This window comes from Rhinatrema bivittatum, chromosome 3 (genome assembly GCF_901001135.1).
Source record: "Rhinatrema bivittatum chromosome 3, aRhiBiv1.1, whole genome shotgun sequence".
Lineage (NCBI taxonomy): Eukaryota > Metazoa > Chordata > Amphibia > Gymnophiona > Rhinatrematidae > Rhinatrema > Rhinatrema bivittatum.
This window is the reverse complement of record NC_042617.1, coordinates 533,864,718-534,008,896: the sequence shown is the minus strand read 5'-3', so window position 1 is coordinate 534,008,896 and position 144,179 is coordinate 533,864,718.

Here is a 144,179-nt window from a genome sequence, read left to right as displayed (position 1 = left end):
TTCTGAACCCAGGGAAAATATTACTCCTCAATCTATGTGGGGAGACCAGGGTGTGTTATTTGGGGTACTTCTGGGACACTGTCTTATCCCCTTCCAGGTGACCAGACCTGCCAGAATTTATAATATTGGTTCTTCTATGACACCCACCCACTACTTGACACCGAATAAGCTAAACTACCTCAGAGGCGGCTATACCATCTTACTACAAATTTATATTTTCTGAAACTAGACTAAGGGCTTCAGGACAATTGTTCCTCAAAAAGTGTTTGCACTCATCTCACTCATGAATTTGTGTATTGCTATCAAAAACTGGTACAGTTCCAAATAATTAGTCCAGTTTAAGAGATAGAAAGGACTTTTTAGCAATTCCAAGGAGAAATTACTACTTAGCTGATAATCTCCTTTTCTTTAATAAGGGCAGGTGAATCCAAAACCAGTGAGTTATGTACCTTTACCAGCAGATGGAGACGGAGCAAAGCTGACATCACAGTATATATACCCCTGCAGTGACATCAGTCCTCCAGTATTCTCTGCAAAAGCCAACTGTGGACAAACTAACAATACTTGATTCTTAACAGATAACCATTCCAGCACTTAGCCAACAGGAAACACTGAGCTCAAAGATTGTAATAACATTAGTCTAGGGACTGGATTGACACTTACCAGTACTTCCTGGAACACACAGCCACAGAGGAGGATAATAGTACCACCATCTGGCAGACAAAGGTGGGAAGGTGGATTCTCCTGTCCTTATTAAAGAAAAGGAAATTATCAGGTAAGTAGTAATTTCTGCTTTCTTAGCATATGGACAGGTGAATTGAAAACCAGTGGGGTGTACCAAAGCTACTCCCAAACAGGGCGGGAGACTGCTCGCGGTCCAATCAAAACTGCACATGTGAAGGCTGCATCCTTCTGCACATCCAGGCGATAATGCCTGGAAAAGGTGTGTAAAGCGGACCACATCGCAGCTCGGCAAATGTCGACAGGAGACAACAATCTAACCTCTGCCAATGACACTACCTGAGCCCTAGTGGAATGCGCCCTAACCTGACTAGGCAACAGCTGCTCAGTATCCACATACGCAGCTGTGACTACCTCCTTAATCAGAAGGCTATTGTAGCCCGTGATGCTGGCTCACCCTGTTTACATCCACCATGGAGTAAAAACAGCTGGTCGGTCTTCCTGAGATGTTCAGTAACCTCTAAATACCTCAAGACATGACTCTTCACATCCAAGGGCCATAACAGACAATATTCCTCCATATCTCTTGCCTTGTCTAGAGACGGCAGGGAAATAGACTGATTCAAGTGAAAATCTAAGACAACTTTTGGCAAAAAGGAAGGAATAGTACGCAGCTGTATTGTCCCTGGAGTCACTGGTAGAATTGGTTCTCAGCAAGACAAGGCCTGTAATTCAGATACTCAACGCACAGAACAAATTGCCACAAGAAACACCATTTTAAGGTCAGTAACCTCAAGGAAAAGTTACGAATCGGTCAAAAGGTAGGGCCCACTAAAAAATACAAAACTAGGTTAAGACTCCATAAAGGCACTGGTAATCGCAAGGAAGGAAAAAGATGCTTCACTCCTTTCAATAAATGGGCCACATCTGGATGAACTTACAAGGGCCCACCATTCACCTGACCTTGGAAACAAGCAAGAGCCACCACCTGTACCTTTAAGGAATTAAGGACCAACCCTTTACTCAATCGATCCTGCAAAAATTCCAAAATGAGCAGGATCTTACCTGAATGAGGAAGAACCCCTCAATCTTCACACAAAGCTTCACTCTCCAAACCTGCACATAGGCTAGGGAACTTTCTTGCTTGTAGCAAAGTAGCAATAACCGCAGTAGAATATCCACGCTTCAGCAACTGAGCATTCTCAAGGGCCATATCATAAGACAAAATTGATTCAGATCTTAATATAAGAATATAAGGCTTACCATACTGGGTCAGACCAAGGGTCCATCAAGCACAGTATCCTGTGTCCAACAATGGCCAAGCCAGGTCACAAGTACCTGGTAGAATCCCAAGAGGTAATTAGTCACAAGTTGCTTATACCAAGAATAAGCAGTGGATTTCCTCAATTTTACCTTAATAATGGTTAATGGACTTTTCCTCTAGGAACTTGTCCAAACCTTTTTTAAACTCAGCCACACTAATTTCATTACATCCTCTGGCAAAGAATTCCAGAGCTTAATTATACATTGAATAAAAAAAATATTTTCTCTTATTAATTTAAAAAGTATTACCCAGTAACTTCATTGTGAGTCCCCTGGTCTTTGTACTTTTCGAAAGAGTAAACAACTGATTAATGTTTACTCGCTCCACTCCACTCATTATTTCATAGAGCTCTATCATACCTTCCCTCAGCCATCTCTTCTCCAAGCTGAAGAGTCTTAACCTCTCCAGTCTTTCCTCATAAGGCAATCATTCCCTTTATCATTTTAGTTGCTTTTCTCTGTACCTTTTCTAATTCTGCTATGCCATTTATGAGATGCAGTGACCTTCATTTGCAACTACCTGGGGTTCTCCACCCACCCCCAACACCGCATTCGTATTTCCTTCCCCTCCACTGCAGTGACAGTCTTTTGGAAGGGGCCACAGAGAGCTGCTCCCTCTGTAAGCTGCCATGCATGCACCCTGCCTTCCAAACAGAAGGTGATATGAGGGCTTAAACCCCTCTATCCTGCACTCACCCACCCCTACCAGCTGAAAAAACTTGTCTTTGCACTGTCCCCAACTCCTATCAGCCCGACCAGCCGAAGTAGAGCCACATGTCCGTATACAGCGCTATATCCCAATTATTTTTGTCAACTTCAAGACAAAGGTGGGGGCTACATGAAACAACCTCCACGCAAAAAAAAAAACAAAACAAAAAAAAACCACAGTAAAAGCAGCTAAAAACGTGTTTTTGTTTTCTCAGGCATCTGAAACAGGTTAATTGGGTAGAAACATGAGGTCCCTGCCATAGCAGATCCCTGTGCGCCGGAAACCAGAGGGGAGAGTCTACCAGGAGCCTTCACAGATTAGCATATCATGGTCTCTTGGGTCAATGTGGTGCCAACAGAAACACCAAAAGCCCTTGTAACTCTCATTCTTCTGAACCATTCTGCCCAACATGGGCCATGGGGGAAAGGCAGCTTGCCCTCTGGCCACTCCTGCATGAGGGGGGAATCCCTATTCAACTCCCCTTCTCTATCATTTTTTTAAAATTACCCTTTACCTGAGCTCAGCCCGTCCTGGTTGAGTATAAGGTCGGTCTCTGGCTGCGGAGGGGAAAGGGCATAAATCTTCACCGCCATGCTCAGCTTCCAGCACCCACTTGCCTTTCACCTGTTTTGTTTTTTTTTTACAGCTAAGTCCACACCAGTTGAAAAACCACCTTCCGGACCAAGGCACTCATCTGAGGGACCACGGAAATCACTTCAGGATTTCTCAACTGAGGGAGGGACCATAAGGTATCACCATAGGAGAGTGGGGTGAATTACATTTCCTTCTTCTTTTCTCCTAAAATTTAAAGCAGTCCCCAGTAGGGAGATGCACACCTACCATCTGCTGGAGATGGAGAATATTGGCGGGCTGATGTCACTCCAGGGGTATATATACTGTGATATCAGATTAGCTCCGTCTCCATCTGCTGGTAAAGGTTTATAACCCACCGGTTTTGGATTCACCTGTCCAGGTGCTAAGAAAATCCCTAATTTTGTATAATTTTAGACAATATAATTTGTGACAGGATGTCTTACTGTTCAGTTATAATATCTGCAGGGAAAAAAGAAAGGGACTGTCCAAAGCAGCCATCTGCAAACCACCTAGAAAAACAGCCTTAGGCCCAGGCCTTGCTTTCTTCATAAAAACAGTGTCTGCACAATGAGGCATCTTGCCACAATTTATATCTTCTGAATCTTGATGAAAGGAGGGTTTCTGGAATGGATGGCAAATATTTCCTTTGCAAGACTGGTTTATTCATAATCTCCTTCAATCACAACCAAATTACGGAAAAGTGCTTTACTTCCACAAATTTGCTGCAGTTAGAGAGGGATTCTGGGTAAATAAGATGAGATACTCTAACACTAATAGAAAATATTTATGACCACCTCGCTGGTCAAGAAAACCCTAAATCTTTTAAAAAAGAATTAAAATCTTGGCTACTAAGCCAATCTCTTACTGACAACTCGGACTTTTGATCTCATAATCTTTCAGTTTACTGATTGGACAATTTATCCTGCTTCTAACTACAGATATCTCCTATTATCTATGAACCCTGTTTTTCAGTATACCTAACTTTTAGTATATCTTGTTTTTGTTTAGACTAATTTTATATGTCAGTTTCTCAGTCGGTTTAATGTAATTTATCAAATTTCAATGTAACAGGTTGTTATAATGTAAACCGGAGTGAAGGCAACTCTGCTATACCTCGGTATATAAAAATGCTAAATAAATAAAAAAATATTTGTTATGATAGTTTTGTTATGTTGTGAGTTGCTTTGGGCATTTTGTATGGGAAAATGATGGATAAATAAAGTGAAGATTATGATGAAGATGATCATGCAAAAAAGAATGATGTCTGATTTTTTACCTGGTAAATACGCATTAAGGCTAAGTTATTAAGGTTTGAAAACTATTTATAAAATACTAAATTCCTTTGGCCATAGAAGTAACAAGCAATTTGACAGTCAAGGAGTTAATAGTAATCCTGGAATGTGTTTTTGAGAATTTAACTTAAATAACTGGCAGGAAGTTTGCAAATTCAACAGAGCAGGCTTACTTTAATTGTTACTGTGTCATGTGGGTTTCATCCTGTGATCCTGTATGCTGCTTCCTTGACCCTTTCAATTAGAAAAGTTAATGCCAGTAGTTTTGTTACATATACTGGGAGAGACAACCATATCCTTATATTTGTTGACTCTGCATTTTATCAGTATATTATTGTCAAACGTAGATGAAACTTCACTGTAATGGGGTGAGCTTGGCACTGGTGCACACCATATTACTTATGTAGTGATGACATGCTGAAGAAGTGTTTTTCATAATTTACATGCTCTGGATTTTTCAGTTGAATGTACCTTTCAAGGGTCTGTCACAATTTCTCCCCTCTATCATAGCTACATTTTTAACTAGTGCAGAAGAACACATCATAATCATTATGGAAAAAGGAGTCTGACTTCCTCTCTATTCTCAGGCTGTATCCTTAGAAAGTTAGAGAGTGTTGGTCATTAATAAAGATGATTATGGGAAATGCTGTTGAACTGAAAAGCTCTGAATAAAATATTACAATCAGATTAAACCTGCAGAACTCCTGAGAATGAAGCTTCATATCAGATTCTTACCAGAGGGCAGAAGCAGCTGTGCAAGCATCTGGGGAGTCTATAAAATACAGAACAGATTGTAAGAAGAGTTGCCTCCGAATAAATTCCAGTCTGAGAAGAATTGCTGATGAAAGTAGTTTTGTCCTCAGCCTGATGACCTGATCTGCCTTTCCAAGGAACCTCATTCCAAATATACAACAGCTACATATTGTGTCACATAAGCAATGTCTTTTTTAAGGGGTCAAAAATACATGTCTTCCTGAACTCTCAAGGATGTACCCTTAATGAGAAGTCTGAGGTTAGAAAAACATGAGGAAAACATGAGGAAAGAGCTTGTGAAGCTTGAGGAATGGTCTAGAGCAGTGATGGCAAACTCCAGTTCTCGAATGCCACAAACAGGCCAGGTTTTCAGATATCTACAATGAACATGCATGAGAAAGATTTGCATGCACTGCCTCTACTATATGCAAATCTATCTCATGTATGTTCATTGTGGATATCCTGAAAACCTGGCCTGTTTGAGGCATGTGAGGACTGGAGTTCGCCATCACTGGTCTAGATTCTGGCAGCTAAGATTTAATGGTTAAAAAAAAAAATGCAGGGTCATGCATTTGGGTTGTAAAAACCCAAGGAGGCAGTTCAGTACAGGGGCGAAGTTCTTCTGGTCTGCATTTGACTCCTGCTTCCTGCCTGGTTCCTGCTCTGTGATTGATCCCTTTTCCTGCTTGGTAAGCCCTGGCAGTCCACCTGTACCCAATGACCTCAACCTGTGGAGAACAGTAGCTGATACAGAGTAAAGATCACCTGCTCCCTCTTCAGTGATACCTTGTTGCCCCAAAGTCCTCCTTGTTTGCAGGCATGGTACCTTCCCAGCTTTGCCAGAACAAGTCTGTGATAAGCTTACTCTGTCTTATATATGAGCTAAAGCATAGAAGCAGCTCCAGTACGGGAGAAGTGTGTGTGTTTCAGATTATCCTGATGTCCTCAGGGAGAACATCGCTTACTGGTAAGCAACTTTGGGCCTGATTTACTAAGGCTTTTCTCCCATTCTATGTCGATGGGAAAAATGCTTAGTAAATGAGGTCCAAAATCTGTTTTCTCTGAAGAAAAGCAGGATGATCCTTCATTCACATGGGGACCATCCTGATCAGGGCTGGCTTCAATAAAAAAGGGTAGAACAACAACCACAAGACTACCAAAAGATAGATAAAACATTTTGGTTGGGTGAACACTCTCTCCTGTTTTTATACATTTTTATTTTTATATTTTATTATAAAGAAGGCCATCTGAAAATAAAAAAATTGGCCTTAGGAAGGATAGAATTGGATTCTAAAAATAGACCCTAGAGTTCAGACTGACCACACTTATTGTCATGCCAGAAAGCAGTGTCCAAACAATAATAGGATTGCTGTAGCTTCCTGGGATCCCACCCTCCACCCCAACCCTGCCCCCATTGTCAACATTGATGGAATATAATGTCCATAATGCTCTTTATTGATTGAGTGGATAAAATGGCCACAGCCATACAAGCATGAACTTAAACATAAACATACTGTTGTGTCCTTTGGTTCCCGACGCCCTCTCTCCGCCCTCCTTACCTCTTTGGCTCCTCCCTCTTCGTCCGCGGGAAGATTGGCTGCTACAGCATCCTTCTGCCGAGGCCCTCCGGCATCCCTGGACTGGCTAGACGCTGCAACCCGCCATGTTTGCTGGAGGTCTAGGGGTGCGCGCGCGGCCCCGACTGAAATACCGGTGATGACGCAAACCTCGGGGGCGTCCCCCGAAGATGACGTTAACTGCGACGGATATATAAGGTCTTAGAATTTGCTAACACATGGAGTTAGCAAGGATAAGGATTCGTTCTATCTACGCTACTCTCCTCCTCGGACTTACCATGGGTACCCGCTCCTCGGGGGCCTCGCTTTCTCTCTTATTTTGTAGATTGCAGTCTGGAACCAGTACTCGCTCCTTGAGGGCCCTCGTTTCCGGACTTCTTCAGAATTCACTTCTGCCTGGAAGCCATCGCTGTCTACAACATCTGTGAGTTATCATCGCTCTCTCAGAACTTTCCCTGGAACCAGGTACTCGCTCCTCGAGGGCCTATACGTTCCAGCTCCTAGGTTTCTATGAGACATTGTGTGAGTGTTACCATCTGGTTCAGTACATGAACTCTGCATACCCTGCCTACTCACTATATTTCAGTTTCTCTACAGCTCAGCCTCCAGTGATCGCTGTTCCAGTATCTGAGGGACTACAGCCCAGCCGGGCATTCCAGCTCACTACTGCCTCCTCTGGTGGTTCAGTATACTGTCTAATAAAAGAACTAGTGTGTGTCTGTCTCCATACTCTGAGCCTGACTGGTGGTCCCTCTCGGGGTCTTCCCTCGGGGGCATGGTCATCTGCCATCGGTCCAAGGATCCACCCACAACTCTCCTAAATAACAGAACAGATTGCAACTTTCAAGCAGACTGTTAACTCTGAACCGAACACATACAGAAATACTTTATGTAAACTTAACATTAACCTTTTAAAAGAGACTGGCCTACATCCCCTCCCCCCAACGCTTGCTGCCGCTATCCCAGTGAGACGGCAGCTCTCCAACCTTTTGCTCGGTGAAGATGGTACCCACTGACATCCCACTTCATGAATGCCATCATGGCCACTGCACTCTGTTCAATGTGCTGCCGCCTCACCATCCCCTGGCCATCCTTGCAGGCCACGCTTATTTATTTATGCCAGGCCTCCATTTGGTCACTCCCAGACCAGCCACCATCTCGGTCTGTGCCATCCACTGCATAGATTCATCACCCTCTTCCAATTAATAGGCTAATAGCACTCCGCTTTATGCGACCCCAGAAGCTTCCTCCTATGTGTAATCTTTGGTGCCTGGACCTTCCCAACCCCTCAAACACCAAAGCATCCCCCTATGCGCCGGTGAGAGCCCTGCTATAGTGGGGACCAGTAACCCCTTACTTGGTCCCTACCCCCCACCTAATCCCACTAACGCTTCTGTGGCCATTTGCAAGGAAACGATAAAGAATTCTGTGCCGACCTCAGATAGGTGAACCCCATCTCGCGTATGAGTAACCCAGGATTCATAGCACTTTTTCGATAACAGGAAAAGTCTATGATAAATGAGAAAAGTAAAGTTAGGGTGAGCAGGGTAAGCAAGTATCCCAGTAAGCCTATGCCAGTTCTAAGAAGGACTGTTTTATGGGCCGGATGTACGCCCTATGGTTTTGATCTGTGCCTCGCTTAGCCTGCTGCTGCTCGCGAATGATGCCGCACCAATTCTGAAGAAGTGAGTGTGATATTCGTGTGGCTCCTGCGCTATCACTGCTAACCCTCCATGAAACATACTAATGAACTGGTAATGTGACAATGCAGATCTATCCTGATGTTTTAATAAAGGATCTTTCCCAGGCAGGTGCACCCCTAAATACTCCTGCACAGCCCTAACTGGGCATATAGCCTCCACGAGAGCAGGATACAAACTAACCCAATTACCTGCCGTGTGCTGGTCATTTTTTGACCTTCTGATGAAACTTTGCACTGTATCGGGACAAACCCGTATATCCTTTATTGCAAGGCCCCCATCAGAAGCCCTGGTGGTTGCTTTTGCATGGGCGATCAACTCACTTATCCTAAAGGCCCCAAAAGCTATCAATGAAAAGGCAAGTGTCCACAGCTTGACTTCAAAAGCATCCCAAACTAGCCAGGGGAACTCACCTACTAAAGTCTGTAAAACAAAAGGTGTAATAGGCCTTCTATTGTCAGCCCTAGCAGGCTCTTGCCTCTGCAGCTCTCCATCATCTTTTTAATCAAAAAGGAGCTGTTGATGCAGTTGCTGCCCTATAACTTAGCCACAAATCCAGTGGCTGCCAGATGTTGTCCTGCCTGCAGTCTGGATACGCCGGAGTCCCTAAGGTGAATGAAAAAGTCAGTCACAGATCCAAGTTGGGATCCATGATGGCTGCGCCTCCACCTCTGGGGCCAGAAACCTAAAACAAAACCACTGAAAACGCGAAAGTGCGTCAGCGATGCTGTTCTCAGCCCCAGGTACATGTTTATCCTTGAAGACAAGGTTAATGCACAGGCAGAGCAATACTAGCTCCTGTAAAAGCCTCAGGGCCCTGGGGGAGTGGGTTGTGAGTGAATTAATGGCCTGAACAATCACCAGGTTATCAGACCAGACGACCACTCTCTTATTCCAGAATTGGGGCATCCACATGTGTATGGCCACCACAATGGGGAATAATTCGAGAAAGGTGATATCCCAATGAATGCCCAAAGTCTCCCAATGTGAAGGCCATGGTTCTGCGCACCATCTCCCTGCCATGTAGGCCCCAAATCCCAAGCTGCCTGCCACATCAGTGTATAGCTGCAATTACCGATTGGTCACTAAGGGGTCTCTCCACAAGGTTTTCCCATTATACTACCCCCAAAAGGTCTGCCAGACTCTCAGGTCATCTTTTAGGCCCTAGATGATTCTAATAAAATGATGGCCCCTCTGGATACCTGATGTGGACTGTGACAATCTTCTAATGAAAAGGTGACCCACAGACATAATTTTACAAGCAAAATTAAGATGGCCTATGAGGGACTGCATTTGTTTTAGCGTGACCTTTTTGGCCCTTGGAGAGACAGAGATGGCCTCCCGCAGAGCTTCCAGCTTCTTGAGTGGAAGCTGCATCACCATTTGCTACATGTCAATCTTAATGCCGAGAAAGGACAGTATTTGGGGCTGGCCTTCCATTTTTTGGTGAGCTAGGGGAATGCCTAACTCTTCTGCCATCCTGACAAATGCCTGAAGAGCCAGGGCACATGCATTCGTATTCCGGAGGCCAGTGAACAAAAATCATCTAGATAATGGATAATTTTTCCCTTACCGATGTCCTGCTCCACAGCCCTCTGCACAAACGTGCTGAACTTTTTAGGATATGTGGCAGCCCATTGGCAGGCATTTATCAAAGTAGCATTTGACTGAAACTGAAACCCCAGGAAACAGAAATAACTAGGATGTACTGGGAGAAGACGGAAAGCTGACTCAATGACTGCCTTGGCCATCCAGACCCCCTGCCCCCAGAGCCTCACCATATCCAATGCCTGGTCAAATGATTAATACAAAACAGAGCAGGCTTCCAGGACCAGATAATTGTTCACCGATCCACCTTCTCAGAAGGATAGATGATGGATCACCCTGAATTAACCTAGTTCTTTTTGTACAACCTCCAGGGGCGAAATCCTTAAAATAGGCAGTGGCTTTTTCTCAAGTGGCCCTGCAATCCTACCGAATGCACATTCTTTTTTGATCTTCTGTGCTATGACATTCCCATTGTCCCTCCCCAAATGTAGATTATCAGCCTCTGTTGTGGTTTCTGGCTCCTCATAAGGGATGTAGACACCTTCTAAGAACCCAGCATAAAGCCAGCTCGCTATCTCAGGCTGATAATCCTTTAATAGGCTCCTTAACTTGGGCAAGTTGATTGGCGTCGGAGCTCTGCAAAGGTCAGAAACCATCTTCCAACCACTACTAGTGCTGCTCTGTCCGCTGGCTGCCAGCAGTGCACCTGGCTTGTGGGTGACCTGCCTCAACACACGGTGCATGTGTTTGGATAATTGCCAGGTTCTTGTGGCCTGGTTTGGCCTCTGTTGGAAACAGGATGCTGGGCTTGATGGACCCTTGGTCTGACCCAGCATGGCAATTTCTTATGTTCTTATTTGCATGCCCCTACTTATCTACAATAGCTGGCATTATACAAACAACAGAGAGGTTGTCTCAGTTGTGTGCCCCCCCCCCCTCCCCCCAAATCTCGAGGGCTGAGTAAACCTCTGCCCAGGATGAAAAGGCAGCCTCCCTGAAAAACCTAGGTGGCAAATTGTACTTCATGTGCTAGGCTGGTAAGTATTGTCTGTAAAAACAGATATGACCTCCTGCACCGGCCTGTAGGGGATGATCTTGGAAAGCCACAGGTCAATATCCTTTCGATCCCAATCCAAGCTAGGGTTAACTGTCATATTGCGCCTGAACTATTCATCATACTCTAACCATGCAGTACCACCATATGTGCGGTACGTACCACAGATCACATCTTGGTATTTGAACAGGGCACAACATTTCTCTGGATGTTTTTCCCTAATGATGCTTGAAAGGATTCTAAAGGTAGCTGACCAATTTGCTAAAGTCCTTACTATGATAGGTTTATCTTTAGCTGCCAGCCTGGAAGACTAATGGCATTTTGGTTCAGCTCCTTCCCCATCCCTCCTAAGCAGATCAAAAATGTCAACATACTCATTACGACAAATTTAAATTTTTACAGCTTCTGAAATATGCACGGTGAGCGATCCCACTGTACATACATAATGTGCAGCATTAAGAGCCAGGACAGGTCTGGACATGGTCGCCATAGCCGCGGATCCAGCTGCAGGCTCATGCCCTGTAAGCCCCATCTGTGTCTCCGCTGCCTCTGCTGCCATGGCAATGGGCTTGGGGGCTACCCCACTTTGTGCCACTGCCAGGCTGGAAACCCTTCCAGTCATTTTTTCTGTTGACCTCTGCTCACTCTGTGGAACTGCATGGGTGCCCCCGGGGTGGGTGTGGCCTAGCTAGAGTCTTTCCTTGTTTGGCAAGGCTCTCAAAGATAGCCTTCACAATGGCAAACATATCCGGAGCCACCTTTTGCAGCCTCTGCCACAGCTCACTGCCACTGTTGTTTAACTTAGGTGCAGTTGCGGAGGACAAATAACTTGTCCTTGGGGAACCTGCACATTAACCTGGCCCACATTTAAATTAGCGCACTCACAGCTCTGCCCTTGTCCTGCGAGCAAAACTGGATCTGGCGCCGCTGATTAATGCAGTGGAATCTGGTCACCTGCTGTTGCCAAATGATGCGGGCCACCTGCTGCTGCCGAATTATGTGAGAGGACCCATCTGTCACTTGCAGTAACCCCGTGAGCAGGAACATTACTTTCGGCGTCGTGGACCGCTGCTGCTGCCATCGCCTGCTCATTGAGGATTCTCAGCCCATTGTTGGACTGGGTTGCGCACTCCACGGTGGTCGTTGCTGCAGGAACCCGCTGCAGCAGAGATGTGATCGTGGGGGCCACTCCTTCAAGCGGGCTGGGAATCGGGCGATGCTCTGGCACATAGCAGCCCCTATAGCTAATGAGGGGCGCGGGGTGCTTGGCCCCGCTTTCCGAGTCTTGTTTTGCTGGGGCCCGCACTTGCGTTTTATTAGGCTCAGCAGCCTCCTCCAGAGTTGCTGCAAAGTCATTCAATGCTTTGGGGGGGGGTCCTCTGCTTCTTCTCTGCTCTTTTGCTAACCGAAGCAGGATTTAGTTGTGCTTGCTGCACCCTGGAAGGACAGGAGGAGATGGAAGGAGGAAAGGTAGACATGCTGTGTGAACAGGAAAATAGGTTAATAATCCGTCCGCTCCTCTTTTGAACTCGCAACACAGCGTGCCCCCAGGAGAGGAGAAGAAGAAGAACGAAACAAAGCAACAACAAAAGGGGGATGAACAATATAGTAAAATTATGGGGGGGGGGGGTTTGCTGAACTCAGGGGAAATCAGAGAAAATAAAATGAAATAAAATAATGGGGGGGGGGGGGCTTGAGGCTGTGGAAGGGGGGGGGGGAGTCTGGCGGGGACCATGGCTAAAACCTTCACAGAATAATTATATGCAAGAAAGGGGAGCCAGAAAACAGTAGAAGGAAAAAAAACGGGGGGGGGGGCGGGCACCAAGAGGTTGCAGGGGAGGCTTAAATAAGTTTGCTTAAAACAGGCACTGGGGGACATGGGAGAAGAAAATGGGGGGGGGGGGGGGGCGGGAAGATGAAGGCACGGGGTGGGGAGATGTACTGCAGATAATAGCAGAAAAAACACAGGAGGACGGGCAAAAAAGGATAGGGGAAGTTTTTAATCCAGGGAGATAGCAGAGGAAGGGAGGTAGGAGGGGGTCGCAGGGGGGAACAGGATCAGAAAAGGGGGGGGGGCGGGAAGTAGGTGAGCCCAATTATGTGTAAGAGAGAATTAAAGGAGGGGCCCCAGGAAAGGGGGGGGGGGACAAAAACTGTGGGAACAAAAGAACTGAGGCGGGGGGCCGGGGGGGGGGGGGCAGGAAGAGAAAATGAGAGGGGGTCCTTGGCCGGTTCATGGATGAGAGCAGAGATGTTGCCTGGGAGGGGGATGACAGGAAAAAATAGAAAAATAAGAGGCCCACAGATGTTCGGTGCTCATTGGAGGAGTGATGAAGAAAAAAGGAGGGGGGTAGAAACCAGAGCAGAAAACTAAGAGGGCCAAAAGGGGGGGGGGCCCTCTAAAGGCAGGGGGAGAAGTGCAGGAGAAACTGAAAAGGGGCCGGCAGATCGGAGAAATAGATTGGAGGAGGAGAACGGGGGGGGGGGGGGGGGAACAGCGAAGGAGGGGCTGGGAGAGAAAAGAGGGTGCGGGCGACAATGAGGAGGGAGGCTCAAGGAACAAGATACTGCAGCAGAAAGGGGGGGCAGAGCGCAGGAAAAACGGAAAGAGGAAAAACAAAATAATAAAACAGAAGAGGGGATCCAAGGGGCAAGATGGTGTCCTGACTGGGTCTTTGGACTAGAGCTGCTCCTTACCTCATTCAGATTTATTTTCCTATACACCATTATGGCGCCGAAACGAAAGAGGAAGGTGAGGGTATTTCCCTCTACACCCACCCAGCTTTCAGAGCAGGCTCTACCTTCCTAGCCCAGGGAGCTGTTAATATTGGGGAGGTGAATCCCACTGCGATAATACCTGGAGGAGAGGTGATTTCGCCAGGGACAGAGGTTTCCCTCAGCCCCCCGACGTTCGACCATAGGCAGCCAGAGGAACGCTGACTCCGGACGCCCAGCAGACGACGCAGACCAATGAGGTCAGAGACGTGGGACTGCATGGAGAATCGTCAATGAGTCTAGAGCTACCAGGAAGCAGAGGAGATTCAGTGGGGGAAGAGGTTGTAACCCGTGCTGATGCAACGGGTCCAGCTACCTCTGAAACGACCCCCTTAATATTGGATGTTCGACCTGAAGCTCTGGTAAGACCGACAGTCGTTACCCTTGAATCCCTGTGGGAATTAATTGCAGGTTTAACAATGGCTGTAAGGGAGTGCAATGCTAAATTGGACACAATTCCTTTACAAATGAGCCAAAAAATACAAGCTGAAGAAAATGCACTGATTCAAGTTCAGACCACCGTTGGAAAGGTAGAGGTGGATATTCTACAGATAAAGGACTTTAATATTGCCACCATAAAAGATCGAGCGGCTCTATCTCGGCGTTTAGAACTTTTAGAGAATTGGAACCATCGTCTAAACTTAAGATTAATACATTTTCCAAGAATAATGGGGGAAATGCAGATAATTACTTTTAAGAGATACCTTGCAGAAATCCTTAAATTACCTGAGGCAATATTTCCTTTGATAAGTAAGGTGTACTTTCTTCCTTCAAATGCACAAAATCATTTAAATGAACAGGCTGCTCCTCCTATTGACTTTCAAAATTTGACAACATTTCTGGAATCTTCTGCCATAGAAGTTATAGATTTTTCCACACTGTTAGTTTCTTTAATAATGGAACAGGATATTAGTACATTAATGGTATGTTACTTCAAAAATGTAAATATTTGTTCCATGGAAGTAAGGTCCGTATGTTTCTGGATATATCCAAGGTTACACAGGAGAGACAAAAGGGTTTTCTCAACATGAGACAGGAGGCAATATCTCTAGGGGCTACCTTTTTACTACGCTACCCCTGAAAGTGTATTACAAAGAAAACAAGTGATACATTTACATTTTTCTCTCCCGAACAGCTGAGAGCTTATTTGGATTCTTTTATACCCCAAGTTACACCATAGGGATTCGAGGTATACAGGTTAAAGTAGAACAGCACCATTATCAGGTTAAGCCTCATATGAGTAAATAACTTCCTAAATGTCCTCAATTATTATAGCCCCCAGGAGCTCATTGTATTGAGATTTGGCTCTACATTAGAATTTATTTTCTTAATTTTGTCAATGTGAAATAACATGTTTCCTTTTCTAATGTAATGTAACATGTTTCCTGTTATACTTTACAATACGATATGTATTAGAAAAGTGATAAATAAAGAATTAAAAAAAAAACAGAAGAGGGGCCGGCTGCACAATGAAATAGCTTGGAGGAGGAGTGCGGGGGAAACTGAGAAAGGGAAGCTGGAAGAGAAAAGCGGGCGCCGGTGAAAAGAGGGAAGAGGGAAGAGAAGGGGGAGGGGCCTCTCATGGCCTGAATTACTGCTGCCTGGGAGGGGGGCTGCGGGAAAGAGCCTGTGCCGGCCGGTGGCATGAAAGCCATACGAAGGGGAGGGGGGGAAAGAAAGGGGAGGCTAAAATGGGGGGCAAGAGGGGGGAATGGAGATGCACACGGGAGACTTAATGGTTGAAAGAGAACAAAAACGGGAGAGGGGGATACAAAAGGGCAAGAAAGGGAAACACGTAGGGGGAGTACAATGCAAAAACAAAACCTTAAATAGCTAAACTCGAAATAAGAAAACTAGCTAAAGAAAACACAGCACTCCGCAAGAAAGGATTTATTAAAAAGAGGAAAAAGGGGAAAGGAACAAATGCAGGTCAACTCTTGGGGGGGGGGGGAGAGCAAAATCAAGTGCATGAAAAGTATCGTTGGATGGAGGCTTATCTGGAAGGAAAAGGAGAGACTCCAGAGCCAGCCACGATAGATAAAGGAAAGACGGAGCAGCACTTTGGTTCCGCAAGCTTCAGAGGAGAAGCAGAGCAAAACCCACCAGCTGGAGCTTCTGGCCTGCTTCTTCTGCCCAGGAGCGCTAGCAGCTACAACATGGAAAGTGAGTCGCCTGCCCTCTCGTCCTCCTTCGGCTAATGTGCTACCACTCCCTCTCCTGCCCCCGTATTGTTTCTGAGCCTCCCTTTCTCATTGGCTCCTGGCTTAATTCAAATCAGCCAGGGAGCTCTATTGGCCCTTCCCCCCTCGAGCTGGCTGTAACACCCCTGTAACACCCCTGCCCTGTTATGAGGCCCCTGCTTCAATTGGCTAGGCCTCCTTTAAAGAGATTTGCAAGGCTACGACATGGAGGCTAATTTTAGAGGGAACACCAGTGCTGCATAGCTCTACCATTATGAGCTTTGATATGTTCTAGAGTCAAATGTGCCTGTGTATAACAGAAAGATATGCAATCTGACATCCAATTAGAAATGGTCCATTTGGTTAGTGCAATGCCAGGTCAGTTAGAGTTAAGAGAAATAAGAAAACTTCAGGAAAACTTGTACGTCTGACACGCTCAGAGATCATCTCTCCAAAGAACTCCCCAACCTGGACACCACCAACCCCAACACAGCCCTTCTGTCATGGCACAACATCACAGAATCGATCGCAAATAAAGTTTGCCCTAAAGCAGTGAAAACAATCAACCCAATGCATAAAAAGAAGCAACCCTGGTTCTCCTCCGAACTTAAGCAGATAAAACAAGACCTCAGACACAAAGAAAGTGATTGGCGTAAGTCCCCCAATTCCACGACTCTAACCAACTACAAACACACATTACATCTCTACAAGAATTCCATCTTACGGACAAAAAGAGACTTCTATGCCAGCAGAATCCACGAACTCCAATTCAATGCCAGGACCCTGTTCTCATATGTCTCCCAACTCACTAAATCCCCCACCCACGTCATTCCAGATGACCAAGCTCAATCCAAAGCAAATGAACTAGCACTTTTCTTCCAGAAAAAAACTGCAGACACTCTAGCTCGCCTTCCCACCAACACAACCTCCCCCATCCCTACCCATGACTCCATTCCTCACCCTGGAGCTAACCTAGATTCTTTTGAACCAACTACCCCACTTGAGATCGAATCCTTACTTAAGAAGCTGAAACCTTCCAACCACCCATCAGATCACATTCCAACTAAACTTCTGCTTCTCATCCCGATGACTATCTCCAGACCTTTGACCAATATCATAAACTGCTCACTCTCCCAAGGAATATACCCCAACAGACTAAAAACAGCCTCCCTCAAACCCCTTCTAAAGAAACCTAACCTGGACACGAGAGATCCCGCCAATTTCCGCCCCATATCTAACCTTCCTTTTCTGGCCAAAATCATGGAGAAACTGGTAAATACGCAACTCTCAGATTATCTGGAAGAACACAATATCCTCTATCCATCCCAATACGGTTTTCGTAAATCATTAAGTACAGAATCCCTCCTTATCTCACTCTCGGACCACATCATCATGGGCCTTGACAAAGGACTGTCATTCATCCTGATCCTTCTAGATATCTCCGCAGCCTTTGACACCGTGAACCACACCATCCTACTAAATCGGCTTTCAGAAATCGGATTATCAGGATCCGCACACAAATGGTTCTCCTCCTTCCTCAGCAACAGGAGTTTTAAGGTAAACATTAATAATAAAGAATCTTCAGACGTCAAATCAACTTTAGGAGGACCGTAAGGATCTTCCCTGTCCCCCACCCTCTTCAATATCTATCTCCTCCCCCTCTGCCAGCTGCTTACAAAACTAAAATTAATCCACTACCTCTATGCAGTCGACCTACAGATTCTGATCCCCATAACAGAATCACTCTCTAAAACGCTCTCATACTGGGAAAGCTGCTTTCAAGCTATTAACTGCCTACTCTCCGGTCTTAACCTAGTCCTCAATGCATCTAAGACAGAACTCCTTCTCATTTCCCCCGACCACTCAGCCCTAACCCATCCGACATCATCCAACACCCAGATTTATTTATTTATTTATTTATTTTATTTAAATGATTTTATATACCGACAGCCTTTTGCACATCGTGTCGGTTTACAAGTAACTTACAACCAATAAATATATAGGCATTGCCTTTACATGGAACAGTATGCAGATAAACGCAGTAACAGAGCAAATAGCTAGATAAACTGGGGAGGGAGGGATTAGGGTTAGGCGTGACAAAGGGGGGGCAGGGGGAGGGTGACAACAAAGATACAGAGGGAAAAAGTATGTACAAGGTTTAGAGGAACATTTGTTATGTACATTGGTTATATACAAAGTTGTATAAGTGCAAAAACAACAGTCGTTGAAATGAGGATATATATGAGGTTATACAACATAATATTCTTTATACAAAATAAGGGACCTAGGAGTCATCCTCGATAACCACCTGAATCTAAAGAAATCCATCAACAACACCGCCAAGGATTGTTTCTATAGACTCCAAGTTATGAAAAGGCTCAAACCTCCATTTCCAGGACTTTAGGACCGTGCTCCAAACCACGCTCTTTTCCAAAACAGATTACTGCAACGCTCTCCTTCTCGGACTCCCTTTCTCCTCCATCAAACCATTACAGATGCTCCAGAATTCGGCAGCCAGAATCCTAACCAACACCAACAGAGGTTCGCACATCACTCCCATACTACGGAACCTTCACTGGCTGCCAATAAAATATAGAATAATGCACAAGGCCCTCACCACAATTCATAAAACCATATACAATCAGCAACAACTAGACCTCCAGATTCCTCTCAAATTATATTCATCCTCAAGACCTATAAGAGAAGCGTACAAAGGTACCCTGCAAGTTCCCCCAACAAAAGCCACGCGACTATCACACACCAAAGAATGAGCATTCTCTACAGCGGGTCCAACTATCTGGAACAATATGCCCACTGACCTCAGACTAGAACCTTGCCTTCAAACTTTCCGCAAAAAACTTAAGACCTGGCTCTTCCTCCAAGCCTTCCCCTAACTTTCTAAGCCATTAATTGTCAACCGGACAGGACTCTGCTTTACCGGCTAACGCCCCGCTATGTTTAGACATTATAATTAAGCCGCCGTTTCTTTTGTTTCATTGCCTTTTCTAGTTCTCTTCAGTTACACTGTCCTATACCTCTGACTAGCCTAGCCTCCAAGTTATCTACCCTTGTTATATGTAACTTCCGCTTCTAGTGAATTGTTCTTGTTTAAGTTATACCCTTTGTTACATGTAAACCGATCTGATATGAAATTTTTCATGAAGGTCAGTATAGAAAAGTGTTAAATAAATAAATAAAATAAATGTTGACTTTGGTCCATGACAGCGTGAAGGTGATAGTTCTCTGGCAGTCCAAACTGTGCAGGACTTGATCACATCTATTAACTTGTGACCCTGGGAAAAATGTTGACTGGATGATTGACTTGTTAAGGTAGAATTCCATCACTTTCTTAGGAATGAATATGGAATGAGTATGGAACACATCCTGTTGTGATGATGTTTAGTATAAGGTACATAAGTTACTATAACCTGCAGCTCACTGTCTTTGTGGACTGAAGTGACTATCACAAAAAACACTCACTTTATCCTTACAGGTTGAATCCACAAGAGGCAGTAAACTCAATGAGGGCTTTTATAAGCTAGATAAGAACCACATTATGGCCCATAACACAATGAGTGGCTTGATGGATGGCTTTAATTGAAGCAACTCCTACATACATTTTGCAACTAAAGGCTGGGCAAAATGGGATTTCCCTCTATATTTAGGTAATAAGCACCAATTGCACTGAGATGTACCCCAAACAGAGTTGGTTTTGAGACTAGACTCTGAAATATGTAGAAGGTATTCCAGCAGTTTTTCTATGGGGCAAGAGAAGGGATATAGGGCCTTCACACCAGATGCCAAACTTCTCCACTGAAGTACATACAGTTTTCTGATAGATTCCTTCTTAGAAGCCAAAAGGAGCTAAGATACTTCAGAGAAGCTAAATGCCAAGGCCAGAGACTGAATGTTGAGATACAATAGTATACCTTGATTCTGTATGATAAGAGCTGGGGGATTGTCCAACCTGATTGGAATCCAGGTGGATAACTCCCAAAGGAGTGGAAACCAAATTTGTCTCAGCTATAAGGAGTATGAACATCATAGTTCCTTTGTGTCTTCTGAGTTTTATTACGGTCTTCACAGCCAGAGGTATTGAAAGATACATGTACTGAAGACCTGTCCCCCAATGAAAAGAGAAGGCATCTGACATTAATATGCATACTTTGACAATTTTCAAAAAGTACGCATGTAACTTTACCCAGAAAAAGTATCCACACAAAAAAGAGGTGCATAGTTGTGCAGATACTTTTTGAAGTAATTATCAAAGGGAAAGTTTTCCCTTTGAAAATTAGTGCAAAGTCCATGTAAAAAGTACCCACTGACTGCACTTCTGTGCACAGTTTGAAAATTGCTCTTTGTGACTTTCTAAAGCACTGATGCTAAGCCAAAAAGCACTGGAGGTTGTGTTTCCCTACAAGAATTTGAGATAATTCCTGGGATTAGGATGTAACTCTATATGGATATATACATTTTTGAGATACAGAGAACATAGAAAGTTTCCTTTGTTTAGAAGGAGAATATTGATGCCTATGGAAATCATTTTGAGTCTTTCCTTGTATTTGCTCAAGGCCTTTAGGTCTATGATTTATTTATTAATTTATTTCCCGATAAAACTGCCCAAAACGGTGAGCAATGTAGCAAAATACAAAAATAAAATTACAATAAAACAAATAATAATAAAATCCACAAAAATAAAATATATAAAACAAAGTATACATAAATACATTAAAAAAGCTAGACCAAGCTCTTTATACAGGCCACTACCATCACATATAAGACCTCCCCCATACAAAGTCAAATCTCAAATGTTAACTTTAAAATATGCACATGTATACCATTTTAAATGTAGAAATGGGTGCATGACAAGATACGCTGTTATTGTAAATAACAGGTATGCACATGTTATAAAATAGGTCTGGCGCATGTATGTGTGCTCCTAATTTTAAGCATGTACATGCACAGCAGGGAAATGTCAGCATATAGATGTGCAAGTGAGAGAATTTTATAACATGTACGCATCCAGGATATGACCAGTGTCACCTGTTTGCCCACTAGTTTGCCTAGTCTAGAGCTATATCTCAAGACCCCCCTGCTTCTTTAGCCTGCACTCCCCCCACTGAGGCAGACCCCCTCAGGCAGTTCATATATGGCTAGAAATAGTTTTATTCAGACTTATTTATTTATTTAACACTTTTTTATACCGACCTTCATAGTAAATAACCATATCGGATCGGTTTACATTTAACAAGGGTATAACTGAGGCGTAACTAAAATAAATTAAACAAAAGAGGTGAATAAGGCAAAGTTACATTCAACAAGGGGTAAGAACTTGGAAGCTAACGTAGCTGGAAGAAAGGTAAGGCAGAAATAAACAAGAAATACAATAGAGAATACAGGTTAAAGCTTCAAGTGCTTTAACCTAGCAGTGCCATAGTCCATCGTTCATGAAGATCAAAGACCATCGTCCAGATGAGAGAAGGGCAACTAGTGATTATCTTGCGGATCCCCGAAGGCTTGGTGAAAGAGCCTCGTCTTGAGTTTTTTTCTGAATGTTAACAGGCATGGTTCCAATCTGAGGTCTGACGGGATGTTATTCCAGATCGATGGGCCTGCGATCGAAAACGCTCGGTCTTTGGTCGAGGAGAGGCGTGTGGCTTTAGTCGGAGGAAATTTAAGAGTTCCTTTGTGAATATCTCTAGTTGGTCTGTTGGAGGAGTGTAGATTGAAGGGGAATTCAAGATCTAGTTGAAGTTGATGGTGGATGAATTTGTGTATTAGGGTGATTGATTTGTATAGGATTCTAAAATTCACTGGTAACCAATGAAGGTTTTTGAGTATGGGAGAGATGTGTTCACCTCGGCTAGTGTTGGTCAGCAATCTCGCTGCGGCATTTTGTATCATCTGCAGTGGTTTGGTGGAAGCTTTGAGGAGGCCTAAAAAGAGGGCACTGCAGTAGTCAATCTTAGCGAATAGCAACGCTTGGAGGACTGTCCTGAAATCGTAGAAAAATAGGAGAGGTTTGAGTCTTTTTAGAACCTGTAGTCTGTAGAAACAGTCTTTGGCTGTGGTGGTGACCATTTTCTTTAGGTTTAGTCGATTGTCAAGAATTACCCCAAGGTCTCTGACATGAGTATGGGTGATGAGGGAGCTGTGTGAGGATGGATGGGTGAAGTTTTCTTTGTTTGAAGAGATGAGGAGGAGCTCTGTCTTTGAGGCATTGAGGACCAGGTTTAGACTGTTGAGCAGATTGGTGATAGAAAGAAGGCAGTTATTCCAGTGGGAGAGAGCTTTTGAGATAGAATCTGTTATAGGGATTAGTATCTGCACATCGTCTGCGTACAGATAATGAATTAGATTGAGATCGGTTAGTAAATGGCAAAGTGGGAGTAGATAGATGTTAAAGAGGGTTGGGGATAAGGAGGATCCTTGTGGTACACCAAGGGCGGACTTTGTTAGAGGTGACTCTTTATTATTGATTTTGACTTTGAAGGTTCTATTGCTGAGGAAGGACTTGAACCAACTGTGGGCTGATCCGGAGATACCGATATCTGTTAGGCGATGCAGGAGGATGGAATGGTTGACGGTATCAAAAGCCGCCGAGATGTCTAGAAGGATTAGTAAAAAGGAGTGGCCTTTGTCTAAGCCCATCATAATATGGTCTGTAAGAGAGATGAGGAGGGTTTCCGTATTGCGTGATTTGCGGAAGCCGTATTGCGATGGGTATAGGATCTTGTTATCTTCTAGATATTCTGAAAGCTGTATGTTTACCAATTTCTCTGTTAGTTTGGCTAAGAATGGGAGATTAGAGATGGGTCTGAAATTGGCTGGATCATTAGAGTCTAGATTGTGTTTCTTAATGAGGGGTTTGAGTGAAGCGGTTTTTAGTCTGTCTGGGTATATCCCTTGAGTAAGAAAGCAGTTTATGATACTTGTCAGAGGTCCTGAGATTGTGTCTGGGATGAGAAGCAAGAGTTTCGACAGGATATTATCTGCTGGATGGCTGGATGGTTTCTGTCGTTTTAGGAGGGATTCGATCTCTTTGGTGGAGATTGAGTCGAAACTGTCAAGCTTGGCTCTCAAGGGGGAATGAGAATACTCGCCTGATGTGAGAGGTGTCATAATTGGAGGAAGGAGGGCAAGTGTATTTGAGATCTTCTGTTGGAAAAAAGAAGCGAGCTCATTAGCCTTGGATAGAGCTTGATCGTCTGGAATAGACGGAGGAGTTGATTTGGTGATTTGTGCTACGTATGAGAACAGTGCCTGGGCGTTATATTGGAGATGGTGAATTTTGTTGGAGTAGAATTCCCTTTTTGTTAGTAGAATAGCCGTTCTGTAGTGATGTAGAAATCCTTTGTAGGATGAAAGGGTAGATGTGTTTGGGGTTTTGCGCCATCTATTTTCCTTGTGACGTAGGTCCTGTTTCATCTGTTTTAGTTCATGGGTGAACCAGGGTTGATTTCCTTTTTTTGTGGGATTGATTGTTTTAGAGGCAATTGGGCACAGGTTGTTTGCAACTGCTTCCGTAATCTTTTGCCAGGAGGAAAGGGCTGATTCGGGATTGGATAGGTCTAGGTTAGTGAGTTTATTGGCGAGTTGATCACTAAGAATATCGGAAGGGCATGATTTCCTGAATTGAATGGAAGAAAGGTGCAGAGAGGAGTGAGTCTGTTTGTACGTGGAGAAGGAGGATTCTATCAGAAAATGATCTGACCATGGGATTGGAGTACAAGAAGGTTTTGCTGATGGAGAGAAGGACGAGTTGATGAATATTAGATCCAGAGTATGTCCAGCTTTATGCGTAGGGCTATTGATGGTCTGAGTGAATCCCATTGCACAGAGGGTGGTGAGGAGGGCTTCACAATTCGAGGAGCGAGGTATAGCATCAGTATGGAGGTTAAAGTCCCCCATGATCATAGTTGGGAGGTCTGAGTTGATATGTTTCACAATGGATTCTATAAGAGGCGAGGGGTCTGTTTCTAGAACTCCAGGCGGAGCGTAGACTAACAATAGTTGTAGTTGTTTTGATTTAACTAGACCCAATTCCAATTTAGACTCGGTTTTGATTGTATGAGCGGATAGTCTGAGTTCTTTTTTGGAAGCTAGAAGAAGGCCGCCACCTCTTTTCTTGTGTCTGTGAAAGGTGAAGATGTCATATATATGCGTAGGTAGTTGGTTGATTAGAGCAATGTCCGAATTTTTTAACCAGGTTTCTGTGATTGCACATATGTCTGGGTTGGTATCTAGGAGGTAGTCGTTTAGGATGTGTGCCTTTTTAGTTAGGGATTGTGCATTGAAAAGGGTTACTGAGAGTAGCGTGAGGCCTAGTAGTTGGTTCAATGGTGAGGTCATGATTGGAATAATTCTTTTTTGTATGATGTTGGAGAAGTTAGTTGTGGAGTTTCTCCTATGGTTGTGAATGATTGGGATATTGTACGTGAGCATGATGATAGGTGTTCTGGGAGAGGTGTAGACTGAAAGGACGAATTGGTAGGCTCTGTGAGCAATTGGTGAGGATCCGTGGGAATGCTAGAGGTGTCTCATAGGGCGATGGAATTGTCAGTCTGAATGAAGAGAAGGTCTGGATGAGTTGCTATATGGTGTCTGTATGGGTGTTGGGTTCGACTGGAAGCGTGTTCTGTCCTCAGCAGGATAATGTGGTTGTCTGTAAGGTTGCTGGAGGTGTTTCTGTGCTGAGAGAATTTTAGGAGTCACTACTTAGACGAAGGACTATTTTTGGGGCTCCGAGGCTTAGATTATGAGATGGTTGAGGTAGTTGCTGACGGCGAGTAGTAGGGGCTGTTGATTGTTAGAGGGTTGGTAACAGGAATACTAGGGGATACCCACAATCAGTTCCAGGCAGCGTTCTGTAGGCCTATGGTCCGGGTAAATGCTTCATATACCGAAGTTCATAGCGAAGATGGTTCCTGATGTGGGTGGCTTCTTTGTAGAGATTGACCTGGGCCTGGGCCTGGGGCACTCCAAGGGGCGCGCTAAGGGGCAGGCCCCTTAGGTCGCACTCCTTCGGGCGCGCGACGCTCGGCGCGCGGCGCCTAGGTGCAGCGTTTAATTTAAAGCCGATGGGGCTGTCCCCCAATTGGCTGTGCGGCTGTGGCGGCGATTGTCTTCCGGCGACGAGGGGCGGAGGAGAAGGCGCCGTTTCCTGCCGGAGGAGCCTCATCTATAGCAAAAGTAACTTTGCGCTGAAATATACCTGGATGTTCACCTAGATGCATAACTACGTATGCACATATCTCTTGGCCCCGCCTCAGAATGCCCATGCTCCACCCACATTCTGCCCCTTTTTCCCCCAATGCGAAATATGTGTGCATCGGTACTTGTGCGCGTATGTGAGGGTTTATATAATCGGACGGATACGTGCTAGATGTATGCTAGATGTATGTATGCTGTATTACAGTATTTAGAGACTGCCTATATCAAAGCTCTGAACATGCATCTCCCAATTTTGGTGTATCACTTTGCAAATTCACCTTTTAATCTATCATCCTCCCTCTCCATTAATGCACTCTCCTGAAATTACCAGGCCTTTAATTTTTTCCAAAATTCCAATAAATTCCTCTCTAGCCTCAACTCAAGTGGTAAGCCAATTCACAGTTTTAGAACATCTGTTGAGAAAGCCTTCTTCTCAAAACACAGTTTATGAAATACTTTCACTGATGGGGTCTCTACTCTCAGGATAATTAGCTTGACTGGATTGCAGGCTGTGGTGGGGCTGATACCATCTCAATTGATTGCTGAGATAAGGGGGACATTTTCTGCAGAGCACATGGAATACTAAAACCAAGATTTTAAAATTATACCTAGTTGAAATAATCAATGTAATCGATGAAATAATGGTAAGGTTGACATACATCTTGGACTGTTTGTCAAAACCCTCACACTCATATGCAGGGATCTGCCTCAATGTTTCTTTCCAGTGTAGGCAATTGCAGAGCTTTAAACTTCCTAACTCTCTATTAGGGAGTGGTTTCCACTTGCTAGGTGGCATGCTCTCAGCATCCACTGCAATCTTCTGACTTCTGATTTAATAGAAGAAAATATGGGTATGCAGAGGCAAAAAATTGTTTCAGTTTGTTTATTTGTTTGGTTCATTTCAGATGAAAAAAATTCCATTTATTTGTTGTTTTTGTGCATTCATTACTCATTAAAATCAATGAGTGAAGCAATGCAGCCTATTTTGAGATCCCAAATTGGGGTTTTCTAATCATTTTCTAATGAAACTGTTCAGTAGAAATCATAAGAAGAGTGAAGGGTGCTCCAACGCACCAAGACTTTGTCAAAGTGGCACCAAAAGTGGCATGAATAGCCCAAAGACTCGTAATGGGGCAAAACAGTACTAGGAGCAGGTAAGTGAAAGACACAAAGCAGCAGCAAGAGTGGCCAGAAGACCCCCAGGGCTCCAAAAGAGGGGCAAAGAGCATCAACAACAGTGACATGAACCACCCAAGGCAGCACAGAAGGGAAAAAGCAGCAGCACCAAGTGTGAACTTAACAGCTCAAGGCACTGTGAAGGAGGAAGAAAGCACCAAAAGTGGCAAGAAATTCCCCAAAGCAGCAATAGCAGGTCAAAGCAGTAGAGAAAGATCCTGGGACTGGAGGTTAAGACTTCTTTTAATTGTGGGTCACAAACTGTGTCAAGCATGAAGTATTGCTTTTTTTTGTCAAAGGTTTTAGCTGTTGCTGCAAGGAGTCCGCAAACTGCAGCACCTCTTATTCATGGAAATTTCTCCTCTAGAATATTTACTGTGGGGATGACCCCGCTCAGGGAGTCACTTCTGGAACTCAGATCTTCCGTGGCATCCTTGAAAAGCAGGACTTGTTTTTGCTACCTCATCAATACCAGTCCAGACCTATCTCTGTTTTCAGAGACAGATCATGAAGGGATGTCTGCTGCTCCATTAACTTCTGAAATGAAACCCAAAATAGCAGAAATCAAGAACTCAACACAAAAATAAATATTCTGCTGAAATATAAGGCTTTTGTCACATCTCTTGATGGAAGTATAAAGTGACCATCATACGGTGTCTCTTTGTGCGATGGCTTATAGGTGAAGCCTTTAAGGCATAGGGACTAATTTAATCATCGGTGACTTATACTGAGTCCATATGTTCTCCTGGCTGAAGCTGTGAATACCTCAGAGTAATGCACAATTAGTAAAAGTATGAAGTGCACTTATCTCCAAGACTGCAGCATCAGATAGGTGGAATTCTACTGGGTGCCAAAATCATGAATAAGACATTTAAGAGGTATCCCACATTCTTCCTATGTCTCATGGAGAACTTCCCTCCCTTCATGCTGTGATGAAATATCCTGATATTTTCCTGCACTTTCCTTCAGGACCGGAATCCTGTGTTCCTTGTGCTCTAGCCCCAGAGCATTCCTCACTGCCAGGTGCAGCAAATGTGCAAAGCAATGGATCCCTTGAGAGCCCCCAGCTTCCGCTGCTCTTAGAATATTTGCACCACCATCTGTCACAAAAAAAGCTGCATGAACACTTCTGCCTCTCTAGTCTATGTGCTAGTCCTCCGGTATTTTTCTTATGACTGCTCAGATATTGCGTGAGATATGGGTGGTATCCATCACCTGGGTGTAAGGCACAGCCTAGCTGCACCTACCTTGTACATCTCCCTCCAGTGTGCCATTATAAATAGGTTGGCATGTATAGCGTTCTGGCTAGTCCAGCAGTTGCTGATGAAATGCATGCCATTCTCCCCTGCCTTAGCCAGCTGTATTTGCATACAGCACTGATTATACAAGGTAGGGATAACCTGCCTACTGAATGTTGTCCTGGAGGGCACTTTGCAACTGGGGGCTAAGAGGTGCAGCAGATGCTTAAAGCCTAGGGTCTTTACTATCTGCATGGCCTGGTCTTCCAGGGCAATTATTTCCCTGATGCACGTTGTCACTACTTTGGATGCTGCCTGTCTCTTGCCACAGGATAGTGATACAGAACACAACCTCAGCTGCTCTATGTTGGTTTGCTGCTCCAGATGTGTGGCAGAGAGCTGCTGGCCTGCCACCTGACTGGTGGAAAGAGCCATGGGGTCAGCTTTGGATAAAGCCGTCCCCTTTTCAGCTCTTTTGCTACTGCTTCTGCTTTGATTGGCAGAAGAGATCCCCAGGCTAGTCCTGCCATCCTGCTGCAAACCAGCATTTGACAGATGCCGTAGTGTCTTTCCTCAACTGAAGGCCTTCTCAGCTTAAAGCACTGAGCAAACATGTGTCTTGGGGGGAGGAGTCAAATGGCAAGCTAGAAAGTAGGGCTTTATTTTCTTGTTTTCTTTGGGTAGTTTTTGAAAAATGTGGAAGAAGAGAAAAGGGAAAACTTTGGTGCCTCCCAGAACCATTATTTATGTCTAGGGTTCTATGGATAAGCAAGTGACATCTCCGTGTCTGCCATCCAGTGCCTGTGAGGACACAATAGTTCAGATCACATTTGATACTAAAGCCTCACTTAGTCCTGCACACAAACCCCTCTTGCCACCATTTGTGGACCCAAATGTTGCTTCTCCTGTCTTTGAAGTTCCTTCAAGTGTAGACAGTGGAGCCTTGGAATCGGAGTTTCTGAATGCAGCTACATGGCCTGGCCAGAGTGAAGCCCTGCATGAGCCACCAGGAGTCAATTGGTTTGGAAAAGCAGGGCCTGATTGAGGTATGGATAAGAGCATAAACTTGGATGGAGATTTTGAGACATGAAGGAAGCAATTCAGGTTGAACTGTGATGTGTCTCTAATGCCTGAGGGAAGCCCACTGATGGAACAGAACAGTATTTTAGATGGCAATAGAGTCAGACCCAGCACTTATACTCAGTTTGGAACTTCTACCCTCCAGGGAGATCCTGTTGCTGGAGGCCATCACTTCCCCTCAGGGAATGGATGAGTGGGAGGGGGCTTCTCCTACTGCCCCCACCAGTGTTACCCTTTTGTATGTATGGAGGGTAGTATCGCAAACTGATGCTATTCTGGCCAACTCTGTTCTTCAATTATACAGTTTTTTAAGGGCATTGCTGAGAAGTTAGGGGAACATGATAAGAGACTGAGGTTGAGAGTATGGTTTATCAACTAACAAATTGCTTTCTGCACTGCATACCTCAAGGGTAGCCCATATAAAAGACAGTTTGGCTCTGCACAGTAAAATGGAAGCCTTGGAGAATGTAACCAGAGCCAAAATTCTAAGGCTATTCAATTTTCCAAGGAACAGCCTATTGTTAGCACAGGAACTGTTTAAGAAGTATCTTGATGAAGTGCTAAACATCTCTAATGGGAATAACATTATCTTATCCAAAATGTATTACATTCCACTTGCAACAAAACAGGACAATGAAGTGGAAGGAGCTTTAGATACCATCACTACTGACAGTCTAGATTTATTGGTGCTTCTGGAGACTTCCAAGGATGTTATTCCATCAAGGGCTGCTTCAGTGATTTCGCTTTGTTCAGAAGCGGATAAGGCTTTGGAGCTCTGGCATTATTTCAAATATAAAGAAATTCCTTGTGTAGTTAGAAAATACAAGCTTTTCCTGATGTGGCCTACTCAGCTCAACTGAGGAGGAAAGCTTTCCTCCAGATAAGGCAGCAGATTGTTGGAATGGTACGTCTTTTTTTGAAGTTCCCATGTAAATGCGTTGTTTGATATCAAGGGAACAAGTACATTTTTATTGATCCCGTCTCATTTGGAAACATTTCTTTTAGATCAAAATAGAAGTAGAAAATTTTTCTTTTCTATGCTGGCCTATGAACTAGTGGGAGTTATTATAAATATGGCTGGGCCATGATCTGCTCAAACAACCAGGTTATGGTGGAGAAACATATAATCAGTTGCATTTCTCAGTTGCACAGGCAAGGTGTTCCACCAAATAGCGGCCACTCAAGATAAAAAAAAAAAAGTGTCCTAGTTCTCACTTTAGTAATAAGTTGCACAGAAAAAATCTACATAAAACCTTAGCCTATATCCAAGAGGGAGGTTGACCAGTATGGAAACTGGAAATGTGTTGATGAGCTCTGGATCCAGTCAAAAACTCATTCCTGGCTTTGATTGTGTTGCTGATTTGGGATTCTGAGTTGCTGTGAGTGCACAAGACCTCAAGCATTAATGATGACAGGGAAAAGTGAATGAAAGAAATCTCTTTTGAGGTAAATATTTTAGCTTCTGTGTTCAACTCTGATGCCTCTTTGATGTGGAGAGCGGTTTGGAGGTGGCAGTAGAGATGGTATATAGCACAGAACAGTAGAGTTTGCTAAGATAAATCTCTTCCTTGAATATGTTTCTAAAGAGGTTCTCTTAAAAACAAAATGGATAGACATGGCTTAATGTAGAAGAGTCAACATGATTTTAGCAAAGGGAAGTCTTGCCTTACAAATCTATTATATTTTTTGAAGGTGTTAATAAACAATGAAAAAGGGCAAGTTGCTCAATGTAATGTATCCTGGATTTTCAGTAGATATGTGACAGTGTCCCTCATGGGAATTAAAAAGCCATGGAAGAGGGGCGATGTCCTATTGTGGGTTGGTAACTGGTTAAAAGACAGAAAACAGAGTAGGACTAATGGTCAGTTTTCCCAGTGGAGAACGGTAAATATAGTGAAGTGCCCTAGGGATCTGTACTGGGACTAGTGCTGCTTAACATATTCATAAATGATCTGGAAAAGGGGACAATAAGTGAGATGAGCAGATTTGAGATGACATAAAATTATTCAAAGTTGTTAAAATATCAGCGAATTGTGAGGAACTGCAGAAAGACAGAAGATGAAAGAGCTGACATCTTCCCTAGCACAGGAAAGTTCAGTGTTTGCAGTTTCCAGAAAGAGAGAAGAAGAGATTTGATTATATCTCAGCTTTGGGATGGATTCAGTTTGACTAATTTAATTTAATTTGAGCATTTCTATTCTGCTTTCCAAGGACTAATACCCAACCAAAGCAGGTTACAAATGAAACAAAAAACAAAAATATAACCAAACAACACATGACAACATTCTAAAACTGAAATACTAGAGATGTGCATCGGGTGCCTGATCGTTTCCGCTTTTGGGGTCGTGTGGCCGCGGGAAAATCTCGTATTCCCGTGGATCGGCATTTTTTTATTTCGTGAAAAATCATTTTTGGCTTAGTGCGCATTAACAAAAATAACAAAAAGTAACAAAACTAACGTTTTTTTGTTACTTTTTGTTATTTTTGTTAGCGTGCACTAAGCCGAAAAATGATTTTTTAATGAAAATTTGGAGAAAATGCAATTGTTTTATCGGTTTCCCTATCCATGACGATTTAGGAAATATCGTACGAATTTCCTAATCGTCGAAAAATGATTGCACATCCCTATAAAATACAATAAAGACCTTATATCTAAAATGCAATAAAAAAACAATAAAATCACCATTCTCCTTAGAAATACATTTTCAGCAGAAAATACACCCAGTTCAGATCACCATCTTACATATTTTGCACTATACCCCCTCTGCTCTTACCTCCAGCAGTCATTCTGGCCCTTCTTCACACTAAACCCCTTTATCAGAAGCTTCTATTCTCCATCTATCATCTGACCAAAACCAACGGACACAGGACAATAAGGGGAACAATCACATACATAATCAACTATTCAAACAACCAGATTTTTAAATTATGATGGAAAAACATATAATCAGTTGCATTTCTCAGTAGCATAGCAAGGTTTTCCACTAAATAAAGGCCTCTCCAGATAAAGAATGTGTCCTAGTTCTCACTTTAGTAATACGTTTCACAGAAGAAAACTCTAGACTAACTTCCTAACTAGATTGTAGAGCTCTTGTTAGAATACGTCTCTTGATTTTATCCATGAATTTGATAGGGCAATCCTGCTATAGCTTGAAATACAAGAATTAAATTTTAAATTGAACCCGCATTGATACTGGTAACGAGTACAGGGCTCTCAATAAGAGAATAACTCTTTCCCAGTGACAACACCAATTAATATCCACCAACTGTAATTTATTGATATTCTTTTTAGGTAGACCACCATAGTATCTCAGGAAACAATGAAGTTGCTTAACTATATGCAAGGCTTAACCATAAGCAGCTTGAACTTGATTTTCCGATGTCAGATTGGAATCAATGAGTACTCCCTAAACTTTTTAGAACTCTGAATATTTCAATCAAAATTTGCCAACCTTAAGTTTTGCAAATTGTTGCAGACATGATGGAAGTATCTATCCATAAAATAAGTCTCATTCTCATTTAACTTCAGGTGGTTAACCCTCATCCAGTTGGCAATAATCAACATTAACCCAATAAGGTTTTTAATAAGGTCCTGTCAAGAATTTTGCATTGGAATTAAAATGTTCAAACTTCTGATAATCTTCTCCAGGCAGTGAAGGTATACATCAAATAGAGCTGGTGACAGCCATGACCCCTGCAGCACACACAGTGATAACAACCATGGATCAGAAACCCGAGGGTCAAATCCTACTCTCTCTCCTATCAGTTAATGAGAAAGGATTCAATCCATTAAAATGTCAACCTTTCAACGCCATATTCTGCCAACTGCATTAGTAAGTGTTGATGAACAGTATCAAAGGCTGCTGACAGATTAAGGAGCACAAAAAAACCTGATCCTCCTTGATCCAGCGTCTGCCTAATATCGCCTGTCAGTTAAAGAAGCACAGTCTTTGGCTGAATCCCAACTGAAATCCAAACTGAACAAGGTCTAGTCCATTTGATGCATCTAGAAATTACCTTAACTGCTCCTCTACTATAGACTCCATTAATTTTGCTATAACAGCCAAATTTGAAACTGGACAATAATTGGAATAGTCTGTTGGGTCGAGACTTGATTTCTTCAATAGTGGTTTTGTAATAGCTTGCTTAAATACACAAGGGCAGGGGTAGGCAACTCTAGTCCCAGAGTGCCACAAACAGGTCTGTTTTTTAGAATATCCACAAACAATATGTAGGAAGTATATTTGTATATATTGCCTCTACTGCATGCAAATATTCTCCATGCATGTTCATTGTGGATATCCTAAAAACCAGATCCATTTGTGGCACTCCAGGACTGGAGTTGCCTACCTCCACACTAGGGAACAGTCCTAGTTCAAAAGATTGATTTACAATTTAAGTTACATATTCCAGAACAATCTCAGGCAAGCCCTTCAAGAGCCAGCCTGGGCAAGTGTCTAATAAATAGCCACCTTTAGTAACTGTATTCATTATATTAGAAAAACAATTCATATGAGGACCCTCAACTGCACCTTCCAATTGTTCAGACCCTTCCATCTCACCCACCTCTGAATTTGATATATTGTCCTAAATTGTGGTCACCTTCTGTTTAAAGAAAACTGCCAGATTTTCTACTTCAGGAGCCAATTTCAGCAATGAAAGATCTCTTTGTGGAACCTTCAAAACCTCATTGACAATGGAAAAAGTACGTTTGAGGGATTTTAAGCCTCCAAAATTCTATGGAAAGATATTTATGATACTCTAATCTCCATTTTATACACTTTAAATCAGAACAGCCATATCCTACAGAGTCTTCCTAAACAGTGACATAAGAACATAAGACATACCATACTAGATCACACGAAGGTTCCATCAAGCCCAGCATCATGTGTCCAACAGTGGACAATCCAAGTCATAAGTACCTGGCAAGTACCCAAACATTAAATAGATCCCAAGCAACTATTCCTTATTGATTAATAGCAGTTTATGGACTTCTCCTCTAGGAACTTATGCAAACCTTTTTTACACTAACTGCCATAACCACATCCTCTGGCAATGAATTCCAGAGTTTAACTATGTGTTGAGTGAAAAAGAATTTATCTGATTTGTCTTAAATGAGCTACTTGCTAACTTCATGAAGTGCCCCCTAGTCCAACTATTGTCTGAGAGAGTAAATAACTGATTTACATTTACCTGTTCAAATACTTTAATGATTTTGTAGACCTCTATCATATCCCCTATCAGTCGTCTCTTCTCCAAGCTGAACAGCCCCAACCTCTTTAGCCTTTTCTCATAGGGGAGTTGTTCATGCCCTTTATCATTTTGGGTGCCCTTCTCTGAACTTTCTCCAGTGCAACTACATCTTTTTTGAGATGCAGCGACCAGAATTGCACATAGTATTTAAGGTGTGGTCTCACCATGAAGCGATACAGAGGCATTATGACATCCACTGTTTTATTCGCCATTCTCTTCCTAATAATTCCTAACATTCTGTTTGCTTTTTTGACTGCCTCAGTACACTGAGCTGACAATTTCAATGTATTATCCACTATGATGTCTAGATCTCTTTCCTAAGTGGCAACACCTTTCTTCAATTGTCTTAAGGATTAGGTATATCAATTATTCCCTTTCTACTTGCGCAACTGAGTCCAGCGACTCCCTATATAACCACTGGAGACTCTCCACAGCTGCCTCCATATCTCTGATCTCAAATTCTCACAATAAAGTGAAAGCAATGCTTGACATTTTTTAATATCCAATCTCCAATCTTCCGTTTTTAGCCAACACACAACTCTCCAACTATATCGAAGATCACAAAATACTGTACCCCTCACAATACGGATTCCGTAAAGCATTAAGCACGGAAACCCTTCTCATATCCCTGACAGACCACATCATCATGGGGCTTGACAAAGGCAAATCCTTCCTACTTATTCTCCTAGATCTCTCCGCTGCATTTGACACCGTTAACCACTCCATCCTCCTCAACCAATTATCAGACATAGGAATAACAGGAACTGCACTTTCCTGGTTCAAAACATTCCTCATCAACAGAGGCTACAAGGTTAAAATCTACAATAAAGAATCCCCCCGCTACACCTCACCCTTAGGAGTTCCACATGGTTCCTCCCTATCCCCCACGCTTTTCAACATACACCTTCTCCCACTATGCCAACTCCTAACCTGCTTGAAACTAACACACTTCCTATATGCCGACGATGTGCAAATCCTGATCCCCATTAAAGAATCCATCATTAAAACACTGGAATTTTGGGAAGACTGCCTCCGAGAGATCAATCTCCTTCTCGCTAGTTTAAATTTGATATTAAACACAGCTAAAATGGAACTCCTTCTCATCTCTCCAGAAAACAGTAACCTCTCTCTAGATCCACCAACCAACATTCCCACTACTCAAACAAGGGACTTAGGAGTAATAATTGACAACCATCTCAACTTAAAATCCTTCATCAAACAAACGACAAAAGACGGCTTTTATAAACTTCAGATCCTGAAAAGAATCAAACCTCTCCTTCATGGGCGAGACTTCAGAACGGTCCTTCAAGCAGTAATCTTCTCTAAGATAGACTACTGTAACTCTATCTTACTTGGTCTCCCTTCCGCTTCCATTAAACCTCTTCAAATGCTCCAAAACTCGGCTGCGAGATTACTGACAAACAGCAGGAGAAGAGATCACATCTCCCCCATCCTCAAAAACCTTCACTGGCTGCCAATACACTTCAGAGTTATTCACAAGTCCATCACCACCATCTATAAAGCAATCCATCACCATGCTCCGCTTGATCTACAAATCCCTCTTAGATGACATTCCTCCACTAGACCCATCAGAGAAGCTTACAGAGGATCACTAATCATTCCCCAAATCAAATCCACACACCATCTAACTTTTAGAGATCGGGCTTTCTCCACAGCTGGACCCTCGATATGGAACTCTATTCCTTCGGATCTGAGACAAGAACCTTGCCTATTAACCTTCAGAAAAAGGCTTAAGACTTGGCTGTTTAAACAAGCCTTCCCAGATCCGAACTGAAGTACAATAACAACTCCAATGAAACACTACAATATAATGTAAATAATTAATCCCATTATTGAACAGTTCATCTCTCTTTCCTTTCCCAGTTAGATAAATCCTGTTTTAATATAACTTTTACGGTTTCTATGCACTTGTTCAATGTTTATGTTTTTTACACCCCCTGTTATCTGTAAACCGGCATGATGTGATTGTATCACGAATACCGGTATAGAAAAATTTTAAATAAAATAAATAAAATAAAATAAATAAATAAATAAATAAAAATAAATATCAGTTTTCCTTTTCCTTTGAGTCTGATTCTATATTACCTGAGTTATCTTCTGACAGCACTCTATATTCTTTTTAAATCACACCATATAATGATCCGACCAGATGAATGAAGAATATTCACAAACTGGACAGTATTATTCTCCAGCAAACTTTCACCCAAAGCCTGAAGAAGAAAGCTGTAAAGTTTTATTGCATCAACCACATCTGCAGAAGTCCTATGTTTTGAATAAACTGCATCAAGTCTTGTTGGAGAAATGGAATAACTTTCTTTCTGAAATAATTTTTTTCAATGTTTTTTAAGTTAATAGAATAGAAAAAGCATAAAGAGACTTTCTTTAATAATATTTTCCTTGTTACTTCATCAAGTAAAGAAACTTTTTGGGAACTACAATTCCTGTGTAGGGTGTTTTGATTGTTCAAGCACACTGACATGATTTAAAGAGTCTAACAAATCACTGGAAGCTTCTTCCCCCTCCCCCATCCCCATTAAAAAAAAAAACTAAGCATTCTTTTTACATAACAAAGAGCCAGGGGTTACAGCTACCTAGTGGTACCCTTCTTATCAGCAGTTCTTTTTTCAACACTAGAGTAGGATGTAATTCATAGCTTTGAATTCTTACGTCTGTCACTTGTATGCTGACATAACCATACCTTGAAAATGAATGGGGATATGTTGAGCAATGTTTGCAGAATGACTTCATTAGTGTCTTGGGAGACAAAATATGGGTATCATTTTAGGGTTTTTTTTTTAGTTCATTGTAGAGTGACAAACTATAGCATCTCTTTACTGTTATTCTGTTCCATTCATCAACTTTATACCCTCCATAAAGGAGCTGAGACTTAGAGACAATTTAAAGTGGATTTCTCTTTCAGCTTCCAGCAATGTTTCCTTGTTAGTGAAAGTGGTTTAAAAAACCTTACGTCCTAACTCAAATCCAGCTCCCTTCCATTGTAATGGGTAAGGTATCCATGAGCCCTTGGTGCTGTGGCGTGATTGGCACAGCCTAGTAGGCAAACCTGCTAGGCCCATGCCAACAGCTGGAGAATTTGCCCTACAGTGGGACAGGCTGGAGCTTCGCCTGTACCCTACAGGTTGAGCCCTTGGGTTCTGAAGGCTGGTAGGACTTAGGAGGATCCCAAGGGTGGGCAGGAGCACGAGAGTCCAAGGCCAAGCAAAGGTCAGGGCAGGAAGCTGACAGCAGGTACCAGACTACAGGCCAGAGGTTGGGGCAGGCAGCAGACAAGGCAAGGTCAGGTCCAAGGCTAAGGTCAGGTCCAGGTGGTAAACAAGAATGGTCAAGGTCCAAGGAGAGGTCAGAATCCAGGAAGGCAAGGCAAGGGAGGAAAAGGAGAGAGAAGACAAAGACAAGGAACAAGATTAGAGTAAGGACAACTAGGTACAGCTGGGCAAGGCAGACAAGGTAGTCAGGCGGGGCAAATTGCAAGAAAATATCAGTCTGGGGATTTTTTTCAAAACTGGCCCTCAGGTTATCTGTTTGACTCCCTTGTGCATTTTCTTTGCAGCATGTGTTTCAACAGTTTCCAAAAGTATGCCAAACTGACCCATCATAGGTTTATCATGTGACTTGGAGCATGGCAGAATTGAGCCAAAAATTCCCCAACATAAATTTCACATTTTTCCTAAATAACTAAGTAGTAAAACACACCTTGGTTTGATATTAAAGTCTCTTGCCAACCAATCAGCTTTTGATCTTGTTTAGTAATGTGACAACTACAAATGCCTGAGAGAAAGAGAGAGAGAGAGAAAGAGAGAGAGAGAACCTCTTTTAAAGAAACAATCTGACACTCTATATTTTTCCCACTGTAAGAGGGGCACTTTCAACTCAGGGTGGGTTTTTCCGGGGGGGGGGGGGCGTGTTACAAGGGTCTTGCATCCTAGGTAGACCAATGTAGCACTTCCCATCCAAAACCCTCCCTGCGATGTAGAGAGGAATAAGTGATGTCATCAGAGGACGCCACAGCTGACTTCCTGCCATGAGCCTTTTAAGAGTTGGGCTGTCGGGCATGCGTGTGACTAAAGGAAATTAGGGGGAGCGGCAGCTGGCGGCATCCTGTGCTGCGTTGAGCAGTACTTTTGGAGCAAGGTGGCATCTTAGCCATGAAAAAGGTCCGGCGGTGTTGCAGGTGAGTGAGGCGGCTCATGGGGCTGTCCCGTGAGCCGCCAAATGTAACACCCATCTTGCAGAACACGTTTTATATCCCACCATGTATAGCCCTGTGGCACTGCAAACTTAACTCTTCACAACTTCATGTCTCTATGACCTATGCAAAGTCTATATCTCACTACGAGGTGTAGATTAGAGATGTGAATCGGAACCGGAATCGGTTCGGATTCCGGTTCCGATTCACATGTGGGTTTTTTTCCATCGGGCCCGATCACAGTTTTGTTTATTGGCTGCAGCCGAGCCGATAAACAAAAAACCCACCCCGACCTTTTAAAACTAATCCCTTTGCTTCCCCCACCCTCCCGACTCCCCCAAAAACATTTTACAGGTACCTGGTGGTCCAGTGGGGGTCCCGGGAGCGATCTCCCGCTCTCGGGCCATCGGCTGCCACTAATAAAAATGGCGCCGATGGCCTTTGCCCTTACCATGTGACAGGGTATCCGTGCCATTGGCCGGCCCCTGTCACATGGAGGGAGCACTGGATGGCCGGTGCCATCTTTAAAAATGGCGTGGGCCATCCAGTGCTCCTACATGTGACAGGGACCGGCCAATGGCACGGATACCCTGTCACATGGTAAGGGCAAAGGGCCATTGGCACCATTTTGATTAGTGGCAGCCGACGGCCCGGGATTGGGAGATCGCTCCTGGGACCCCCACTGGACCACCAGGTACCTGTAAAATGTTTTTGGGGGGGTCGGGAGGGTGGGGGAAGCAAAGGAATTAGTTTTAAAGGGTCAGGGTGGGTTTAGGGGTTATTTTTGTGTGTTTTTCCCGCTCTCCCCCAAAACAATAAGAGAACCCCCACGATCAATATCGTGGGGTTTTCCTATCGTTTCGGGGGAGCCCCCGATTTCTGACGATTTTGAAAATATCGACGATATTTTCAATCGTCCGAAGCCCGATTCACATCCCTAGTGTAGATACTTTATAAATACTCTTTATGACTCAGGCACAGAAAAAGCACAGCCTCCTCACTCCATATACTTTGGGTGCAGATACAATGCAACAAACTCAATCCTCGTTACTTGATTACCAAAGCAGCACAAGCAACTCGGCTACTAAAAACATAGCACAATTCTCTCATACCACCATCTCTTCATTGTCTTTCTTGATGTGTCTCTAAATCTTGAAACCTGACCTTTCATTCAGTACTGAATAAATTCCAGGCAGTCTTAATCTTAGAACAGCTTACATATGGAGGTTTTCAAATGCCTAGCAGAAAGATTTAAAGACGTTTACATCAGCTTTTCTACAAGTGACTTTCATGTTCATCTGTTTACTCACCCACCTTTCCGATTGCCAAGTTTCAAAGTAAGCAAGGAAATAGTCTAGTAATAAAATTCAGAATAAGGAGTTAGGAATAGCTGGATATGAGTTTAATTCCAGCTTCTGGTCACTGGTTTTTGCAGTATGTGTGACAGGGCAAAAATCTCTTTCTCCCAAAGTGATTCATTTATTTGTGTATGTAGCTCATGCCTTTTCATTGGTATAATTGCAGTTGAAAACAATGTAAGGCACGTTTACGTCCTGTTTGGACAAAAAACTCCATGCATGTGAGACTCTTTTGTAAATGTAAGTAGAATCTTTGTAGGGCCAATGAGAAAGACATTGTAGTATATGAACGTTTGAGTCCTCACAGGTCTTGCCTTCATTTTGAGTCCTCACAGGTCTTGCCCTGACATTTTTTTTTATTGTATTGTATAATTTACTTATGATGTTTTTTTAAGACTATCTTATTCTGATAAAAGTGGTCTCATTTGCAATTTTCCTTTTCAATTTTTACATCAGCATGAGACCATATTGAAAGAACGCCATTAACATATATTGTAATTCTCAAATTATTGCTAGTTTTATTAGATCTGGACAAAACTATTCCAATGATCAAGGAACCATCTGGTGACCTCAGAGATAATGAGGACTCATTAGGGAAAAATATCATAACACCCACATTCTGTTCCCCTTCCTAGTGTAACAAAACCTGATGTTGTTGTTTTTGTTTTTTGGGTTTTTTTTTGCCATTCAGCATAGGCCTACAATTCATTATTTTTGATCCTGCAGTTTTCCACTGTTTCCATTGTACTTCCAATTCATCTGGAACAAGGGCTAAGATTGGGCTCCAGGAACCTTCATTCACAACTACCTGAAGATTTTGTCACTATTTTATATTCACTTCTGCCCCAAATATACTATCTGGTCATAGAAACAGAAATATGATGGCAGAAAAAGTCCATATGGCCTAGCTACACTGCCCATCCATACCAACTAGTAACTACTCATGTCTACAATCACTACCACTCACTCAGAGAACCACTGTTCTTGCCCCATGCTTTCGGGGATGCGGTCCTTGTCTCTACTACCTCCACTAAGAAGCTGTTCCATGTATCCACCTCCCTACTTCCTTAGGATTACTCCTGAGTCTACCTACTTTTGCCCTCATCCCATGATCCCTTGTTCCAGAGCCTCTTTTCCATTGGAAGAGGCTCACCTCCTGTGCATTGATACCTCAGAGGTATTTAAATATCTATATCATATTGCCCCATCCTGCTTTTCTGCTAGATGCTTTGATCTTTATGTCTGCCCCAAATGCTTTATAATGAAGAACTCTGACCATTTTAGTAGCTGCCCTTTGAACTGACTCCATTGTATTTATATCCTTTTGAAGGGGTGGTCTCCAGAACTGTCCACAGTAATCCAAAAGAGGTCTCACCAGGAACTTATTTGGGGGCAAAATTATCTTCTTTTTTTTTCCTACTGATTAATCCTCTTCCTATGTACCAAAGCAGCCTTCTGGCTTTTGTAGTTACCTTAGCCACTTAAGATCATAAAATATGATTATTGTTCTTCTTTTGTGCTTAGAAGAATTTAATCTCCTATACTGTACCTCACCTATAGGTATTTGAAACTGTAACCTTCGTTTGGCAGGTGGGGTGTTAGGTCACAAAAGCACACAAACATATTTATTCTTCAGGGCATGCATCTGGCTAGTACTCTTCCCATACTTGACTCTCTGTCCCAAGGGTGGATCCTTTTTGTGGGGAGAAGCTCTTGCTTATGGTCCAGGCAATGGCGTGCTCCTTTCTGTGTTTGCTTTAAGATGCTGCGACAAACCAGGTAAGACAAGGCACAGGGTGTTACCATTTTTCAAAAAAGATGAAGTTACAGCGGACTGATGTACAAAAGTGTTTTTTCTCTTCTGGGTAGGTGATCTTTATCTCAGCTGTCTGGGTAAAGCTTCTCATGGTGATTTTAAGGTGCACAAAGGTTTAGCATTGGGCACATGGGAATTCTATTTCAGGGGTCCCCTCATACAGGAAAAGTCCCACCTGAGTCCAGTTTATTCACGGCCACCCAGCCTGTCCTGGTCCCATGGGGTAGAGATCTGAGGAGGGGGCTCCATGATCTTGGCCCTACTTTCCTGATATTGGTACTGGTGACTTCTCTTGCAGGAAAAGTCTTTAGAAAGTAGGAACCAGGCTATCCAAGAACCCTGTGGGGAGGGGTGAGTAAAAAACCTCCCCACAAACAATATGCAAATACTGGCTCTCTGAAAAATCTCTTGGTGACTGCTGCTTCACTATCACTGCCCTATCTAGGGAATAGATTAGGGCTCAAAGGTCTGTAGCCCTTGTCCTTTGTGTCTGGAGGGAGCCTTAAAAGTGCAAGAGTTAAGCAGCCGTTCCTTCTGAAAAAAATCAGGATACATCTTGGCCATCAAAAATCTCATGCTGTGGGTTCTGTCACCTGTGCTTGCTGCACCTAGGGAGTCCCAATTGGGGATCTAGCAAAAATCTATTACCTTGCAACTAATTAAGGGGCGACCCTCTGGCAGGGAGTGTACAAAGAGGGACTTCTTCAAAATTAAGGTCATGATGAGGCTGGGAGGCCTCACCAGGGAGTAAGAAAACTGCATCCTCACTGCTTTGAAGTTAAATCAATATGACTACACAGAATACTAAAATGGTTGCACTAAACAGGAACAGACAACTAATCTCAGCCCTCCAGGTTGGGAGGAACCTGAAGAGGATGGAAGCTCATAGATATGAGGGTTCTAAGTAGGGACCTATGGCTGACCCAAAGGAGCACCATGCTCTCTCCCCCCCCCCCCCATAAAAAATTGTCTGAGATGAAGGACATTTACAATTTTTCCACAGTGAAGACATGACAATATGAAATAGCAAGATGATGTAATAATAAATCTTGCCATCATGGGGAACTCTTCTGCTGTGGAGACCATGACCAGCATAGCCTGAAGACTTATGGTCTTACTTTAGACTAGAACATAAGAAAATAAGAAAATGCCATACTGGGTCAGACCAAGGGTCCATCAAGCCCAGCATCCTGTTTCCAACAGTGGCCAATCCAGGCCATAAGAACCTGGCAAGTACCCAAAAACTAAGTCTATTCCATGTAACCATTGCTAATGGCAGTGGCTTTTCTCTAAGTGAACTTAATAGCAGGTAATGGACTTCTCCTCCAAGAACTTATCCAATCCTTTTTTAAACACAGCTATACTAACTGCACTAACCCCATCCTCTGGCAACAATTTCCAGTGTTTAATTGTGCATTGAGTAAAAAAGAACTTTCTTCGATTAGTTTTAAATGTGCCCCATGCTAACTTCATGGAGTGCCCCCTAGTCTTTCTACTATCCGAAAGAGTAAATAATATATTGCAACACATACACAAACTGTGGCTATTCTCCTGAAAGATGAATGATGAATAGTGTGAAATATAAGCAAGCACTGCCACTGCTGCAAGTAGAGGGTGCTGCCACCACCCTAGGAAGAAGTGGATGCTCTCACCATCCAATGAAATACAATATTTTACACAATACTAGACACATTACAGAGTAATCCTCTAGTTAGTTCCCTCCAAAGAAAAATAGCCATTAGTTAGTTGCCTATTCACAATAGGGAGTCATTAAATAAACTTGAATACATTGTTCTCATCTTAGAAATCATTCTCCTTACTGTTTCCTAGCACATAGCCTGTGAAAGGCTTCTCTCCCCCCCCCCCCCCCCCCATTTCCCCCTTGCTTTTACCCCCTGAAAAGGTACACGGAAGCCCCACTACTCCAGGTCTGGAGCCAGGTACTGTGCATCCTGGATGGTTGTCTGGCCTGGTTCCTCTTTTGCCACCCCTCCCTTCCCAGCATCCCTCTGGTCTCTCTGCCCTACACCTCCCTGCTAGTAGCATTCATTTTGCCCCCTCCTTTTGCCAAGAGTGAGCTCTACAATACCCTAGTTATTCCAGAAAACTTCCCCCTTCCCTGAAATCTGGGTCAATCAATTCATACACACACACACACACACACACACACACACACACACCCTTGAGTAACTGATGCCCCCCATCTCCTTCTCTCCCCTGCAATTTATAGGCACACACACTAGAGGAATTCCAACACCCCCTTGGAATGCAACCCATCCCTCACTCTCCTGCAAGTGAAGTAAATCATTCCTCCCCATTCTTATTAGTATGGTCTTCCTATAATTGTATATGCCTTGATTTTATTCTATGCAAATGAGGGGGAGGGGAGGGGGAACTTCCACCTCAGTCTTCGAGTGTCCAGTTCAGGTCTGTGGAAAAGCTGATCACCCTAGCTGCAACTCAAGGGGTGAGATGCTGGGACAAACCAGGCAGGACAAGGGTGTTAAATTAAATGTTTACTGATTCTTTAACAATTAAATTAAGGTCTATTTTTCAATAAAGATGGAATTACAGCTGACTAATGTACAAAGGTGCTTTTACTCTTCTGGGTAGGTGTCCTTTACCCAGTGGCATACAGTGACATTTATAGCAGGGGATTGAGTTTCACCTCCCCCACCCCAATTCACCAGCAGTCTTATTTGTTCAGTTCCCTCTTCCCTCCCACACCCCCTCCCCCAGGTCTCCTGCAGTCTCACTCCCTCAATCTCTTCTCCCCAAGACACAGAAGACATTTGGAACCCATATGGCATTAGGCTCATTTTAACATGTGCTAGGTGTAGGCTTAGCCCTCAGAAAGACATGAATAAGAAATTACAATATAGTAAACCTTCCATACCAAAACAGTGCTCAAGCAACAACAAACCTATCTATGAAAAGGCAACACTGCAAATATTACACCAGGCCCTAAACACAAATACACTTCCTATTAGGAAAACAGAATATGTCAGGTTACCTAAAAATATCTGTAAAATAAAAATGCATTTATTTAAAAATGTACAAAAGCTTTTAAAACTACATAGATCTCTTCTTCAGATGTTAGATTAGAGACATTCACAAGACAGGTCCTACATTGACTCAGAAGCTCACATACAGTATTTTTGTATAAAACTTAAACACAGTCCAATAAAAGTTATCACAGCCTGCCAAGACTACAGTTTACCCCAAGAAACAAATCTACAATATCAAACAACACTAACTCCCAGGACTCAAAACAGTTACCACCATACCAAGGAAAGAACAGCACTGTAAATGTTATAGCAGGCCCTAGAAAACCAAAATACCTCTTATTGAAAATAGAGCAAGCCAGACTGCTAAAGACCTCTACTCAGAAACTACTCACTAGCAGAATCCTTCCCCTTGGTTACACTAGAAGACCAACAATAAAATCAAGAAATATAAAACATCAATAATAATAGTAAAACTCTACTAATAAAAACAATAAATATTTCACCACAGCTGATGAATAGAACATTCAATAATTTAAACCTCATAAAAACATTTATAAATTTCCCAAAACACCAATAAAATATTCAAAAGAGCAGAAGCATCAAACAACATCCAATAATAAGAATTAAAAAATCTCTTGCACTCCATACACGGGATGATTTAATTCTGTCACCCTGAGATTGTCATGGATTGGGGAAAAGGGGTCACACAAACCTTATCCTCTATCATATGTGCATGCTCACATGATTTTATTCACATTCCCTCTCTTTCTGTCTCACACACACACAAATGCTCAGAGAGCGCACCCTCTCCCCACATCCCAGTTCTCAAACACATGCTCTCAAGTCTTTTCACCACCCAGTCCCCAGTAATCTTGCTCCCCAGCCTCATCCAGAACCCCTAGTACCCAGCAGTCTTGTTCCCCAGCCCCATCCAGAACCCCCCAGTATCCAGCAGTCTTGCTCCTCAGCTCCATCCAGAACCCCCAGTCCCCAAGTCTTACTCTACAGCCTTTCCCTTCTCCTATAAGATCCCCAGTCATGCTCCCCAGTTCCTCTTCCTATCCCCCAGCAGTCATGCTCCCCAGTCCCCCTCTCCCCAACCAGACCCCCAATAGTCATATTCCTTAGCCCCCTTTCTCCTTCCAGACCCTCTCTTCTTACCTACCCAAAAGAAAATGTTCCCCCTGTCATTAACTTTCCCCCTCTTCTTGACAGTTGTCATCCATCTTTGCCCTAGGGCCCAAAGGAAAATGTTGCCTTTTAAAGGAAGGGATGAAATGTATGAAGGATTCGAGGTTTGGATCAACTGAAGAGGGATTAGCTGTGGAGGGTGAGAGAGGGAGTATGACAGAACAACAACTGAGGGGCTGTATGAAAGCAGCTGGGGATGTGAGAGGATTGAAGAAGAAGAGGTGAACTTGGCAGGTGTAAGAGAGAGGGTGGGTTATGAATCAACCCTAACTGCCAGCACTCAAACAGTTACAATCTTATCTGTGAAAAGGCAACATTGCACATATTACACCAGGCCCTAGAATACCAATACACCTCCTATTAGGAAAATAGAATAAATCAGACTGTTATAGATCCCTACAGAAATATTACACAGTAGCAGAATACCTCACCTTGGTGTTACATGCAGACCACAGACCAAATATAGAATAAAGAGACCAGAAAGTATAAATAGAAACAAGCTGAGAAAAATTGAAGTGGAACCTACAAGAAGCCAGCTTCGATAAGCAGAGCAACAATGAAAAAACAGGAACATTACCATTCTTCATAAAACATTAAACAATAACATTAAGAAATATAAAACTTTAATCATAATAGTAAAATCATATTCATAGAAAGAATAAATATTTCAAACCAGCTAACAAATAAACATCCAAAAATTCCCAAGCACCAATAAAATATTTCAAAACATCAGATGAAAAAAAAATCCAATAATTAAAAAATGTTCTAGTACTTCCTAAAAAAACAATAAAATATTTCAAAACAGCAGAAACATCAAATTAAATCCAATAACTAAAACTAGTAAGAATTTAAAAAATTTCCTTCTTTCCATACCTGGGATCTTTTGTTTTCTAGTCATCCTGAAATTGCATGGATTGGGAGATGTAGGGCTGCACAAAATGTATCTTCTCACACACGCAAACAATATAACACATTCATTCTTTCACACACTCCTTCGCTCATATATATGCCTATGCTCTCACACACTCTCCCTCTCTCTCATTCATGGACTCTGAGACTTTCAGGTCAAAGCACCATTTTAAGCTGTTAACTCGTACGCTCTATGGTAACACTACTTATTTATTACCGGCCTTTCTTCTTTCCAGCTTGTTGTAAGCTTCCAAGTTCTCTCTCCCTGTTGATTGTAACTTTTGACTTATTCCTACCATTGTTATCTTTCATTTTACTTGAATTGCTACTCCAGTTATTCCCTTGTTATATTGTAAACCGATCCGATATGGTTATTTACTATGAAGGTCGGTATAAAAAACGGTTAAATAAATAAATAAATAAATAAATAAATTCACAGGCTCTCTCTCTCTCTCATAGACATATTCTGTTAGTGTATGCATGCCTGTGAGAGCCTATATATGACACATAGGCTGTCACAGGCACACACACTAACACATGCACACAGATACACAGGCTCTCATACAAACATACACACACAGGCTCTCACACAGACATGCAAGCTTTCACACAGACACCCTCACACATGCAGGCGAGCTCTGACACAGATACATGCACACAGACAAACACACACACACAAACAAACATGGCCTCCTCTATTCAGTCTTCCTGTGATGGGGGTGGGAAGCTGTGTGCGCATGTGTGCAGCGAAGAGGGAACACTGCCGTGGCCTTTCCCAATTTTTGGTCGCTGGTGGGTTGGGTTCCACCGGCAACCCACCTCTCTTCATGGCCTTTCCTCATTTTTGCCCACTGACAAGTTGAACTCCACTGGCAGCCCCATGGCTTCTCCTGCTGCCGCCACCCCCCCAGGTGTGCTTCCCCATGCAAATGTATGGTGTGCATACCCAGTCGTGCCAGGCCTGTGAGAGAGGATCAGTGGGGAGGGAGGAGATGTGGGTGAGAAAGAGGGGATGAACTGGGGGATATGACTGGAGGGGAGGAGGTTAAAAGAGGTGGTTCTCTGAAGGAGGTGGAGGTTGAGGGAGAAAGTAGAGGTTGAAAGAGAGGATTGATAAGAGTGTGTGGAAGATGAGAAAGGGGATTAGCTGGAGTGCAGGAAGGGAGAGAGTGGAGTTATTGTTGGAAGGGACCTCACATCCCTGCTAATTTCTTTTGATTGTCCTCTAAGGTCATGTGAATTTTAAAGTGCGAAAATGGGATTATATTGACTAAAGGTTTGGAAAGCCCTGCTCTACAACATTCTTCAAGTTTTGCTAGATCCCTCCCCTTGTTTTCCACACTTTCCTAGGTGTCTACCCAGTTGCACATTTTGATATCATCCACAATAATAAAAAAATAAACTGACCAGCAATTTAAAGCCTATATGGCCACCTCTGATGTCCAGTAACAATAATATCGGCACTCACCACTCTTTTGGCTGCAACTGCTTGTGCAAATACGCATAATTTTATTATTTTATTTTTTGTATATTTGCAATGAAAAGTCTTACAGAGCCACTTGGCTCACATATCATCGGTTTTGCATCTCAGAATCAGACCTCTCTCATGGTTGTCATTGTCGGCATTGCAGGAATTATACTTATCTTTTAATGGAGAAGATGTTTCAGTGTGTCCTTCTCTTATTTATAATCCCCGCTTCGCTCACTTTGCCCGCCCGACACTGCAGTGTTTCGACGAAGAATCATCTGCTTTGGAAGCTACTGAGAGAGTTATTCTAAAATGATTATTAAAGACTAAATCAATAACTTTCATGAAACAGATATGTTATTCTATTACAGAAATGTTAATCTATCAAAGACTATCCGAGGATCCTACCAAGAGCATTAAATCACGCATTGACAATCTTGTACAGAATGCAAGGGAATTGGATGGATTATGAGCAAGGATAGTTATTTCCTAAGGGTCCCCCTTCCGGTCTGCCCAGTGTTTTATATAGTTCCAAAGGTTCACAAATCATTAATAAGCCACCAGGGCACCCCATGGTGTCCTCTAAAGGGTTTCTATTGGAACCTCTATCTTGGTTTGTGGTTAAGTTTCTAAGGGAATATATCCCACAACTACTGGCCTATATACATGATTCATCTCATATTATTTCCATTTTATAAGAGTACACTGGACCATTTGAGAACCTTTGGATGGTTAGTATTTGAATTTGAAAAGAAGTTGGCCATAGAGGCAAAACCTAACAATAAAAACTTTAAAAAATATATCCGAAGTAGAAAGCCTGCAAGGGAGTCGGTTGACCGTTAGATGATCGAGGGGTACCCATTCCAGAGACGGTTTTCAAGGGTGATGCTTCAGATGAAGTGAACCAAATCACAGTGAACCTGGAAGATGAGGCAGGCCAAATTGACAAACTGAAGAGTAGTAAATCACTTGAACTGGATGGCATACACCCCAGGTTTATGAAAAAACTAAAAAATGAAATTTCAGACCTATTTCAGTTAATTTGTAAACTATCATTAAAATCATCTGTTGTACCTGAAGACTGGAAGTCTTACAGAGCCACTTTAAAAAGGGCTCCAGAGGTGATCCAAGAAACTATACACTGATGAGCCTGACTTCAGTGGTGGGAAAGTGGAAACTGTTATAAAGAATAAAATCAGAAAACATTTAGATAGACATGGTATAATGGGACATAGCCATCATTGATTTATCCAAGGGAAGTCTTGTCTCTGAAATCTCTTACATTTTTTTGAAAGGGTGAATAAACATGTGGGCAAAGGTGAACTGTAGATGTGATGTATTTGGATTTTCAGAAGGCGTTCAACAAAGTCCCGCATGAGACTAAGAAAACTAAAAAGTCATGAGATAGGAGGCGATGTCCTTTTGTGGATTGCAAGCCGGTTAAAAGACAGGAAGAGAATAGGATTAAATGGTCAGTTTTCATAGTGGAAAAAGCTAAACAATGGAGTGCCTCAGGGATCTGTACTTGGACCTGTGCTTTTTAATATATTTATAAATGATCTGGAATGGGGTACAACAAGTGAGATGATCAAATTTGTGGTAGGCACAAAATTATGCAGAGTAGTTAAATCTCAAGTGGATTGTGATAAATTGCAGGTGCACCTTGTGAGACTGGAAGATTGGACTTCTGAATGGCAGATGAAATTTAACATGGACAAGTGCAAAGTGATGCATATAGAGAAAAATATAACCCTTGCTGTAGTTACACAATGTTAAGGTCCATCTTAGGAGTTACCACCCAGGAAAGAGATCTAGGTGTCATAGTGGAAAATACATTGAAATCGTCAGCTCAGTGTGTTGTGGCGATCAAAAAAGCAAACAGAATGTTAGGAATTATTAAGAAGGAAATGGCAAATACAACAATGGATCTCATAATGCCTCTGTATTATTCCATGGTGAGACTGCATTTTGAATATTGTGTGCAATTCTGGTCGCATCATCTCAAAAAAGATATAGTTGCATTGGAGAAAGTGCAGAGAAGGGCGACCAAAATGATAAGAGGCATGGAACGGCTGCCCTATGAGGTAAGGCTAAGGAATTTAGGGCTGTTCAGTTTGGAGAAGAGACGACTGAGTGGGGATATGATAGAGGTCTCCAAAATCATGAAAGGACTTGAAAAAGTTAATGTAAATCAGTTATTTTCTCTCTCAGATAACAGAAGGACTAGGGGGCACTCCATGAAGTTAGTAAGTAGCTCATTTACAACAAACTGAAGAAAATTCGTTTTTACTCCATGCATAGTTAAGCTCTGGAATTCATTGCCAGAGGATGTGGTTACAGTAGTTAGTGTAACTGGGTTTAAAAAAGGTTTGGATAAGTTTCTAGAAGAAAAATCCAAAAACTGCTATTAATTATTAAGCAATAGCTTGAGAATTATTTAATGTTTGGGTGCTTGCCAGGTTCTTGTGACTTGGATTGGCCACTATTGGAAACAGGATACTGGCCTTGATGGACCCTTGGTCTGACCTAGTATGGCAATTCTTATCTTCTTATGTTCTTAGTATAGACATAGCAGCCCTTCATACCAATATTCCATAGTAGAAAGCACTAGAAATTGTGGAAGAAACTCTGCAACAAAAAAGGTCATCCAATCATATTCCTAATGATTTCTTGGTACATTTACCATCAATAGCATTACAAGAAAATTATTTTAGTTTTGATGGGGTTTATTACTAATAGATCAAAGGAAGGACAATGGGGACGTTAATGGCACCAGATTTAGCAAATTTATATGTGGATGATTTTGAAAATAAATGGCTTCCATTGAACCCTTTCAAAAATAATATTAGTCTCGGGAAACAATTTAGAGGTGATTTTCTGATGCTTTGGTCGGGAGAAATAGAAGAGTTGGAGAGGTTTATTTATTTATTTATCTATTTTATTTATTTATTTATAGGTTTTTATATACCGCAGTATAGGCAGAGGACTGACCGTCAAAGCGGTTTACAATATAACATACATAATAAAACAAAGCACTTCACAATCAATACATTAAAACATCACTTTAAATATCACATAAAAATATATTAGATTAAAATGTTAGCTTTAAAAATGTGTATATTGGTCTGTTAACTGATTTTATATGCTAGGGTAAAAAGGTGTGTTTTGAGAAGTTTTTAAAAATCCTTTGTATTGGATGTTCCAAAGAGTTGGATCTGCTACTGAAAAAGCTCTTCTACAAGTCAAACCTAGGTGTGCTGATTTCACTGTAGGTACTTCGAGAATACACTTGTCCACTGAAAGCAGCTGGCAGGTGGGTTTATAAATCCATAGTATGATACATAGCCATATTGTGTTTGGGTTGTAGAGTAAGTTATGTATCATTGTAAGGATCCTGTATGTAGCTCGGTATGGAAGCCAGTGGAGTTGTTCTTCCATTGGTTGAACTCATACGATGTAAACTTGCAGTTCTCATCCATTTTTAGCCAAGAACAGGTCACCTATTTGGACATTTTGATTAAGCTTACAGAGAATGGTTTTACTTTTTCAATCCATTGAACTGAAACAGACCGTAACACGTTACCAGAGTTTTCATCGAAGGCTCCTAAGGGATAATCTCCCAGTGGGGCAATTTTTGAGACTCAGACATTTGTGTTCCTCAGAGGAGGAGTTTAAAATTCTGGCAATGGAGATGAAGAGGTGATTTTCGACAGAGGGTATCCAGTTCTTGTGATTAAGAAAGCTTACAAGACAGCACGTTGGGCTAATTGGCATCTATTGCTCAAAACGGTTCGTAAAGTTGAGGATCAAAAGTTAATTTGTGTATTACCATACGTGTTGCATACTAGAGCACTCAAAGCTAGCATAAAGAAGTACTGGCAGGTACTGAGTGTTCACTCAGTGTTTCGGCATCCACCAACTTTTGCAATGACCAGAGCTACAAATTTAAGGGACTTAGTAGCCCATTCAACTTTTATTTCAGATTCCACAGATCACACAAGTGACTTACAGTTGGGACAGTATACATGTGGGTGCTGCAGTATCTGCAACAAAATAGTGCAAGGGCAAGTAGTGTTACAACATCGGAAGCCCTTTAAAATACATCACCGTCAGACTTGTACTACATCAGGTGTAGTATATGTCCTATGGTTCTCATGTGGCCTGATTTATATGGGAAAGAAGACATGAATGTTAAAATTCGAATACAAGAACATTTGAGTTGCATCCGATGTCAGAGGTGAGAAGCACTGGCGGTAGCTCACTGTTTAGATGTAGCACATACAGTGGAGGAAGTAAAAGTGTCAGGGTAATCCTGGTGCAGCATTCAGCAAGAGGTGGAAATTATTATGATTCACTATTTTTTCAATTGGAGCAACAGTTCATCTATAATTGGAATACAATATCTCCCCAAGGTTTGAATAGAGACATAGACTGGTCTATTTTTTATTAAAATATACTATATAAGTATTGGTTGCACTGTGGGGATTTTGAGTGCATGATGAATTGTGATGTCACAAACATCCAAGAATGTGATTGGGTTGGTATCCCTTTAAAGATTAAGGAAACGATCAAACACCGACAACCTTTAAGATATAGCAGCAATGTAAATGAGGAATGCAGCAAAATAACAAGTTTTTAAAGACTCTACCTCTGTTTATAAAATTTATTCATTTCATCTTTAATAATCTTTTTAGAATAACTCTCTCAGTAGCCACTGAAGCAGATGATTCTTCATCGAAACACTGACAGTGTCGGGCGGGCAAAGTGAGCGAATTGGGGAATATAAATAAGAGAAAGACATATTGAAACATCTTCTCCATTAAAAGATAAGTGAAATCCCTGCAATGCCGACAATAATAGTCAAGAGATAGGTCTGATTTTGTTATGCTGTGGACCCTTGACCCGGAACGAGAGAACACCCACCTGAGGAACCGGGATGTCCTTCGCCTCCGGAAGGTGGACGCCAGAAGAAACAACCCCTCAGTACCCGTAGCAATGTCAAGGCTGTCAGGTACAGGCCAGGGAGCCCGATACCGGGGATCCAAGCGAGGCAGGGGTCAGCGGAGATCAATTCCAATCCGGGTCTAGACAGGCAGCAGGCAGAGCAAGGTAAAGTCCAATCTGGGTCGAGGCAGGCAGCAGGCAGAGCAAAGTAAAGTCCAATCCGGATCGAGGCAGGCAGCAGGCAGAGCAAAGTAAAGTCCAATCCGGGTCGAGGCAGGCAGCAAGGCAGAGCAAAGTAAAAGTCCAATCCGGGTCGAGGCAGGCAGTAGGCAGAGCAAAGTAACAGTCCAATCCGGGTTGAGGCAGGCAGCAAGGCAGAGCAAAGTCAAAATCCAATCCGGGTTGAGGCAGGCAGCAAGGCAAGGCAGGGTAAGGCACAATCCGGGTCTAGGCAGGCAGCGAGGCAAGGCAGAGTCAGGAACAATCCGGGTCTAGGCAGGCAGTAAGGCAAGGCAGAGTCAGGAACAATCCGGGTCTAGGCAGGTAGCAAGGCAAGGCAGAGTCAGGCAAGGCAAAGTCACACCAAAGGCACAGCAACGCACGGGACCTGTTGAGAAGGTGTCTGATGCCTGCACTGCCCCGCGTTAAATCTCCCTCCCTGCTGACGTCAGTTTCCGGGGCCGGCCTCGTCCTCGCGATCCGGCCCCTTTAAGGGGCGGGGCTAGCCGCGTTGCACCCGATGCCGTCCTGTGACGGCAAGACGTCTGCATGCTGCGAGTTGTGCTCTGTGGGCCCTGGAGAATGGCGTGCCGTCCCGCCGGCGGAGAAGAGGTAGGGAGGCCCGATCGCATGCGATCGCGATCGGGGCTCACAACAGATTTTGAGATGCAAAACCGATGATAAGTGAGCCAGGTGGCTCCGTAAGTCTTTTAATTGCAAATATATAAAAAATACAGAAATAAAATATTAAAATGGGACATATTTGCACAAGTGGTTACAGCCAAAGGAGTGGCAAGTGCCGATTAGGGATGTGAATCGTTTTTTGACGATTTAAAATATCGTCCGATATATTTTAAATCGTCAAAAATCGTTAGAAGCGCGATACAATAGGAATTCCCCCGATTTATCGTCAAAAATCGTAAATCGGGGGAAGGGGGAGGGCGGAAAAACCGGCACACTAAAACAACCCTAAAACCCACCCCGACCCTTTAACATAAATCCCCCACCCTCCCGAACCCCCCCAAAATGCCTTAAATTACCTGGGGTCCAGAGCGGGGGTCCCGGTGTGATCTTTTACTCTCGGGCCTGCAGTGCGTTGTAGAAATGGTGCCGGCGCTACCTTTGCCCTGTCATATGACAGGTGAAAGGTAGCGCCGGCGCCATTTTGTTTTTTGTCCCCCGACATCAGGAGGATTTTGTGCAAAATGGCGCCGGCCGAACGGCAACACAATTCGACTGCAGGAGGTCGTTCCCGGACCCCTGCTGGACTTTTGGCAAGTCTTGTGGGGGTCAGGAGGCCCCCCCAAACTGGTCAAAAGTCCCTGGGGGTCCAGCGGGGGTCCGGGAGCGATCTCCTACGCTCCTGACGTCGGGGGACAAAAAACAAAATGGTGCCGGCGCTACCTTTGCCCTGTCATATGACAGGGCAAAGGTAGCGCCGGCGCCATTTCTACAACGCACCACAGGCCCGAGAGTAAAAGATCACACCGGGACCCCTGCTCTGGACCCCAGGTAATTTAAGGCATTTTGGGGGGGTTCGGGAGGGTGGGGGGATTTATTTTAAAGGGTCGGGTGGGTTTTAGGGATGTTTTAGTGTGCCGGTTTTCCCGCCCTCCCCCAATTTACGATTTACACGATATTTACAAAAACAAAACCGCGACGATCCGATTCCCTCCCCCCCCCAGCCGAAATCGATCGTTAAGACGATCGATCACACGATTCACATCTCTAGTGCCGATATTTATGTTACCAGACATCAGAGGTGGCCATATAGGCTTACAAGTCGAGGTTGGTTTATTTTGTATTTTCTAGGGGGTGTTAAGAAGAGGAACATTGTTTATTGTGGTTATCATCCACAATAAGACAATCCTTTCCCGGTATGCTTCCATCATTGCAGTGATGGTTTTGGACCAGGAGCCATATGCCAGAGCTCACTCCATAACCCTGTAATCATGAGCTTTGAATTCAGCTCCAAGGTCCAATCCTTGAAATATGTGCAATTCCCTTCCAGGCACATTATCAATAGTGTCCCGAGTGATCTCCTTTTAGCTAGGGATAATACAGTTAGAGTAGAATAATAAGGGATGTTCTATTCATTGCAACCCCTCCTTTTGAGAGTTTGGAATGAATGTCCCCCTATATAAGGGTTTAGAAGCAGCTCTCTATTGAGAGACTGTGGGCAGTGCTTTATGTTTTTGAGAGTTAGGTGTTGTTTTTGTGGTATTTTCAGGCCTACTTGGAGAAACCAGGTAAACCTTGCTTGGGGATCCTAAGCAAAGTTGGGAGGTGATTCCTACCAGTCCACTGTCTGGTTGGCTGGGGCATCCCTCTATGTTGTTTCAGAATTTTACAATTTTTTCCTGGTAGGAATGTTGTAAGACCCCTGGGGACCACCTGGACTCAGGGCACGGGGAACCCTGTGCGGGGTGTTTTGCATAGGAAAGACTGCCCCTCTGTACCCTCAACAAGGAAGAAAATATGGTGGTGACCTGCAGCAGAGAGGAACTCTGGTATTATATTTGGTTTTTGAGGGAAAATGACTTTAGTTGGAAGATCCAGGAGGAAGAGTTTTGCTGCCTCTTCCTTCCTGCACTGGAACAGTGGGAGCTGCCTGTTCCAAAAGAGGATCCCTCCTATTGTGGGATTCAGGAGAGATAAGAAAGTATTGAACCATCATCTAACAGTGAGTAAGATCCACTCTGAGACCACTGAGGACATCCATTTGGAGTCTTCACCCCTGGGGAGAGAGAGAGAGTTTTGGCTTTCTGTGCAGAGCAGTGAGTTACCATTTTTACCAGTTTTCTGAAGGGGCTTTTCCCACCATTCCAAGGGAACCCTGCTCACCTGGGAACTCCATTTAACCAAGCCCTGGAGGAGGGGACACGCACAAATAAAGGGAAAAGACTGTAAGAAAGAGAACAGACCATCTGTGGTGCTGAGGACTTTATTTGTGCCAGTATTCAATTTAACCGCCCATCAGTAAAGATTTTATTTTTGGATACTAACTCAGTGGCTCCAGCGTATTCATTTGGCACTGATAGCACCCACGGTGAAAGAACAGTACCCCTCTTTCAGGGAAAGAGAATAACAAGTCACCCCTAGCACTCTAGGCCTTGAAAGAGTAAATCCTTCCCCCCACCAAGCAGGAATCCAGACCCTGGGGAAAGAGAAAATGTTAGAGCTAGCCATGAGTGGTTCCATCTCCAAAGAGACTATTAAATCTTTTATGGCCCCATCGGAGTGCAGTAAGCTCCTCAGGATGGGGTTTCACATGAATGGAACTCTTTCCCACCTGGGGGGCTGTGAATGCTGCCTCTGCAGTGGAAGTTAGGATGGAATAACATTTTGTAGAGGAAGATAAACAGAAAGGAACAAATTAAATAGCAGAAGGTTTCAAATACAAATTTGAAGGTTGCCATCTTATTTGCAAAGCTTTGTTTCCTCTGCACAAAGCAGCATGTTCTGCTAGAGGCAAAACCAGATAAAATATCCAAAAAAAAGTCAACTTCCAGGGACCCAAAAGGGGGATTCAAAAAAACTATATATGTTTTAAAAAAAAAGGCCTACACATATAATGTGATTTGGTATGTCTTTAAGTATGTTTTCCTCTGCAGCTATAATCGCATCTGGAGACAAACTAGCTTGCAGTTTTATTTTATTTTTTTTAACAAGCAGAGCTCTGTTTTGGACGGTTCCGTTAAACACGTTTCTGCCAGGATTCATTAACAGAGCAGCAATCCATTAAGCCATTAAAAAAGCAATAGGCAATGTAAAAATGTATTAGCTTTTTTTCACTGTGACTAAGACAGGCACAGCTGCCATGGAGTTTGAGCGCCTGTTTAGAGGTGGAGGGCTGTGTGCTCAGCATAATTGTCAGCTTTTCTCATTTATTCTACTTGAGATTTGTGAACAAGAGATCATTTAATAAAGGAGGCTAAGAGTTATCCCCTTAACAAAACAAAAAAAAAGGGTTGGGGAACATGAACTAAAATGTGCATTTCCTTTTTCCTGGAAACAATTTTCTTTTAATTTTTGATGTCACAAAATCAGCACCTTTTTCATAGCAAAGAAATTAAGTGCTTGTGGGAAAGGAGCACATGCATGGATTTGATTGATTTGAATGGCAGGTTGTCTCTGTGATATATGCACCTGTGCCCTTTATCCTTGCCATTCAAATCATTCCCGTGTGTATGTTTTAGTACTGCGCACACCTGTCCTGCAATTTCTAAAACACATTTACTCATGAGGTCAAGTGGAGCTAAAGAACTAAAAACATCTTTCACAAAGGTCTACTTATTTATTTATTTAATCATTTTATATATCGGTGTTCCATGTAAAGATCACATCATTTACAAAGGTAACATTCATAGCTACAGATCAACAAATAAAGCCGGGTAACAGAGTTAGTATTCATAAATATGCATTAGCATCTAGTGTTTCATTACTTATTAACTAAAGATCTAGCTCATAAGGTGAGAAATACAGAACATATAATAATATAACAAATTTTGCATGTAGGTCAGTATGCTGTGTTGAGATTCTTACATTCACGCAGATGTATTTCTCGTGCTTCAATTATCTTTCTTATTATTGTCGATCTCTACATTCTGATATTTTTAAGATAGGTTACATGCATTTTTTAATAGCCATGCTTTTAGCTCGCATTTAAAATTCTTTCTATCTGGTACCAAACATTACTTCTCGGCTAGAGAATTCCAAAGATTTGGATTTGGTATGGAAAACACATGATCTCTTACTTGTGACAGATGTGTGCTCCATGTTGTGGGAATAGTCAGTAGTCCTTTGTTTTGAAATCTTAGCGTTCGCTGAAGTGTGTATGGTTGTAATGTCACACCTATCATACCGGTGTTACTTGAATGAATGATTTTGAATATGAATGTTAATACTTTAAAATAGATTTGGGATTGTACTGGCAGGCAGTGCTGTGAAATCAGCGAGGGTGTAATGTGATCAAATTTCCTTGTTCCTAGCAGAAGTCTTGCTGAGGTATTTTGTAATAATTGTAATGGTTTTAGGGAACTTGTGAGAAGACCAAGTAATAAGGAGTTACAGTAGTCTAGGTCTGAGAACATTAGGGTTTGCAATACAGTTCGGAAGTCCTTGACTTCAGTCTTTTTTGGGTTAAATGTTAGTTTGAGTTGTGATAGCTCCTGCTGTATTGCTTTCATATAGGTTGAAAGTGTCGATACTGTATTTTCCAATGATTTGGAGAACTGTATGTCATCAGCATACAAGAAGAAAGTAATTCCTAAATCTGCCAGTAATTTACACAGTGGGATCATATAAATATTGAATAATGTTGCCAAAGGGGCTGAGCCTTGAGGGACATCTGTATCAATCTCGAAAGTAACAGATATGTGATTGCCCTATTTGACTTGGAATGATCTGTTGGCTAGAAAGGAAGAGAACCATCTGTGAACACTACGATGGATCCCAATGTTGCTCAGCTGATGGCACAGCAGAGAGTGGTCCACTGTGTCAAAAGCAGTTGTTAAATTGATTAGTACAAGGAAATAGGATTCATTAGCATCAAACCCTCGTAGAACAGAGTCCATTAAGGAGAGAAGTAAAGTCTCAGTTGAGTGATGTTTCCTAAATCCAAATTGACTGGGGAAAAGAATATCTTGGTCATCCAAATGATTCACAAGTTGAGATAATACAGCTTTTTCCAGAACTTTTGGAAGAACATGTTGCTTGTCCCGGCCGCAGCAGGCCCGCAACCGGCCCTACCCACCCTTGGCACCTGGGACCCGGACCTGGCCCTTGCTCTTTAGCAGTGGTAGGCAGCCGCCTTCACACCCGTGCTTCTACCACTTCCGGCTGCTCTGCGGCCTCCTCCAGTCCCAGCTGGGTCTCACCACATGCGCATGGGGGACATACCGCCACCACATAATTCCAGTTATTTGCCTTAGGTATGCTCCTTTCCTAACTTTAAAAGGGCCGTGGCGAGAAATCTTCCCGCAGCCCTGAATGATGATGTCGCCGGGCTCTGCTATTTAAGGCAGACCCCGCCACCTGGTCTTTGCCTTGACAACAGGTCTCCACGTTTGTCGTGTGCTTTGTTGCTACTCCTTCGTTCCTGTTCCCGCTCCTGTGCTTGTTCGTTCCAGTCCTGCATTCCTGTTTCCAGTTCCTGAGTTCCAGTACCTGTTACCTATTCCTGATTACCTTGGATAGATTCCTGGCTTTTACCCTTGATTCTCCTGACTACGCTTTGGACGGATTCCTGGCTTTGACCTTTGCTTGCCTTTGACCATGCTTTGGACAGATTCCTGGCTCTGACCTGTGCTCATACCTTGACCTTGTCTCCAGCCACCAGCTTTGACTTCAGCCTGCACCTGACCATCTCCAGCTGCCTGCCCTGACTCCAGCTTGAACCTGACTCTGCCTCCAGCTGATTACTTGGACTTGACCTCTCTTAGGCTTCTGCCTACTTACAAGCCCAGACTAAATTTGTTCCTGTTCTCTAGCCTGCCTCAGCCTGTCCAGGCTTCTGGACCCAGGCCCTGATTCGAACTCTGCTCCTTTGGACCCTGTGTCTCTACTGCTTCCTGGCTATCTGTCCTGTACATCTTCCTTGGGATCAACCACGCGGAGGCCCGCCTAAGACCAGCCAGCCCCGGTTCCCAAGGGCTCAACCTGCAGGGAACAAGGGCTAGTATTGGCGCAGCTCCAGTTGGTCTCCACTTCCTGGTCTGTTCTGTCTCCCGATGGGGCCCGTGGGGGTTTCCCCACAGGTAGCATCAACTCCATCTCAGGCCAAGGGTCCACCTCCGCAACAGAAAAGACAAGTTGGATATGGGCCTATAGTTATCCCAGTTATCGGTTCTGCTGGTTTTGCTTTTCATAATTGACTTTATCACAGCTTGCTTTAATCCAAGTGGTACTATTCCTTCTGAGAGAGAGAGAGATTAATTAAAGTTGTAATTGTTGCAGTGATAACACTGTGCACTTGTTTCAAGGAACTGGCTGGGATTGGGTCACGTGGGAGAATAGCGAGATTAATTTTAACAATGATTTGACTAATTTCAAGACTAGTTGCTCTGTCGAATGTGGACCACTTAACCAGGCCATGTGTATCTTCAGGAGCTTTTGTGGGAGAACAGATAGGGAACTGAATTTTCAGCTATTGATTTTGTCTAATAAGGATGAGGCATATTCATTGCAAGCAGACTTGAAGAAATTGCAATTTCTCGGGATGGAGGATGACGGGTCCTTAATTAGATGTTTAACAACATAAAGAGCAATTTAGAATTGCATATCATCCCATGAATCTGTTTAGCATAGTAATCCTTTTTTGCTTTATTGGTTAGTGCTTGGATATTTTGTTAGGAAGGATTTATATTTTCCTAGGGATTCAGAAAATGGGCATTTCTGCCTTTTTTTCTCTAATTTTCTAAGGTTCTGTTTAGTGCGTCTTAAATTAGCATTGTATCAGGGCTTCTTAATTTAGAGGTATTCCTTTGTTTGTTAATAGTTTTTGTCTGGACAGGACTAAGGTTTTCAGTTATGTCATTGACAATATGATCCCTGGAGTCAAATGCTGGAGAGGCATTGGCTTGATTTAATTCGAGAAGTTTATTTTCTATATAATAATAAATAAATAATAAATAAATATTGATTCTGCAAGTACCTCCATTTTATCTTTTTCTGAAAGTAAAAGTATGAATATTATCTATACTTTTATGAGTTTGTTTGAGGAGGGTTATTTCTAAGGATGTGATTTGGCTGAACCTTTTGGTTTGGCCTTTCTTATCGGCCCGCCACGGGAAATTTCGTTTTCCCATGGTTCGGGCCGATTTTATTTTGTATGCCTTGAAATGAAGCCTGAAACCCGCCCCAACCCTTCAGATTTCATGAATTCCAACGGGGGGTTGTAAGAAAAAACAAAAAAAAACCCCACCCCCAACCCTTCAAATTTAATTAACTGCAACCCCACCCTCCTGACCCCCCAAGAATTGCCCAACCCCCCCCCCCCCCAAGATGTACGGAAAGTCCCTGGTGGTCCAGCTGGGTCCCGTGAGCGATCTCCCCCTCTTGGGCCGTCGGCTGCCACTAATCAAAATGGTGCCGACGGGCCATGTGACAGGGGCTATCGGTGCCATTGGCCGGCCTCTGTCACATGATAGGAGCAGTGGAAGGCCGGCGCCATCTTAAAAAATGGTGCGGGCCATCCGAAAAACAATAAGAAAACCACACGAAATTTCATGGGTTTTCTTATCGTTTTGTCGCCCCCCCCGAAATGCAACGGAATAGGAAATATTGTCTCTAATTCCTATTTTGTTGCAAACGAATGCACATCCCTAGTTATTTCCACCTTTATTAATTGGTGATCAGACCAATGTAATATAGTGTGAGAAGTATTGGTTAGACAGTTGCTGCTGTTGGCAAATATTAGATATAGGACATATCCCGCTTTATGAGTGGCTTTAGAAACAAATTGGGACCATCCTAAAGCTTCTATTGTCTCTATAAACATTTCACAGGCTACTGTTCTCGATGTTTTATTTACATGTAGGTTAAAGTTTCCTACAATTAGGGTAGATTCTGGATATTGGAACACCCTAGCAAATAATTCAATCAGTGGTGAGCAATCTTTTTGTAGTAATCCTGGTGAACAATAACCAGTCCTAAATTTAGTTGTGGGGATTTTAGAATTGCTACCTCATAGGGAAGGTTAATCTCTACTTGGTAAGTAGAGCTTAAGCTCTTTTTTTTTTTTTTTTTTTTTACTAATTTTTAATAAGCCCCTACCTTTTCGTTTAGGTCTAGAAAAGTGAAATACATCATGTTTAGGTTGTGAAATTTGGTTTAAGAGTACATTATTTTTGTCATTCAGCTAGGTTTTAGAGATGCAAAAAATAGTGGGATTTATATCTTTAGCAGAAAGAGAGGGATTTTTTTTGACAGTGACTGAACATTTAGAGGAGCAGTGTAAACATTAAGCAGGAAGAGATAGCAGAGGAGATGTTACTTATGGTAGGGAGGATCAAATTTGTGTTCCTTCTTTGCTTCTTTCTTGGGGCACTCCTTAGATCTCTATACCAACCCCATCCTAGGATTGTCTCGATGAAGCACATCTGATCCATGGTTGTAGCCATTACAACCAGGTGCAATGGGGTAGGCACTTCGGGTCAGAACTTCAGGTCTGCATGAAGGTGTTCACAAAGGGGCAAGCTCTCTTGTTGTGCTCCTTCATGCATGAGCCAATGGTGTATGCCTTTTGGCGCAAATGCCTTCGGCGTCGCTGCCGCAGTTCAGATCTGACATCAGTGGGCAGGCGGGAGGCGGGCTTTGTTATTGTGGCGCTGGTGTCTCACTCCTCGATCCAGGGGGCAGCGTTCCTCTTGTTGCCGCTTCCGCTGGAGAAGAAGGTCATTGATGGAGGCCAGGCAGGTCTTGCTGCCTTTGGCTTCGCTGCCGGAGTTCAGATCCAATGTCGGTGGGCGGTGGTGGGCAGGCGGGGTACGGGCTTCATTGTCGCGGCACCGGCATCTCTCTCCTCACTCCAGGGGGAGCATTCCTCTCGTTGTCACTGCTGCTGCCGCAGCTGCTGGAGAAAAAGGTAGTTGATGGAGGCCAGGCAGTCCTTGCTGCCTTCGGCGTTGTCGCTGCCGTTCAGGAACAAAGGTTCCTTGCTGAGTCTCTGTCCCTCCCCCTAGCAACTATAAGGTCCATAGCAAAGGGATTTATCTGGCTAAGTTCAGTATTTTCAATTTCTTGCCCTACTAAATGATAAGATTTAGCTTGGGAAGAGGCAGTACAGAGGCAACTTCAACTTAGCTGGCTAAGTCTGGTTGGGGTAGAGGACACCCAGTTAAATGTACCAAAAACCTTTAAACATAACCAAGCATATTCAGCGGGACTTGTATCACATTGAATATTTTGGCTAAAGTTACCTGAGTAACTTGTCACTTGCCATTCCACTTATTATTGACCTTTATAAAAGGTAACACATTTATCATTTTCAAAGTCCCCAAGAGCTCTTGTGTGCACATGGATTGAGCAGCGCAAGGACATCTTAGGGACAATGAACTGTTGTGTTGTCTCTAAGTCACACATTATGAGACTCTCACAATTGCTGGCAGTCCCCTACTCCAATAAATAGGATTAAAAATAAAGGGAACTGCTTTAAACTGTCTGAGTGTAATAGACCTGTTTCACTGCTCTCTGAAACCTCCCCCTCCCCTCCTGTTAACCTAGCTGATTTATTATGGCGGCTCCGCGTCAGCCAAGAAACCACTGACGATAAACCATGATTCCACAATTGTGGAGTATGATGTGAAAAGACAGAAACCAGTCTGACCATTAAACTTAGCAGGCATTTAGACAGAAGTTATCTTCAATAAGCTGGGCATCTTCATGAAGCAGGAGTATTCTCAGCTGTCCATTAATCATGGTAAGGGTCACTTTGCACAATCAACAAGTATGATTACACACTTATGCAGCATTTTTTCCAAAGAAGAATAGAGAAATAATCATACTTGGGTTCAGAATTTGAGGTATCCAGTTCTAACACCTTCTAGATTAGGGGAAAGAAAGAACAGTTATGAGGTTTTCCCCTTGATCCATAGGGTTTTTCCTAGGGAAAAAAACCTGTTCAATTTTAAAAACTAGAGGTTCCCCTCATTTTAATTCCTTTCAGAGCCAACCTGATTTAAGTATCTAGCTCTGCTTGAAAAAAGTATTTAACCTGCCATTTGTCCTCTTGACAAGGATCTTAAACTATGAACTGGCTTAACTGAATAATCAATTTTTAGTTTCCTTTTTTCTTAAGAATTTGGAAGTGCAAATAATAGGCCCTCTGGATGATGTTTAGCCTCATTTTGTACCTTAAGAGAGGAGGTCTGACTCCTCTGATATTAAGGTGGAGGCCACCCCAGGCGAGTCCATCCAAGTCACCTGGGATATCTCAACACCCTTGGTCAGTCCTCCGTTAAACCTCTCCCCTTGCTAGAGGGATACATGTCCCTTTTTTCCATTTCCTATACTTTAAATGGGGGAGGGAGAGGATGTACCAGGGGGACTATGGGGGTCATGCGCCACCTCTAGGGCTGTACGGTGCATGACTGCCTGAATTTTTATCTTACTCTTCCTGGCCCAGGATTCCATCTCATCTGAAGCTGAGGTTGGGGGGGGGGGGGGGGGGGGGGGGGGGGGGGGAGGAGGATTACTTGCTGTTACGCTCATGGATGGAGATAGTGACAATGGTCCTGGGGCTTCCAAGAGGGATGATGGCTCTGATATTGACCTTTCTTTACTGTGGAGAGGTCTCTTTCTTGGCCGTCCTTTTGTGACTGCTTTTTCCCTCTGTGGTTCATCTATCAGCTTATGGCAGGAAATCAGTGGAAGAGCCACTTCAGTCTGTACTGTTCTTCAGTACTCCTCTGGGAGAAGGGCTGGCTTTCTGAGGCTTCTTCCCTTTACCATCTCCAACCCTTCTGGTGATCTCTTTTTTGTCCTCTTTTTTTTTTTTCTCTGTGGTGTCTCCAGGCTTCCCTTTTGGGAAGAGAACAAAAGTGACCATCAATGGCATCTCCTTGACAGTCACTTGAGTCAATGGGACTATCCCCGAAGAGCTGGACTGTTCTGGCATTCTCCCAGACTCTGATAACATTGTAGGCACACCTCCAGATTTCCTGGGTTGCAGAGAAACAACATTCCTTGAGGGCTGAAGGGCCTCAGAGGCAGGACGGGCAAGGAAGGTGCATTGGTTTGTGACAGTGAAATTGCTTTTCCTTGCTGGTGGAATAATATACCTTATAGGATGGGCCAAGTTTAAAAAAAATGAAACCACCCCCTTGCCCCCTGCTGTTCTCCAGGCAATTGGATGATGACCCGATGCCTGAAGGATTCCAGGTGCCACAGCTCTTCTTTCCTGTGCCCCAGGGGGATCACTGAGATGTCCAATAAGACCTCCCCTAGGGCACTCAAATGTGGCTTCAAAGTGTCGTCCAGGAGGAGTGTAGTATGTTTGACATTATCACCCTCTTTTCTGGCCTCAACTGCTGGGTGGAACATCCAGTCATATGGCTACAGTGATTGTGGCTGTAGAAGTGAGGAGTATAACAACCTTCCCACTTGCCTTAGTGACCCCTAGTATCCCTTTCAGGCTTACCAATTTAGCAATAGCGGAGGCATAGTGGTGGTGTTTAGGGATGCCTTCTCGGGAGCAGGGCAGAGCCACAAGGCAGGAGCTGGTTTTGTCTTCTGCCTAGCCAGCCCCCTCCTCCAGCAGTTTGAGTCCTTGGGTTCTGGGGGCCAGTAGGACTTGGGTATGCCAACTGAATATCATGGCTAAAGTTGGGTTGGTCTTCTGCCTAATCAGCCCCCTTCCCCGCAGGTTGAGCTTTTGGGTTCTGGGGGCCAGTAGGACTTAGCTGAACAAGCACAACTGGACTGGAGGCTGAGGTGAAAACAGACTGGAGGCTGAGGCGAGGACAGACTGGAGACCAGAATTGAATGCCAGGGAAGTAAAGGGCTGGAGGCAAGGGCTGGATATATGGTAATACAGAGCTGGACGTAAGGGCTGGCTATGAAGGCAGGATGAAGCCAGGACAGGACACGACACAGATAAGACAAGAACAGGACAAGACAGATAACACAGAAGGCCCAAAGGCTACAGAGCTAGGCAGGAGGCCTGAATGGCACAGGACAAGGCTGAGAGCAAGAAGGCCCTAAGGCCACAAGGCAAGACAAGGCAGGAAGGCTTGAAGGTCACGGAGTGAGGAAGAGAGGCCAGGACAAAGAGCTAAAAGTAACTCAATGAACCAGCAAGAAGGTTCTGAGAAGGCAAATTTAAATAGAGCTGAGGCTGGGTATGTTGCAGGCAGGAAGGAGGAGCCTGGCAAGTTCTGGAAGCCAAACCTGCTGAGGACTCCTAGTGGGAAGAAGGCTGCACCACGGGCTGATTCAGGTTGGTTACTGAGGAGCTGGTTCTGACGGCTAAGAGTAGAGTTTGTAAAAGTCCTCTGCTGGTGAGGAAGTGTCATAGCAGGGGGCAGCAAGGTAGGATGAGGCTGTGTAGTAGGTGACATCCTAATACCGGCAGCATAAGTCATTAGAGCATATGTTGCCGGCCAATGTCTCCACTGCTTTGTGGGATTTTCCTTAATTGGGCTGCTCAAGCTTGCAAAGGGGGCCACACCCAAGCCACACTATGGCTGAGAGCAGCTACTAAACCTAAAAGAAAAACAAACTTAAAAACAAAAGCTTTCCTTTTTGATTGCTTCTCTGCTGTTTCCCCAGGCACAAGTTGTTACATAGCACAAAGTCCACTGTAACTGCTACCCTAGAAGGAGCTTCCAAAAGATGAAAAAATGCTTACCTTTCTGGAGTAGCAGCAGGGCTCCAATTGGTGAAAATGCCCAAGAAAAGGAAAGTAGCTAGCAAAAAAAAAAAAAGGGTGGGGTAGGGAAAGAAGAAAAACTAACTTGTATGCTTCTCAGGGGAAGAAAAAATGGGATTGCTTAATGCAGCAGTTGAAAAAAAGGTAAAAAAAACAAAAAAGGGGTAGTGGGAAGGGAAAAGAGCAGTATTTTTCCCCACTCCTAGGAATCCACTTGGAACACTGCTGTATGTACAGGCTGAAAAGAGTTTCATTCCTGGATCAATAATCCTTGCTTCTATGACTAGGATACCTAGCTGCCACCGGCTAGAGATGTGTATGGGAAAAAATGTGTTTTCATTTTCGTTTCATTTTCAGGAGATTTTTTTCCCAAGAATTTCGCTAGGAGAATTGCTTGATTCATTTCATTTATGTGAACAATAACCCACCCCCAAATAATGTCCCAAAAAATTAAAAAACGAGGCCTTCATCCCACACTCCCATAAAAATGCTAGGGCCAGGATCCCCATGGACCCCACTTACTTGGTCAAGTGGGAATCCACTGGCTAGGAGTAGGCTGAAGCCTTGGACTTGCATAGGCCTAGGCCATGGTGATAGCTGTGGCTTCGGCTTACTCAATGCCGATACCTTGGCCTAGGCCAGAGCCCAGACCCAGGCCTAAAGCCATGGCCTGACCCGGAGGTCAGGTCCTGATGCCAGGACCTTGGCACAGATCCAGGCCAGACACCACGAACTGACCAGGAGGCTGGGTCCTGACACCAGGGCTGGAGCCTGAGCCCAAGCCTGATCTTGCAACCTGACCCAGAGGTCAGGTCCCGATGCTGAGGCCTTGGCCCGGACCAAGGCCCGATGCTGCTTTCTGATCCGGAGGCCAAGTCCTGAGGCTGGGACCTTGGCCTGTAACCGGCCTGATGCTGTGACACAACCCAGGCCCGGTGTAGGGAGGTCAGGTCATAGAGACTGGCCTAGGTCCAGGCCACAGCCCAGACCAAGGTCCCTATGTCAGGACCTCGCCTCTAGGTCATGACATGGAGTCAGGCCTGGGTCCGAGCCAAGGCCTCGGTGACAGGACCAAACATAGGCAGAAGCCCTGTTTTTTGGGTCAGGTTATGGCATTGGGCCTGGGTCCAGGTGTTGGGACCTGGCTTTCATTGGATACCCAATGGATCAAGTATGTTTTTTTTTTTTTTTTTTTTAATTTTCAGGGGTTTTCAGCCTTGGCCCTGGCAGGCATCGTGCTCGGGCCTAGGCCACAGCCTCTGGTTTGGGCCTTGGCCTATGCCCTAGGTGAAGCCCCGGCTTCATGCTTGGGCATAGGCCTTGGCCTATGCCCTGGCCGAGGCCCCAGCTTCAGGCCTGGATATAGGTCCGAAGAATGAAATTAAAACAAAACGAATGAGTAAGGTTCGTTTCATTCGGGAGCCCCAATTCGGTTTGGGGCCCTCCAAATGAAACAAATTAGCCTTATTTGTTGTGTTTTTCACTTTGTTTTAAATGAAACCACATCCCTACTATCTGCATCAGCAACTATACCATTGAAAAGCCATTTATCCAGGATGGTCCCTGCAGCATTTTGTGGAAATTGTTTTAAAGAATAAAATCACAAAACATTTACCGTAGATAGACACAGTTTAATGGGACATAGCCATCATTGGTTTATGCAAGGAATGCCTTGCCTCACAAATCTCCTACATTTTTTTGAAAGGATGAATAAACATTTGGACAAAGGTGAACTGGTAGATGTGGTGTATTTGGATTTTCGGAAGGCATTTGACAAAGTCCCTCATGAGAGGCTTCTATGAAAACTAAAAAGTCATGGGATAGGAAGCAATGTCCTTTCGTGGATTACAAACTAGTTAAAAGACAGGAAACAGAAAGTAGCATTAAATGGTCTGTTTTCACAGTGAAAAAAAGTAAATTGTGGAGTGCCTCAGGGATCTATACTTGGACCGATGCTTTTTAATATATTTATAAATGATCTGGAAAGGGGTACAATTAGTAAGGTGATCAAATTTGTGGATGACACAAAAGTATGCAGATTAGTTAAATCTCAAATGGATTGTGATAAACTGCAGGAGGACCTTGTGAGACTGGAAGATTGGACTTCCAAATGGCAGATGAAATTTAACATGGACAAGTGCAAAGCGATGCATATAGGGAAAATTAACCCTTGCTGTAGTTACTAGAGATGTGAATCGTGTCCTCGATCGTCTTAACGATCGATTTCGGCTGGGAGGGGGAGGGAATCGTATTGTTGCCATTTGGGTGTGTAAACTATCGTGAAAATCGTTAAAATCGTGAGCCGACACACTAAAACCCCCTAAAACCCACCCCCGACCCTTTAAATTAAATCCCCCACCCTCCCGAACCCCCCCCAAATGCTTTAAATTACCTGGGGATCCAGCGGTGGTCCAGAACGGCGGCGGTCCAGAACGGCCCCCTCAATTGAATCCTGTTGTCTTCAGCCGGCGCCATTTTGCAAAATGGCCGCCGCAAAATGGCGGCGGCCATAGACAAAAACAATTCGACGCAGGAGGTCGTTCCGGACCCTTGCTGGACTTTTGGCAAGTCTTGTGGGGGTCAGGAGGCCCCCCCAAGCTGGCCAAAAGGTTCTGGGAGTCCAGCGGGGTTCAGGAAGCGATTTCTTGCCGCGAATCGTTTTCCGTACGGAAAATGGCGCCGGCAGGAGATCGACTGCAGGAGGTCGTTCAGCGGGGGTTCCGGACCGCCGCTGAACGACCTCCTGCAGTCGATCTCCTGCCGGCGCCATTTTCCGTACTGAAAACGATTCGCGGCAAGAAATCGCTTCCTGAACCCCGCTGGACTCCCAGGAACTTTTGGCCAGCTTGGGGGGGCCTCCTGACCCCCACAAGACTTGCCAAAAGTCCAGCGGGGGTCCGGAACGATCTCCTGCGTCAAATCATTTTTGTCTATGGCCGCCGCCATTTTGCGGCGGCCATTTTGCAAAATGGCGCCGGCTGAAGACAACAGGATTCAATTGAGGGGGCCGTTCCGGACCGCCGCCGTTCTGGACCACCGCTGGATCCCCAGGTAATTTAAAGCATTTGGGGGGGGGTTCGGGAGGGTGGGGGATTTAATTTAAAGGGTCGGGGGTGGGTTTTAGGGGGTTTTAGTGTGCCGGTTTTCCTGCCCTCCCCCTTCCCCCGATTTACGATTTTTTAACGATAAATCGGGGGAATTGGTATTGTATCGTGGCCCTAACGATTTTTGACGATTTAAAATATATCGGATGATATTTTAAATCGTCAAAAAACGATTCACATCCCTAGAGTTACACAATGTTAGGTTCTACCTTAGGAGTTAACACCCAGGAAAGAGATCTAGGTGTCATAGTGGATAATACATTGAAATCATCAGCTCAGTGTGCTATGGCGGTCAAAAAAGAAAACAGAATATTAGGAATTATTAGGAAGGGAATGGCAAATAAAATGGTAGATGTCATAATGCCTCTGTATTGCTCCATAATGAGACCCCACCTTGAATACTGTGTCAAATTCTGGTCTCTGCATCTAAAAAAGGAGATAGTTGTACTAGAGAAAGTGCAGATGAGGGCAACCAAAATGATAAGGGGCATGGAATGGCTCCCCATGAGGAAAGGCTAAAGAGGTTATGGCTGTTCAGCTTGGAGAAGAGATGGCTGAGGGGGGATATGATACACAATCATGGAAGGACTTGAATAGGTTAATGTAAATTGGTCATTTACTCTCTCAGATAATGAAAGTACTAGGGGGCACTCCATGAAGTTAGCAAGTAGCTCATTTAAAACAAATTGGAGAAAATTCTTTTTTTTCCTCAATGCATAGTTAAGCTCTGGAATTCATTGTCAGAGGATGTGGTTATGGCATTTAGTGTAACTGGATTTAAAAAAGGATTGGATAACTGCAGTTAATCAATAAGGAATCTTGGGATCTATTTGATGTTTGAGCACTTGCCAGGTACTTGTGACATGGATTGGCCACTGTTGGACACAGGATACTGGGCTTGATGGACCCTTGGTCTGACGCAGTATGGCATATCTTATATATGTTATACTCTCTCTACTTCTACTTTATTTCTTAATTTTCTTCAATATTCTATTACCTTTGTGTTGTGGAAGTGGATTCTTGGACCGAGGTGCTGTTGGTGCTACCCACAGGGAGGGTTCCTGCAGGTCCTTCCCTTTGGCAGGTGGAGCTGGCTGGAGCAGAGGCCCAATAGGAACTTTGCCAATATCAGCACTTGCTCCCCCTTACGTTGAGCCCTTGGTTACTGGGGCTGGCTGGACTTAGGCATGGGCCTCTGTGAAGAGATGAATCCATTAGAACATAAGAAAATGCCATACTGGGTCAGACCAAGGGTCCACCAAGCCCAGCATCCTGTTTCCAACAGAGGCCAATCCAGGCCATAAGAACCTGCAAGTACCCAAAAACTAGGTCTATTCCATGTACTGTTGCTAGTAATAGCAGTGGCTATTTTCTAAGTTAACTTAATTAATAGCAGGTAATGGACTTCTCCTCCAAGAACTTATCCAATCCTTTTTTAAACACAGCTACACTATCTGCACTAACCACATCCTCTGGCAACAAATTCCAGAGTTTTATTGTGCGTTGAGTGAAAAAGAAATGTTTCCGATTAGTTTTAAATGTGCCACATGCTAACTTCATGGAGTGCCCCCTAGTCCTTCTATTATCTGAAAGAGTAAATAACTGATTCACATCTACCTGTTCTAGACCTATAATGATTTTAAACACCTCTATCATATCCCCCCTCAGCTGTCTCTTCTCCAAGCTGAAAAGTCCTAACCTCTTTAGTCTTTCCTCATAGGGGAGCTGTTCCATTCCCCTTATCATTTTGATCGCCCTTCTCTGTACCTTCTCCATCGCAACTATATCTTTTTTGAGATGCGGTGACCAGAATTGTACACAGTATTCAAGGTGCGGTCTCACCATGGAGCGATACATAGGCATTATGACATTTTCTGTTTTATTCACCATTCCCTTTCTAATAATTCCCAACATTCTGTTTGCTTTTTTGACTGCCGCAGCACACGGAACCGATGATTTCAATGTGTTATCCACTATGACTCAGAAGATGTTGTTGGCCAGCGAGAATAGGACGAAGTCAGTCCAAGCAGTGGTTGGAGCAGGCAGCAGACAGCAGAGCCAAGAGGGGCAGGTGGAGTTCAACAAGACGAGGAGCAAGCAGTGGTCATAAGGCAGGCAGAAGTCAAATGTAGTCATGGAGCAGTCCGAAGTCAAGCCAGGAATCCAAACAAAGACAAAGCCAGTGATCCAAACTAAGGTCAAGTCAAGAAATCAAACCAGGGGAAATAAGGCAAGGCAGAACAACAGCAAGACACTGAAGACAGATAAGGAACCACAAGACAAGTATGCAGGAACTTCGAAGACACAAGAAGGAACCAGGAACATGAAAGCAAGGCACTAGAACAGAAGCAGGAACCGGAACCAGGAACAAAGAAGCAAACAGCTACTCCGAGGAATTTGACCTATTGCCGAGGCATCTGAGGTAGGACCAGAGTGGGTCTTATAAAGGGGAAGGCCAGTGATGTCATCCAGGGGTGCCGCAGTGGATTTCCCACCACAGACCCTTTAAAGGTGCCGTAGTCACGCACGTTGAGCAATGATGCTAGTGCGTCAGGCCTCTGTGGCGGCCAGCCGCATCTTCATCCGGGGCCCAGTTGAGGCATCAGCGGGCTCCCTTCGATCTGGGGCTGGAGGTAAGAGTGGCCTGTTGTGAGGACGGACCTGCGACCATCCAAACACAAAACTTTGCCTTTTATCTCAATATTTTTGCCTTTGGTTCTTAATTTTATAGTCTTCTTGCCTGTGTCATTCCTATGACCCATCCCTTGTTAGTCTTATTTCTTTTGTACATCTTTAGTTAGCACTTTTCCTACAACCCTTTATCAACCTTACCCACTTTCTATTCTCTTCTTTCTCTCATTATCCCTTACCACTTTCCTCATATTTCTCCCCTTATCCTTATCACTCTGCCCCCTCCCCTTCTTTGTCCATTTATCCCATCCTTTCCTTTGCACTTTACCATATCCACACCTTTTTCAATGGACTGGTAAGTGGCCTCTACTGGTGGGGGGTCATGCGTCTGTCATTATGTGTTGCAGCTCCTCCTATACTTAGCACATTGCTATCCCTACTCAGCATGTGTAAATCCTTGCCTACAATACATACAGTCATTGGTGTGTTCCCTATCACAATGACTGAACAATAAAAGTATTATTTTAAGGCTGATACTACTACTACAACTACTTATTATGTCAATAGCACTACTAATCATATGCAGCACTATACAGATAGAAAGAGACAGTTCCTGCTCCATAGAGCTCACAATTTAGTAAAGATGAATGTACAGGACAATCAGTATTGAACAGTGGCCACCCTGTTTATTCTGGGTTCAAACAAATAGCCCCATTTATGAAATGGAAAACAAAATCAACGATTTTCCTGGAGATAGGGAGGAGAAATTGGAATGAGGAATATTTACTAACTGTTGTATTACAAGTAACAAGACTTGCAGTGGCATGCAATTTCTCATGAATTAGTTTACATACAGTTCACTTTACACAATTCTCATCACTTAACATATTCTAAACAAGATAGCAACTGGACAACTTAAAAAAAATGAACATGAAATGTTATCTTTCCAGGAACTCTTCTCATTCCCAGCTGAAAAGAAATGCAGGTAATGAACCATATAAACATCAATTACTAATAGTGTCTTTGACAAGCTAAATTCCTTCACCTGCTAACTTTCCTTTTGTTCTAACAAGTAACCACTGCTGTTTTAATGCAGAAAAGTGATAGGATTTTGTGAAACAAGGTATTATCAGTAATTGCTTAAGACTATCAGTAAAAACATGTTTAATTATATTCCACCTTTTAGACACTTTGAAGTGGATAACATTCAGAGGGCTCACAATCTAATTTGTACTGGAGGTAATAGAGATGAAGTGACACAAGGAGCAGCAGCAGGATTTGAATCTCACTTCCCTGGTTAATTCATAGCCCACTGCTCTAACCACTAGGCTACTCCTCCACTAAAGAGGGTCAAGATCAGGAAGAGTCAGGAGTTTCAGTTTAAAAGCAACCTAAAAAAGTGGGTTAAGCTGGACTTAACTATGGCAAGAGAAGGACCAACACACACTAACTCAAGATAGCCATTTCAGGTACATGGTAACACAAGACAGAAAGTGTAGAGTTAGCAATGGAGGAGAAAGGCACAAATAGGAACCAATTGGTGACAAATGGAGGTCATGAGGAGGACTGTAGGGAGAGATAAGAAAGGAGAGGTAACGTAAAGCTCAGAATGAATGTTATTGTAGGAGAGAAGAAGTAGTTTGAATTGAATGCAGAGACAGGGAGCCAATGTAGAACTGTGAAAAGAGGGCTAACATGATCATAAGGTCAATGGAGGAAGATAAGTTGTTGAATTTTGAGTAGATTGTAGAGGAGAAGGATGGTTTGGCAGCAGACCTGTAAGGTGGTGGTTGCAGAAATCAAAGAGAGTGGATTAGGTAATATGGTCAGAAAGGAACTGGAAGATTTTAAAGACATTATACAAAAAGAAATTGAATTTTTTAGCATTATTTTGAAGGTGAATAGAGACGGATGGAGAAGAGTCAAAGATAACCTAAGGTTGGATGATGGCATTATCCATTGAAATAGAAAAATGTGGAAGAAGGAAAATGAGTTTGGGAGGAAATCTATCAGAAATGGCAGTTCAAAGAATTACTTCTAATACTCTGTTAGAATCAGGTTAATTCTGATCACAATTAATTGTCTTTTAGTGAGCGCACATGACGAAATGAAGGGCATGAAGACCCAAGGTGCTGCTCCTGTGTCTTTAGATCAGATGTGATGGAACTCATTGAAAATTGTCCACACATGGAAGAATTAGTCCATGAAGGCCAATTTCCTCAGCATCCCCTTACCCTCCTCACTTGACTCATGCAATGTTTGCTAAAGATTCTTAACCTTTCTACCAAAATTCAACAAATCCTGACTGTTCCCATCTGATCATGAAAGTTCTATCATATAGGGGTGAAAATCGCTCTTCCATTGGGAAACTAATTTTCATGCAGAAATGGCCTTTTATAAAATCGCCTGCCCAAAATGTGAGTAAAATTACACATCTTTCCTAAGTTTACCCAGGCTTTATAGAGGTAATCTTGGGGTCAGAGTTGCAAAAGGGTTTAGACTTATGTGCTTATTTTTGGATTTTAAAAAGAGTTTGCATAAATTTTTACAAAAAATATGTGTGGAAATTTTAGCAGGTGTAACTTGGTAGAATAATTTTCAAAGTGGACTTATGCGCCCAAGTCTGCTTTGAAAATTGGTGTAAACTATGCTCATATTTGGCAACTTTTTTATGTGCGATATTACAAAATTACCCCCTGACTGGCTAAATCTAGGAGGCCGATATTCAGCGCTACTTAGCCGAATAAGTTGCACCTACTATGTTCAGTGGGCCCACTTAGCTGAGAAAGCCGCTTATCTGGCTAAGTAGATAGCCTGATATCCATTGAACATGCAGTGGGTAGTAGGGGTGTGCATTCGTTTGCAACGTATTTGCAATCTGCAACGTATATGCCAAGATGGCACCGTCCGTCCATTGCTCCTACCATGTGACAGGGGCTGACCAATGGCACCGGTAGCCCCTGTGACATAGTAAGGCAAAGGCTATCAGCTTCATTTTGAATACCGGCAGCCGACAGCCCGAGTGCAGGAGATCGCTCCGGACCCCCGCTGGACCACCAGGGACTTTTGGCAAGTCTTGGGGGGTCTGGAGGGTGGGGTGTTGTAGTTAATTAAATTTAAAGGGTTGGGATGGGTTTTTTTTAGGGGGAAACGAATACATATGTAACTAATGAACGGATCGGGGTCCCCCGAGAATGGATGCAATGGATTTGGGTTCCGAAGAATACGAATACCGAATGGGACTAATCCGTCCCTGCTGCACATCCCTAGTGGGTAGATCAGGGTGGTCTACTTATCTAGCTCATCAAGCCATGTTAGAGCTCTAACGCGCATTATATAGCATATATTGTGCGATATATATAAAATTTTCACCTCCCCACCCAGATTCCCTCCCCTATTACAATGACTTTCTTTGCATGTGATTTACATGCATGAATAATGCAAATGCATGCAAAGAATGTCATTACTGGTCAATTTTATGTAAATATTTTAAAATGGCCTACTGATAAGGTGGTCAACCACGATGAAATATCGACACATATTTGAAATGCTTTAGATGTGCGGCAGGAAGCCCAGGACCCTAACGCAGATCCTGAAGCTCCTGCTGCACATTTAAAGTGGCATAAGGAAAAAAAATCACTGGAAATGGGGAGGTTGAGTGGGATCAGTGATGACCCCCATCTCAACCCGGGGCTACCAGTCGAGGTGGCCCTGACACCCCCAAAATGTCTGGCCCCCTTCCTCTTTCCCTACTCCCCAAAGCACACAATTAAAATGCGGCCCTGGCCCTAATACCAATACCTCCCACCCCCTTAAGTCACAACCTCTAGCCCTCCTCACCCCTGAAGTCCAACCATCAAACCCCCTACACCCTAGTCCCTCCAAAGTCAATACATTCAACCCTACACACTCTGTCCTCCAATCATCAAACCTCACCTGCTGGCCTCCCCCCTGAAATCAATACATTCAAACCCCCCACTCCCTGCCCCTACAAAGTCAATATCAAGCCCACTCAAAATAACAAAGGTGTTGGACTCCAATCGACCACTCCCCTGCACCCTCCCTCTCCCCCAACCCCCCCACCAGAACCCCCATAGAACCTTGAAAGGGATTTGATGTTGGAATTTGGGGGTCCGGAGATGTGGGGGGTTTGAATGTATTGATTTTGGGGGAGGGCAGGGGGTGGGGGGTTGATGGTTGGACTTCAGTGTGCAACCCTAGCGCCTCCTTGACAACGCACCTCTAATTTTAATATTGCATGGCATCACAGGAGGGGTGCCTGGGCGCAGATTAGGAAAGCAGGCGCTGAACACTTAGCGCCCGCTTTCAGCGCATTTAAATTGCATCGGCCCCTAAGATTGGTTACCAACGTGGTATACATGGGTAGGTCTTAATATCTATCAAGGGAAATTTTCTAGTACATGTTAGAATTGATCAAGTGCATAATGCAAAGAGTATGGATAATTAGCACAAGATGATGGTTTCACAGCTTAATCAAGGGTTGTTTGAAATAGGGATGTGAATCGTTTTTTGACGATTTAAAATATCGTCCGATATATTTTAAATCGTCAAAAAATCGTTAGGGCCACGATACAATACCAATTCCCCCGATTTATCGTTAAAAAATCGTAAATCGGGGGAAGGGGGAGGGCAGGAAAACCGGCACACTAAAACCCCCTAAAACCCCCCCCCGACCCTTTAAATTAAATCCCCCACCCTCCCGAACCCCCCCCCCCAATGCTTTAAATTACCTGGGGATCCGGCGGTGGTCCAGAACGGCGGCGGTCCGGAACGGCCCCCTCAATAGAATCGTGTTGTCTTCAGCCGGCGCCATTTTTCAAAATGGCCGCCGCAAAATGGCGGCGGCCATAGACAAAAACGATTCGACAGAGGAGGTCGTTCCGGACCCCCGCTGGACTTTTGGCAAGTCTTGTGGGGGTCAGGAGGCCCCCCCAAGCTGGCCAAAAGTTTCCTGGGAGTCCAGTGGGGTTCCGGGAGCGATTTCTTGCCGCGAATCGTTTTCGTACGGAAAATGGCGCCGGCAGGAGATCGACTGCAGGAGGTTGTTCAGCGGGGGTTCCGGACCGCCGCTGAACGACCTCCTGCACTCGATCTCCTGCCGGCGCCATTTTCCGTACGAAAACGATTCGCGGCAAGAAATCGCTCCCGGAACTCCGCTGGACTCCCAGGAAACTTTTGGCAAGCTTGGGGGGGCCTCCTGACCCCCACAAGACTTGCCAAAAGTCCAGCGGGGGTCCGGAACGACCTCCTCCGTCGAATCATTTTTGTCTATGGCCGCCGCCATTTTGAAAAATGGCGCCGGCTGAAGACAACACGATTCTATTGAGGGGGCCGTTCTGGACCACCGCCGGATCCCCAGGTAATTTAAAGCATTTGGGGGGGGGGGTTCGGGAGGGTGGGGGATTTAATTTAAAGGGTCGGGGTGGGTTTTAGGGGGGTTTAGTGTGCCGGCTCACGATTTTAACGATTTTTCACGATAGTTTACACACCCAAACGGCAACAATACGATTCCCTCCCCCTCCCAGCCGAAATCGATCGTTAAGACGATCGAGGACACGATTCACATCTCTAGTTTGAAAGTCTTGCATTCTCTTGTTTGATTTGTTCTTCATGATAGAATATTATCTTTTGTCCTTCCCCTCTTTGTGGTTCTTATATATTCTGATGTTCTTAAGTTAAATTATATACATTTTTGAATAGCCATATTTTTAATTTGCATCCTAAAAGAGTACATTTATGGCACTGTTTGTTCATCATTGCCCTATACTAGTATTTCCCAACCTATTGAAGCTCAAGGCATATCTACATTAGCAAACATGTTGTGTTACACACTATAGTCCAAGAAGATGACTCATATGGTGAAAAGATGAGCTAGGGAAGCACGTAAAGCTCCACTAGTCTCTCTTCCAAATTTTAAAACCAAGAGAGGGGCTGCGACACACATGAGACCATCATAACGGGCCAGTTGCTGTCTTTGAGTTTCAATGGAAGTACTCTGGTGGGGGGAGGGGGGCGTTGCGCCCCTTCGGTTGTAGACGGCTGCGACCTCTGTTGCTCACCTCTCTTTTGCTTGCTCCAGTGATTTTGAGGAGTTTTTTGGCCTTAGCCTGGAAACGCCACTCTCCCCAGCATCCCCGGGACGACGTGAGTGATCCCAGACGCCATTTTGATGATGGAGTTACCTAGGCCATGCATGCATCAGCCTCCCTCTTGTTGCCATCAAGGCGGAAACCTCTGGGGCATTCCCACCTGTGACGTCACCTGCCAAGAGGTATTTAAACCCTATGCTTCCTGACATCCAGCGAGTTAGCAAGGACTTCCATCTTGTCTGATTCCACTCCTACGGAGATCTTCTCTTCACTTCGCAGTATTCGTTCCTGACTACTGAAATTGGACTTAAGGTACCCACTCCTCAGGGGCCTATTGTGCTCTGGCTATCTGCTCCTCAGAGGGCCATCTCGCCTACAGGAGTCTACTACTTCTGTCTGTGAGTACCATCATCTACCACCTTGGTGACAAGACCTTTGGAGTACCCCATACCTCAGGCCACTACCGAGTGCTCTCTGTTACCTGCCTCATCTCTACCAAGTGAGTGCTTTCATCTTCTCTGCTCCTCTGCTACGAGTGCTTCTCTCTCATCTCCACCTGATTCACGGCGTAACCCGCGCTGCCTACATTCCTGCTTAATAAAATCTATTACTGTTGTCTGTCTATTGAGGCTAGAGCCTGTCGTAGTGAGTCCCCACAGGGCTCCTCCCTGAGGGTGAAGCCAACTCTCACTACGACCCAGGGGTCCACAACCACACCGAACAATAACAGGGGGTATAGGGAGCAGTTTTCTTTTTCTTTTTTTTTAAATTATTTTATTTATCATTTTCCATTATACACTTGATAATCCTTCCATTATATAACATTATATTATTTAATTCTCAACCTTTCATATATATACCACAAAAATTAAATCAATCCACTAATGTCATGAATCGTGCTGCCCGCAGGTCCCCCCGTGAGCAGGCTCACTTACCACGCTGCCGTTTTCGCCGACGCGGCAGGACGCCACTGTCGGCCTGCCCACGCGACCCGGAGGCCGCCCGTGCTTCCTCTGGCTCCCGTGGCCAGAGCCGCGGCCTTCAACGGGGCTGGGACCGCCCCCGACGCTGACTTCCTTCTTCGCGGCACTAAGGCCGCAGCCCCGGGCTGGAGTAGCGGCTGGAGCCGCCCCCGGGGCCTCCTGCAGCAGCTGGAGCCGCTGCCGACGTTGGGCCTGCGTCCCAGGCCAGCCCTGCCTCTTCTGAAGTCTTCCGCGATGACAACGGTGCAGGCCGATGTCCGTGGTCCTGCACAGCTTCCTGCACTCTCCCTAGGTGCGTGGCCGCGTCTTCTCTCAGCATTTAAAGGGCCAGACACAGGAAGTGTCTTGGCCCCACCTTGATGACTGTTTCCTGCTCAGCCCTATAAAGGGCTGCTCCGTCTGTTGTTCCTGGCCTTGCATCGTCATGGAGTCTTCGCTCTGGAGGCTCCGACCTGCCAGAGTCCATGTAAGGTCTTCCAGTCTTCTAGGAGCTCCTTGTTTCGTCCTGCTGTTCCATGTCAAGTCTTCGTGCCTGAGGTCCATGTCCAGGTGTCTTCGTGATCCTCTACGTCCTAGTGTTCCTGCCTTCCTTGATGTCCTTTCCTACGCCACGCCTCGTCTTCACTCTCGAGCCTTCTGGTCCGGTAGGCCGGGGGTCCCTCAGATGCAGTACTCCTGAGTGGACGAGCCTGCCGGTGGACAGTTGTCCTGTGCTCCTGAGCCGCCAAGTCCCGGATGTGTGTTTCTGTGCTGTCCCGCTCCCGTCGTGGTCCGTGACCAGCCTTTGGGGCTGTGTAGGGCACATAACGGACAGGGTGGTCCGCGACTCAGTCCCGCGGGTGGCCTGAGTAGGGCGCCCTGAGAGACAGTGCCAATGTCCATGCCTCGTGTTGCCTTTGTGGATGTCAAGAGTCTCGTCCCTGGATGCCGTTGCATCAGCTATGTGTCTTCGTCTGGATGCCGTCGCATCACTCCATAGTCATGTCTTCATGTCAAGGCCCGTCTGCCCTCAACCTCAGGCCAGGCCTGTTGCTCCGTGCTGCTTGCAGCAGGTCCAAAAGGGCCCGGAATGGTCGGAGGACCATTCACCTTCCATCATCCTTGGATGTTGACCATGGGAGCTTGCCGGCCTGGCGGAGGGTAGACCGTCAGCCACGCGGGGCCACCGTCAACCCTTGGCTTGGCCCTGAAGGTCTGGGTCGGGCTGAGGCCCATGGGCACACGAAAACACCATTCTCAACAACTAACTCAAGCATTATAAGGATATTCAAAATATAACATTAAAAGACAGTCTAACAGGGAGGCAAACAAAAATATAATCAGGAGTTTAAAGAGATATCAAAAGGAATGGGCTTTACATAGACTCACAGTGATGTATTCAAATAGACCTTCTATCTCTTAAGCATTGGGAGATGATGTTACAGGCCTAGGGAGCAGTTTTCTAATAATCTTTAATGGGATAAAGACTGTGCCTACTTCATACCTGCAGGCTTTGCATCAACTCTCAAAGCAAAAGCACAGCAAGTACTTTAGCTCTGAAACTTGATGTGGGTCAAAGGATGCATGGTCTCTTGCAACTGAGGTTTCTGTCGGTAGATTTTCACTGGAAAAATATGTTTGAAGACCTGAAAATGCCATCTACATGTGCACTTCTTCTCCCCCCGACACCTATAGGAGCACCTCCTCTAAATGGGGCTAACAATCCACCCATCGTGGCCACATAGATAGCAAGCTTTCAGTGAATAAACATGGGCAAGACACTTTTTATCTGCGGAAATCGCTTTAACCCCTGGTATGAAGGAGATAGTTTCTAAATTCACAAATTAAGTTCAGATACTTCAGAGATAATGTTTTGCATTTTTATTAATTTTGTTCGTGTTCAACAGTTCAGGCAATGATAGCACTTTAGCTATAAATTAAAAATTAATTGACTGAAAAGGGAATGGGAGCAGAATAGGGGTGGGTAGGTGGGTGTGCATGTGTATGAAAGAGAGATTGCCAAGCTATCTGACAAAATGTAAGTAATAAATGACTAATTTTAGAGTAGGAAAATATTTCCTACTTGATTGCACAACTGTCTGCACATGTAGAACTTTCCGTTTTTCCAAGAAATCAGAATTCATTTCCAGAGCACAGCTGTTAAGTTGTGGTATTCTGGGTATTGGCATATAAATAGGCATAGGAAGTGCCCAGCTCTGTCCTAAATTTTGTTCAGCAATATTCCAACAAAACAGAAACGGCAGCAAGTGAGAAAGGACTGAACAAAAAGTGCTGGCGTTGTCTTTCTAGAATAATTTTGGTATTGCAATGTACTGTAATAATTTTAGATCTACCTTCTGATTATAGTTGACCATAATCTTATTGAACCTGTGCTGATCCACAGAGGGCTAGTACTTGCAGACCACTGGGAAATCAGTTTTTCTACAAAAAATTCCATCGGGCACTAAGTGATTGGTCATTCTTTAAACCCGTTCCTTCTTATGGGGTTTGATTCCATTTCATTGCTATGATATGATCTTCCTGATTGAAAATGTATAAGCACAGCCTCTTTTTGACAACTTAATTGTCCTCAAGATGTAGAAGCTTAAACTGAAACAAAATACAATGATGCAAGTCTGTTCTGCTCATAGCCACCATCCCCAGAGGCCATGAAGAGGAAAATGAAAGAGGATGATCTGTTTTTCTTTGAATATATTTGTCACTATCTCATTCCTTAAATACAGTTGTCAAACTGTGGTTTACTTTTAAGTATAATAGTGAAACTGCAGTCCTCACAAGAAACGTGTTCTTGCACAGGTTATAATGTCATGAAAATCACTCTTTAGGGAACAAACTTTAACACAGTGTTGTGTAAACCCTGAAGCCAACCACTGGCTTTCAGACCTCTAGCGTGTCAAATTCAGAATTCTAATTCTGGCCTACAAGGTTATCCACTGGAAGGTGTAACTTCAAACAGTAAATACAAAAAATCAACACCCCCTTCATACTTTGCTGAAATGGTCAGGATCCTATATATGAACTAATTAAAAAATTGTAATATCTAACTATCGCAAAAAAATTCTAATATCTAACTGTCTCAGAAAATTTTTTTTTGTGGAAATGGTTGGCGGTTTCATGTTAGGTTAACACTGTTACCACCGGGTAAGATTGTGCATAATTATATTTTGATGCAGTGGATCTAAGAACACAATTGCTTTGATTGTACCACTTGAATATTTTGGACATTTAAGGATATTACACAGATGGAATTATTCCCATTTTTGGTGCTTAAAAATGTTTTTTTCTAAGAAAACAGTACAGTTTTGGAAGGAGGTTGGCGGTTAATGATTACAGACGTACAATGGTCCTGATTACCTGGTAGTAACAGTGTTAACTTAATATGAAACCACCAACCCTTTCCACAAAAAGTTTTTTTTTGAGATAGTTAAATATTAGAATTTTTTTTAGATAGTTAGATATCAAAATGTTTGAATTTTTGAATTAGTTATAGAAACATAGAAATGACGGCAGAAGAAGACCAAACGGCCCATCCAGTCTGCCCAGCAAGCTTCACATTTTTTTCTCATACTTATCTGTTTCTCTTAGCTCTTTGGTTCTTATATATAGAATCCTGTCCATTTCAGCAAAGTATCAAGAGGATGTTGATTTTTTGTATTTACTATAAGGCTATCATCAGAAGTGTACCACTATAGCTCAACAGCTACCACATCCCAATCATGCCAAACCACCCACTATGCTTAGTATCACAAACCCAGGTAATCGTGCCAGCCTTCAAGAAAATATGTCCCACATGCACAAGAAAGTGAAACTTTCGAGGATCAGCTCCCACTGTATGGAACTCTCTCCCAACAAACATCAGACAAACCTCAGACCTAATAACTTTCAGACACCAATTAAAAACCAGGCTCCTTCAAACACCATTCAGCCTGTAGCCACAAGAAGACCTATGATCCCCACTCCTGGCCAACTCTTGACAGACACTTGTTCTCTCCCCACCACCCGACGTATTGGAAGAACTGAAAGGTGACCAAAATAGTGTGGTTTGTATCAGAAGATTTATGAGGAGAGGTTGAAGGATCTAAATATTTACTCCGGAAGAGAGGAGGTGCAGGGGAGATATGATACAGGCCTTCAGATACCTGAAAGCTTTTAATGATCCCAATCTTTGAACCTTTTCCGTCGGAAAGAAAACAGTAGAACTAGAGGTCACGAAGTGAAACTCCAGGGAGACACCTCAGAACTAACATAAAGAAATATTTCTTCAAAGAGAGGGTGGTGGATGTCTGGAATGCCCTCCATGAATGGTGGTAAGGATTAAAACAATAAATTAATTCAAAAGGGCATGGGAAACACTATGGATCTCTAGAGGTTAGAGGTTGGAAATGAAGAAGAGTCCATTGAGTTAAGCTGCAGGGAGTGGCAATTATTATCCTTAACAGAACGCATGGGGGTAACCAGCACAGAGCAGCAATTACTACCATGAGCAAGTTGCTGGGCAGACTGGATGGACCATTTGGTCTTCATTTTCCATCATTACTATGTTAGTATGCATGTATTTACTATAGCACATCTCTCAAATGTACTGTGATACTAGTGCATGTCTCTCAAATACAGTACATTAGACATGGCATACAATGAAAAAAAAAAAAACAAATAGCTAACATACATTTGCTTTGCCACATATAAAACTTTTTTTTTACTACTAGAAATTGGATTCAACTCAGATGCAACTTACCTGAGGTCCCATTGTACATTGTATTATCCCTTTTCCCCTTCCCTCTATCCCCTTCCGCATTTTCTCCATTCCTTTCCTCACCCCTCAATCTCCTCTCTTATTCCATCAGTTCTTCCCCCTTTTCCTAATATCCCATCTTTCCTCGCCTCTTTTCACACTGGTAAGATCAGTGATTGACATTTCAGAACAGTGATACAGCTGCCATAATAAATACACCAGTTTGGGACAGATGTGTGATCATGGTGTTTATAATCATAATGAAGGTAATTTTCAAAGGAATTAGGCCTGCCACAGTAGCAATTTTCAATAGACTTTTATGCATGGAAAACCTTTTGAAAATTAACTCCAATACATACAGACAAATTCTGAGAAAAACTAACCTTTTTGAGGACTGATGTTGTATAAGGACTGGTCCTCATAATACTGTGTCAGAAAAATTGTTAGATGCAAATTAATTTTCTTGACATGCAAAACAAATTCAAGATGCTTCTGCAAGTCAATCAGACATGAAATCTAGCAGACATTATTTGACAGCACAATTACTAGGAAAAGTGACAGTTAAAAAGCAAATCCCCAAAGCTTCAAAATCATAGTGATTTTTTTTCCCAGTTTTTTTCAATATGCGAGGTCCTTTTTGTAACAGAGTCAACCACCAAGAATTTCCCTTCCCTTCTGTTAGATGATCTTGTCTTCGACTTGGGACTTCAAGTAGTTGTCCGGTAGTAAAGCGTAGAGAAGATATTTTGTCCAGTTTTAATTGACTGTTATGGCAGTGACCTTGTGAAGACCTACAGACGTGCTATGAGCCGTTTTTTATATATGTGTCTATCTTTTGCAAATCTGTGTACTATGCATCTAGGGCATGAAGGAGGAAGCACGTCCACCTTTTTCAAATTTTGGAGAGAAGATACCAAAAACCTGAGAATACTGAAGAGGAGTAGCAAAGAAAACTAGTGTTGTGTGTTCTCTGTTTTTTGGTCTCCCTGGCAAATGACCTACACTTGAAATTGTGTTTATGGAAATGGGTTGCATTGTTACTAATTCACTGCACAATTTTAACTTTGCTGGTTTGTGAGGTGGGGCGGATTAATATGCAAGCAATGCTGACTCTCCTGACATGAGAGGCAAATTGTATGAAATTATACAAAGCAGCACTTTAAATTACCACACGGCGATTATTATCTGGTAAATGTATGTAATGTTCTCTATTACAGCTCAGTTAGCAGTGACAGGATGGTGTGGGGCTTGTCAGGGGAGAATAATGCCTCACCATTCAGGATTAATCAGCCGTGAAACAGGAAAGGTGCTTGGGAACAGGAAATAAAGTGTTTTATAAAGCTGTTTTACAGTACCTCCCAGACTGTTATCTTCTGTCATGCTTTTAAAGGGACTATATCCTCTCTTTAATGTTCTCTACCCTGGCTTCAAAAAGGGATGATCTTTACTGTACAGCCCCCTCTAGTGGGCATTTTATTGCCATGAACAAGGGAAGCAGTTAATTCCTTTTTGTGTGTGCCATGAACTCAACTGACTAGCCACAAAACTTCTGTACTCTGTCCTCCTAAATGGTTTTCGTCTTGTACTGGCTGTTGTAGGTTTCCTCCAATCTGTTCTTGAAGCCAACTTGTAACTTAATGTTATAAGGCTCCAGAGGCACTCGTAAGGCAGATTGTCCCAGGATGCTCTGACTTATTGAAAAACTATTCCAGAAGGTTTGCCAGCTACTGCAAGACTGGTGTGGGTACTCATATCTATTGCAAGGCTGCTCTTGAAACATTCATTTATAAGACTGCTCTAGGCATTCATATATATATTACAAGACTGTTGTGAGGTGTTTTTACAGACCATCCTGGAAAATTCTTATTATTACAAGGCTAGTTCAGATATGTTCTTATCTATTACAACAGTGCTTTGTGGTACTTTTACATTATGAGCTTGCACTTAGCTACTCTTATCTAATGCAAGACAGTTCCAAGGTGCTCTTACATATTAAAAGATTGCTCTTATCTGTCACAAAACTGCTCTGGGTTGTTGTTACCTATTATAGATGACTCTAGAGTACTGTTACCTATTACAAGACTGTTTCAGTGATGTATTATATCTCCTTATCTCTTAAATTTGCTCCCCCTGATGTTATGACAGGTCTGTTCTTCTCCCTGCTCCAAAGATTAACTTGCTCAGGAAGCGCTCCTCTTTATTCCTCTGGTCTGCCTTTCAGGCCTTGATGGAGCTGTTATAACAGCTGACTCTTCATCTTTGATCAGCTACAATCCCAATGTAATTCTCTCATCCCGGTGCATTCTGCTTTTCAAATTTTCATTCCTCTACCCACTTAATCTGCAAGTTCTATGAGAAAGGAAATTTCCTTCAACAGAGTGTACCAATTTTATTTGAAACAATAATTTTCTGCACCTTTATATTTCTCTGTTTCATTTAGTCATTTGGATGGGGTATTAGAGTTATACCTTTAGGCCAGGGCTAGCCAATTCTAGTCCACAAACAGGCCAGATTTTCAGGACATCCACAATGAATATGATTGAGATAGATTTGCATATAATGGAGGCAGTGCATGCAAATTTATCTTATGCATATTCATTGTGGATATCTTGAAAACCTGGTCTGTTTGTGGCTCTTGGGGACTGTTGGCCACTCCTGTTTTTGTCACTCTTTGGATCTCCAGGATCTTTCTAAGGCATCAAAACATTTGCCAGACTTAACAGTGTTCATACTACATACAGTGTAGAGCAGGGGTTCTCAGTCCAGTCCTTGGGATACATCCAATGCTGCCAATCTATCTCGTACATATTCATTGAGAATATCCTGAAAACCTGACCGGCTGGGTATATCCTGAAGACTGGACTACGAAACACTGGTGTACAAAAACAGAACATACAAATTAAAACCTAATCCTCATTGAGTCCAGATTTATATATATCCATGCTTACTTCTAGACTAATAACTGAGGGGGTCATTTATCAAAATGCGGTAAGGCGTTTTCGCATGCGATCGCACCGTATCGTATGGTGCGATGCAAATTCCAAAAATGACCATGTGGTGAGGTTTCATTGCCATGTAAGGCATATTTCAGACAATTTGAAGGCTAGAGAGAGAGAGAGAGAGAGAGAGAGAGAGAGAGAGAGAGAGAGAGAGAGAGAGAGACTTGCCATGATAGCATGGCCCATAGGCAGGTATTTGTATCCCTAGGGTAGGCCCACCTAGTAACTCGAGGTGGGGATTAGGTAAGTGTGTAGGGGGTTAGGGGCTACTTTGACATGCTACGTGACACCTACGAACAGAACAGTGGTCTCTTGTGAAGATTAGCTGGCCTTCAGAGTGAGGAAACTCACTCCAAGATGAGATTTGGGCAAGGTTCTCTCAACCTAGCTTGATGGATTCTCTACCTGGGTAACATCAAGCTAGGTTGAGAGAACATTGCCCAAATCTCATCTTGGAGTGAGTTTCCTCACGCCGAAGGCCAGCTAATCTTCACAAGAGACCACGGTTCTGTTCGTAGGTGTCACGTAGCATGTCAAAGTAGCCCCTAACCCCCTACACACTTACCTAATCCCCACCTCGAGTTACTAGGTGGGCCTACCCTAGGGATACAAATACCTGCCTATGGGCCATGCTATCATGGCAAGTCTCTCTCTCTCTCTCTCTCTCTCTCTCTCTCTCTCTCTCTCTCCTCTCTCTCTCTCTCTCTCTCTCTCTCTCTCTCTCTCTTCATTGAAAACCTGGTCTCCCAGTGGTTGAATGCAGGAAATACATCAGGTTTGGCACTTATCACAGAATCTGAAATGGTATCACAATGTGCACTAAACTGCCTTCCTCTCCAAAAGCTTTAGCTTAACTGCAGATTAAACCTCCATTTTGAGCTGCCTTTACTTTTTCTCAAAAGGTTGCATATGCTGTTAATTAATTAGGGAGCATTTTAATCCTGGAGACAAGTTTAACCCTTAAACCTGGGGGCAACACATCTCCTCTGTCTTTTCAATTTTCTATTAATTTCCTATTTCCCATGTTCCTTACTCACTTCTGGCCTGCCATCTTCTGTCAGTCCGTGTCCAGGGGCCACAGCTTCCTCCAGAACATGGACCCTGAGTCTAGCTTGGATGGCTCACACTTTCCCACTTTGCTGATCACTAGCAGGTCAAGTGGCCTGGACCCTGAGTCTAGCTTGGATGGCTCACACTTTCCCACTTTGCTGATCACTAGCAGGTCAAGTGGCTAATTAGGTAGTCAGTGAATTATAGAGGGGTTATCAGCATTGCTCTGTTCAGAGGTTCTCCTTCTTAAGCAACTGAAATATTTTCAGAGCAACCAAAAAAAAAAGCTGGAATTTATTGACGCATGCCATTACTGGAACTTTGAACTTCTCTATGCCTGTCACACGACTGATGCAGAACGATGGCTCTTCATTAATAAATGGTTTAAACTACAGAAGTGGACTGCACTGTACTGTGTGTACTGACTAGGAAATGGAGCAAAAAGCCAGGTTTGAATGTCTGCTTCAGTGAGCCTCATATTAGAATGGGAACATGTGTAAACTCTGTGTATGTAATGATGTGCTATTTTTCCAGAAATTGTGTCTTCGTCTGTGGAAAAATCCCAGTATCACTACTAACAGCTTCAAGCAGTATGTATGAGAATGGTGAAAAGAGGAGCCTACACACTCGTTGAAATTTCTACCATGTACAGTAAAATGACTGGCGCCATTTCCAAATCCCTCACAGACAGGGAAGGAGCAGCCCTGAATTTGTCAATAGGCACCTATTATGTTTGTGTCTGGGGCAGCAGACTGGCTACAATTTGCCGCTTTCCAGCTCTGCTGAAGCTCATTCAGCAGAGAACAGCCCTCTGCTACCCTGTAACAGATCCTTACAGAAACCGGGGGAGTGAAAACACCAAGTGCCTAGAAGGAGCAAAATCCTAAATCTGTCCCTGGGTAGGAGCAAATGGGCTTCACTCTACCTTTCCAACTTGAGGAGGCTTATTCATGGGGTAAGTGGGGCCAAAAGGTTCCCAGTCCCCTGCCTTTTTTAAAGGGCAGGGGTGAGAGTTGAAGGGCCCTGGAGAGGCCCAGCTAGGTAGGCCCGGAGCCCGGTCTGGTTTTGCACTGGCATTGGTAGGGTTAGAGGGCCACCAAGAGGCCCATTTTTTTGTTTGTTTTGGGGTTTTTTTCCAACATTTAGAGGTCTGTGTTCAGTAACCAGCGAGCAGACAAATTATCTGGCTAAAGTTATCCAGATAACTTCTCTCAGATATTCAGTAGGATAAACATCCCTCTGAATAGATCCACATAAAATTATCTGGCTACATGAAGCCAGATAATAACCAAAACCCTAACTGTCTATGTTTGAATATAACTGTTTACAGGGGCATAGTTAGTACCAGGCACATGGTATTCAGTGCCCCGAGTCTCCATGTCTTTGGCCGTTGGCAGAGCAAAAGAAGAGACCCTTCTAGAATGCCCGCACTACCCCTGGAGCCAGTGAAGGAAAAGGCCCTGTGAGGCCACTGGTGTTTCCCCTGCAACTAGCAACAAATGAGGCCTTCTGTACTGCCAGAATTTCTCCTGCAGCTGTTTGCTGAAGAGGCCCTGTGGCGCTATTGGTATTTCCCCAGTATGTGTGTATGTATGTGAGAGAGAGTGCCTGGGAATGGGAGAGCCTGGAGATTGTGAGAGTGCCTGTGAGAATGTCAAGAGAGCCTATTTGTGTGTTTGAGTAAGAAAGAGTGCCTATTTATGTGAGTGTGTGAAAGAGAATGCCTGTGAGTATGGCAAGCAGCCTGTTTGTGTGTATGTGTGAGAGACAGAGTGCCAGTGAGTGGGAGAGCCTTTAAGTTTGCGAGAGTGCCTGTAAGTGTATCAGAGAGCATGTTTTTGTGAGTGTGTGTATGAAAGAGAGTGTCTGTGTGTGTGTATGAAAGAGAGTGTCTGTGTGTGTGTGAGTGAAAGTGGCTGTGAGTGTGTTAAACAGCCTGCTTGTATCAGTGTGATAGTCTGTGAGTTTGTGAGCCTGTGAATGTGTGAGAGAGCCTGTTTGTATATGTGAGAGTAAGAGTAGAAGACAGAGTGCTTGTGAATGTGTGAGAAAATGAACATGTTTATATCAGAGCGTGTGTGTATGTGAGACAGAGAATAAAGTTTGGTGCCCCACTCTTATCCATGACTGAAAATCTAAAGTTACAGATATGGAGCACAGTAGATTTTTTAAATTCCTCATTTGTTTTAATTATTTGGTATTGTTTTGAAATTGGTAGATTTTTAAACATTGTTATATGCATTATTTATTTTATTTATTTATTTATCGAGTTTTATATACCGTCATTCGGGTTCATCATCATAAAACCATCATAACGGTTTACAAAATATGCATTATTAATTATTGAATGTTATTCTATGTTTCAGCTGATTTGAAATATCTATTTTTTTTATTGGTATGGTTCATGTTTTATATTTCTTGACTGTATTTGATGTTTGATATTTTTGTATTTGATGTTTTTGTATTTGATGTTTAACAAGGTGATATTTCTGTTTTTTCCCATTATTGCACTACATGCAGATTTGGCTTGTTGCAGTTTCCAGTACAGTTCTACTTATATTTATGGTCTCTTTAGTCTGTATTTGGTAAGTTTCTGACTGTGTTCTGCATGTGTGACTGAGGTGAGGTATTCTGCTACCATGTAATTTCTATGTAGGGATATATAGAAGCCAAACCAAAAACATTTTTTTTAAAACCCACCCCTCCAAAACACAAAAAAACCCAGAACCATTTAAAAACAAACTGGGCCTACCATGATCCTCAGCCACCTTCCCACCTTTCCATAATTTAATCTGGGCCCAGATGGAGCCTTTTGAGGCTGCTCTGACACCCAATCCTGGCATAATTCAAAGCTGGCCTGAGGCCAACTGTGGCCTCTCACTTTCCCATTCAAATTTGCCTGGGCCAGGGAACTCTGATCCCATCCTCCACTTACCCCCTTCCCAGGGCCTTGAAAAAGCTTAAAGGGCAGGAGCAATGCTCATTTGCTCCTTCCCTGGGTCTGGAACTTTAAAAATAGCACTGGCCTCACTGGAGGATGGTGCCTGAAGTGACGTCACTGCAGCACCATTCTCCGGGTGGACAGTACCATTTTTAAAGTTCTGTACCCAGGAAAGGAGCAAGTACCTCTTATAGATAAAGATTAACTATGCCTTCTGATTGTTGCAAAAATTTCCTTTCAGTTGGTTTTAGTCCCGATTGAAAATATTATCTCAACTGAAACACTCTTCCTTGTGTCTGCACTGAATTGGAGCCTTCCTTAGTCTATTGTCCTCCGAGTACATTGGCTGCTAACTTATCCATGTTTACTGATGGCTTTATTGGACAACAAGGTTGACTTTAAAAATGCGATCATTTTAAGTGATTTTAATCTCCATGTCGATGCCCTACCTCATTGTACTATCTGTAAGGTCTTCCTGGTTTTGATGCAAGCCTTAGGCTGGCCTCAACTTGTTCAGAGGCTAACTCATAAGCATGGTCAAACCTTAGATCTTATTTTTATACAAAACCACTGGTAACCCAAGGAAACATTTATATATGAGTGCACCACTGTGCCATGGTTGGACCATTATTTAATTAATTGCCTGATCAAACAGCTGTATTTGCCTTTTCATAAAAAGGCCACTCCTATTTTGGTTTCATAGCATCCACTAATTGATCCTGACCTCCTCCATGACCAATGGACTCTTTGCTTTTTAGATCCAGTTGATTCTAATGTGAACTCCTTACTAGCAGTTGGAAGAACTCATTGCACACTGTGTTAGATTCCTTGGCACTGGTCAAAACATATTGTATTAAACAGAGGCACTATGCTCCCTGGTTAACTGCCAATTTGAGAGTAAAAAAGAATAATGTTCAGAAAGCTGAATGTCATTAGCGAAAGAGGAAATGTGCTGACTTTCTTTCAGCGTACCATGAGCAATGGACGGCTGGTGCCATCTTGTGCTCCCGGACCCCTGCTGGACCACCAGGGACTTTTGGCAAGTTTGCCAAAAGTCCCTGGTGGTCCAGCGGGGGTCTGGGAGCGATCTTCTGCACTCGGGCCATCAGCTGCCAGTAATCAAAATGGTGCCGATAGCCTTTGCCCTTACCATGTCACAGGGGTACTGGTGCCATTGGTCGGCCCCTGTCACATGGTAGGAGCACAAGATGGCGCCGGCCGTCCATTGCTCCTACCATGTGACAGGGGCCGACCAATGGCACCGGTAGCTCCTGTGACATAGTAAGGGCAAAGTCTATCGGTGCCATTTTGAATACCGGCAGCCGACGGCGTGAGTGCAGTAGATGGCTCCCGGACCCCCGCTGGACCACCAGGGAGTTTTGGCAAGTCTTGGGGGGGGGGGGTCAGGAGAGTGGGGAGGGGGTGGCATTTTGTAGTTAATTAAATTTTCGCCGGGAAATGAATAAGAATGGAATGCTATGAACAGATCGGGGCCCCCCTTGCCGAATGCAACGTATCTGCCCCCCGACGAATACGAATACCGAATGTAACATATGCGGGTCCCTCTGCACATCCCTATCTTATAGTATCTTTGATTCCTGTTGATTCCGTGCACCAAGATTAAGTGGTGTTTTAGCTAACCTGGTTAATGCTTCCTTTATTGAAGATTATGTCCCTTTTACCTTAAAATTGGCTGTGATTCACCCTTTCTTGAAGAACCCATCTTTAAACCCAGCTGAGCTGTCCAGTTATCATCCTAATTCCAAATTAACACATTTGTAATGAAAAGAAGTTAAGATATTGATAGACAGCTTATGCAATTGGAGAAACAATTAAACATAAATAAAAAGAGGTTGGTAGCTTCTAATACCAAAGAGAACAGAGAGGGCTTACTTAACTAATCTTATAGCATTAACTCTTTGATACATCAGCGAGCCAAGCAGTCTATCGCATATTATAAATGTAAACTTTATCAACAGAATAACAAAACAGGTAAGCTGTTGGCTAATATTATTAAAGTGAGTTCTGATCCTAAGCATACTTCTACTTTAACAAGGCGGGAGTTAGGGTGAACTCTAATATAGAGACAGTAAAGACTTTAGAATTGTATTACAAAGATTTATATGCTTCGGGGGGGAGGTGGGGGGGGGGGGAGTGTAATTATGAGAAATTGTACCCAATTCCTATAACATGTAAATATTCCTAAATTTTCAGATGGTCAATTAGATTGGATGAATAGACTATTTAGCTTAGTGAAAATTCACGAAGGTATTCGCAAAGCAAAAGGCTTGGAAAGCACTGGGCCAGATGTTTATAACACCAAATTCTATAAAATTCTATTGGCAGAATCATTGAGGGTGGTGTGTATCAGGCTTTACTTGAGTGGGAGGAATACCTGAAGGATGTTAATTTGGCTCAAATTATGATAATGTCCAAACCAGGGAGAGATTTGACACCAACAGCATCCTATCGCCCTATATCTTTACTAATTATGATCAAAAAACTTTTGACCAAAATCATGGCAGATAGATTAGCTTTTATCTACCTAAAGTCATTGCCCGGGACAGGTTGGCTTTGTCTGAAGGCGCTAAGCACTGACAAATATATGGTTATTGCTGTTGGGAATGACACTGGGGAAACAACGACATGCCCCTTCTTGGTGGTCAGTTTTGATGCTGAAAAGGTCTTTGATAGGGTGAAGTGGCCGTATTTATTTTGCCTTTTGTCTCATATGGGTCTGTCAGGATGTGTTCATCAAGTAGTGAAACTGTTATACAGCATGCCTCAAATGAATGTCATTACAAACGGGGTTCATTCCCACATATTTCGCATAGAAAGAGGTACCCATCAAGGATGCCCCTTATCATCGGCTTTATTTTTACTCTCTTTGGAACCGCTCCTGTGTTTAACTGACAAAGGACATAGTGGGCATGAAGATGGGCACTTGTGATTTTAAATATGCGGCATTTGCTGATGATATCCTGGTGTTTCTGACTGAACCAGAGTCATCTAAAAACTTGGCTCTTTAGACAAGCGTTCCCAGACTCATGATGTAACCAGGCTTTCCCACTCCCACCCACTACCCCCTCTCCCCACCTACCCTGCCCTTTTGCCCCAAGCCAAACCTCTGACGAACTCTTCAAACCCAGACAATCCTCAGCCTAAATTTTAACTCTATCATCTTTATAGTCTCTTCTAGACTCACTGTTGTATCCATGATTTCTATAGTTGGTGTCTCATGACCTACTGTTTCATGCGCTTGTTTATCAGATCTACTTAGGTTTATTGTCTTGTTTAACTGTTTACTGTTTAACTGTTCAATATTTATAAGCCTGTTTATCGACTTAATGTAAATAAGCCTTGTTTAACTGTTTAATGTAAAAAAGCTCCGGCCAGACAAGCCCCGGGCGAGTTGCCGTTCTTTGTAAACCGGATTGATTTGTATTTCATACAAGAATTTCGGTATAGAAAAATTAAAAATAAATATAAAAATAAATAAATCTTTGCAGGCCCTAATATATTCTTTTAGAAATTTTGGAGAATTCTCTAGTCTAAAGTTTGACATGGATAAGTTGGAGGCTTTTGCCTCTTCGAGCTCTGTTCTAAGGTATGGTCTGGTCAGTTCCAAATAAAGTGGGCAGCAGGTCCTGTTAGATATTTAGGTGTGCTAATATCCCCAGATTTGGATGCTTTATATAGACTAAATATCTCTTTATTACTGGATCATACAAAAAGGAAGTTGCAGTCTTGGGCAAATTTGCCATTATCTTTGGGGGGGTAGAATGCATCTTTTTAAAATGGTGATTTTCTCCAAAATGGCTTTATGTCTTGTAAAATGTTTAGAGATGTGAATCGTGTGATCGATCGTCTTAACGATCGATTTCGGCTGGGGGGGGGGGGGGGGGGGAGGGAATCGGATCGTTTGCGGTTTTGTTTTTGTAAATATCGTGTAAATCATAAATCGGGGGAGGGCAGGAAAACCGGCACACTAAAACATCCCTAAAACCCACCCCGACCCTTTAAAATAAATCCCCCACCCTCCCGAACCCCCCCAAAATGCCTTAAATTACCTGGGGTCCAGAGCGGGGGTCCCGGTGTGATCTTTTACTCTCGGGCCTGCGGTGCGTTGTAGAAATGGCGCCGGCGCTACCTTTGACCTGTCATATGACAGGGCAAAGGTAGCGCCGGCGCCATTTTGTTTTTTGTCCCCCGAAGTCAGGAGCGTAGGAGATCGCTCCCAGACCCCCGCTGGACCCCCAGGGACTTTTGGCCAGCTTGGGGGGGCCTCCTGACCCCCACAAGACTTGCCAAAAGTCCAGCGGGGGTCCGGGAGCGACCTCCTGCACTCGAATCGTTTTGCCATACGGCCGGCGCCATTTTGCACAAAATGGCGCCGGCCGTATGGCAACACGATTCGACTGCAGGAGGTCGTTCCCGGACCCCCGCTGGACCCCAGGGACTTTTGGCCAGCTTGGGGGGGCCTCCTGACCCCCCACAAGACTTGCCAAAAGTCCAGCGGGTGTCCGGAACGACCTCCTGCAGTAGAATCGTGTTGCTGTACGGCCGGCGCCATTTTGTGCAAAATGGTTGCCGGCCGTACGGCAACACGATTCGACTGCAGGAGGTCGCTCCCGGACCCCCGCTGGACTTTTGGCAATTCTTGTGGGGGGTCAGGAGGCCCCCCCAAGCTGGCCAAAAGTCCCTGGGGGTCCAGCGGGGGTCCGGGAGCGATCTCCTACGCTCCTGACGTCGGGGGACAAAAAACAAAATGGCGCCGGCGCTACCTTTGACCTGTCATATGACAGGGCAATGGTAGCGCCGGCGCCATTTCTACAACGCACCGCAGGCCCGAGAGTAAAAGATCACACCGGGACCCCCGCTCTGGACCCCAGGTAATTTAAGGCATTTTGGGGGGGTTCGGGAGGGTGGGGGATTTATTTTAAAGGGTCGGGGTGGGTTTTAGGGTTGTTTTAGTGTGCCGGTTTTTCCGCCCTCCCCCTTCCCCCGATTTACGATTTTTGACGATAAATCGGGGGAATTCCTATTGTATCGCGCTTCTAACGATTTTTGACGATTTAAAATATATCGGACGATATTTTAAATCGTCAAAAAACGATTCACATCCCTAAAAATTTTCCAGTTCTCTTATTACGAAAAGATCTGATACTCTGGATACCTTGCTGATTTCTTTTTTTTTTTTTGGCAAGGGAAAATGATGTGGGTTCCCCTTAAATGTTTAAAGAGAGACTGGACAGAAGGGGGATTGGGAGTCCCCGACTTGGAATCATATAACCTAGCTTGTTTGTTGCGTTTTATAAGTGATTGGTTGTATGATAAGTTTTTTATGAAAATTTGGAGGGGGACAAGGCGGTGCTGGTATTCTCTCAACTTGAAATATGTGCCTCATGCTGTTCTTCTCATTTCTAAGCTTTCACTTACTAATCCCATATCCCATATCTGTAAAACCAACATCATCTTTATCAAACCCAAAAACATTTATTTCCACTTTTGTTTAATAGTGAACACATGTAACTTAGAGCCTACCTGGCTTCATCACAAAATGGCGATTACACCATATAGACACGCCTCCGTCTACTCAAAGCAGGTTTCAAATCCCTTCTCATTCCAACCGATTGTGTTCTCTGCATACAAACAACACAATTTCTAATAAAATCAATCTCAAACCTCTTTTCACATATCCCCTCAAGTTAAAAATACAATTACCTGATATTCATTTTTCTCCTGCACAAACCGCTCTGACTCAAAGTGCCATCCTGCCGGACGCCACGGCTCTAATGCATCACCAAGCATATTGTCATATAAAACAAACCTTCAACCAGTATACTCTCTGTTGTGATTACCGCCACGCTCCATGGCCAGCCCTACTCACCTCCCACCAAGGCTGTGTAGCTCACCCCGTGGACGTGGCCCGAGGAGGCCGCCACCACCCGTATCCCATATCCCATAGCAACCTGACGCCGACACGCCTTCCCCCACAGGATCCCTCAGGCACACGCGGCCCACCCTGACTTTTAAAGGGACTGTGGCGGGGAAACTCACAAGCGGCCCCGATGACATCAGCAGAAGGCCCTATATAAGAGCAGCTGGTGAGGAAGGTAGGTAAGGGTGAGCTCCAGGCAAAAGCAGACATTGTATATGTTCTTCATTTGCTATCTATTTACCCTGATTGTTTTTCCTGCTGGGTTTTATTTTTGGGGAACAGTTTTATGTTGATTGCTGCCTGCCCATTGGGTGCTCTATTTCCTGCTCTCAGTTCGAGATCTTCAGCTCCTTTGTGTACTGGTTACAGTGACGTCAGTGGGGCTAGGTAGTGTCGTTTGCTATTTAGATGATTTTCAGTTCATGGGCCCACCTGGAGACAGCACGCGCTCCAAATTGTTTTTTGCAGGTGGTGGCGTAATTTGGCATTCCCATCACCCATGAGAAGATGGAGGGTCCAGTGTCTAAACTTATCTTTTTGGGGAGCAGAGTTGGATTCGGATGTGATGGTGAGGCTTTTTCCTGCAGACAAGGTGGTCAAGCTTCGAGAATTGGTGCAGTCAATGAAGATATATCTTTCTACTATATCTTTCTACTATTAAAACATGGCTTTCTCATAACAGACTGAAATTAAACACAAGCAAAACAGAGTTAATCTATCTCTCTACTATACCAGACTCTCCTCTGCAACCACCTTCAACATTCATTTTTAACAATCAAATCATAAATATAAAAGCACATGCAAGAAATCTAGGAACATACATTGACTCTAGACTCGATATGACTCATAACATATCGGAAATTGTAAAAAAATCCTTTTTTAAAATTTACATGTTAAAAAAGCTTAAACCTTTACTCCTTCCAAATGATTTTCGGCTAATTACTCAAGCATTAATCCTAACCTCCCTAGATTACTGCAATTCACTATACTTTGGTCTTCCTCTAACCACTATACATCCGTTGCAATTAGTTCAAAATGCGACTGCCCGTATGTTATTCAATGTTTCCCGCAGAGATCACATTACGTTTATATTACTTAGTTACTCTTACTGTTAGTTATTTATGTATTAATTCTTAATTATTAAGTTGTTATATGTACAATGTTACCTCTTCTCTTAGTTATTTATTTACTAGTTCATAATTATTCCTACCTTGTTCTATGTACAACGCCTGCCGTTTTGTTTTGTTTACTGTAAACCGACGCGATATCCTAGGATGAACGGCGGTATATAAAAACCAATAAATAAATAAATAAATAAATAAATACTCCGGTTCTACAACATTTACACTGGCTCCCAATTCCACAACATACAAGATTCAGTCTATTGTTCATAACTTACTGTACAGTACTGATTTTGTTTGGCTATGCTCCTTGTTAAGAATCTACAAACCGTCTAGGCAACTACGCTCATATGATAAATGTTTATTGGAAATTCCTCTGTAAGATCTGCTGCCTTATCCTTGACCCGAAAGCGTGCTTTCTCTGTAGCTGGTCCACTACTGTGGAATTCTCTCCCAGATTATATCCGTCTAACTTCAAACCGAAAAGAATTTAAGAAACATTTAAAAACTTATCTCTTCTCTCAAGCCTTCAATCTTCAATAACATTTTTATCATTTGTTGTAATTTACCATCTACTACAGTACCAAGTATAATTTTTTGTATAAATTGTAATGTTTTAATTTATTGTGTATGTAAGTAATCATGTACACCGCCTAGACGGATAGTTTTCCTACCCATTGTGCGGTATATAAAACTTTTAAATAAATAAATAAGAAGGTCACTTTGCAGCATATACAATCCCTCAGTGCATCTTTGAACTTTGCATGCAGGGTTAGTCCAATGGGTGATGCATTTGTTAGGCATCTGTTGGTTGCTATGGCAAAATGGCGCTGTGTGCACCATTTCATTCGGGTCACAGCTGGCATTTGGGAGGAGCTTGACGTGTGGGAAACTTTCTTCCCCTTTTTTAATAGGGTGCTGGTGATGAGGGTCTGGAGGTGACTAATAGGGACCTGGAATTGTATTCTTATGTGGCAGGGTCTGTGGGCTTTGGAGCATATTGGGGTTGCCTGGTGCGATGAATGGTGGCCAGAGGCTTAGCACCAGACCAGTTTTATGAAGAACATTACCTTCCTGGAATTGTTCCCTTTGGTGATGGCTTTGACAATTTGGGGCAATGGTTTGAGGAACATGAAGGTTTTGTTCTGGTACTACTTTTCAGCTAAGTGTGAGTGGGTGTTGGCACTATTGTGGATGTTCATGCTGTTGTGTTTAACCTATGACATTACTGCAAGGGAGAAGCATGTGTCTGGAATCGACAACTCAATAGCAGATGCTCTTTCTTATTCCAAGTGGGACCTGTTTTGTCAGTTGGCACCGGGAGCAGAACAGTATGGAGCGAGGGTCCCGAACTACATGTGACTATTGGGAGCAGTAAAGTCTGCCAAATGATCCGGTCTTTCCTTGCTCCTGTAGCCCAGGCAGTGTATAAGTGAGGCTAGGATGCTTTTTACAGTTTTTTCCATGGCTTGGGATGGAGAGGTGAACCAGTGCCAGATGATATGGTTATGAGATATATATATTATGGGCAAAGAGAGAGAGCTATTCTCTAGGAATGGTGCCTTTGTATTTGGCAAGATTTGGTTTCTTCAAGAAAGTTATGGGCTGGGGAAATCCTCTTGCTAGCTTCCCTGTTCAATGTATGTTAAATGTCTAAGAGAGGCACAGGGTCTGATATTTGATAAGTGGCGGCCTTTGAGAACTATGATTTTGGTCACTTTGTTCAGTTGCTTGCCGTGGGTATGCTGTTTGGCATATGAGGTTACCCTGATTAGGGTAGGGTTTGTGTTGGCCTTCTACATGGCTTTGAGGATGGGTGAACTGGTGGCTGCCTCAATGGCCTGGCAGAGTTCAGCTGGTTTACTTTTACAAAATGTTATGATATTCGGAATTTCATGCATTTGTGCATTCATAGATCAATGACAGACAAGAAGGGTAAAGGACATACTATCACCCTCTGTTCTTCTGGGGATGTGACTGTCTGCCCGGTTGCTAACATGATTGGGTTCTTGGCACAACATCCAGCTAACGGTTCCTTTTTCCTAATAAATGAGGATGGGTCACCACTGACATGTTCTCAGTTTTCCAGTGTTCTGAAGCAAGTCGTACGGCTGCTAGGTGGGGATCTCCAGCATTTTGGTATCCATTCCTTCCTCATGAGGGCAGCCACTTTCATGGTGGAGGTGGAATTACCAAAGGAGGATATTCAGTGAATTGGTCGTTGCATCCTAAGTGGGTTTGGGGCATGGTGGGGTGTCAGGAAGCACAATCGAATTGCCTTTGTTTTTCTCCCAGGTGTTCGCATGGGCTCGGTGGAAAAGGGGTTGCCTAGGTCTGGGACCACTCCTTTGTCTATTGAGCACATGACTGTGCTCTCCTCCTGTATGGCAAACACTTGGGTATGGCTCCTGAGGGTTTTCAGCTGTGATGGTTTGGACTCAGGGGAATACGTTGGAATCAGCTGATCACTGTCAAGCAGCAGCTGTTATGGACTTTCTGGCTGCTGTAAGTCGTGGTGTTCCATTTGGGAGGAAATGATCTGGGGATTATATCTTGTAAGGAATTCATTGCTGTAGTTAGGAAGGATTTTGGAATGTTAATGAATATTATTCCTGACTCAAGAATGGTGTGGTCTTATATTTTGTTTTGGCCTAAGTGGGCGAGCAACTTCTGTGGAGACATGGAGATTGAAGGACAATAACCAAACTGAATGGTGCCACAAAGTGGGTTCTGGGTAAGGCTCAATTGGGCAAGTTATCACTGCCCTGTTGTTCCACAGGTTGGATGGAGTGCATTTATCTGACATCAGCAATGATCTCTTTAATAATACTCTATGGGAGTAACTGGAGCGGTTGCTCATTTTTCTTAGAGGCTGCAGTTTGGAGGGTTGGGAATAGTGACTGATTTGTGGTCAGTCACCATCTGTGGTGGGTAATCTGAGCCCAGGTTAGTGGGGTATTGTAATTGTTAAATTTTGGTTGATGTTTGAGGTAGAGGATGCAGCGGTTTAAAAGGGCCGGGAGGTCTGGTGGACCTACAGCCGGATGGACAGCGTGAATGCAGACTGGGTGGCATGGGATTTCTGCCATTGGGACCTGATGGAGTGGTTGAGGCAGGTGGTCGAGGCAGCCAGTTGGGACGTGGGAAGCCTTTGCAGGCACTAGGCCAACAGATCTGGGCTTTGGCGGCGTCTGCTGGATCATTGGACTTGAGTATATTTGTTGTTAAATAATTTTGTGAATGAGTTCAGGTTCAGTGTTAAGATATAAATTGACTTTTTGGTCATTTATTTTATTTTTTTTAAGTTTTATATACCACAGAGTACAAATATTTGTTTAATAAATTGAGGCTTGAAAGTAGATTTGTCCCAATTGCACATGTTTGCTTTTTGTTTGTATTAACAAACTACTTATCAGTTGACAGGGGTAATTTGGAATCTTTCTGCTGTGACTTTTAACTGTCTGATCTTTAGTTTAAAAGCACCTGGGCTACTTTAGATTTGTGGCAATCTCACTATTGGGCTGCCCTAGCTTCCCTGTTTTGCTAGTATTCTTCAACGATGCATCATTCTGAACCATGCGCTTCTGAGCGACTGTCTGCTTTCCCCCATCATCTAGATTAAAAGCTGCTCTATCTCCTTTGTCTGTCCCAATATGTTGTAAAACATATGGTGATAGAAAGATATAAACAGCCACCTCTATTAATATTGCAAATCAAAAACACAAATGAGGTGAATAAAAAGTATTTTAAATAAACTTGGTATCAGAATAACATAACCATCCTCCACAGAGAATAAATGCCATACAAGTGCTACATTAGGTTGATACAGCTGCTAGTAAACTCTTATCACACATGCACCATACAATCTGCTAGAATGAAAATCCTGGGATGAGAGAATAACATTTCCAATAATAAAATCAATGCCTTCTGTTTTGTAATTTCTGCTCTGACATTACTGGAATACTTTGTTATATAGAAACATAGGGGGTAGATATTCAAAAGCCATTTAAACGGATAACCTAATAGTTATCCGTCTAAATGGCTTACCTGGTTATATTCAGCCTTTATCTGGTTATATTCAGCCTTTATCTGGCTAAATTCTAGCCGGGTAACTAGTTAGAATATAGCCGGTGAAAAAAGAGGTGTTTTAAAGGCGTTCCAGGGAGCGGCTGAGATATCCAGCTAATATAGCTGAATATTGGGTATATCCAGCTGGGCTAGTCTTCAGAGCAGGTCTAAAGTTACGCAGCCTTGTATGGACAAATAATGTGCTACTTAACCGCTAAGTAGGGCTGTCAACTACAAAAGTCAAAGACCAAATAAGCTGGGCCATCCCCCTCACTCCCTCCCCACCAAAGCATAATAACAGTGCTACATAATATTCTAAAACTCTCCTCCCCTGCCCCTAAACCTTTTTTTAAAAAAAATCACGATTCTCCCTGTTTTGGAAGCTGGGCCCTGCCCTGATTAAGTCTTTTAAAGGAGCTTCCCCCTTCCCACCCACCCACAAGAAAAAAGGATAGCTCCTGCACCCCATCCCTGCCCCGCCGGGAGTGATGGATTCTCTGCCCTGCTCCTGGCGCCTCCAGGACTGCTCTGACAGAGGCAGCACTGGAAGCGTAGCTTACGTTCAAGCTTATGCTTCCTGCACTGCCTATGTCAGAGCAGTGCTGGAGATGCCGGGAGCGGTGCAGAGAATCCATCACTCCCGGCGGCGAAGACAAAGGTATAGGTGGGAATGGGGTGCAGGAGCTACTCTTTTTTCTTGATGGTGAGTAGGTAGTGGGAGTGAGGGAGGTAGGCTGAGCTCCTTTTAAGGTTTTAATCAATAGGACCCAGTTTCCAATACCGGACAAATCATGACTTTTAAAAAAGGTTTAGGGGTAGGAGCGGGAAGGATTTTAGAATATTATGTAACGCTGTTATTATGCTTTGTGGGGAGGGGAGGGGAGACAGGAGATGGCCCAGCTAATTTAATCTTTGACATCTGTAGATGACAGCGTTACTTAGCTGGATATCTTTTCAAGATATCCGATTAAGTAGCACATTATCTTGCCACACAAGGCTGGATAACTGGAAAACCTAGCCAGTTAGGGTTTTAGTTATAATTTTAGGCTGGTGGAGGGGGGTCGTTTCTCCGCTGAAAATAAGGGACAAGTTATCCGGCTAACTTTAGCCGGATAACTTTTCTACTAACCGGCCTACTGACTATGGACCCCATAGACTATAATAACAGAAAAAGAAGCATTAGATTATTTATTTCAAGCACATTATGATATTCTGATACCAAGTTCATTTGAAATATTTTATGTTCGCCTCATTTGTGTTTTTTGATTTGTAAAACATATGGTTACAGACTTAAAGTCTAAACATATATACCCTAGAAGAAAGGCGAGAGAGAGGAGATATGATGGAGATGTTTCAACACCCCAGAGGTATAAATGTACAAGAGGTGGGTCTCTTTCAACGGAAAGAAGACCTTGGAATGAGGAGTCATGCGATGAGGGGGAAAGAGGATAGACTGAGGACTAATCTAAGAAAGTATTTCCTTAGAGAAAAAGTGGAAGATGCATGGAACAGCCTCCCGATGTTGGTGGTGGAGACAAGGACAGTATCTGAAATCAAGAAAGCACGGGACGAGCACAGGGGATCTTTGTAGTGGTCAGGAATGTACAGCTGAGCAGTTGTATGGAAGGGCAGACTAGATAGGCCATATGATCTTTTTTTGCTATCATATTTCTATGTTTCTATATAACAGGGTAAATCAGTAATGCCAGGACAGAAATTACAAAACAGAAAGCGTTGATTTTATTTCTGGAATTTTTGTTTTACTCTCATCCCAGGATTTTCAGCCTAGCAGATTGTAAGGTGCATGTGTAATAAGAATTTACTAGCAGCAGTTCAAAGTAGGAAGACTGCTGCTGTACTAACCTAATGTAGCACTTGTATGGCATTTATTCTCTGTGGAGAATAGTTCTGGTACAAAAAAACAGAAATATAGTTATATCATTCTGCCTGAATAACTCTTTGGGCCTGAGACAGTTTATATTTTTGAACATTTATTTTGATACTTTCATTGTATGTTTTTGACCTGTTCTCTATTGCTTCCCCTATCCCTCCCCAGATGGTTTTCCCTAAATGGCCAGACATTTCTTGCCAGACCCAGGACATCTCCACTAGACTAGGAGAATTAGGCGATCGCCTAGGGCGCCGAGCATTAGGGGGTGCCGAGTCACTGATGGCTGACATGAAGGCTCATGTGGCCGCCGGTGGACTTCATCCCACTGGCGGCTGAGCAGTGAACTACTGCTCTGCTGTGTGCTGGATACACACAACAGAAAGATCGGCAGGGCCATGGTGGAGCTCACATCACCACGGCCCGAAGAAAAAGGTCGCGTCCAAACCTACAGGTGCTCCTCCTCCTTCCTGTCTGCGCGGCCCCGGAAGAAAAATGTTGCCGGAGCCGCACGGGCAGGAAGGAGGCGGAGCATCAGCCGCGTGCAGAAGAGGTGCAGTGCTTACGGGCCGCTCCAAATCCCACATTGCAGGCGGCCCGAGAAGACCAGGGCCGCTGCAGATCCCATCCTGCGGCGACCCGTGAAGCGGAGGCCCAGAGGTGAGAGAGAGGCTGAGGGCCTGTACAGTGTGTGTGTGTGTGTGTATGAGATGAGTTGAGAGATTGTGTGTGGGAGTGAAGACCTGAATGTTTGCAGAGACAGCATGTGAAAGCCTCTGTGTGTGTGAGAGAGACAGCATGTGACAGTGAGAGCCTGTGCTTGAGCAAGACAGCATGTGGGAGTGAGAGAGAGCCTGTGTGTGTGAGAGTCAGACAGCATGTGCCAGTGAGAGACTGTGTGTATGAATGATTGTATGAGAGAGAGTCTGTGTGTGTGAGTCAGACAGCATGTGAGAGTGAGAGCCTGTGTGTGTGTGTGTGTGTGTGTGCGTGTGTGTGAGCGAGAGAGCGAGAAAGCATGTGAGAATAAGAACCTGACTGTGTGTTTGAGGGAAGAAATAGAAAAAAAGACAATATTTTTATTTTATTTATTTATTTATAGAGTTTTACATACTGTCGTTCAAATTGGTTTACAATTTTGTCATTTGGTTAACAAGGTTAGCGATTTTTTATAGGCAGGGTGTTCAACTAGTGGGATGGGTTAGTTCCTGTGATATACTTGGGGTGGTGGTAGGTAGAGTGAAGGAGAGGATTAAATATCAAATTAGTAGGAAATACATTATAACATTAAATTTCCAAGGGTAACAAGGTTATAAATGTAGAAAACAGGTTATTAGGAAATAGTAGGATAAATAGTATAACGTTAACTTTTCAGGGGTAACCAGGGTGTAAAGATAGAGCATAACTTCTGCTACTGGTATAGTCATGTAGCATGAGTCTTTGTGATCTTTCAGAATGGTGTGTGGGAGGGGGGAAGTTAGTGGTGGTGTGAGTCTTGGTAGGCTTTGGTGAACAGCCAAGTTTTGATAATTCAAAATTTATAAAATATATAAAAAAATATGAAAGGAATTGGCAAAAAAATAAAAAAGGGAAGGTGGGGAAAAAAAAAGCCTGTGACCAACCGATTAGAAAACTAAGATCAGACAGCAAATGTAAAAACAAATAAATTACTTTTTACTATTTGGCACATGTAATCTTTGGGAATGTGCAAGAGTAGCACTTTCTCTGTGTGGATCTCACAATGTACGAGGAAGTGGAAACCCACGGGGCCTGCACAGAGGAGGCAGCAGAATGGGCTTCAGTGCCAGTACCAGCAATCAGCACCTCCCCAATAGCTACGCGGCAGCAGTGACAGTGGCAGCAGAGGAATGAGAGAGGCTCTGAGGTTGCTGGCAAAAGAAAGAGAGGAGAGTGTGTGTGCATGTATATGAATGGGACTTTGCCTGGGGGTGTATGTGTGTGAATGCATGGGTGCCTGCCTGAGGGTGTGTCTGTGTGTGAGAATGAATTGGTGCCTGCCTGGGGATCTGTGTGTGTGAGAATGTGTGCATGCCTGGAGGATGGGGAGGGAGTGGTGTGAAAATGAATGGGAGCCTGCCTGGGGGTCAATGTGTGTGTGTGTGTGTGTGTGTTTGTGTATGTTTGTGTGAGAATGATTGGGAGATTGCCTGGGTATGTGTGTTTGTGTGTATGTGAGGGAGCCAGTGAGAATGAGAGCATGAGTGTGTATGAGAAAATCCAGGGGAGTAAGAGTGTGTGGAGAGGGAGAGAGTGTCTTACAGCCTGAGAGTGTGTCAGTGTCTGTGAGAGCAAGAGGTTATGGTGGGTATAAGAGCATGAATGTGTATGTATGTGATAGTGTATATGTGAGAGAGAATGGACATGTGAGTATGTGTGAGAGAGAGAGGATAACCTCCAATCCTCGACAATATCAGGGTGACTGGAAATCAAGAGCTCCCATGTATGGACAGCAGGGGCTTTTTAAAATCCTTATTAGTTTTAATTATTGGGTGTTATCTGATATATGTGCTGTTTTGAAATATTTTATTGGTGTTTGGGAAATTGAAAAAAATGTATATGATTTTAATTAATAGAAATTCTATTTATCAGCAGTTTTAAAATATTATTTTATTAGTATGGTTTTACTATTGTAACTGATAAGAACATAAGAACATGCCATACTGGGTCAGACCAAGGGTCCATCAAGCCCAGCATTCTGTTTCCAACAGTGGTCAATCCAGGCCATAAGAACCTGGCAAGTACCCAAAAACTAAGTTACCATTGCTAATGGCAGTGGCTATTCTCTAAGTGAACTTAATAGCAGGTAATGGACTTCTCCTCCAAGAACTTATCCAATCCTTTTTTAAACACAGCTATACTAACTGCACTAACCACATCTTCTGGCAACAAATTCCAGAGTTTAATTGTGCGTTAAGTGAAAAAGAACTTTCTCCGAATAGTTTTAAATGTGCCACATGCTAACTTCATGGAGTGCCCCCTAGTCTTTCTATTATCCGAAAGAGTAAAAAACCGATTCACATCTATCCGTTCTAGACCTCTCATGATTTTAAACACCTTTATCATATCCCCCCCTCAGCTGTCTCTTCTCCAAGCTGAAAAGTCCTAACTTCTTTAGTCTTTCCTCATAGGGGAGCTGTTTCATTCCCCTTATCATTTTTGTAGCCCTTCTCTGTACCTTCTCCATCGCAATTATATCTTTTTTGAGATGCGACGACAAGAATTGTATACAGTATTCAAGGTGCGGTCTCACCATGGAGCAATACAGAGGCATTATGACATTTTCCTTTTTATTCACCATTCCCTTTCTAATAATTCCCAACATTCTGTTTGCTTTTTTGACTGCCGCAGCACACTGAACCGATGATTTCAATGTGTTATCCACTATGACGCCTAGATCTCTTTCTTAGGTAGTAGCACCTAATATGGAACCTAACATTGTGTAACTATAGCATGGGTTATTTTTCCCTATATGCATCACCTTGCACTTGTTCACATTAAATTTCATCTCCCATTTTGATGCCCAATTTTCTAGCCTCACAAGGTCTTCCTGCAATTTATCACAATCTGCTTGTGATTTAACTACTCTGAACAATTTTGTATCATCTGCAAATTTGATTACCTCACTTGTAGTATTTCTTTCCAGATCATTTATAAATATATTGAAAAGTAAGGGTCCCAATACAGATCCCTGAGGCACTCCACTGCCCACTCCCTTCCACTGATAAAATTGTCTATTTAATCTTACTCACTGTTTCCTGTCTTTTAGCCAGTTTGTAATCCACGAAAGGACTATCACCACCTATCCCATGACTTTTTATTTTTCCTAGAAGCCTCTCATGAGGAACTTTGTCAAATGCCTTCTGAAAATCCAAGTACACTACATCTACCTGTTCACCTTTATCCACATGCTTATTAACTCCTTCAAAAATGTGAAGGAGATTTTTGAGGCAAGACTTGCCTTGGGTAAAGCCATGCTGACTTTGTTCCATTAAACCATGTCTTTCTATATGTTCTGTGATTTTGATGTTTAGAACACTTTCCACTATTTTTCCTGGCACTGAAGTCAGGCTAACCGGTCTGTAGTTTCCCAGATCGCCCCTGGAGCCCTTTTTAAATATGGGGGTTACATTAGCTATCCTCCAGTCTTCAGGTACAATGGATGATTTTAATGATAAGTTACAACTTTTTACTAATAGGTCTGAAATTTCATTTTTTAGTTCCTTCAGAACTCTGGAGTATATACCATCCGGTCCAGGTGATTTACTACTCTTAAGTTTGTCAATCAGGTCTACCTCATCTTCTAGGTTCACTGTGAGTTGGTTCAGTCCATCTGAATCATTACCCATGAAAACCTTCTCCAGTAGGGGTACCTCTCCAACATCCTCTTCAGTAAACATCAAAGAAAAGAAATCATTTAGTCTTTCCACATTGGCCTTATCTTCTCTAAGTGCCCCTTTAACCCCTCGATCATCTGTGAGTCCCTCACAGACTTTCTGCTTTGGATATATTTTAAAAAGTTTTTACTATGAGTTTTTGCCTTTCCGGCCAACTTCTTTTCAAATTCTCTCTTAGCCTGTCTTATCAATGTCTTACATTTAACTTGCCAACGCTTATGCATTATCCTATTTTCTTCTGTTGGATCCTTCTTCCAGTTTTTGAATGAAGATCTTTTGGCTTAAATAGCTTCTTTCACCTCCCCTTTTAACCATGCCGGTAATCGTTTTGCCTTCTTTCCACCTTTTTTAATGTGTGGAATACATCTGGATTGTGCTTCCAGTATGGTATTTTTTAACAATGACCACACCTCTTGCACACTTTTTACTTTTGGAGCTGCTCCTTTCAGTTTTTTTCTAACTATTTTTCTCATTTTATCAAAGTTTCCCTTTTGAAAGTTTAGCACGAGAGCCGTGGATTTGCTTACTGTCCCCCTTCCAGTCATTAATTCAAATTTGATCATATTATGATCACTATTACCAAGCGGCCCCACCACCATTACCTCTCTCACCAAATCCTATTCTCCACTGAGAATTAGATCTAAAATTGCTCCCTCTCCCATCAGTTCCTGAACCAATTGCTCCATAATGCTATCATTTATTCCATCCAGGAACTTTATCTCTCTAGGGTGTCCCGATGATACATTTACCCAATCAATATTGGAGTAATTGAAGTCTCCCATTATTACTGCACTACCAATTTGGTTAGCTTCCCTAATTTCTCTTAGCATTTCACTGTCAGTCTCACCATCTTGACCAGGTGGATGGTAGTATACTCCTATCACTATAGTCTTCCCCGACACACAAGGGATTTCTACCCATAAAGATTCAATTGTGCATTTAGTCTCGTGCAGGATGTTATCCTGTTGGACTCTATGCCATCCCGGACATAAAGCACCACACCGCCTCCCGGATGCTCCTCTCTGTCATTGCGATATAATTTTTACCCCGGTATAGCACTGTCCCATTGGTTGTCCTCCTTCCACCATGTCTCTGAGATGCCAATTAAGTCTATGTCATCATTCACTGCTATACATTTTAATTCTCCCATCTTACTTCTTAGACAGATGCTTTATGTTTCTTGATTTTATTTGTTTTTTGGGGAATGGTGGTTCTGTTTTTCCATTATTAATACACAAAGTCTGGCTTCTTGGGGTTTCCATTTCATTTTTTTCTAATTTGTGCTCCTTTATTTTGTATTCTGTATTTGGTGAGAGTCTGTCTCTGCTCTGTGTGTGTGACCATGATGAGAGATTCTGCTAGCATGTAGTGTCTGTATAGGGATCTATAGCAATCGGGTTTGTTTTGTTTCCTCAGTAGGTGGTGTATTGGTATTCTAGGTGTTGCGGTGCCGGTTGCGACTCCCGCGACCGGCCTCTTACCTGGCTCCGGGGCTGGTGCGCATCACGGGCCCCGAGTCCTCCGGGCCTGCCCAGGCCTGCCTCGTGGCGCCGCCGCGGGAGAGACGCCGCCGAATGCAGCACAGCCCCGCCCCTAGGTCTTGCGCGTGCGCGCAGAGGGAACCCTTTTAAAGGGCCTCTGGCGCAAAAAGCAGGACCGGCCTCCCGAGTGACGTTAGACGCCGAGGGAGATTTAACTCGGCGTCTGACCCCAGCTCAGGGCCTTGCAAAGCGGTCAGCTCCTAGGAGTGAAGAGTTGCCTGATCCTGCTTACCTGATCCAGCCTGCCTGATCCTGCTCACCCGATCCAGCCTGCCTGATCCTGCTCACCTGATCCAGCCTGCCTGATCCTGATAACCTGATTCAGCCTGCCTGATCCTGCCTGCTTGACTCTGGTCCGTATCTCCGTTCACGACTTCTGCTGCCTGCCTCGACCCCGGTCCGTATCTCCATTCACGACTTCTCCTGCCTGCCTCGACCCCGGTCCGTATCTCCGTTCATGACCTCTGCTGCCTGCCTCGACCTCGGTCCATACCATCGTTCTCGACTCCAGCTGCCTGACTAGTTCCTGGTCCGCCTTCCCGTGCCCGTCCATTGCCACTCTCCTAAGTTCCAGTGGCCCGGGTCTCTATGGGCTCCTCCCGGGGGGGATCACGGGCTTTCAGGGTGAAGCCACCTAAGTCCCAGCGGTCCGGGCCTCCACAGGACTCTCCTGGACGGGTCACGGACTTCCAGGGTGAAGACCGTCCATTGCCTGCAGCGGCCTGCCTTCTGACCTACTTCTCCTGTGGGAGACGCCGTCCTCTTCGGTCGGACCAAGGATCCACGCCCGAACCTCAACAGTTTGCAAGGCCATGGATTCGGCAGACCTTGCGGGCTTCCAGGCCATACCCGGACTAGCCCAACGCTTACAGAAGCAACAACATTGTTTGGACGCCTTGGCAGCCACCGTAGATAGCTTGGCTACCCGACTGGACGCCCCACCACCAGACCCGGTCCGGGAGCAAGTGCCACCCCCGGTGGTGACTATCCATGCTCCCACACAACTTCCCGCACCATCACGCTTCTCAGGAGATCCGGAAGCGTGTCGGGGTTTCTTGAACCAATGCTTCGTGCGGTTCTCTTTGTTACCTGCACAGTTCCCCACGGACTCGGTCAAGGTGGCGTACATCTTCTCCCTGCTGGATGGTCGGGCATTGAACTGGGCATCCCCCCTGTGGGAGAGGAATGACACTACATTAAATAATCTCTCCATGTTTATAGAGAATTTCAAGCTGGCCTTTGACGAGCCCGCTCGTGTGGCTTCTGCTACGTCGGAGTTGCTCCAATTACGGCAGGGAACCCGTACCCTGGCGGAGTATGCCCTTGAGTTCCGCACCCTGGCTCTGGAGGTTGGGTGGCGCGACGACGCCTTAAGGGGAATATTCCTAGAAGGCCTTGCAGCAAGGATCAAGGATGAATTGGCCGCTCGTGACCTCCCCGAAGACCTTAATGCTCTCATCGAGGTGGCCGGGCGCATAGATCATCGACTTCAACAGAGAGCGAAGGAAGGGCGGCCTCCACGGCGTATGGCCCCTTTGGCCCCAGTCTTCTCCAGACCTCTGACTCCGGTAACCAGGGGTACCACCGTTCCCTCGGAACCTTCCCTTGAGGAACCTATGCAACTGGGATAGACTTCCCTGACGCCCGAAGAGAAGCTTCGCCGCTGTAATCTCGGATTATGTCTCTATTGTGGCGGTAAGGGCCACTTCCTGGCCTAATGTAAGGAACGGGCAGAAAACTCCCGGGCCTAGGAACAACCGGGGAGCTACTCCTAGGCTACCTCAATACAGCTCCTCAATGTACAGTCCCTGTAACCTTGCAATTCCCTGGGGGTTTGTTTGAAACCCAAGCCTTCATCGATTCCGGTGCAGGAGGGAATTTTATCCTCCACGACCTGGTGCACCAGCTTGGGATTCCCACGCAGCCCCGCAAGCCCCCCTTGCGGATCACGTCTATCCATGGTACTGTGCTGCTGGGAAGCATTTCAACTACAACAGCACCACTCACGTTCCAGACTGGGGTGTTGCACTCAGAGAAGATTTCCTTCCTGATCCTCGAGAAGGCAGTACATCCGGTGGTCCTCGGGCTACCCTGGCTGCAGCAAAATTCCCCAGTAATTCAGTGGGACTCCTTACAGATCGCTCAGTGGAGTCCTCGCTGTTTCAAAAGATGCATCCGCATGCCTGTGACTCGACAGATAACCCTGGCACACACTGGTGCACTGCCTCCGTTTCCTTATGAGGAGTTCTCTGACGTTTTCTCGAAGGAGAAAGCAGAAATCTTACCACAACATCGCCCCTTCGACTGTGCGATAGAGCTCCTACCCGGGACAACTCCACCTCGTGGGAGGGTGTATCCACTCTCTCAACCTGAAACCCAGGCTATGTCTGAATACATCACCGAAAACCTAGCCAAAGGGTTCATCCGACCCTCCAAGTCTCCCGCAGGGGCAAGATTCTTTTTCGTGGCGAAAAAGGATGGGTCCTTAAGACCATGTATAGATTACCGAGGGTTGAACGCCATTACCAAGAAGAATCGCTATCCCCTACCACTAATTCCCGAATTGTTGGATAAGCTCCAGGGAGCTCGAGTCTTCACTAAACTGGATTTAAGAGGGGTATACAACTTGGTTAGAATCCATCCCGGGGATGAATGGAAGACGGCTTTTAACACCCGGGACGGACATTACGAGTACCTGGTTATGCCCTTCGGGTTGTGTAATGCGCCCGCCGTGTTCCAGCATCTAATGAATGAAGTACTCCGGGAACTACTATATTCCTCTGTGATTGTATACCTGGACGATGTCCTCATCTACTCTCGGGATTTGACTTCCCACCGTCGGCATGTCAAGCAAGTGCTACAGGTCCTCAGAGATAACCGCCTGTACGCAAAGCTGGAGAAGTGCCTGTTCGAACAGGAGTCCATACCATTCTTGGGTTATATCATCTCCGCGACTGGGTTCCACATGGATCCGGAGAAAGTATCTGCCATTAAGAAGTGGCCTCGCCCCATGTGCTTGAAGGCTCTACAGCGCTTTCTAGGGTTTGCCAATTTCTATAGGCACTTCATACCTCAATACTCCCAGCTGGTGGCACCCTTGACCGATCTGACCAAGAAGGGCACAGACGCCCGAGACTGGTCCCAGGAGGCATGTTTGGCTTTTGAGAAACTTAAAGAGGCCTTCCTGCTGGAGACATGTTTACATCACCCAGATCCTCAGCGTCCCTTCTTTGTGGAGGTGGATGCCTCGAACATAGCCGTTGGGGCAGTGCTATCCCAAAGTTCTAGCACCGGACACCACCGGACAACGTCTCCAGCACTACAGTCACCGCCCTTGGAAGAGTGGTTGTTCCTCGCAGAGACAGAAGGAGGGTTTTAAAATGGGCTCATGACTCTCTCACAGGCGGCCATGCTGGCATAGGCAGGACTCTCGATTTCCTTAACCACTACTATTGGTGGCCCAAAGTGCGTCAAGATGTGCGACTTTACGTAGACTCGTGCCCAGTGTGCGCCAGGCAAAAACCTTTAAATGGTCGTCCATGGGGTCTTTTGCAACCTCTCCCGATACCCGCAGAACCCTGGACTCACATTGCCACCGATTTTGTGGTAGATCTGCCACCCTCCGAGGGAAACACAGTAATTTGGGTCACTGTGGATCGCTTTTCTAAAATGGTTCACCTGGTACCTTTGCCCAAACCTCCATCAGCACCCGAGTTGGCCCTCCTGTTCACCCGACATATATTCCGGGCCCACGGTCTCCCGCAGAGTATAGTATCCGACCGTGGGCCACAGTTCACGGCCCGGTTTTGGCGAGCGCACTGCAAGAAATTTGGAGTCCAGTTAAACTTGTCAACTGCCTTCCACCCACAGAGTAACGGGCAGATTGAGCGAATGAATCGCTCACTAAAGACGTTCCTTCGCAGCTTCATATCAGAGAGACGGGACAACTGGGTGTCTCTACTTCCATGGGCCGAATTTTCTTATAACAATCATACCCTCTCAGTCACCGGGCAATCACCATTCCAGATTGTGTTCGGCCGTCAACTCAGACCGCCTGTGCCAGTACCTACACCCGTCCCGTCACCAGCAGCTCAGTCAGCAGCCCGCCAATTACACTGCCTCTGGAGAACCATCCAACGCAAGCTCTCAAGGGCAGCCTGTAACGCATGAAGGGTGGCAGATCGACATCTGCGTTCAGCACCAGTCTTCTTGCCCGGCACCAAGGTCTGGTTAAGTACCAAGAACCTTCATCTGCCCACATCCTCTCGAAAACTGGCTCCCAGTTATTGCGGCCCATTTCAAGTAGCAGAGAGAATTGGGTTGGTGTCCTACAGGCTCCGCCTCCCAGCCACGATGCGGGCTCACAATGTGTTTCATGTGTCCTTGCTGAAACCGGTGGTGCTCTCTCAATTCCATCGTCCTTCCCCGGACCCCATCTCACCTTCGACGTCCAATGACACCACTTACCAGGTTCGAGAAGTACTTGATGTTCGCTTCCACAACCGCCGTTGGGAATATCTCCTGGCCTGGGAGGTGTGTGGACCCGAGGAGAACACTTGGGAGCCCGCTCGAAATATTCTGGACAAATGCTTGCTGTCTCAGTTCCACCTAGATAACCCTGGGAAACCTGGACCCCTGCGGAGGGGGCGTAAAAGGGGGGGTACTGTTGCGGTGCCGGTCGCGACTCAGGCGACCGGCCTCTTACCTGGCTCCGGGGATGGTGCGCGACACGGGCCCCGAGTCCTCCGGGCCTGCCTCGCGGCACCGCCGCGGGAGAGATGCTGCCGAATGCGGCACAGCCCCGCCACTAGGGCTCGCGCACGCGCAGAGGGACCCCTTTTAAAGGGCCTCTGGCGCGAAAAGCAGGACCGGCCTCCCGAGTGACGTCAGATGCCGAGGGAGATTTAACTCGGCGTCTGACCCCAGCTCAGGGCCTTGCAAAGCGGTCAGCTCCTAGGAATGAAGAGTTGCCTGATCCTGCTTACCTGATCCAGCCTGCCTGATCCTGCTCACATGATCCAGCCTGCCTGATCCTGCTCACCCGATCCAGCCTGCCTGATCCTGCTTACCTGATCCAGCCTGCCTGATCCTGCCTGCTTGACTCTGGTCCGTATCTCCGTTCACGACTTCTGCTGCCTGCCTCGACCCAGTTCCGTATCTCCGTTCACGACTTCTGCTGCCTGCCTTGACCACGGTCTGTATCTCCGTTCACGACCTCTGCTGCCTGCCTCGACCTCGGACCGTACCATCGTTCTCGACTCCAGCTGCCTGACTAGTTCCTGGTCCGCCTTCCTGTGCCCGTCCATTGCCACTCTCCTAAGTCCCAGCGGCCCAGGTCTCTACAGGCTCCTCCTGGGGGGATCACGGGCTTTCAGGGTGAAGCCACCTAAGTCCCAGCGGTCCGGGCCTCCACAGGACTCTCCTGGAGGGGTCACGGACTTCCAGGGTGAAGACCGTCCATCGCCTGCAGCGGCCTGCCTTCCGACCTACTTCTCCTGTGGGAGAGGCCGTCCTCTTCGGTCGGACCAAGGATCCACGCCCAGACCTCAACACTAGGACCCAATGTAATATTTACCCTTGCTTTTTCACAGATAGGGTTATTGTTGCTTGAGTCCTTGGTGTTATTACTGTTATGTTACGATGAGATTGCAGTATAGATTTTGAGTGTCTTTTTTTGCGGGGTTTTGTGTTAGTTCACAATATGCCTGGCAGTGGAAGGTGTTTGTGCTGCTGTTACTGTGAGGTGACACCAGAATTTGAAAATATCTTTTAGTATGATGAGCTGTAAGGGAAACATCCAAACTCCATTGTTTGGGGAAATTTCAGTGGATGCACAGAGTTAGAGAACTGGAGGTGCAGGATTTATATTGACATTCTGTCCGTTCCTATATATTCCAGACTTCACTCTCATAGCCATATAGAATTAGTTGAATGAGGCTATCAAATAATTTTATAGTGTGAAACTGGCCAGCTTTTTAAAATTATGCAGAAGACCCTTTGGACTTTTTTATTAATGCTTATTTTTTATAACCAATTTTAAAGCAGGATCCATGCTATAGAGGTGGGTGTGATGAAGAAATGGCATTTTGGCTCCCCCCCTAAAAAAAAATTCTTCTGTCTAGAGACACCACTGATTTTCTGTGATCTTAAGCATTAGTACAAGAAAGATTAAGGGGGCGATGCTGGAGAGGCACACAAATGCATTGGCCTCTGGGCGCCGGAGACCCTTGGTGCGCCACTGTGTGCGAATCATATGGGGCCGCAAGCAGTGGCAAAGAGGAATGGAGATTTGGCGGGCCGCAAGCAGTGCCCAACCTGCTCGCGACCCAGAAAATCACATAGTTGGCGGGCGTGATCGAGAATGAGGTAGGAGTCAGGGCTGAGACCGGAAGGTGGCGGCGCAACTGGCGGGGGGAAGATGGCGCAAGGGAGAAGGCTCGCCTAGGGCGTCTAGTCCCCTTGGACCAGACCCCCTCCACTTCTTCTACCTTGCTCATCTCCCATTCCTTTACCCTCTGCTCCCATTTCTTCCTTGGCTAAACCACAGAGAAGGAAACTGTTCATATTTGTTCCTGCTCCAAACTTACTCATTCTTCCTCGGACACTATTGCCATCTAACTTTTCAATCTTGTCTTCCTCTTCAGTCATCCCTTCCATCTGACATTCAGTCTATCACGTTCCATTGCAACTGTTCCTGCTGCCTTTAAATATGCTGTAATCATACCTCTCCTCAGTCATCCTTCACTGGACCCCGTACTTGTTCTCTTAATTATTGTCTTATTTCTTTCCTGTCAAAAAAAGTCCGAAGTGGTACAGGCGTACATATAAATATATATACAAAATACGTCCTCAGAGACACATATCAAATCTTCAATCTTGTTCAGTAAATTCATGCAGAGAAAAGCACAAACATATTTCTTATAAATTAAGGACCGTCATAACATCCCACAGATGCTAGAAAGAGTTTTCTTTATCTCTTTCCTGCCATTTATATCCAAATACTTAAATATGCTTTCTACCTCTGTTGCCTTGTAAGCATGTACACAGAAAAATGTTTGGTTTGGTTTTATATTTTGTTCGGTTCTTTTGGTTTAGATCAAAAGCCCATTCATTTCATTTGGGTTATTCATTTTCATTAAAATCAATGGGGGAAGCAATGCATCCTATTTTGACTCGAACGTTTGGGGTTTGCCATTGAAGTTTCATTAAACTTGCTGGCAGGCATCAGCAGCAGAGGGAACAGTGCCCCAAAACACCTAAGGCCCAATATTCAAAGATAAACGTGTATGTAAGTTAGCCAGATAAGATTTATCTGGCTAACTTACACGGAATATTCAGCAGCACAGCTGTGCTGTTGAATATCCCTGTCAAAATCACCACTTAACCAGCCAGATACGTTATGTTCAACTAAGTAAGATCTGCTGTATGGTAGGATAAATTTATCTGGTTAAGATAATCAGATAAGTATGAATATCGCTACTTATCCAGTTAGGTTAACTAGATACATAGCGCCACACTGATCTGCTATTGTCCACCCATAACTTATCATGTTAAGTACTTAGCCAGAAAAGAGATTTATCCAGCTAAGTGGCGACTGCAGAACATAGCTGGATATTCAGTGGTGGGTACGTCATTACATATCTGACTAAATAGCTTTGAATATCTGGCTCCAAGAATAGCATGAACACTCCAAAGTCCAACTGAGGGACTAAGGTACCAACAATGGCTTGAAGACCTCCATGAGATAGAATGAAGGGTATGGTAAGAAGAAGCATGGCATCAACACCCCAAAGCATAGAGTGAGGGATATGGAAACAAGCACAGTGGCATCAAAATCCCAATGCATGCATGCTATGTAGATAGGAAGAATACTTTTCAGACAACTCAGATAAGCTGTCTGTGGATACTTTTTAACTTCAGACTTTAATTCTAATTTTCAAATAGGATTTATAATTTTAAATTCATGGGTGTGCATGAAACCAGTGTACAAAGTTACATCTGCTCAGAAGCAAATGTAACTGTCATGATTTTGTCTGCCATGCAGTCTCACCATGCTCTAATTCTGCCTACTACAACACTTCCCACCAGCAGAGGCCTCCAGTGAGCTCTGCTCCTACCGTAGTTACCTGAGTTATCTCCTCACTGGCCACCTGATCCAGCCTGATGTACAGACTCTACTCCTCCAGGGGTCCTCAGCGAGCTTAACCTCCAGCCTTGCAAGGCTCCTCCTCATTGCTCACACCACACCCAAGTTCCAGACCCATGTAACCCTGCCTTGCCAAATCCAAGATGCCTCTTCATGGACTCACCCTTGCTCTCTGACCTAGCCACTCTAGTCTTATACCTTGCCTTGTGGCCTCCGGGCCTTCTTGTTCCTTGCTCCTTGCCTTGTGGCCTACTCTAGGCTTTACCTTGCCTTGTGGCCTCTGGGCCTGCTCTACTCTTGTATCCTGCCTTGTGGCTTATCCAGGTCTCTCTATACCTAGGGGACTTTGGGCGTATAGCCTAGTGGCCTATGGGCCTCCAGCCTTGATGCTTTTAGGCTTCTGTATTCTTTGTTCTTTACTGTCTTGCCTAGTCCTTGTTTGGTCCTGTCTTAGTCCATCTTGTCCAGTCCTGTCTCTGTTTGGTCTTGCCATGCCCAGCCCAGTCCTGTTCCTGGTAGTCACTCCCTGTTTTGTCAGTACCTTGTCTTGCCTCAGCCAGTACCTAGTTTCAGTTCCTATCCAGGATTTGGCCTTGCCTATGTCTCTCCCAGCATTTGCTTATTATTTTGTGTTGTTTCTGCACTCAGTCCCAGTCTCTGTTCTGTGTCCAGTTCCAGTAACCAATCCAACCCTGCTCCAGCCTGTCTCTGTCCACAGTCCAAGCCTTGCCTCATCCAACCTTTCTAGGCCTTACCTTATCCAGCATGTCCAGGCTTTGTCTCATCCAGCCCATCCAGGCCTTACCTTTTCCAGATTTGATCCAGCCTGCTCTACCTGATTTAAATTTATCCAGAACTTACCATGATGTACAGCCACAGCAAAGATATACTGGCCCCCCAGAACCCAAGAGCTTAACTTGTTGGCATAGAGGCTGGTTAGGTGAAAGATAGGCCCCCTGTTCAGTCCAGTGTCCTTCCTTGCAGTCCTGTATAGCTCCTGGGGTAGTGTACCCCAATCCCAGTACCCATGACAAAATGAAGAGGTCAAATACTGCCCTCCAGAGTGCATATAGGACCCTCAGCCGAGCTAGTGAGCCAGTTTTTGATGTCCCTAGCACTTGAATGACTGTGTTCCTACTCCATCACCACAGAAAATTTCTGATAGTTTACTATGATATGTCTGCTCTGCTTATCATATGCATAATCCTCCTACCTTTGCAGAATTCAGTATCACACCCTTAACTCTAAGTGAAGGTGTTATACCAGCCAGTATACTAGTCCCCATTGGCTAGAGACATGCTGTAATTGTGGGGCTTCTAAAATGCCTTCCAGCTCTCAGAAACCAGGAACTGCCAGCATTCAACCTGCCACAGGGAAAATTGGTTCCAGACCAGCCAAGACAGACAGGAGTTAATACATGCTCCAGATAATTTTGCTTCTGAATCATTGCTTCAGCCCACTGAGGTTTGGCCAGAAGAAAGCCTGATTGACTCTGCCTGTGTGCAGACTGCTGAAGAAGCTCCCAGCTGAAAACCACTATTTGCCAGGTTAAAGTAAACCACACAGTTAAATTCTCTACAGTATGTACAGTATGAGTATATTAAGTTCCTTATCTGGAAAGGTAACATTCCCCTCTGAAACCAGCCCAGATAACCAACAGCAATTGAAAGCACTAGATACTATATCTCTGTTCCCGATGGTAGAAATATTGACTCATAGGAAGCTAATTAATTTTGCCTCCAGAGCTCCGAGTATCACAGCTGTTTGCAGAAAGTCAGTAATGAAATCAGCACTGACTTTGAGGATGGTAGCCTGCACCTTTCCTCTGCCTGCCATTTCAAAAGCCTCTTTGAGGGAACCCAGCTCAGAGCCTACTTCCACCCTGCTATACAGAATTCAGGCCAGACTGTGGCTCCCATTCCAGCTGCGGTTCTCTCTCCTGAAAAGGTCAATGTCTCTTTTCTGCCAGTGATCTGTATAAAAACAGCATTAATATCTTCTGCAACCATGAGGGAACTGCAAGCCCATTTAAAACCCTCTCAGTTCCAGCAGTGAATCAACTCCAGGAGGAGTCCATGCCGGCTTTTCCAGCCAGCCAGTGCCTGAGAGACTTGAGCCCATCTACTCTGCTTGAGAAATGTCAGTACAGATGCCCAGTGAACAGAGGGAGCCACGACTGTTCCAGACATCCTGTGCCCAGAGGAAGACGCTACTGTTCCCAATACCAAGTGCCCAAAAGGAGGCACTACTGATCCAAATACCAAGTTCCCAGAGGGAGAAGCTGCTGTTCTTGACACCCAGCCTCAAGGAGATCCTGAACTAGTCATCCCATGCCAGAGTGACACCATCCAGCATCAGGGTGATGCTAGCCTGGCTACCCAGCCCTCAAATAACCTTGAGCCTCCAATTCATTCCTTGAGACTTCTTCAATCTGAGGATCAGCTACTGAGAAACCCTGAGTTGGTGGTCCAACCGTTCATGAATCCTGATCCAGTGCTTGCACCTCTAAGTTGCCCTGAACCAGGGGCCCAGCTATCCAGATCCCATGTACCAGTAGTCCAGTTACTCAGACACACAGTGCGCCCACACAGAGGCACTTTTTCAGAAGTCAAACACCAAGAAGGAGGCACCATTCCAGACACACAACGTCCACAGAGAAGCACTGTTATATATGTCCAGCACCCACAAGGAGCACCCTTCCTGAATCCAAGCACCTGGAGGGAGGTGCTATTCCAGTCTTTCAGTGCACAGATCGAGGTGCCACTCCAGATGCGCTGAACCAGAGCCAGAGGCCTAGTTTCAATCAACATGCCCTGACCAGAAGCCGAGTTCCAGCTGAGATGCCCTAAGCCAGAGACCCAGTTCTAGACAAGATGCCCTATGCTAAAGGTCTGGTTCCAGCCAGACACCCTGTACCAGGGGTTCAAGTTCCAGCCAGATGCCCTATACCAGGGTCTCAATTCCAGCCAGATGTCCTGCACTCTGGGTTCAGTTCCAGTGTGACACCCAGCACCTTGGGCTCAGTTACAGGAATACACCCTGTGCCAGGGGTTCAGTTTGAGCAACATACTCTGTGCCAGAGGTCCAGATTCAGTGAGGTGTCAGACACTCAGTTCAGCTCAGGAGGGGCTCCAAACCTGTCATCTAGCCTCAGAGGAATCTAGGATCCACTCTTTAGTCTCCTCATGTCATCCCCATGGCTACACAATAACTCAACAATCTTGGCTCTGTACCTTTAGACAACTGACTACCTGCTAGCCATAACCCCCATGGAAAATGGGACCCAGGAAGAGGGGGGTTTTAAAGGGGGCACTGTCATGGTTTCATCTGCCGTGCAGCCTCATCGTGCCCTGACTCTGCCTACTACAACCCCTCCCCACCAGCAGAGGCCTTCAGTGAGCTCCTCTCCTAATTACTTGAGCCATCTCCTCATTGGCCACCTGATCCAGCCTGTTGGTACAGCCTCTGCTCCACCAGGGATCCTCAGTGAGCTTAACCTCCAGCCTTGCCAAGCTCCTTCTCACTGCTCACACCACACCCAAGCTCATTTAACCCTGCCTTGCCAGATCCATCATGCCTCTTCATGGACTCGCCCTTGGCTTTCTGACCTGGCCATTCCAGTATTATACATTGTCTTGTGGTGTCCGGGCCTTCTTGTTCTTTGCTCCTTGCCTTGTGGCCTACTCTAAGCCTTACCTTGCATTGTGGCCTTTGGGCCTGCTCTATTCTTGTATCCTGCCTTGTGGCCTATCCAGGCCTCTCTATACCTAGGGGCCTTTGGGCCTATAGCCTTGTGGCTTATGGGCTTCCAGCCTTGCTGCCTTCAGGCTTCTTTGTTCTGTGTTTTCTTGCCTAGTCCTTGTCCAGTCCTGTCTTAGTCTGTTTTGTCCAGTCCTGTCTCTGTTTGGACTTGCCGTTTTTCACAGATTCTGAGGTGGTGTATCTCAAGCCTAGTACCTATGACAGTAACTTTGTGCAAATATATGTATATGTTCAAAAATTGAAAGTGTGCATGCAAATCATGTCTCCACTCCAATTCCATTCCTCTGGAATTCCTCCGTGGGAGGGAGGGGATTGCCCTACAGATACTTTATTCACCTAAATGGCTTTGAAAATTATTCCCTATAAACTTACCACAAGAGTAACACCCAGAAGAATCAGTACAGTGTTACAGTGTCATTGATTCTTTTACAAAGGGAAAACAAGCCGGCATCCAAAGGTTAAGAGTTTACATCAATTGCGGAGATTGTTTAAAAATACCATTTCGAAAGCCCAGACCAGACATATTCTATGCATTAAAAAAGGCAGAAGGAAGGCCAAATGCATGGTTAAAAGTTGAGGTGAAAGAGGCTATTATAACCTAAAGAATATCTTTTAAAAAATTGAAAAATGATCCAAATAAAGAAAACAAGAAAAAGCATAAGCACTAGCAAGTTAGATGCAAAACCGTGAAAGGACAGGTAGAAAGAGAATTTGAAAAGAACCTTTCCATTGAGGCAAAAACTAATAACAAAAACTTTTTCAAATACATCTGAAGTAGGAAGTCTATGAGAGAGTCAGTTGGACCGTTAGATGATCGAGGGGAAAATAGGGCACCAAGGGAAAAAAGGCCATATCGGAAAGACTAAATGAATTCTATGCATTGATGTTTACTGATGAGGATGTTGGGGAGATACCCATCCTGGAAATGGTATTTAATGGTGATGATTTGGAGGAACTGAAACAAATCATGGTGAACCTGGAAAATGTAACAAAGAACTAAAAAATAAAAAAATACCCTAGTAATATACTAGTAATTTGTAACCTATCATTAAAATCTTCTATTGCACCTGAACATTGGACAGTGGCCAATGTAATGTCCGTATTTAAAAAGGGATTCAGGGGTGATCCAGGAAACTATAAATTGTCGAGCCTGATGTCTGTGCTGGAAAAAATATCATAGATACCATTCTAAAGAATGTGATTTAATAGGGCACAGCCAATATGGATTTTCCCAAGGAAAATTTTGCCTCACCGATGGTCAGTTTTCTCTATGGAGATCTGTACTGGGACTGATGCTTTTTAAAATATTTGTAAATGATCTGCCTCTCTCTCTTCTCATCCACCCACCCTCAAGAAACTCTTTCTTGTGGGTGGGTGATTGGGAAGGGAAGGAAGCAGCCCAATCAGTTTTGTACCTGAAAATTGGGACCGGGGTCAGTATACAATGCCAGCCCCTTCCTAAGTCTGTAAAAAGGTTTGGGGGGAAGGGCACTGGAAAGTATGGTTTTAATACTACACTCTGAGGGATAGGGAGGGGATTGCCCCATAAATATTTTATCTAGTTCCGATGGCAGCGCTATTTAGCTGGATATCTTTTAAAGATATCTGGCTAAGTTACACATTATCCGGCCACACAAGGCCAGATAACTGTAGACCTGCTCAGTTATCTGGCTAACCTAGTTATCTGGCTAACCTATATTCGGCTAATGCACGGCCAATGGCACGGATACCCTGTCACATGGTAAGGGCAAAGGGCCATCGGCGCCATTTTGATTAGTGGCAGCCAACGGCCCGGGAGCGGGAGATCGCTCCCGGGTCCCCCACTGGACCACCAGGTACCTGTAAAATGTTTTTGGGGGGGTCGGGAGGGTGGGGGAAGCAAAGGGATTAGTTTTAAAGGGTCGGGGTGGGTCTAGGGGTTATTTTTGTGTGCCGTTTTTCCCGTCCTCCCCCAAAACGATAAGAGAACCCCCACGAACAATATCGTGGGGTTTTCCTATCGTTTCGGGGGAGCCCCCGATTTCTGACAATTTTGAAAACATCGACGATATTTTCAATCGTCCGAAGCCCGATTCACATCCCTAGAATTAGCCAGTGAACCTAAATGGCTAACTCTGGCCATGCTGCAGGCATGTCTAAAGGTAGCCAGATATGGACCCTAAAATTTTCAAGGAGTGACACGAGAGCCCTAGAAGCGTGGGATTCAATACGCTTGCAAAATTGCAAATCTTGAATAAAAGAAAGATGACTTTATGTAAAAATGTGAAGTCTGTGAACACTGAACAGTACTTAAAGCATTAGCAGGAAATGAAGGAAATAACTGAGTTTTGTTCCCCAGTTTGGAGCGGCCATTAACGATCATTGAGGGAACGTCAGAGTGAAGATTGACTCTGGAGCAGCAGCTATTTGCACAAATTTGTTTTTTCTTCTTTTTCTTTTCGTTGCTATTGCATTTTTATTTGGGACTATTTTGAAACCATTTTTCCAAACATTATTATATATTGTTATGAGTAAACTGAGTTTTGGTTTGTGGGATGTTAATTTTTTGGTTTTATTACAATTGACTTCCCTGTTTGGTTTTTGGTGTGCAGGGCTTTGTTCAGTGAGTTTCTGGTACATTCTTTGCATACTGTTCAACTGTGTGATGTTGTTTCCTTTTTATCCAGGGAAACATGTTCATTAAGACGGTAACTTTCAAACCCGTGCGCGTATATCTATGTGCGCGTGGTTGCCGGTGTGCACATGGATGCGGGGTTATTATAACATGCACACATCGATGCGCCCATGTTATAAAATCTACTACCCTTGCATACATGCGCACACGATTTTATATTGGCGCACTCATGTGCGTGTGGGTGCCCAATCGCGTGCGTAAATGGGGGGGATTTCAGTAGATGCGCGCGGTGACTAAATAGGCCCTATTCCCAGTTCCCTCCCAGTCCGCTCCAGAAAAGGAGCGGACTGGGAGGGAACTTCCCAACCCCTATACCTAACCTACCTCCCTTTTCCCTTACTAGCCCTGACCCCTAAAACCCCGCTAACTACTCTTCTTTTTGTTTTACAACTTACCTGCTCTCCGGAGCAGCAGCAGGTTGCGCGGGCCAGTGGGATCTCGGCATGTGCTTCAGCTGGAAATGCCTAATGGCGTTGTCCCGGCCCGCCCACACCCTGCCCAGACCCCACCCCAGCCCGCCCCTTTATCGGGTAGCCTTTCCAATGAACGAACCAGGAGATATGAGCGTGGCTGTGGGCTTGTAAAAGTCCGCATGGTGTGCGTGCGGCCCAGCCACATGCATATCTCCCCAATTCTGCGCGTGCAAAGCTTTTAAAATTCAGCCTCATGGCTTTTGTATTTTGTAGTATGGGAAACAGTTTTGGGAAGCCTTGAATGTTTTTTGGATTCAACAGTGCTCCCCGAGTTGAAGTAAGTTGCGCGCGCCGGCCAGCTGGCCGGCGCGTGAGTCTCCAGGACAGCCATCAATAGCGCTATCCCAGCCCACCCCATGCCCCGGCCCTCCCCTTCCAAGAAGCCTGGCACTTGAGCACATACCAGTCTTTTCGCGCATGGCTGGGCCTCTTGGAAAATTCGCCCAGTGCAAGGCCCGGCCATGCGCATAAAAGCCGGATTTTATGCACATGGGCATTTAAAAATCTACCCATATATAAATTCTGACATTTCCAAAACTCAGTACCACTTATCATAATATCAGTGAAAATAAAATAACTAATGGAATTATTCTTGTTTTATTACTGAAAATAGCCTTCCATAGAATGGCAAAAATAAATTTAATAAGAACAGTCTCTCCCCAACCAGGGAATGGCAAAACTCTTCTTTTCTTCGAGGCCTCTTGACCAGCCAAGACATCTGGCTGACCAAAGACTATGTTTGGAAGAGTAAAGTCCAGCAACTAAAGACCTTCTCACAAGGGATTAAGTATAGGAAAATGTCCTTGCAAACTAGAGCAAACAACTTCTCAACTCCCAATAACAAGAAAACAACCCCCTCCCCAAGAAGGTAATATATTTACTGATTAGCAATTTCACTGAAACCAGGGAACCAGGGTATCACTTTATTATTCCTGGTCCATAGGGAGAAAAGAGAAAGTTTTGTAGTGGTCAGGGTGAGGTTTAAGGATGGTCACCCCACAGGAAAGCTGGCAATGGATACTGTATTCAGTGAGTGGCCCAAGGACGTGGTGGTAGACAAGAGCATATTTACTAATGCTGCAGCTCAGATGCATCTCCTTCATGTGTTGGACTGCAGCATTGGTAAACATGCTCTTTGGGTAGTCGGGATGAACTCTGCAAAAACTGGGATCAGAGGAACCCCCAGTGATGCATTGGTTCACCTCTTCTCTCAGCCATTCTTGCCTGTTTAGCTCTATATAATCCATTATGTGCATGGGCACATAAGGGTTGTACATGCCAAAATCAAGTTGTACCCTCCAGCAGACTAGCCTCTCCACTTGGGAGGCTCTGAGCAGCTTCCTAGCATCAGGACAGGAACTAGGGACCACCCATGATTGGTCTTGAACATCCAATACATCCTCTTGCATAGCTTGGTTGAACAGTCCATTTTGCTTCTGCATGCTGCGATAGGAGAGAGCCACGGATGCTTCACTGGATACTGGTGATCTTAGGTATGGATATTCAAGCCACCCAGATCCTGATGTACTGCTTCCAGCCAGTGAGTTTTCCACTGAAGAAACCCCGAACTGGAGATCACTTGGCACCCCTTCATTGCTTGGATGCAGTATTCTCTAGGTTTTTGGCTCTTTTGCATATAAATTGACCACCACTAGATGATGTTTTGATTTGTTTGTCTATCCCAGAGACTGAGCTGAATACCTGATAGCAATGTTAGAAAAATATAATAAGGTGTCTGCTTATATAGTTAATTTGTCCAATTCTAAGATTTTTCCAGTGGACCCCAGTATGCTGATCCCCGAGAAGTTAAGAGGTTTTAAGATAGTTTTAGATATTGAGGGGTTCATATAGTTAAGAACCAGCAGGATTTATATAAAATTAACTATTTTCTCATTATGCCTAGGATTAAGAAATATTTGAAAGAATGGTCAGATATTCATGTTTCTTAGGCAGGGAAGATTAATATATTAAAAATGAACATTTTACCTAGATTACTCTATTTGTTTGCAATGTACCAGCTTCGGATTTTACTAACCTTAATAGTACAATTGCTACCTTTATTTGACATAACAGGATTAAGGTTTATGATTAAGATAAGTACTTTTTAGCAAGACAAAAATCAGGAGGGTGTACCCCTACCAAATTTAAAAGTTTATTATTGGACAACACAGTTGGTGGCTGTTACGGAATAGATGGACATGGTTGAACTTGCTTCTTGTGCTACTTTGGATGTTTTTCAGGCCAATGAACTTAATCTTCATCCTTTGTTGTTTTCTTCTGCAATACCCAACTTGGTCAGACATATATGCAGAAGTAGCCTTATGCTGGCACATAGATTTAAGATATGGAAAGCAATGGTGAAATACACAGAGTTGGCTTCAGAAAGTTAGTCTTCTATAGCTCCTCTTAGGAATAACCCTGGTCTGGCCATTACTACATTTCTCCCTGATTTGAGGGAAAGGCAAGCAAAGGGGCAGATTTCTTTAATAGCTATACAATACTTCCTCTTTGAAGTCCTTCAAAACCTTAATTGAGGGATTTGGCCTTTCCAAATCTTCTTTATATGCTTACCTTCAACTTGGGCAAATGATGCAAGGTCTTGTTGAGGCAGGGTAGAATATAAGGGTTCTTAATTGGGAACATGAGGTATTATGCTTAGATCAGCCTCAGACAAAGGGTCTCTCTGCATTCTATTAGGGAATTCTAAATAATACATTTGGTTTGTATGTTACAAGGGATTTGCGGGAAATTGGAATAAGGATCTGGGAGCTATTTTAGATGAACGGGATTAGGGAAGTCTGTGGAAATCAATAAACAAAATGTCTATCTGCCTGTGTAAGGTGGATGATTGGGCTTATACAGAGAATTTATAAGACCCGCAGATTTTTTCCATGTTTGGGCAGGGGAGTCCAATCTGTGTTGCAGGGGATGCAATGGGGTTGGGTCTTATGTTCACATGTGATGGTCCTGTATATTTGCTTCCAATTTCTGGGGAAAGGTTGAAGCTGCAATCTCTAACATTATTAATTTCCCAATTGATATTATACCTCTTTTGAATTTGCTTGGATACTGGTCAGATTCATCTGTGCCTAACAAATACAAATCATTAGTAGCCTAGCTACTGTTGGCAGCGCATTTTTCTATAGTGCTTCACCGGAAATTTTCTACTCAAATAGCACATTGGCGATGTCATGCTTGAGAAATAGCAGTTATAGAAATGTTCTTGCACCTTGTTAAAGGGAGGGAAAATAAGTACAACAGAACCTAGGAACCAGTTTTTAAATTCTATAGTCTGGAGCTATAGTATATATTTTTTACTGTGACATAGTAATAATATATTTCATTAGTAATTTGGTTGGCTCTGTTGTTGTTGATCTGGAGTACCATTTATATTCATATGATGTGCTATGTCAAGTTGTTCATGCCTGCTATAAAGTAAAGAATTAAAAAAAGATCTAAACATGCTTACCCTAGATATGATAGAGACATTTAAAAACCACCAAGATATCAGTGCTCAGGGAGGCAGGCCTCTTTCAACAGAATGAGGCTCTGAAATAAGATGAGGATGAAAGAGGGTAGATTCAGGAATAATCTAAGGAAATATTTTTTTACAGAGAGGGTGATGCCTGCATGGAATAGTTTCCAGTGGAGGTGGTGGAGATAAGAACAGCATATGAATTCAAGAAAGTAAGCAATAAGCAACACAGGGGATCCCTGAGGAAGTGGTAAGGATTGTAGAGCTGAGTAGTTGATATGAATGAGCAGATTAGACAGACTGCATGGTCTTTTCTGCCATCATGTTTCTATGTTTCTATGTATAGGAGATATCTCCTATAGCTAATGACCCTTTGACCAAGTTAGCACAGGGGAGTTTGTGATCCATCTTTTGCTCCAAGGCCAAGTTTTTTTGTGAGCACAAGCTAAAATTAAATGAATAGTCCATTAAATGGTATTTTAATGCATGGTAAATGTTTAGCTTTCTCTCTCTCTCTCACACACACACACACACAAAATTGTTGCATAAGTTTAAATAATGATTGGAATAAGGATTGGGATGCCTGGAAAAGAGATCGGAAATGAAATATGAATAGGACAATGATTAGAATATGGATTGGGATTTAAAGTAATGGCTGGAACTCAGATGAATTGTTGGATAGCTTACATTTTGTGAAGAACCATTCAATAAGCTGATAAAATAGAATGACTTTTCCTGCCCTTCATTGTAAAGTGAACAGGAGGAGATCCTGAGGTTAGTGGTAATGACAAAAAATATTATTTTATGCCTCATTAGACATCTTAGACTGTGCAGCTTCCTCCAGTGAGTGTGAAACAATCTGAGGCTAGTACTCTTCCTTTGGCTGCTTTGGCACAAGTGGCTCCAGCAGTGCATTCTGCAGAGGAGATATATAGCATGGAGACCTTGGCCAGGGCTACAAAGTCCCCCTGCAGCAATAACTCTGGTGTCCAATGAGGCTCATCAATTAAGAACAAACAGACGCTCGAATGCTTCTCCAAGACTACATCAGAAATGACTCTGGGGCTGTGGTTAACGTTCTAGTGATTTTTAAATACATTTTCCTAGCTGCTCAGAAACTATTGAAGATATTAGTAACAGAAACTACTATCTATATCAATGTTAATATCATGTTCTAGTAATTGCATTATTCCCAGAGAAAACAGGATTTTTTGCAGGTTTTAGGATAGTTTTGTTTAGAAGTGTTAATGTGTAACATGTATTGTAATCAATGTGTGCTTGATATTGAATAATATCCCAGCTAAACATTGCATTTTTCTTCTTCCGTCTCCTTCAATATCATTGCTGTTAAAGCAGAGATAACACTGCAAACAGCAAAATGACCCCAGCCTTTTTTCTCTCTTTGTTGTTACTATGTATTTCTGCAGCTGTTCAGAAAGTTTTAAGAAAATAACATGGGTTAAAAAAAACCGCCCAAAAACACATCTAAGTCCCACTGCGCACACACCTAAAAAGGTTTGAAAAGGGGGCAGGGCATGGGTGTCTGGGGCATGGCCAATAGATGTATGCGTAAACACATCCATGCCTGGGCTTATGCCCAGGCCCAGTGGCACATACGTTTAATTCTGCTAGGGATAAGGTGTATGTAAAAACATAAACAGAAAGAGCCATCTCTCAGGGGTTCAAAGGGTCTGGGGTAACTGAGGGGGGAGTGCAGACTATCAAACCAGGGGAATTGGGATGACCTAGTTCTTAACTGAGCGAACTGGTGGACAAACTGGTGAAACTAGCAATGGCGTGGATACGCGTCCCTTTTAAAATTCTCCGATTTACATGGTAGAAACGGGATTTATGCGCATAGGCACATGTCCACTTAAAACTGGGCGCACATATGTACGCAGTCGGGCTTTTTTATAACATGCACACATATACACACGCAAGTTATAAAATGGCTATGTATCTGTGCATGCGCCGATGCACACGCGTCAAAGAGCACCGTGTGCCGGTTTGAAAGTTACTGTCTTTCTTAAATCATTGCTTTAAGTAATATCAGATAGTTCAGAAGTACAAAAGATGATCCCTTGCTGAATATCATTTGCTGCATGACTATCATGTACAGGAGCGAGAATTATATCACTAATAACAATTATTGTAGGCTGTGATACCTTTTTATTGGACCAGCATCCCAATGGATTTAATGGAAGACTAGGTGGTTGGCTTTCCAGGCCGAAACAGAAGATACGCTACAAACATAAGAACATAAGAACATAAGAAAATGCCATACTGGGTCAGACCAAGGGTCCATCAAGCCCAGCATCCTGTTTCCAACAGTGGCCAATCCAGGCCATAAGAACCTGGCAAGTACCCATGATGCTTTCATTACTGTTATAATACTATTATAATAAACTTAGCAGTTAAAAACAATTCCCAAAGGCTATAGGAAACAGTACATCCCATGCTAGCAGTCAGAAAACAATCCTCCTGAAAGAATTTACAAGAACAGGAGATGAAGATAAAACTTTAAAATAGATTTTAAGAGCCGCGCACGGATGTACATGTGCTTGCGTTTCCTGGCGCGTGCACATGGACGCACCAATTTTATATATGTGTGCATGTTATAAAATCTGCTACTCGTGCGCACATGCGTGCATGATTTTATATTAACGTGTGCATGTGCGCGCGAATGCCGTCTTGCGCACGTAAGTGGGGGGATTTTACTTTAGTAGATGCGAATGGTGACGCATTAGGATCTATTTCCCTGTTTCCTCTCAGTTACTTCCAGTAAAGGAGCAGACTTTCTAAACACCCTACCTAACCTGCCTCTCTTTTACCCTACTAGCCCCGACCCCTAAAATCCCGCTGACTAACCTAAATGTTTTTATTTTACTACTTACCTGTAGTCCATAGCAGCAGCAAGTTATATGTTTGTGGGATCCTGGAATGCACTCATGTGCGACGGTTCCTTAATAGCGCTGTTCCGGCCTGCCCAATCCCCGCTCAGACCTCGCCTCTTTTTTGCAAAAACCTCTCCATTGCACGTATGGGAGATACACACATGGCTGCGGGCCTCTTAAAATCTGCACGTCCCGCGCACGTCCCAGTCACACACATATCTCCCAGATTTGCCGTATGTAGAGCTTTTAAAATTCACCCTTAAGCCTTTCTAGTATTGCTAAATACCACAGAAGACAATGATAGTGAGAAACAATGGAGAAGTTTAATTTTCCATTATCTAGCCACTTAGGCCTATATTCATTATTTTGCTATAAATATAGCAAAAATAGTACCTGTGATAAAAAAAAAAAGGAGGCATAGTTAGACTAAGTTTCCTGGTACAGCATTGATATTTTACCACAATGTGCTTTAAGTTTATTGCATTCTATGTTATTTTCATATCACAAGTTGAGAAAGAGAGCAAGAGAGAGAGGAAGAGACAGAGAGAGAGATGCTATAAAAGTTCACAAAAAAGTTAACTATTCATACCACTGTAAGAGGGAGCACTACTAACTCGGGGTGAGCTTTGGAAGGGGGGGGGGGGCAGTTTTACGTGCACAGTCATACGTACGAACACAGTTACTTACCATCAGTCAAGATTTAATTAGATTTGGAATGATGAAAGTGAAAGAAGAGTACATTTATTCCATGTTCTCTCTACCTAGCTTGATTGCTAACTGACCCTCATTTCCATTTACCCCTCCCATTTGAATAGAAATGAAAAATTTGCATATCAATTTGCAATGCAGTATTTATCGCATGCATTGCGGTATTATCGCAGGTATTAGGGCCCTAACGTGCACAATAACACCCTTACGCATTTTGATAAATGACCCTCATAGTTTGGAATCTCCTGCATGACCTGTACCTTAGTCCTAGTGAACCATCAATGAATAACACCCAAAGTTATTTCAAATCAAGTTGCCTCACACCTTATTTCTTGTACAAAAGCTATGATAAAAAAAACTAGCATAAATGGAATATACAAATGAATGCAATTTTGAAGAACTTTCTTGAAAGCTCTATATACTCCAGGCCCTACTTCAAGGAAGAAATTGCAATTTCCCTGAAGAATATGAGAGACAAAAGAGTCACTGGCAATGATACATTTATCCAGAGTCCTTAAAGAACTCATGATATGTCGGCAAGAATGGCTGGCTGCCTTATTTATGGATGTTCATCTAAGTGGTGTAATTCCTTAGGCCTGGAAATGAGCAAACATTGTATCTTTGCTGAAGCTAGAAAATCAGAACAACCTTTTAGCTACAGGCCTATATTTTTTACTCTTGTCAACAACATATAAACAAACGGAGGGTGCATTTATTTATTTAAAATTATTTTCTGCCTATATCAGCCCTGCTGTGCTAGGTGAATTACAAGTAAAAAATAATTTAAATTATAAAACAAACATGTTCAAACAAATCATCAAAGGTCTTAAAATTAAAACTCTCTGCACAGTGCACTGCCCATGGAACACCGGTTAGCTCGCTGATATTGTTTGCTTTAATATGTTTTGTACCTTTAATTTTGCTGCTGTTGCTTTTCTTTGTATTTTAAAAATGTTATTGCTATTCGCCTTGTAGTTTTTGAAAGGTAGAATATAAAATTAAAGATTTATAATAAATAAATAAATAAATAATAGAATGCATCTCGACAACCGTCGAGCCACATCTATATATTGAGTAAACTGGATTTTGTCACGCAAAAGGTTGCTGCAAACAGGTTCTCTCCTGTATAAGGTACATTGAACTTGGAATCCACTGTCAGCAAAAAGCTCCACCGGCTATGGTGGGTTTATCATTTGTTTATGATACTGGCTGGAAATGTGGGCTTTTCCTTAAGATAACCTGTATCAGCAAGTACTGTATAATGTTTAATCTGATTAATGCAGTGCTTAGTCTAATCCAAACTTTTGGGTACATCTCACTGACAATTCAAGCCAGATAAGAGAGATTAATGATGGTTTACCTCAAGGTTCAATAATAGTACCAATCTTTATTTAACATCTTTACCAGCAACTTCCCACAGACCCTGTCCTGTTCTGCAAATTTGTCTATGTGGACAATATTGCCCTTGCCATCCAAGGGACAGACGCTAAGTCCAGAAACCAGATCCTAAGAAAGGAGCTCTCTGACAATCACAACCAAACCCATCAAAAATGACTGTCCAGAACTACCATCTCACCAACTGAGAGACTAAGGCTCAGTTGTAAGTTTACTTCTGCAGAAACTTGATCAAGAATGAGAAATACCCAAACTATCTGGGTGTAATGCTCGATAAAAGTCTCACTTTCAAGAATCATATTAAACAATTATTTAAAAAAACAAAGACAAGGGCTGCACTTAACTAAAATTTGTCAGTACTAGAAGCGGAGAGCAATAGAACAAAATAAATACAATAGGATACAATGCATTATTAACAAATATAAATGTGGTCGAACCCTCCAGTCTGCCACTAGATACCCCTAGTTCCATTTCCTTTGCCTAAACAACTTTAAAGCTATGCATCACTCTCGCCCTCCTCCCACTGAAGGGTTACTCATGCCCTATATAGACAGCCATTTTGTGGTTTAAGGTGTGGCTAGTTTCATTTTAGAGCAGACACCAGAGAAGCAAGATGTAGAATTTTTTCCTCCCTGCTGAGGCCTCCTGCCTTATCAGGTTTCCCCTTTTTTGTAGGGGGTTGAACTCTGTGAACAACCTGCCAGAGGATCCCTAAGTATGTAGTTCAGGAAGACAGACTTTTGCCCGATTTCCCTTTAGTGTTAGAGTCCTTGAGACCATGAGTTGGTTACAACAAAAATCTCTCCGAGGTCCCTGAAGCAGACAAGCAATTGTTGGAACACGGATGATGTCGGGCAGGTGGCTTCGACCCGTGAAAAAGTCAATAGAAGTGGCAGAAATCCATCCACAGTGATGCGTCCGTCGATCCTAGACGGCTTCACCCCGTTTGCCTCACCTTATTCACGGCTCCTCCCGCTTACCTGGGAAAGATGGCTACCACCGCGTCTACAAGCCGACCTCTCTGGCGCCCCCAGAACGACTATGGTGCAGCCTCCCGCCATTGCTTCTGTCAGGTACCTACTAGGGTGCGCACGTGTGCACGTGAACCCATATCTTTGTACCACCCTTGGCGTGAACCTCGAGGGTGTTCCTCATGCTGACATCTCGCTATCTGGATATATGACCTTCACTAATTTGCTAGCTCATTGAGTTAGCAAGGACTCAAATCCGTTCTTGTCTTGCTACTCTGCCGCTTCCGTGCTGCTGCAGGAAGCTCTCTCTCTGCCCTTTGGGGTAACCGCTAACCTGGGTACCTGCTCCTCGGGGGCACTCTGCTTTCTTTCAGGTGCCTTATAGGGAACAGGTACTCGCTCCTCGAGGGCCTGCTCTCCCTGCCTCAGTGACTGTACCATCTACAACATAGCTGGTGGAATCGCACAGCTACAGCAAACACCTAGTGAGTACCCTAACTCTCAGTCTATATCATCCACAATATCTCCTCACTGGGAGACCTGCTGCGGAACCTCCTGACGCCATCTAGGAGAGAAGGGCTCCCTCTGCCGAGGTCCTTGAGACTGCAACTAAGGACTGCCTCACTACTGCCACCTGGTGGCTCTCTTCAAGCTGTCTAAATAAAGAACTAATTCGTGTTTTGTGTGTACGAGTCTAGTCCAGTGCTGTGGCTCCTCACGGAGCTCCTCCCCGTGGGCGTGGTTATCTCCACAGCACCCAAGGATCCACCCAAAACACACGTAACCATAACAAACAGCACAAAGATCGATAAGTATTGACAATAAGAAGCGTAAGAGCTCTAAGAGGGTCGAGCTGACCGCCAAGGAGCGTGAAAATCAAGGACTAGATACGTAGTAGTTATACAATTAATAAAAGGAAAAAAATCCAAAAAATTAGTTTGAGAATAAAGACGGTGGCCATACAAAGAGATGATTACAGAGTGGTTATCTCGGATAAAGCTACTGCACATAACCACACATCAGGGTGTTCCCTTGATGGTTAGTAGTTTATGGGATTTCCCTTTAGGGCAAAAGGGTTCTCATGCCAGAGAATACCACTCTACTCCCTAGGTGGGCAAGATTGATGACAGATCTTTCTGAGTGAGTATTTTGATGGCCAAAATGTATCCTGTTTTCCAGAAGGAAAATACACTTTTTTGTTGTGAAAAGTTTTTAAGCCAACCCTCTTCACTGGGAGCCTGGCTAGATCAGTAGGTTCCCACCCAGACTTTTCAACTCAAGGAGTCATTCTTTCAGAGTTGCTTTAGTATTCGTGGGTTTAGTGGACCCTTGGCCCGAGGTGAGTGTTGTTACAGCCTGAGGGGAGGAGCCCCACAGGTCCTCACTGTCGGGAGGTGTGGTCAACAGTAGTAGGAAACACAACTGTAGTATAGTGTAGTAACAGAGTCTCTGGTATGATGACGTAGGGGCTGCCCTGAGGAGCGGGGAAGCGCAGAGCCAGTCTTAGCAGCAGTAATGGGGACTGCCCCAAGAAGCGGGAGTAAAGTCACTCGAGTTGAGATGTAGATGCTGCCCTGAGGAGTGGGGAGAGTGGAGCAAGTCACTGGCTTGGAGACGTAGACGCTGCCCCGAGAAGCGGGGAAGAACGGAGTAAGTTGCTGGCGTACAGACGTAGGACCTGCCCTGAGAAGTAGGGAAGTACAGAGCAAGTTGCTGGCGTAGAGACGTAGGCACTGCCCCGAGGAGCGGGGAAGTGCAGAACAAGTTGCTGGTGTAGAGACATAGACTGCCCCGAGGAGCGGGGAAGTGTGGAGCAAATAGCTGGTGTACAGATAGATGTAGGTACAGACGTAGACATGGCCCCCGAGGAGTGGGGAAGTGTGGAGCAAGAGTCTCTGTAAGGTAGTTCCAGGGCGACCCCAAGGAGCAGGGAGGCCTTCAGGCAGGACCTCTGGAGAGGCGCAGGAACCACCCCGAGGAGCGGGGAGGTCTGGAGACAAGTCTCCTGAGAAGCGCACACAGGTCCCAAGGAGCGGGTACCCAAGCAAGAGTCCAGGAACCGTGGTAGAGATCCAAGACAGGAACAGATGTCTGGGCAGACAGGCTCAAGCTCCAGTAGCGAAGGAACTCGTTGCCAGCCCAAGGGATCAAGATTGGAGTTGGGAAGAAGTCAGCTAGCAGAGTAGCCCCAGAGGTTATAAATGTGATTGGGTGCCCTTGGGTCTACACACTCTGGTTAAGGGTTAAATAAATACAATGAAATAAAATAGAAAGGATAATAAAACAAATTACTGAAAGATAATCATCTAAATTACAAGAAGAGCTAGATCAACTTTATTTAGATAAAAATAATTTGGAAGCCTTGGTTCATGTCTTGTTTTTAACTCAGCTTGATTATTGTAATACCATGTATTTAGTGTATACCACAAAACAATTCAGGCATCTTCAGCTGATACAGAATACTGCCGCTAGACTCTTAAAATATCTTCAGTGACTCCAATATTACATAGGTTGCACTGGATTCCATTAGTCTACAGAGTAAAGTTTAAAATCTTGAAGGTAGTATAAAAGGCTTTATCTACTGACTATCCACAATATATCTTCAACTTGTTATTCCCTATACGACATTTCTAACTTTAAGATCATTCTAATAAGATTTGCTAGTAGTCCTTTTGTTCTGCTTATCCTTATGTAAGTCCCTATCTTTGGAACTCTTTTCCTCTTTTGATTTGAAACGAGTAAGATTACTTGAAGTTTCTCAAGACTGCAAAGGCTTGGCTCTTTAAACAAACATATAGTGAAGAGCAGGAATTGTGGGATTAGTTTCATGCATTTTTTTTTACTTCTTAATTTTTGTTATTTAATTTTATTTATTAATGTCTATACTGCCTTACCAGTTCACTGAACCACTGAAAGCAGTTCATATCAATTACAAAATATAAATAACATTTATTATTTATTTTAACTTTTTTCTATACCATCGTTCAGATGGGTACCATCCCAATGGTTTACAGTAAGGCACATAAAAATGATGCTAAAATATATCAAATTAAACAGGTGCCATTAAGGTTTGGTAACATAGGGGGTCATTTATCAAAATGCGCTAAGGCATTTTCGCATGCATTAAGGGCTTATCACATGCGAAAAGTTCAGTTAACGCATGCGATAGGCCCTTACCGCATGCAAAAACGTGTTTAACGCATGCGATAGCACCATATCGTATGGTGTGATGCAAATTTGGAAAACAGGAGGAGTTAGGGGCGGGGAGTGGGCTGGGTTAGCCTGTCGGCAAAGAGCTATCGCACAGACTTAACGCCGATTTTAACTACACCTTTTTGAATAGCATTAAGCTGTGCGATAGATGCCATGATCGGGCAGTAAGGTTCTATCGCCTTTCGCGATGTCCCCCGCAAGGCCTATTTTAGGTGACGTGAAGCCCCTGGAGGTGAGGGTTAGGTATTGGTGTAGGGGGTTGGGGGCCACTTTGACATTGAAAGTGAGATGTACGAACAGAACAGTGGTCTCTTGTGAGGATTTGATGACCTTTGGAGTCAGGAAACTCACTCCAAGATGAGATTTGGGCAATGTTCTCTCCACCTAGCTTGATGTTACCCAGGTAGAGAGTCCATCAAGCTAGGCAGAGAGAACATTGCCCAAATCTCATCTTGGAGTGAGTTTCCTCACTCTGAGGGTCATCAAATCTTCACAAGAGACCACTGTTCTGTTCGTACGTCTCACTTGGAATCTCAAAGTGGCCCCTAACCCCCAACACCAACACCAATACCTAACCCTCACCTCGAGTTACTAGGTGGGCCTACCATAGGGATACAAATACCTATCTAGGGAGATGACATTATGGCCAGTCTCTCTCTCACTCTCTCTCTCTCTCTCTCTCTCTCTCTCTCTACCACACAGTGGTTGTATGCAGGAAACACAACAGGTCTGGCACCTATCACAATTTGCACTAACTTAGGTAATTAGCACAAATTGTGATAAACTGAATATTTGCATAAACCACACCCCCTTTTGCTATCACATGCAATACTTACTGCATTTTGATAAATCTAGGCCATAGTTTGTAAACAATATTAATTGGTAAGTGTGATAAATCATGTTCATTTCTCATTGTATCAGTTTTGGATACAAGATTAGCTTTATCATTGTACTTTTATCCTTTATTGATGAACGAAAAAAATGAAGCTTCAACTAAAAAATGAACATCAACAATAAAAATGTAAAACTCCCCAAACCATATTAACCCCCATACACACAAGAAATTGAGGAACTGGATATTCTCCCATACAAACATTTATGTAACTCTTTGCATGTTTTTTAACCAGTAATTTGTTGTGGCTGTGTCACATAGTTTTTTCCTAATTAAAAACAATGAAGAAATACTTGTGCTCCACTATGACACATAAGAGACTTAGGGCCTCATTTTCTAAAGTATTGCAGGCCTGCAATACTTTAGAAGATGAGGGGCGGGGGGCCGAAACGGGGGTGGGCCTGCGCTAGCCTGCAGCGATCGCACCGTCACGGCACCCAATAGTGCCACCATAGGAGGTGTAGCTATTGGGAGCGAAATAGGCAGCGAAAAGCACCTACCTTTTCGCTGTCCGCGGCGTCGGCGCAGAGTCAGCCCCGGTGACGCCCCGACTCCTCCTCTTCCGGGGCCGACTCCGCTCTGACTCCGCCCCCATCCTGGTATCGCACGCGATAAGGGGCTTTTCGCGTGTGAAAGGTCCCTTATCGCGTGTGAGCGGCTTGGAAAATGAGGCCCTTAGAGATGGATTTTCAAAAGCTGTGCGCATAAAAAATAGCATGCGCATATATCGAGGACTGCAAATAAATTTGCACATATAAAAAAGGGATGGACTAGGGACATTTCAGGGACTGGCCAATATTTACGTGCTATTTTACAACCTGACATAGGGATGTGCGTAAGTCTTTTACTTGCGTATATTTACTCCTGCTCAATATCTGGTGCAAGTGATTGTAAACATCTCACAAGTGAAAAAATGACTACGTGGGGGTCAGGATGAAATGAGGGACTTCAGACTGAAGAGCCAGGATGGTTTTCATGAGCTGCAGATGGACTGGGCAAACTGGTAGACTAACTGGTAAAACTGGTAATTACATTCCTGCATGCATGTTATAAAATCCCATGACTTATGCATGTAAAAGCCAACTTAAGGGGAGTTAATGCAAAATAATGTGAGTAAAATCTATTCACGTAGCCCTTCAAAATTCAAAGTACAAATATGCATGTATATAATTTGCGCACATTTATCCGGCTAAATTCTGACTTATCCAGCTAAGTAGTGTCTTTACCATTACTTAAATAGACAAATGTGAAATTATCCGGATAAGCAGCATTTTTTTTAGACTTTTCTGACTATCTTACATACCCAGATAAGTCTAAAAGGTGCTACTTAGATGGACAAGTAGCACTTTTCAGACTTATCTGACTAAGTGCTACTACTTTAGCTTCATAAATTGGAATTTATCCAAACAAGTGCCGCTACTTTTCTGGATAAGTCAGAATTTGTGTGGCTTACAGTTTTTATAAATGCGAGCATGTTTATGTGCATATATATATTTGTATTTTGTAACTTGCGCATATGAAAGTGAATTTTAATTAGGGGATGTGCAAATATGTAAGGATTGCGGGCGCTGAGATTTTAAAAGCCGCACGGATTCATACATAAATGCCACAGTGCCTACATCTCAGACGTTTTCAAAAGGGGGCGGGGTTTGGGCATGGTCAGGGCAGGGCATGGGCATTTTAGGGTAATGAAGCTGAGATGTGCGCGTATTTACATGCTCCCGCGCACGCATCAGTGCCCCCTGCCGTGTAACTTTCCTTCTGCTACGGATGCCATGTAAGTTATAAAAAATATATAAATAGGCAGATCGGCATAGTTTTAAGGATCGGGGATAACCGGGGGGAGGGGGGGGGGGGAATGCCTATCTTTTAACTACAAACAACCCCTTGCAAATTCCCCCTAAACATACTCAAAAAACAACTGAACAAGGAATTACATTAGTATAATGTGTTCTGGTGTTCAGTAGCACTCATGAGTGTGATAACCATATTGTGGTTATAACAATTGTAATAGTGTGTACCATTTTTAATTTCAAAATACAAAGTATAGTGTCTCTGAAAAAACCCTTTTTCAAAAATTTCTTTATGATTGAATTATAATACTTGCCCTTTCGCTCATGTGATACTCGGCAGCATTAGCTCTTCTTACCGGTATAATTAAATCATAAAGAAATTTTTAAAAAAGAGGTTTTTGAGAGACACTGTACTTTGTATTTTGAAATTAAAAACGGTACACACTATTACAATTGTTATAACCACAATATAGTTATCACACTCACAAGTGCTACTGAACAAATCCAGTTAGTCAACTAGAGTGACTCACTGCTCTCTTGATTAACAAATGTGATCCCTATTCAAACCCAATCACGATACCTCAACACCTTTCCAAGGTGAGTAACTGAGCTGAACTATTCAACTTTTTTACTTAGGTATACATTGCTCCTAGCTTATTTCTAGCTTCTGGCTACTTTTTGGGGTTTTTTGTTTTTTTTTGTGTTTTGTTTTTTTTCAATACAAACACTCAGTTTGTATTAAATACAAATAATCAGTTCTTTAAAAGTCTGCAGAACACTCAGTTCTGCAGACTTTTAAAAATAAACACACTACCTACTGCTTACTAGCTACCTTATTGACTGACTATTTAAAAATACAAACAGTCTAACTTGTTTATTCACTGCCTTTCTGACTATTAAAGGCACAAACACACTAAATAATATTCCCAAATAGTTAACTTTGCCCCAATACTTTTAAAAAATACAATGTGCCAAGCAAAAACTTACTGATTCCTTTCAGCCACCAGCAAGGTGATCCTCTCCTCTCAGTGTTCTCCTGAGCATACTTTCTGTTGTGCCTGCTTTTCTTCCTTCTGACTGAGGGGTTTGGGGGACAAAACACCCCAGAATAACCAAATAAAATAAGGGTGGGAGAACTAGATTGGGATACTAAAGATAAACAACAAAACAGAAAAAAAGAGAACCAGAAAAGAGATGGGGTGAAGGAGAAACATTTTTTTCTATCTCATATATGTTTCTGGGGACAAAACATCTCAGTACACCAACAAAGAAACATGGTGGGAGAATTAGGCTGGGATTGTAGAGGGATTCAACAAAACAGTAACCACATCCTCTGGCAACAAATTCCAGAGCTTAATTGTGTGTTGAGTGAAAAAGATTTTCTCCGATTAGTCTTAAATGTGCTACTTGCTAACTTTATGGAGTACCCCCTAGTCCTTCTATTATCCAAAAGTGTAAATAACTGATTCGCATCTACCTGTTCAAGACCTCTCATGATTTAAAAACCTCTATCATATCCTCCCTCAGCCGTCTCTTCTCCAAGCTGAACAGCCCTAACCTCTTCAGCCTTTCCTCATAGGGTAGTTGTTTCATCCCCTTTATCATTTTGGTTGCCCTTCTCTGTACCTTCTCCATCGCAACTATATCTTTTTTTAGATGCAGTGACCAGAATTGTACACAGTATACAAGGTGCGATCTCACCATGGAGCGATACAGAAGCATTATGACATTTTGCATTTTGTTAACCATTCCCTTCCTAATAATTTCCAACATTCTGTTTGCTTTTTTGATTGCTGCAGCACACTGAGCCGACAATTTCAAAGTATTATCCACTATGATGCCTAGATCTTTTTCCTGGGTGGTAGCTCCTAATATGGAACCTAACATCGTGTAACTACAACAAGGGTTATTTTTCCCTATATGCAACACCTTGCACTTGTCCCATTAAATTTCATCTGCCATTTGGATGCCCAACCTTCCAGTCTCACAAGGTCCTCCTGTAATGAATCACAATCTGCTTGTGATTTAACTACTCTGAATAATTTTGTATCATCCGCAAATTTGATAAACTCACTCGTTGTATTCCTTTCCAGAACATGTATAAATATATTGAAAAGCACCGGTCCAGGTCCAGATCCCTGAGGCACTCCACTGTTTACCCTTTTCCACTGGGAAAATTGACCATTTAATCCTACTCTCTGTTTCCTGTCTTTTAACCAGTTTGTAATTCACGAAAGGACATCGCCTCCTATCCCTTGACAAAACACCTTAGTATAACAAACAGGGTGGAAGAATTAGGCTGAGATCCAAACAGCAAACAACACACAAGCACCAAAACTCCTGATCTGGTACATAACAGTCATGACAGATAGGCATATTAATAGCATGACCCCCAAGGTTGCATATCTGCAGCAGGGAGACTTCTAAGGTAGTATATCAGGTAGGGATGTGCAGACAAAAAGTTTGCGTTGATAAGTTGATAAGTTGAAGTTGAGGGTCGATTTTGTTCAATATGGACATATGGAGAATTCCATAAGCTGAGGGTCTGTCCATACGTTCACCGGTTCCCTAAATAAAAATTTAAACCCCTCACCCTCCTTAATCCCCCCCCAAGACTTACCAAAACTCCCTGGTGGTCCAGCGGGGAGTCAGGAAGCCATCCCTGTATTCCTTTGCGAGGAGCACGTGACGTCGGCGTCACGTCGGAGTGACGCCGACGTCACGTGCTCCTCCGCGCCTCCGCTCCCGGACCCCCGTTGGACCCAACCGGAACTTTTGGCCAGCTTGGGGGGGTCAGAAGGCCCCCCAAGCTGGCCAAAAGTTCCGGTTGGGTCCAACGGGGTCCCGAAGCGGAGGCACGGAGAAGCACGTGACATCCGCGTCACTCCGACGTGACGCCGACGTCACGTGCTCCTCGCAAAGGAATACAGGGATGGCTTCCTGACTCCCCGCTGGACCACCAGGGAGTTTTGGTAAGTCTTGGGGGGGTCAGGAGGGTGGGGGGTTTAAGTGTTTATTTAGGTTCAACGTATTCAACATAGCTATGTTGAATAAGTTGAAAATCGCGATGCATTGCGCATCATCACTTTTTTAAGTTTTAAAAAAAAAAAAGTTGCGTTTTACATATGCGTTCAAAACGAATGCACACCCCTAATATCAGGTGCATGGATGGTACAGTGGCTACAAGATTCCAAAGGTGGTACATCTGGGCCGTGGCAATTAGGCATACAAGCAGTAAGATCCCTAAGGTGGTATATTGGGTCATGGCAGGTAGGCATAGTAGCAGGAAGACCCCTAAGGTCTTATTTTATGGGCTTGACAGATGGGCACACCAGTCACAACAAGACCTCTGAAGTGATATAACATGGACATGGCAGGTAAGCATATGGCAGAAAGACCCCTAAAGTGGATTATCAGTGGCATGGCAGGTAGGGAGAGTGGTAGCAGCAAAACCCCTAAGGAGGTACATGTGAGGCATGGAAAATAGGAATAGTAGCAGGAAGACCCCTATGGTAGTACATCTGGAGCATAGCAGGTAGGCAGAGCAGCAGCAAGACCTTTAAAGTGCTTTCCATCTTCTTGCTACTCACAGGGAAATTCTGG